Genomic DNA, 144,179 nt, shown 5'->3' on the forward strand with positions numbered 1-144,179 from the left:
GGACTTGAAGGAGTTTATGGCCAAGGCACATGCTTGGGCCGTAAACTCATAAATATGGGGTTTTTGTGACCTTAAACCCTTCCAAAACACTAATAAGGCTTAGATATGAATTTTAGAATAATTGGTTTTAGCCTTGGGACACTTGAAACATATTATTTGAGGGATAATTGAGAGTTTACGGCCAAGGCTTGTGCTTGGGCCGTAAACCCTTCATTTTGGGGTATAAACTCCTTTGAAGGTGTTAGAAAGCCACTTTAACACCCCTAAAGCCTTAGAATAATTTTTAGAAGTGCATACAAACAAGTTTTTGGCCTTAAAACATAATGAATCACCCTTTAGGAGAGTTTACGGCCATGAGGGGGGTCTCATAGGCCGTAAACTCCAAAAACACCTCAAAAGTCCCATAAAAATTCATGTAAGGCCTTGGAACAATTTTAGCAATCACATGTGATTTGTTCGGAATCAATAACACAATTATTTATGAGTATATAGGAGTTTACAGCCATGAGACCTATGCTAGCCCGTAAACTCCATTAAGTAAGTCATTTGGTGTTTAAAATCCATTCCAAGCCCTTAAACCAAACCTTAAAATTTTCCCTTAAGTGTTTCAAGACAATTTGCACCATAAATCACCCCACCATGAGTTTACGGCCGTAAACTCATGGGGAGGGGGTCATTAGGGCCATAAACTCCCTAAAGAGTTTACTCTTGAAGTCCCAATTCAATATCCTAGCTATATGTGTTCCCAAACGCCACCCGGGTCCCTCCAAACACTTGTAATGGGGTGTTTCCGCGACTAAAAGTGTTGGTCCCTAACAATTAAATAATCTAAGTCCTAATTAGATACAAATGTGTATCTTTGTATTATACTTAGGAACCTCGTGCGTTTGCAAGTCCCGTACCATCGTTTATCGTCCGAAATTGTCATGTTTCTCGTCCGGTGAGTTCATACCCCTACGCTTTTCCGTGTTTTTCAATGTTTTCAGGGGGGGGGAATACAAGCAAACTATAACTGCTTTCAAAACATAACATTGATGTGTTTCAAATAATATCTGGCAAATTTATAAACACTTTTACTCCTTATGTATTATGCTGAGCATAAGGGATGATCTATCAACTACAACTAAATGGATTTTAGTTAAGAAAATAACCAAACTAATCAAATTATTATGGGAATAATTTGGGGATTTCTTTAGTTCTTGTTTTATCATGTACTGATATGTGTATAAAGTTATTAGATAAACTATGTCTGATTCAGTTTATCTCCGAATCATTTGAATGTATTGCCAGATAGTTTCATTGTATGTATCTATATTCACTGTATTATGTTTCATAGTCTTTTGTATCTTTGATATCGTATGAGAACCCTGTGAATAATTTAGTACTAGTTTGTGAGTTAGTCACTACCCTTTATGGATGATCAGTAAATCCTCCCCGGAAGTGTAACCAGAGTCTCCTGGAGGGAGAGCGAGGAATTTGTGAATATATCTATTCGGGACTAACAATCCCACACCTTAACTGATAGCTACAGTTAAGCGGGCACGAATGGGGTGACAAATTCTAGATATTTTCCGACGTCTGACAAGCGTCAAGGAGGTCTCGTTATCGTATCAGCATGGTTACCCGACTCACAATATGTATTAATATAAGTTTATTCACGGTTTTGGTTTTAGAGATATATATCTAGTATGGGATGCTAATCCCATGGTTTTTAGTCTACAAGTTTTATACCTATTGCAAGATGTTATTCCTATGGTTAGAATCTATATCTAGTTCGGGATAGTGATCCCATGGTTTTATCAAAATATCTTATATCTAGTTCGGGATAGTGATCCCATGGTTTTATCAAAACATCTTTTATCTAGTTCGGGATAGTAATCCTATGGTTTTATCAAATTATCTTGTATCTAGTTCGGGATGGTAGTCCCATGGTTTTCAATCTATATTTTCAAGTATATCAAACTATCTTGTATCTAGTCCGGGACGATAGTCCCATGGTATTAAATCTATATGTAGTACGGGATGTTAATCCCAAGGCTTTCAAACTATTTTTCCATCTACAGTTCACGTATATTAAAGTATTTTATATCTAATTCGGGATAGTAATCCCAAGACTCTCAATATATAGTTTTGTGTATTAAACTATACTATGTGATATTAAATCGGTCTTGTAATTAGGAAAATATGGGATTTTCCTGGGGTAACGTATAACGCGTAATTGAACTGTAATGAAGGATAACTAAACTGTTTTACATAAGAAAATATGGGATTTTCTTGGATAACAAACCTTTTCGGAAAAAAACAAAGGAAACTGGTACATTTTTCAGCAAATAAACATCTTATGAACTCACCAGCTTTATGCTGATTTTCAAACTGCTTGTATTCTCAGGTCCACGTTAGACAGGTACCCGGCGATATCTTTTGGACAAGACGGAGTGCTCAGAAGACTCGTCTCAAATTTTGTTCATACGATATATGTATAACACTTGTACAATTTACTTTTGAAACAAATGTAAACTTTCAAATATATGTAATGTAATGGTTGTTTACTATGATTCCTATGTACATTGGATTTGATAGTCAACGTGGAGTCAACCCCGGAAATGTTTCCGCCTCTGGTTTTCGGGGTGTGACAGATTGGTATTAGAGCCCTTGTTTATAGTGAACGGAGTATACCAAACCTTACATGGTATAAAAATATAAACATTAAGGGTCCTAAGTGCTCTGAACTAAAAGTATCCTTCAAAATATAAGTATTTTCAAAAGTATTTAAGTATCCCGAGCCGTCAAGATCCGTAACTACAAGTAGAACAAAACATAAGTAAATGGGTGTTGTACGCTGCAGTTAAACCTGGGCAGTTATGTAGTCGTGTCTAGGGTCTATATAGCCTGGCCAACTATATTCACTCGAGACACGGCCAACATGTGCTTGGGAGTGACTGTGGTATGCGGCATACCTAAAACTTGCCCAATACCCCAAACAACGAGTCGTCGTTGCAGTGAATCATGAAATACTATGGGAGTATTTCTCGAGTCAATCGTTTGTAGAAAATCCTCGTATACGCATTGTTCCTTGATCATTCCTCTAGCGATAAAATGTTCTCTCCTGATAACTCTTTCCTGCTTTATCGCTTAATATGGTGTTATATCTGTCTTGATGAGATATCCCCTGTTCCATATCTCTTAATTCAATTCAGAGGACTTATGATCCTCTCTTTCCTGATCTTTTTAGATCACGATGCCTTCAAGAAAGAGACCCAGCTCGAAGAACACCAACAACCCTCCACCACCACCTCCTCCTGAATTTGACCCAGTGATATTCCAGGCCGCCGTCAATGCCGCAGTGACAGCTACTCTAGCCCAAAGGAACTCAGATGGTTCCGGTGGCACGCAAACCGAGAATAGTCAGGAACACCGAAAGGAGGGGTCCTATAAAGAATTCATGAACGCTAAGCCCACATCCTTTGATGGCACCGGAGGTGTCAATTCCCTCACCCAATGGTTCGAGAAAATCGAATCAATCTTTGAAATATGCGCCTGCGCAGAGTCTGACAAAGTTAAGTTCGCCGCCTGCACCTTCCTTGATAAGGCCCTGACTTGGTGGAACGGCCGAGTCAAATGCCTAACTCTACCTGTAGCAAATGCAATGGGTTGGGAAGCTATGAAGGAGCTTCTACTCGCAGAGTATTGCCCTCGGGTCGAAATTCAAAAGCTAGAACTCGAACTCTGGAAACTTAAGATGAAGGGTTCCGACATAGCCTCTTATACTTCAAGATTCAACAATCTGGTGTTACTCTGTCCGGGAATGGATACCCCGGAGAGTAAAAACATTGAGAGGTTCATCTGGGGGTTAACCCAGCCAACCAAAGGGAATGTCTTGGCTGCGAAGCCAGACACCTATGATAGTGCCAAATGTCTTGCGCAAATCCTGATCGATCACGAAGACAACTCTGATGAGGAGGCTACCACTCCCGAGCCAGTCACAAGTAGAGGTGGAAGTAAAAAGAAATTTTGGAACAAGCGGAAGGCTCAGAGTACGCAAGGGTCTTCTAAGAAACAACAAATAGTAGCAGTCCATGCTGCTACTGCCCCTGTTACTGTTTCAGCTGTCGGGTCCATGACACAAACTCCTACCAGTGGATACACTGCTACCCTTCCTTGGCGTGATAAGTGCAGCTACCATCACCGCATTCCTGGTCCATGTCGCGAAAGGATCTGTGACAACTGTGGCAAGAAGGGCTATCTTGCTCGAACCTGCAGAAAACCAGCCAAATCAACAAACCAATCATCCGGAACGGGAATCAGTCTAGCCTGCTACAATTGTGGCGAAGTAGGGCACTTCAAAAGAAATTTCCCCAAAGCAGCTACAACCGCTGATCCCACTGTCACCGCAGGTATACTTCTCTTTGTTAATTCTTATACCTGCTACTCTTTATGATTCTAGTACCAGAAGGGAAACTTTTTACGAAATACTTTGATGCTATGTTGGACATGTAATGACCAAGTCTCATTCATGTTGTTATTTTTTAGTTTCAACAGGGTCGCTAATCTAGATATTTTCCCCGACCCATCTCTCGTGATCTTCGGCATCAAACCTTCATATCATTTCGTGCCTTAAAGCTCAAAAGTTTTTCCCGATATGAATTATCACGCATTCCTCGTTTCTGTGATCATTAAGAAATGGGAAGTCAGCAGCTCTTTTCCTTAAAAGTCTTTCCTGAAGAATTCCTGAGAATTCCTTTCGAACATTTTAGCTTAGTTCTGCATCAGCTTAATTTCTGGATCTACCTCGTGACTGAACCTCAGTGAGACTGACGTGTTCAAAACGATGACCAAGAACTGATATGATCACTACGGATTAGTAGTGGTATCCTTTCGGTCAAATCTCTTTTCCTCGATCATGTAGCCAAGCAAACTAGTCGTAACCGTGTACCTTTCCAGCATCTAAGGCGATAGAGAATTAGTCGGTACCGAAAATACCTATAGAAACCTGTCAATTCTTGGGTCCCATCGACTAATATCGCGGTCTTACCCATAAATTTCTTCTAAAGCCATCAAACCCTTAGCTACCCGGCTCCTTGAAGATGTACTTTCCTGTTGGAGCGTATGTTCTGTTGATGGCTTTATCCCAGAAAAGCATGATATGCTTTGAGAAGTGTGAAATACTTCCCCCGTGATACAGTAGACTCTTCGTAATCCTCATAGAATCGATTTCGTAACTTTCCAATTTCGGCTACCCCCAGAACTTAGTAACATCCATCTGGTACTTCACGTCTCGAATCCTTAGAAGTATTTACCCAACGAAACCCTAGTGATTCCTTTGAGGAAACCGAAGTCTTCCAGGGTTGAAACCTTCATGAGAGAACCGATTGAGATCGTAGATTGAGAGAGAGTCAATGTGCGAAACAAAGTCACGTCCCGATAGTGAGAGATTGATAGAACGCCTAGTGTAAACCCGACTCCGCTTGAGAGCATGATCGTTCGAGAATAAAAATCCATTCGTGTCTTATTCTAATTCATGATCTATATCTTAATCTTTGAATTTCGGGACGAAATTCCCTCTAACGGGGGGATAATGTAATAACCCGAAGTTGTTCATCGCCGAAAACCTATTCTACCCGTATAACTCGCCGTATATTGAAACGTTCCGATGTCGTTTTTGGGTTTAGTTAATTTAACTTTTATGTTTAATTGATGCTAATGAGTGTCCAAATCTCTTAGGAAATCATGAATTTAGCTCAAAATGTTTGATTCATAAATTTAGAAATGTCCTTGCCGAGTTACGGTAACTCAATCGGGTGCGACCAAAAGCCCCGCTTAATGCCGGTATCGGGTAGAATTCCACCGTGTCCAAGTTTTGCGACCTATATAAACGTGTTTAACCTTTCAGTTGAAGCTTTTTCTCTCTCTCACTACTCTCTCTCTAACCTCTCTCCTAAATCTAAGTTTAAGGGTCCAAAACTCAATTTTAAGGCCTCAAATCCCTAAGGTACCTTCCTAACCTTAATGTATAGCATATTTGGCTTCTAAATTCGGGATTTAATCATGAAATAAGGCCTTGAATGTGAGTTTACGGCCTTGGTAGAGGCTTAGGCCGTAAACACATAGTTAAGGGGTTTTTAAGCCCTAAAACCATTCCAAACCAGAACTAGACTTTAGATATGGCTTAATGACTTCATGGAATGGACTTAGAATATTTTAAACATGGATTTTGAAGGACTTGAAGGAGTTTATGGCCAAGGCACATGCTTGGGCCGTAAACTCATAAATATGGGGTTTTTGTGACCTTAAACCCTTCCAAAACACTAATAAGGCTTAGATATGAATTTTAGAATAATTGGTTTTAGCCTTGGGACACTTGAAACATATTATTTGAGGGATAATTGAGAGTTTACGGCCAAGGCTTGTGCTTGGGCCGTAAACCCTTCATTTTGGGGTATAAACTCCTTTGAAGGTGTTAGAAAGCCACTTTAACACCCCTAAAGCCTTAGAATAATTTTTAGAAGTGCATACAAACAAGTTTTTGGCCTTAAAACATAATGAATCACCCTTTAGGAGAGTTTACGGCCATGAGGGGGGTCTCATAGGCCGTAAACTCCAAAAACACCTCAAAAGTCCCATAAAAATTCATGTAAGGCCTTGGAACAATTTTAGCAATCACATGTGATTTGTTCGGAATCAATAACACAATTATTTATGAGTATATAGGAGTTTACAGCCATGAGACCTATGCTAGGCCGTAAACTCCATTAAGTAAGTCATTTGGTGTTTAAAATCCATTCCAAGCCCTTAAACCAAACCTTAAAATTTTCCCATAAGTGTTTCAAGACAATTTGCACCATAAATCACCCCACCATGAGTTTACGGCCGTAAACTCATGGGGAGGGGGTCATTAGGGCCATAAACTCCCTAAAGAGTTTACTCTTGAAGTCCCAATTCAATATCCTAGCTATATGTGTTCCCAAACGCCACCCGGGTCCCTCCAAACACTTGTAATGGGGTGTTTCCGCGACTAAAAGTGTTGGTCCCTAACAATTAAATAATCTAAGTCCTAATTAGATACAAATGTGTATCTTTGTATTATACTTAGGAACCTCGTGCGTTTGCAAGTCCCGTACCATCGTTTAGCGTCCGAAATTGTCATGTTTCTCGTCCGGTGAGTTCATACCCCTACGCTTTTCCGTGTTTTTCAATGTTTTCAGGGGGGAATACAAGCAAACTATAACTGTTTTCAAAACATAACATTGATGTGTTTCAAATAATATCTGGCAAATTTATAAACACTTTTACTCCTTATGTATTATGCTGAGCATAAGGGATGATCTATCAACTACAACTAAATGGATTTTAGTTAAGAAAATAACCAAACTAATCAAATTATTATGGGAATAATTTGGGGATTTCTTTAGTTCTCGTTTTATCATGTACTGATATGTGTATAAAGTTATTAGATAAACTATGTCTGATTCAGTTTATCTCTGAATCATTTGAATGTATTGCCAGATAGTTTCATTGTATGTATCTATATTCACTGTATTATGTTTCATAGTCTTTTGTATCTTTGATATCGTATGAGAACCCTGTGAATAATTTAGTACTAGTTTGTGAGTTAGTCACTACCCTTTATGGATGATCAGTAAATCCTCCCCGGAAGTGTAACCAGAGTCTCCTAGAGGGAGAGCGAGGAATTTGTGAATAGATCTATTCGGGGCTAACAATCCCACACCTTAACTGATAGCTACAGTTAGGCGGGCACGACTGGGGTGACAAATTCTAGATTTTGTCCGACGTCTGACAAGCATCAAGGAGGTCTCGTTATCGTATCAGCATGGTTACCCGACTCACAATATGTATTAATATAAGTTTATTCACGGTTTTGGTTTTAGAGATATATATCTAGTATGGGATGCTAATCCCATGGTTTTTAGTCTACAAGTTTTATACCTATTGCAAGATGTTATTTCTATGGTTAGAATCTATATCTAGTTCGGGATAGTGATCCCATGGTTTTATCAAAATATCTTATATCTAGTTCGGGATAGTGATCCCATGGTTTTATCAAAACATCTTTTATCTAGTTCGGGATAGTAATCCTATGGTTTTATCAAATTATCTTGTATCTAGTTCGGGATGGTAGTCCCATGGTTTTCAATCTATATTTTCAAGTATATCAAACTATCTTGTATCTAGTCCGGGACGATAGTCCCATGGTATTAAATCTATATGTAGTACGGGATGTTAATCCCAAGGCTTTCAAACTATTTTTCCATCTACAGTTCACGTATATTAAAGTATTTTATATCTAATTCGGGATAGTAATCCCAAGACTCTCAATATATAGTTTTGTGTATTAAACTATACTATGTGATATTAAATCGGTCTTGTAATTAGGAAAATATGGGATTTTCCTGGGGTAACGTATAACGCGTAATTGAACTGTAATGAAGGATAACTAAACTGTTTTACATAAGAAAATATGGGATTTTCTTGGATAACAAACCTTTTTGGAAAAAACAAAGGAAACTGGTACATTTTTCAGCAAATAAACATCTTATGAACTCACCAGCTTTATGCTGATTTTCAAACCGCTTGTATTCTCAGGTCCACGTTAGACAGGTACCCGGCGATATCTTTTGGACAAGACGGAGTGCTCAGAAGACTCGTCTCAAATTTTATTCATACGATATATGTATAACACTTGTACAATTTACTTTTGAAACAAATGTAAACTTTCAAATATATGTAATGTAATGGTTGTTTACTATGATTCCTATGTACATTGGATTTGATAGTCAACGTGGAGTCAACCCCGAAAATGTTTCCGCCTCTAGTTTTCGGGGTGTGACAGATTGGTATTAGAGCCCTTGTTTATAGTGAACGGAGTATACCAAACCTTACATGGTATAAAAATATAAACATTAAGGGTCCTAAGTGCTCTGAACTAAAAGTATCCTTCAAAATATAAGTATTTTCAAAAGTATTTAAGTATCCCGAGCCGTCGAGATCCGTAACTACAAGTAGAACAAAACATAAGTAAATGGGTGTTGTACGCTATAGTTAAACCTGGGCAGTTATGTAGTCGTGTCTAGGGTCTATATAGCCTGGCCAACTATATTCACTCGAGACACGGCCAACATGTGCTTGGGAGTGACTGTGGTATGCGGCATACCTAAAACTTGCCCAATACCCCAAACAACGAGTCGTCGTTGCAGTGAATCATGAAATACTATGGGAGTATTTCTCGAGTCAATCGTTTGTAGAAAATCCTCGTATACGCATTGTTCCTTGATCATTCCTCTAGCGATAAAATGTTCTCTCTTGATAACTCTTTCCTGCTTTATCGCTTAATACGGTGTTATATCTGTCTTGATGAGATATCCCCTGTTCCATATCTCTTGATTCAATTCAGAGGACTTATGATCCTCTCTTTCCTGATCTTTTTAGATCACGATGCCTCCAAGAAAGAGACCCAGCTCGAAGAACACCAACAACCCTCCGCCACCACCTCCTCCTGAATTTGACCCAGTGATATTCCAGGCCGCTGTCAATGCCGCAGTGAAAGCTACTCTAGCCTAAAGGAACTCAGATGCTTCCGGTGGCACGCAAACCCAGAATAGTCAGGAACACCGAAAGGAGGGGTCCTATAAAGAATTCATGAACGCTAAGCCCACATCCTTTGATGGCACCGGAGGTGTCAATTCCCTCACCCAATGGTTCGAGAAAATCGAATCAATCTTTGAAATATGCGCCTGCGCAGAGTCTGACAAAGTTAAGTTCGCCGCCTGCACCTTCCTTGATAAGGCCCTGACTTGGTGGAACGGCCGAGTCAAATGCCTAACTCTACCTGTAGCAAATGCTATGGGTTGGGAAGCTATGAAGGAGCTTCTACTCACAGAGTATTGCCCTCGGGTCGAAATTCAAAAGCTAGAACACGAACTCTGGAAACTTAAGATGAAGGGTTCCAACATAGCCTCTTATACTTCAAGATTCAACAATCTGGTGTTACTCTGTCCGGGAATGGATACCCCGGAGAGTAAAAAGATTGAGAGGTTCATCTGGGGGTTGACCCAGCCAACCAAAGGGAATGTCTTGGCTGTGAAGCCAGACACCTATGATAGTGCCAAATGTCTTGCGCAAATCCTGATCGATCACGAAGACAACTCTGATGAGGAGGCTACCACTCCCGAGCCAGTCACAAGTAGAGGTGGAAGTAAAAAGAAACTTTGGAACAAGCGGAAGGCTCAGAGTACGCAAGGGTCTTCTAAGAAACAACAAATAGTAGCAGTCCATGCTGCTACTGCCCCTGTTACTGTTTCAGCTGTCGGGTCCACGACACAAACTCCTACCAGTGGATACACTGGTACCCTTCCTTGGTGTGATAAGTGCAGCTACCATCACCGCATTCCTGGTCCATGTCACGAAAGGATCTGTGACAACTGTGGCAAGAAGGGCTATCTTGCTCGAACCTGCAGAAAACCAGCCAAATCAACAAACCAATCATCCGGAACGAGAATCAGTCTAGCCTGCTACAATTGTGGCGAAGTAGGGCACTTCAAAAGAAATTTCCCCAAAGCAGCTACAACCGCTGATCCCACTGTCACCGCAGGTATACTTCTCTTTGTTAATTCTTATACCTGCTACTCTTTATGATTCTAGTACCAGAAGGGAAACTTTTTACGAAATACTTTGATGCTATGTTGGACATGTAATGACAAAGTCTCATTCATGTTGTTATTTTTTAGTTTGAAAAGGGTCGCTAATCTAGATCTTTTCCCCGACCCATCTCTCGTGATCTTCGGCATCAAACCTTCGTATCATTTCGTGCCTTAAAGCTCAAAAGTTTTTCCCGATATGAATTATCACGCATTCCTCGTTTCTGTGATCATTAAGAAATGGGAAGTCAGCAGCTCTTTTCCTTAAAAGTCTTTCCTGAAGATTTCCTGAGAATTCCTTTCGAACATTTTAGCTTAGTTCTGCATCAGCTTAATTTCTGGACCTACCTTGTGACTGAACCTCAGTGAGACTGACGTGTTCAAAACGATGACCAAGAACTGATATGATCACTACGGATTAGTAGTGGTATCCTTTCGGTCAATTCTCTTTTCGTCGATCATGTAGCCAAGCAAACTATTCGTAACCGTGTACCTTTCCAGCATCTAAGGCGATAGAGAATTAGTCGGTACCGAAAATACCTATAGAAACCTGTCAATTCTTGGGTCCCATCGACTAGTATCGCGGTCTTACCCATAAATTTCTTCTAAAGCCATCAAACCCTTAGCTACCCGGCTCCTTGAAGATGTACTTTCCTGTTGGAGCGTATGTTCTGTTGATGGCTTTATCCCAGAAAAGCATGATATGCTTTGAGAAGTGTGAAATACTTCCCCCGTGATACAGTAGACTCTTCGTAATCCTCATAGAATCGATTTCGTAACTTTCCAATTTCGGCTACCCCCAGAACTTAGTAACATCCATCTGGTACTTCACGTCTCGAATCCTTAGAAGTATTTACCCAACGAAACCCTAGTGATTCCTTTGAGGAAACCGAAGTCTTCCAGGGTTGAAACCTTCATGAGAGAACCGATTGAGATCGTAGATTGAGAGAGAGTCAATGTGCGAAACAAAGTCACGTCCCGATAGTGAGAGATTGATAGAACGCCTAGTGTAAACCCGACTCCGCTTGAGAGCATGATCGTTCGAGAATAAAAATCCATTCGTGTCTTATTCTAATTCATGATCTATATCTTAATCTTTGAATTTCGGGACGAAATTCCCTCTAACGGGGGGATAATGTAACAACCCGAAGTTGTTCATCGCCGAAAACCTATTCTACCCGTATAACTCGCCGTATATCGAAACGTTCCGATGTCGTTTTTGGGTTTAGTTAATTTAACTTTTATGTTTAATTGATGCTAATGAGTGTCCAAATCTCTTAGGAAATCATGAATTTAGCTCAAAATGTTTGATTCATAAATTTAGAAATGTCCTTGCCGAGTTACGGTAACTCAATCGGGTGCGACCAAAAGCCCCGCTTAATGCCGGTATCGGGTAGAATTCCACCGTGTCCAAGTTTTGCGACCTATATAAACGTGTTTAACCTTTCAGTTGAAGCTTTTTCTCTCTCTCACTACTCTCTCTCTAACCTCTCTCCTAAATCCAAGTTTAAGGGTCCAAAACTCAATTTTAAGGCCTCAAATCCCTAAGGTACCTTCCTAACCTTAATGTATAGCATATTTGGCTTCTAAATTCGGGATTTAATCATGAAATAAGGCCTTGAATGTGAGTTTACGGCCTTGGTAGAGGCTTAGGCCGTAAACACATAGTTAAGGGGTTTTTAAGCCCTAAAACCATTCCAAACCAGAACTAGACTTTAGATATGGCTTAATGACTTCATGGAATGGACTTAGAATATTTTAAACATGGATTTTGAAGGACTTGAAGGAGTTTATGGCCAAGGCACATGCTTGGGCCGTAAACTCATAAATATGGGGGTTTTGTGACCTTAAACCCTTCCAAAACACTAATAAGGCTTAGATATGAATTTTAGAATAATTGGTTTTAGCCTTGGGACACTTGATACATATTATTTGAGGGATAATTGAGAGTTTACGGCCAAGGCTTGTGCTTGGGCCGTAAACCCTTCATTTTGGGGTATAAACTCCTTTTAAGGTGTTAGAAAGCCACTTTAACACTCCTAAAGCCTTAGAATAATTTTTAGAAGTGCATACAAACAAGTTTTTGGCCTTAAAACATAATAAATCACCCTTTAGGAGAGTTTACAGCCATGAGGGGGGTCTCATAGGCCGCAAACTCCAAAAACACCTCAAAAGTCCCATAAAAATTCATGTAAGGCCTTGGAACAATTTTAACAATCACATGTGATTTGTTTGGAATCAATAACACAATTATTTATGAGTATATAGGAGTTTACGGCCATGAGACCTATGCTAGGCCGTAAACTCCCTTAAGTAAGTCATTTGGTGTTTAAAATTTATTCCAAGCCCTTAAACCAAACCTTGAAATTTTCCCTTAAGTGTTTCAAGCCAATTTGCACCATAAATCACCCCACCATGAGTTTACGGCCGTAAACTCATGGGGAGGGGGTCATTAGGGCCGTAAACTCCCTAAAGAGTTTACTCTTGAAGTCCGAATTCAATATCCTAGCTATATGTGTCCCCAAACGCCACCCGGGTCCCTCCAAACACTTGTAATGGGGTGTTTCCGCGACTAAAAGTGTTGGTCCCTAACAATTAAATAATCTAAGTCCTAATTAGATACAACTGTGTATCTTTGTATTATACTTAGGAACCTCGTGCGTTTGCAAGTCCCGCACCATCGTTTAGCGTCCGAAATTGTCACGTTTCTCGTCGGGTGAGTTCATACCCCTACGCTTTTCCGCGTTGTTCAATGTTTTCAGGGGGGGGGAATACAAGCAAACTATAACTGTTTTCAAAACATAACATTGATGTGTTTCAAATAATATCTGGCAAATTTATAAACACTTTTACTCCTTATGTATTATGCTGAGCATAAGGGATGATCTATCAACTACAACTAAATGGATTTTAGTTAAGAAAATAACCAAACTAATCAAATTATTATGGGAATAATTTGGGGGTTTCTTTAGTTCTTGTTTTATCATGTACTGATATGTGTATAAAGTTATTAGATAAACTATGTCTGATTCAGTTTATCTCTGAATCATTTGAATGTATTGCCAGATAGTTTCATTGTATGTATCTATATTCACTGTATTATGTTTCATAGTCTTTTGTATGTTTGATATCGTATGAGAACCCTGTGAATAATTTAGTACTAGTTTGTGAGTTAGTCACTACCCTTTATGGATGATCAGTAAATCCTCCCCGGAAGTGTAACCAGAGTCTCCTGGAGGGAGAGCGAGGAATTTGTGAATAGATCTATTCGGGACTGACAATCCCACACCTTAACTGCTAGCTACAGTTAGGCGGGCACGCCTGGGGTGACAAATTCTAGATATCGTCCGACGTCTGACAAGCGTCAAGGAGGTCTCGTTGTCGTATCAACATGGTTACCCGACTCACAATATGTCTTAATATAAGTTTATTCACGGTTTTGGTTTTAGAGATATATATCTAGTACGGGATGGTAATCCCATGGTTTTTAGTCTATAAGTTTTATACCTATTGCAGGATGTTATTCCTATGGTTAGAATCTATATCTAATTCAGGATAGTGATCCCATGGTTTTATCAAATATCTTATATCTAGTTCGGGATAGTGATCCCATGGTTTTCTCAAAACATCTTATATCTAGTTCGGGATAGTAATCCTATGGGTTTATCAAATTATCTTGTATCTAGTTCGGGATGGTAGTGTTGGATTAATGTCTAAGTCCATAACTATAATTGGTAAGACTTGACCCGACCCGGCATGGTCCATTTGGGTTGCATACCATCATGCACTTGGATAGACTATAATGAGAGAAATAAGACACTTATGGTTATTAATATATTATAAGTTCTAGTATATTAATAATAAGAATAATAAGATTATTTAATTAGTATTGATCAAGAATTAATCTAGGATTAATTAAGTGATCAAAAGAAGACTAATTAAATATATGGGTTGATTGTGTAAATCATCCATACTTGTATAGTGGGCTAATGCTCCATGGATAATCAAGTTGGGCTAAAACTCATAGGATGGTCCATGGATGCTCCATGGTGTATTTGTACCCATGGATCATGGAAATGAAAGGCGATGTCAATTAGGGTTTACATGGTGTAACCCTAACTATATAAGCATCTTATTCTTGACCAAAATCGGCCACTAGTGTGTGAAGTGAAAGGGCTAGCCGATTTCATGAGTTGTAGAATTCTCTCAAGTTATTCTAAGTGTTTTGGTGATTGTGATTCCATTTGTGGCTTCCACACTATTGGGGCTAGGCACTCAAGCTTCATGAAGATTTTCTACATCAAAGAGATATGTATTCTATCTTGTTACACTCATTGTTTTGTATGCTAGATTAGGATAATACCCTGGAAGTTCTTATTTGCATGTATAATAGAGAAAACATAGATCCAAGGTATTTAGGGTTGCATGTACACTTAGGAGTGTTAGAATGCTCAAAACCCAACAGTGGTATCAGAGCTTAGGCTTGTTTTCTTGTTATACCTGCAATAGAAGCTGGAAAAAACGAATTTGTTGCTGTCTGATCATCAGACTCGGCGAGTCCATCAGGAGACTCGGCGAGTCCATGCCTAAAATGTGGTCTATTCGATCCAACTCGCCGAGTTGGTTCATGCACTCGACGAGTTGGACCCCCAGACAACATATTTTCGAGTTTTTTTGGCTAGAAATGGACTAGGAACATTACCCTAAGTTGTTTTTGAACTTATAAACTTGTTTTTGATGTGGTAATGTTCATGCTAATCCATTTTCAAAGATAATTGTCAATAGATTCATGTTTTGTATTAGTTTAACGTTTAGGCTAATTACATGAAAAAGTTTGATTTGAATTATCTTGTTCTTATGAGTTGCTTAGATTAATAGAAAAGTTAATTGAAATAGTTGTTTTCAATCCATTTTAATCTAAGAGTTGAGTATAAAATGTGTTTGTTTAACATGTCCTCAAGTTACATGAAGAGTCACATTAAAGACTCATAAAATTCATAAAAGTTGGCAATGGTTACAAAATGAAGAGTCTTGTGTCATTGAATAATTTTTTATGACTCCATAACTTGTCCTCAAGTTATGGAAGTTCAAGAGTCACTTCATTAAAGAAAAATATGTAACCATAATTAAATCCATAAGTTATAAAATAAAGAAAAGTTAGTTCTTTTATTAGTTTAAAGTCTTCCATAACTTGTCCTCAAGTTATGGAACTTGAAGAGTTTTTGGATTAAAGCTACTTTAAACACATAAGTTATGGAATTAATTAGTTTTGAATAGTTTCAAAACTTGCCCTCAAGTTTTGGAATTTGAAAAGTTTTCTCTTATGAATACTTTAATTCCAAGTTAGCCCTTAGAATTTTAAAAGTTAAAATTTAACCCTTATACTTTATAATATTATAAGTTAATAATATATATATATATATATATATATATATATATATATATATATATATATATATATATATATATATATGTATAAGAGTAAAGTCAGTCTTACCGCTAGTACGCCTCATTCACGAAGCCGGTCTATAAGGTGGGTATAAGGTTGTTGCCTATAAAATGGCAACTTATTGGGTGTCCACTCTCACCCACCGCTTGATTGACCGGTGGAGGGTCGTTAGCCGAACGGGTTTGACAGGACTATAATTCTCCCTTCATTAAAAGTATTAATGATAAATACTAAGTAACTAAACTCTTAATAATACCCAATCTTAGTTACTTAGGAAAAATGTGAAAAAGGTGCTAATCCATGAAATTACACTTTGCACTTTGTTTAAGTCGGTTAGTGGAGCGCGTGTGGTTAACCGGCACACTAACGCGTATTTAACAAGGTAGGCAAAGGGTAACTTAATGTTTATCATAGTATCGATGGAGCGTGTGTGGTTAACCGGCACATCGATTAAGGGGTAAACACTTAAGGGTACCAAGTAATTTGCATGGTTACTTCACACCTTGTTTTGTGATCCTCGGCATCCCAGTCACAAAACCTGAAGGGCACACTCGAGATTGAAACATGCCTTTGAACAGTTCAATGAATCTCAAAGATCTAGGAGTTTCAAAACCAATTAAAACCTAATAATACATTTCGTTTATCTTGGTGGAAATTGGTGAATCGTCATTCACCTACCTTCAAATATTTTATAGCTTGGATTACGGCATACCTCTTCTAAGTTATAAAATAGTTTGTTGGGTCCTAGCCTTAATATTTCATATTGGGTGTCATATTAAGGACTTTAAAATTCAACTATCTTGAATGTCTCCCAAAAGATGTCTGGTTTAGACATTTATGATCTTCCCAAATCTCTTGAAACAAGCTTTCCTAAATGAAGATGATGTCCCTTGGAAATCATACTTCATTCACCTCCTCCAATTATTCTCCCCAACCCACAAGTTCTTGAAAAGTTTAAGGTCACTCAAGCCCTATTGGCAAGGCAAGGTCTAGGTGTGATCACATCTTGGAGATGTAGTCACATATTGACAAGCCGGGAGAGTTGGGTGTCAAAGTCTTGAGAAAGTTGGTGGTTCAATCACTTTCTAAGTCACATAGTGAGTTCCTTTGGGACACCTATGAAACAGACTATGACAAGACCCTTAATGATCTTATCTATTTGTTAAGATCAACTTCCTAAAACTTTATGGACATTGACAATAGTGACACAGGAAATCCAGAAAAGCATTCTCTTCCCAATGGAAAGGGATCGGCCATAGTCAACTCGGTTAACCAAATGGTAAAGAGAAAGTCTAAGTCTGTGATAGTCCCGTGTACCATTATCAAATGGTCCATATGTTTATATTGCCAAAGGAAGGGGCAATGGTTGCGAAGCTGCGAAATTTACCTAAGGATGTTAAAGTCAATAAGTTTGACTCTACTTCAGGTAAAGTCCACTATCTATCTCTGTTAAGTTTCTATTCTAAGATTCTTGATACATGATGTGACTGGGTCACATGGTGATGTTTTAAGAATCAAAGAAAAGTGAAGAAACTTAAAGAAAGAATATGCTGAATCTGATCGCGTAGATGGATTTCTATCGCATAGTTGAAGATCGGATTCTTGAGCTACTTCTTAGGAGTTATGAGATATTGCTTAGAAATAGATAACAACAAGTTTTCATATGGATTGTAAGGATAAGTTTTTTCGCAAAGTTTTAAAATAAAAAGAAAATTTTAGATTTTATTTATTTTAAAAATATCCTTACAATGGCATTTGAGAAAAAAAATTGTTGCTTATATGATTCCATTAATAGCAAGAGTGGAAATATGAAATTGATTCTTTCATTTGTGGTAATGTCTAAATTTACCAAATAAGGAAAGATTCTCATCACCCAAGTTTCAATTGGACCGGAACTTGGAATCATGCAAGTTGTATAGCATGATGAATGAGAACTTTCAAGTATTGGAAAATTAAGACTAATTACTTGTTCACATGGATGTGTGAGTCAAGTAAAGGACTAAGGGATCGAGTACATAGTCTTGTGCACTGGTTAAGTCCACCACAAAAGATTGATAAGACTATTCGTCATAGTTTACTAAAGCTCAGTAAATATGGTTATACTTACAAGATTAAGTGTAATTCTGAGACATTGGAAAAAGGTTTCAATGTAAGGCAGAGCGAATAAGAAGAATCAACTTAGGCAGAAGGATAAAAGTCTCTCAAATCTAAAAAGATGGGAGAGTACTTTAGTATCAGTTTTGTGATCATCTTAATGATTAAGAAACCATATCAGAATTAGTTCTCTAAGGAAATCTTAGTGCATTCTTATGACTAAGAAGAGGGAACTTGAGTTGTTGAAATGGTTAACTCAAGAAGATGGGTCATACTTCGTTCCAATACAAGTCTTAGAGTCATACTCCAAGATTGTAATTTGAGTGACATGTCTTAACAGAAGGTTTAAAACACTTGTCAAATGTAAGATTAAAAGCTTTGTACTCTTGTACATTTGAAATTGGTAAGTTGTGATGTTTTGGATAAAATAAAGACCAACTAAGGCTAATTTTGTGAAGTGTTTGTCTTGATTAGAATCCACACTATCTCTTGGATGTTTGACAAGGGAGTCTTATAGGTCAAGAGGATAGTGGGAGTCTTAAAGGTCTTGAAAGTCTCAAGAACTAATCAAGAATAGAACCTGAAGTTCCTCACTAGCACACGACTTGAGGTTCATAACCTATTGTGTTGACATATTCTGTGCCCATTCCAATTAAAGTTGTCTTTGCATATGATTTCTTAGAGTTCTCAATTGGTTACACAAAAACTTGGAAGCAATGGCAGGCCCTTGAGCTGCCAGGTGGCAAGAAATTAAGATTGAGTTCAGTCCATATGAGTTTGGATTTGTCATTATCATTGTCTTGTGACTATGGTTTTTGACAATTCACATGGATAAGAACACATACACCATTAAATCTAAGTGTCATAAGGTTTCTCTCCGATTCATGAAAATGATGGTGAGGAAACACTTTCACTATGTAGATTTTATCTAGATAGCAATTGTGATATTTGCATTCTCAAAGTCGTTAGTGGAGCGTGTGTGGTTTACCGGCACACTAACCTGGACTTGTGAGAAATGGAAAAAAGGTCTAAACCATTATGATTACGGCATCCCTCTTCATAATTGTTTAGACACACAATTGTGCTATCTAAGGGAAGGTGTATGATTTTGATAAAGTCTTATCAAAACAATCTAGTATTAGAAATCTGAACTTTGGTAAGAAAGTCAATGAAGTATTGATTTCTAGAAGTCCAGCTGATTTCTGAGAACATGTCAAAGCTAGTGGGAGCATAAGTGTTATGCTAATAATCATCATGTTAGTGGGAGCATGATAATTATGATAAGTATTTCAAGCTAGCAATGTTAATTATAGAAAACAAAAAGGTTTCAATTGGGAAAAGGTTGTTTTGCTATAATTAAGGGAGAGGAAATTATACTTCATCTCAAATCTATAAGCTTAGATCGTGAGGTTTTAATCATTTAGTCAAGGATATATATGAATTTCATGTTGGAATGGCTCAACATAAGGAAATTCTGTATATGGGTCCATTACTTGCGTTCTAAAATTCGATTATGATTACGGCATCCCTTTTCATAATCTGAATTATGAGAACTTGGCAAATAGAAATGGAAATGTTATAGCAAAAGACTGGTTTAGTCTTTATGTGAGACATCATGAATCGTGTCCCATATGCTTCGGATATAGGATCGATTACATGTGCTATATTCATCATTTCTAAAATTTTCCAAATGCCTGGGGCATTAAGAAGGGAAAAGGTTTAGAACTGGATATTACTAAAAGGATTAAACAATTGTCGAGAACAATCTAAGGTTTACCAAAGATTGGTTGCTCAAGGATAGTTGGAAGTGTAGTGATAATTCTGGAAGGACCATATTGACATAGTCTGTAAGGAGGAAACTCTTGTTTAGAAGTGATAGTCAAAATGGAATCTGGAAATGTTTCAAAGTTAGATTTTTCAATCTGTGTAAGATTAAGGAAACTTAATGCAAGAAGGATGTTTCCAAGGAGTTGATCTCCTTTGGAATGCTCTGTAATGATTGTTGTCAAGTCTTTCTGATTTTGTACATAATCATTACAAGGAGATCAATGCATATAAGTTTAGAATCTAACAGATTTCAGTAAATGGCATGAATTTGGAATTCTTGCATTTGCAGTAAGGATTTGGGACTGTGAAAAGAGAATCATTGAAGTTATGTTCAATTGATCTAGTTCACAAAGTAATGATCATAGACAAACATAGTATGCATACTTGGTGTATGGCATGACTAGTGTTTAGAAAACATAGTGTACATGCTTGGAGCATGGGACAACTATTGTTTTAAATTCAAGAATAAAGTTGATAGCTGAAACAGTATACAATGAATAATGTGTAATCATATGGTGATAAATAAAAGGTGTTTTATTTATGTTCAAAAAGTTGATACCATATTGGATTCAATTATTATTGTGTTTCACTTTGCATGTTTTGACTTCCCGAATAAAGTAGGTTATTCTTCCGGAATGACTAAGTTATTCAAACCATCCACAGTCGGTCATATGTTGGAAGTAGATATGAATTAAGACTGTCATGGGTTGGCTTGTAGAGGTCTAAGGTGTTGGACAAAGGGCTACAACACTCATGAGTGCTAATAAGTTCTGAGTATTGGATTCAACCCGCGCTCATTGGAATCACTTCATGGATTTTATCACGAGTGATCATGAGACGATAATATCTTATATTCTTCAAACCTAGAGATATGAGTTGTTACTATGAGTTGATAGTACATTGATTGCACGAAAACGCATTTGGTAACTCGGTGCTATAAAACGTGCCTTTGTGTATGATTCAACAAGTAGTAGAACAAGCCATATGAGTCGAAGTTTATCCGTTCCTTTTACCTTCGGGATAAAAGCGATATCTGTGGGCCCCTCGATGATTTGATGATGACAAATGGAAGTGCTCGGCCGTGCCAGGACTGATTTGATTTGTTCAATTAGTCAGTCGTCATAAATCGAAAATCGGGAAACAACAAATGGATAGAGAGAATGATTATAATCCATGTCTCAGTCCATATGATATCTAGAATGGAGGAATATATGATCCCTTATCTAATGGACAAGTCATTGACAAAGGTCAGAGTTCATCTACAAGGTCAGAGTTCGACAAAAGCTTTTGAGAGCTACGATTGCCAGTTTGTTCCTGAAGTCATACGCAATAATAGTTTTAGACTTATCCAAGTGGGAGACTATTGGATTAATGTCTAAGTCCATAACTATAATTGGTAAGACTTGACCCGACCCGGCATGGTCCATTTGGGTTGCATACCATCATGCACTTGGATAGACTATAATGAGAGAAATAAGACACTTATGGTTATTAATATATTATAAGTTCTAGTATATTAATAATAAGAATAATAAGATTATTTAATTAGTATTGATCAAGAATTAATCTAGGATTAATTAAGTGATCAAAAGAAGACTAATTAAATATATGGGTTGATTGTGTAAATCATCCATACTTGTATAGTGGGCTAATGCTCCATAGATAATCAAGTTGGGCTAAAACTCATAGGATGGTCCATGGATGCTCCATGGTGTACTTGTACCCATGGATCATGGGAATGAAAGGCCATGTCAATTAGGGTTTACATGGTGTAACCCTAACTATGTAAGCATCTTATTCTTGACCAAAATCGGCCACTAGTGTGTGAAGTGAAAGGGCTAGCCGATTTCATGAGTTGTAGAATTCTCTCAAGTTATTCTAAGTGTTTTGGTGATTGTGATTCCATTTGAGGCGTCCACACTATTGGGGCTAGGCACTCAAGCATCATGAAGATTTTCTACATCAAAGAGGTATGTATTCTATCTTGTTACACTCATTGTTTTGTATGCTAGATTAGGATAATACCTTGGAAGTTCTTATTTGCATGTATAATAGAGAAAACATAAATCCAAGGTATTTAGGGTTGCATGTACACTTAGGAGTGTTAGAATGCTCAAAACCCAACAGGTAGTCCCATGGTTTTCAATCTATATTTTCAAGTATATCAAACTATCTTGTATCTAGTCCGGGATGATAGTCCCATGGTATTAAATCTGTATGTAGTACGGGATGTTAATCCCAAGGCTTTCAAACTATTTTTCCATCTACAGTTCACGTATATTAAAGTATTTTATATCTAATTCGGGATAGTAATCCCAAGACTCTCAATATATAGTTTTGTGTATTAAACTATACTATGTGATATTAAATCGGTCTTGTAATTAGGAAAATATGGGATTTTCCTGGGGTAATGTATAACGCGTAATTGAACTGTAATGAAGGATAACTAAACTGTTTTACATAAGAAAATATGGGATTTTCTTGGATAACAAACCTTTTCGGAAAAACTAAAGGAAACTGGTACATTTTTCAGCAAATAAACATCTTATGAACTCACCAGCTTTATGCTGATTTTCAAACCGCTTGTATTCTCAGGTCCACGTTAGACAGGTACCCAACGATATCTTTTGGAGAAGACGGAGTGCTCAGAAGAATCGTCTCAAATTTTGTTCATATGATATATGTATAACACTTGTACAATTTACTTTTGAAACAAATGTAAACTTTCAAATATATGTAATGTAATGGTTGTTTACTGTGATTACTATGTACATTGGATTTGATACTCAACGTGGAGTCAACCCCAGAAATGTTTCCGCCTTTGGTTTTCGGGGTGTGACACGATGACATACTGCTCCTAGGAAACGACATCCCGACTCTGTAGGAGGTTAAGTCATGGCTCGGGAAGTGCTTCGCTATGAAGGACCTCAGAGAGGCTTCCTATATTTTGGGTATAAGGATATTGAGAGAAAGAAGTAAGAGACTAATAGGACTTAGTCAGAATACTGTTGGATATAGTGTCTAAGTCCATAACTTTATTTGGTATGTACTTGATCCGACCCGACATGGTCCATTTGGGTTGCATGGCATTGCAATACTTGGATAGACTAAATGAGAAAATATGGAACTTATGATTATTAATATATCATAAGTACTAATATATTAATAATAGTGTTATTTAATTAGTATTGATCAAGTATTAATCTAGTATTAATTTGGTGATCAAAGTGAGACTAATTAAATAGATACGGTTGATTATGACAATCATCAATTCTTTTATGGTGGATTAATGATCCATGGTTTATGGGTTATGGATGTAACCATTTGGAGCTCCATGGATAGTCCATGGGAGTTACAAACCCATGGGTCATGAGAAATGAAGAGTCATGACAATTATGGGTCTTCTTAATGAAACCCTAATTGTGACACCACTATAAAAGGAACCCTTTGGCTAGCAAAATCGTGACCTAGTGTTACTAGAGAGGGCATAACCGATTTTGAGTGTTAGAAGTATTCTCTCAAGTTATTCCATGTTTTGTGGTGTTGTGTGAAGCATTTGAGGCACAACATTTGGGGTGCTAGGCTCACAAAGTCTTGAAGGAATCCAAGCAACAACAAGGTATGTATTTCTACTAGTTTTTTATGTTTCATATATTCCCCATGCCATGCTAGTTAGGAAATAACCTTGAAAAAGAAATTTGCTTGTATATAGAGAAAACATAGATTCAAGGTTATTAGGGTTGCATGTACACTTAGGAAGTTTTAGAATGCTCAAAACCCATCAGTGGTATCAGAGCCTAGGATTGTTTTCTGTATACTTGATGCAAAACTGATTGAAAATCGAAAAAACTGCTCACTGTCGACTGGACTCGTCGAGTTCATGGGGAGGACTCGCCGAGTACATGAAAAAATTCATCCTACTCGTCGAGTAGGATCATGCACTCGACGAGTAGGTGCGTGCTGGGCAGTCTTTTCGTGTTTTGTTGCTGGAAATGGATTAAAATCATTATCCCAATCTGTTTTGGACTTATAAAATATGTTTTTCAAAATGATAATGATTATGTTAATCCATTTTGCATGACTTTTATCAATTTTCAAGTATTGTATATGTTAATATGATTCTTGAAATTGCTTGACATGAATTTGTGTTCTTATGAGATTTTAGAAGATCATAGGAATTATGTGTAACCTTTATGTGTGTTTAATTCATGATCTTAATGACATGATGGTGTTCATAACTTGTCCTCAAGTTGTGGATAACCAAAAGTCACTTCTTTAAATTATGATTAAAGAACTAAAGAGGTTTCATAAAATGAAGAGTCTTCACTTTTATGAACCATTAAAACTCATAAGTTACAAATTGAAGAGACTTGGAATAGTTTCAATTCTTGCCCTCAAGTTTTGGAATTTGAAAAGTCTTACACTCTAATACTTTAATTCCAAATTAAACCTTAGATTTTTAAAAGGTTTAAAAATCAACACTTATACTATTATTTTAATTTTATTATATAGATATGTATAAGAATATGTCGTTCTTACCGTTAGTAGGCCTCATTCACGAAGCCGGTCTATAAGGGGGGTATAAGGTTGTTGCCTATAAAATGGTGACTTAATGGGTGTCCACTCTCACCCACCGCTTCCTTGATCGGTGGAGGGTCGTTAGCCGAACGGGTAGGATATGACTTTAAATTGTCATTAAAAGTATAATGAATTATAAAGTAACTATACATTATAAATTCCCAATCTTAGTTATTTTAGGAAAATGTGAATTTGGTGCTAGCCCATAAAATTACACTTTGTACCTTACCAACTCGTTAGTGGAGCGTGTGTGGTTAACCGGCACACTAACATGGACTAGTAAGAGTGGCAAAGGGTAACTTGACTTTATTATAGATCAGTGGAGCGTTTGTGGTTAACCGGCACATCAATTAGGTAATATTGTTAAGGGTACCAAGTCAATTTGTATGGTTATTCACACCTTGTTTGTGATCCTCGGCATCCCAGTCACAAACTTGAGAGGGCACATTCGAGAGTCAAACATGCCAATGAAAAGTTCAATGTATCTCAAAAGATCTAGGAGTTTCAAAACCAATAAAACCTAATAATAAAATATTTCGTCTTATGGTGGAAATTGGTAAATCGTCATTTACCTACCTTCAAATATTTTATAGTGTGGATTACGGCATCCCCCTTCCACCTATAAATAGTTTGTTGGATCCTAGCCTTAATATTTCATTTGGCTGACTTATTAAGGACTCTTAATCTAATGAAACTTATCTTCCTTTTATTCCAGACGTCTTCCAATAACGCTACTGGCTCAAACCCGACAGGCTCCTTTTCCCTAATGAACTTGTGTGGTAAGGTCATCTTTGATGGATCCAACTTTAATGAGTGGATCAGAAACATCAGGATGATTACCCGCTATGAGGACAAAGAATATGTCCTTGAAAGGGAGGTTAAGGTTGTTAATGAAGCCACTGCTACTCCAGAAGAGCTTGCGGAGTTCCCTGCACATGAAAAGGATGCCACCAAGGTGTCTTGCATCATGATGGCCACAATGACTCTGGAACTCCAAAAATCTTATGAAGATTTCTACCCCTATGAGATGCACCTAGATTCGATGGAAAGGTACCATCAGAGCGCGCGTCAAGAGAGGTGTGAAATCATTTCCTCCATGATAATCGCAAGGATGAAGGATGGTGAACCCATCACCGGTCACTTGCAGAAGATGCAGAGGTTCGTTGACCGGTTCCTAAAGTTGAATGTTGACTTCACTGAGGAATTGGCGATTGACATCATTCTCCATTCCTAACCTCAAAGTTATGATCAGTTTCGTATGACTTATCATATGAACAAGGAGGAAGTCACACGTAGCAAACTTCAAGGACTCTTAAGGACAGCTGAAAGTGGCCTTAACGGTAAAGCAGTTGCTACTTCTACTCCTTTAACAACCCCTGTTCTTGCAATTGGGCAAGGGAAGGGTAAGAAGAGGAAAAACCCTTCAAAGGGTACCAAGGGTAAGACTCTTGATGGTTCCTCTTCAAGTGGGACAAAGAAAGGTCCCATTACTCCTTCTTCGAACCCAAAGGAAGCACAGTGCTTCTATTGCCAAGATAAGGGACACTTCAAGCGAAGCTGCGCCAACTATCTGCATGATGTAAAGGATGGGAAGGTTAAACCCACCCATGTAGGTATTTACACAATATTGTCTAACAACTCATCTAATGCTAATTCTTGGGTGCTTGATATAGGGTGTGGTATTCACATTTGTACTGATTTGTAGGCACTAATAAGAAGTGAGCAAGTGGAGCACGGGAAGATAAACTTAGTCATGGGCAACAGGAAAGCATCACCTGTTACCAAGATAGGAGTTTATTCTTTATTGTTTAATAATGGGTTAATGTTAGATTTGAATAAGTGTTGTTACTCGCCCAAAATGGCAAGAAATATTATTTCTTATCATGGCTTGTACAAACATGGTTTTACATTTTCATTTGATAATAAAAATGGTGCTATTAATGTTTATTACAATGATGTATTTTACTTTAAAGCAGTACCTTGTGATGGTGTATATGAAGCTGTGAATATTGTAGATAATTTTGGAAATAATGTGTTGTATATTGATTCTTCTGATAGCTTGGACAAAGCATCCTTGTGGCATTGTCGTCTTGGACATGTTAACAAGAAGCGCATAGGCCAACTCCAAAAGGCTGGAGTCTTGGAATCATTTGACCTCAAATCAGATGATAGTTGTGAATCTTGTTTACTTGGAAAAATGACAAAGTCACCCTTCACAGGTACTTGTGATAGGGGTGAAGGTTTGTTGGACCTTGTACACATGGATGTGTGTGGGCCCTTCAGAGTTGCTACAAGGGATGCTAATCGTTATTATGTGACTTTTACTGATGATTACAGTAGATATGGATATATTTACTTAGTCAAGCATAAGTCAGAAACCTTTGAAAAGTTCAAAGAGTTTAAGCAGGAAGTTGAGAATCAATTGGGCAGGAACATCAAGATGCTCCGATCCGATCGGGGAGGAGAGTATCTTAGCATTGAGTTCCTTGACTATCTTAAGGAATGTGGGATTGTCTCACAATTGACACCTCCCAGGACACCACAGTTGAATGGTGTAGCTGAGAGGCGCAATCGAACCCTGTTGGATATGGTTCGTTCCATGATGAGTCGAGCTTCGTTACCAATCTCTTTCTGGGGGTATGCCTTAGAGACTGCCGCCCATATCCTTAATCTAGTCCCTACTAAAAAGGTTGCCAAAACACCTCACGAGATGTGGAGTGGGAAAGTGCCCAACTTGGACCACATCAAGATTTGGGGTTGTGAAGCTTTTGTGAGGCGTGAGACTCATGACAAGCTTGAGCCCGAAGCGAGAGGTGTATTTTCATCGGCTACCCACAAAGATCCTTTGGTTACCTCTTCTACAGACCCAGTGACAATGTGGTCTTTGTAGCAAGAAGAGTAGTCTTTCGTGAGAGAGAATTCATAAGCCAAGGGGACAGTGGGAGGAAAATTGACCTTGAAGAGCTTCAAGAGTCAAGTGGTGAAGCAACCTCAAATGCTGTCAGCCAACCTGAGGAGGAAACTCCTGTTGAGCCGATAGATGAGTCTGTACCTCCAAGACGTTCCACTAGGGTGAGGAACACACCTGAATTTTATTATGGTTATCAAATCACCGCTGAAGGTGATACATTTATCAGTGATAGTACACTGATAGATTTGGATGAACCTAATAATTATAAGGAAGCCATGGCAGGCCCTGAGTCTGCGAAATGGAAGGAGGCTATGGACAACGAGATTCAGTCCATGTATGACAATCAAGTTTGGAACTTGGTTGACAATGTACCAGGTCGTAAGACAGTTGGGTGCAAATGGATCTTCAAGAAGAAGACCGACATGGATGCGAAAGTACATACTTATAAAGCGCGACTGGTTGCGAAGGGCTTTACTCAAACTCCAGGAGTTGACTATGATGAGACCTTCTCACCAGTAGCTAAGATTAAGTCTATTAGAGTGTTGTTAGCCATAGTTGCATTTCATGACTATGAAATATGGAAAATGGATGTCAAAACCGCTTTCCTTAATGGGAAGTTGGCTGAGGATGTTTACATGGCTCAGCCAGAGGGTTTTGTCGATCCAAAATACCCTAATAGAGTGTGTAAGCTTGAAAAATCCATTTATGGATTGAAACAAGCATCTCGTAGGTGGAATCTTTGGTTTGATGAGAAAGTCAAAGAGTTTGGCTTTTCTAGGAGTGAGGATGATTCTTGTGTCTATGTCAGGGCTAGTGGGAGCATAGTTAGCTTCTTGGTGTTGTATATGGATGACATACTTCTCATAGGAAACGATATCCCAACTTTGCAGGAGGTTAAGGCCTGGCTTGGGAAGTATTTTGCTATGAAGGACCTTGGGGAAGCTACATATATCCTAGGGATAAGAATATTGAGAGATATGAGTAAGAGACTAATTAGACTTAGTCAAAGTAATTATGTGGATAAGATACTGAAGAGGTTCAGTATGCAAGATTCCAAGAAAGGAGAGTTACCAATCCAGAGTAATGCCAAGCTAAGTAAGACTCAGAGTCCGAGTACAGAGGCTGAGATGAGTTAGATACCATATGCTTCCGCTGTGGGCTCGATCATGTATGCTATGACCTGTACTCGCCCTGATGTGGCCTTTGCTTTGAGCATGGTCAGTAGATATCAAGGGAACCCTGGCAAGGCACACTGGACAGCGGTAAAGAACAATCTCAAGTATTTGCGGAGGACTAAGGACTGGGTACTTACCCTCAGAGGTAGTGATGACTTGAGAGTGGAAGGATATAGTGATGCTAGCTTTCAAACTGATAGGGATAATTTCCGCTCTCAGTCAAGCTGGGTATTTATCCTAAATGGAGGAGCAATTACTTGGAAAAGTTCCAAGCACGAGACAGTGGCTGATTCAACTTGTGAATAAGAGTATATTGCAGCTAGCGAGGCAGCAAAAGGAGGCGATATGGCTGAAGAACTTCATTGGAGACCTTGGAATCGTACCAGCTATCAAAGAGCCAATGGAAATTTTCTGTGATAGTGAAAGTGTTGTTGCCTTAGCCAAGGAACCAAGGGATCACGGGAGATCCAGACACATCGACAGAAAATACCATTTCATCAGACATAGAATAGAAGAAGGACTCCTCGTGGCAAAGAGGGTATCATCAAATGAGAACCCGGCAGATCCCCTCACGAAGGGACTGAGCAGGGTTAAGTATTACAGCATGCAAGGCGCATTGGGCTGAAGGATGATATTAGTTTCAATAATTAGATTCCTGAAACTTGTAAAATGTAATTGACATTTGATGATAAATAAAAGTTGTTATTTATTTATGAGTAAGGTGTTACTATCTTGTGTTGATTGTTTACTATGTTTCAATTTTGCACGTTTTTACTTCCAGAATAATCATGTTATTCTTCAAACCATCCACAATCGGTCAAACTTTGGAAGTAAGTATTGATTCCAGACTGTCATGAATTTGGCTTGTATGATTTGTCTAAAGTGCTTTAGACAATGCAATGGTTGCTACAACATTCATGAGTACTCATAAGGGCTGAGTATTGGATTCAACCCACGCTCAGTTGCATCACTTCATGGAATTTATCTCGAGTGATCGTGAGACGGTAATATCATATAAATCTTCAAACTTAGAGATATGACTTGTTGACTATGAGTTGTTTATTCATTGATTGTAGGAGAACACATTGGTAACTCGATGTTATAAAACGTGCCATTGTGAGTAATTCAACGAGTAGTTAGTACAAGCATATCAGTCGAAGTTTATCTGTTCCCTCTAGAAATAGAAGCGATATCGGGGCCCCTCGATGATTTGGTTTTGACCTATGTACCGGGCCCGGTCAGAACCTAATTGATGTGTTCAATTTAGTTCTATGTCGAAACAAATCGGAGATCGAGAAACAAATGTTGGACAATAAGTAAGACCATGTTCCATGTGTTTGTCCGGCTGATATCATGAGAGTAGAGGATTATATGATCACTTATCTTAAATGACGTATCATCATCATCTCAGTTCCAAGAGACTTTGAAAGAGCTACGATTGGTAGTCAGATTTTGAAGTCATATTTGCAAATATAGTTATTAGACTTATCGAAGTGGGAGACTGTTGGATATAGTGTCTAAGTCCATAACTTTATTTGGTATGTACTTGATCTGACCCGGCATGGTCCATTTGGGTTGCATGGCATTGCAATACTTGGGTAGACTAAATGAGAGAATATGGCACTTATGATTATTAATATATTATAAGTTCTAATATATTAATAATAGTGTTATTTAATTAGTATTGATCAAGTATTAATCTAGTATTAATTTGGTGATCAAAGTGAGACTAATTAAATAGATAGGGTTGAATATGACAATCATCAATTCTTTTATGATGGATTAATGATCCATGGTTTATGGGTTATGGATATAACCATTTGGAGCTCCTTGGATAGTCCATGGGAGTTACAAACCCATGGGTCATGAGAAATGAAGAGTCATGAAATTTATGGGTCTTCTTAGTGAAACCCTAATTGTGACACCACTATAAAAGGAACCCTTTGGCTAGCAAAATCGTGACCTAGTGTTACTAGAGAGGGCAGAACCGATTTTGAGTGTTAGAAGTATTCTCTCAAGTTATTCCAAGTTTTGTGGTGTTGTGTGAAGCATTTGAGGCACAACATTTGGAGTGCTAGGCTCACAAAGTCTTGAAGGTGCAAGACTGGTTCTTAGTCCTCAGAGGGAGTGATGACTTAAAGGTGCAAGGGTATAGTGACGCAAGCTTCCAGACCAACAGGGACAACTACCGTTCGCAGTCAGGCTGGGTCTTTACCCTTAACGGAGGAGCAGTGACTTGGAAAAGTTCCAAATAAGAAACCGTAGCTGATTTACCATGTGAATCAGAGTACATTGCAGCGAGCGAAGCGTCAAAGGAGGCGACGTGGTTGAAGAACTTCATTGGTGATCTTGGAGTTGTTCCTGCCATAAAGGAGCCTATGGAAATTTTCTATGATAATGAAGGAGCGGTTGCCTTGACCAAGGAACCGAGGGATCATGGTAGATTTCGACATATCGACAGAAAATATCACTTTATTAGACATCGAGTAGAAGAAGGACACCTCGTAGTAAAGAGGGTATCGTCAGAGGATAACCCAACAGATCTGCTTACGGAGGGACTGAGCAGGGTTAAGCATTTGCAGCACGGTAGGAGCACTGGGCTGAAAGACGATATTAGTTTAGATTAGATAGGTTTTGAAACAAATAAAAGATAAATGTAATTGACATTTGATGATTAAATAAAGGAGTATTATTTATGAGTAAAGCTACTGTCTTATGCTAATTGTTTAACTATTGTTTCACTTTGCATGTTTTGACTTCCTAAATAATTGAGTTATTAAGAATAATCGATTTGTTCGAATGGTCCACAATCGTTCATATGTTGGAAGTACGTATGAATGAAGATTGTCATGAATTGGTGTGTAGATTGTCTGAAAAAGTGTTAGACACAGCAAAGGTTTGCTGCAACGTTCATGAGTGCTTATGAATAAGTTTTAAGCATTGGAATAAACCCGTGCTTGTTGGAATCACTTTATGGAATATGACACAAGTGATCGCAAGACGATAATATAATATGGTCTTTAAACCAAGATATATGGTTTATTGTTTATTAATTGGTTGTGCATTGATAATGCGAAACCGCATCAGTAAATTGATGTTATAAAACGCATTGTTGTGCATAGTTGATTAGTAAATAATAAATGCATATAAGTTGAAGTTTATCTGTTACTTTTATCCTAAGAGGGTAAAAGCGATATCAGGGCCCCTCGATGATTTGATTTGACTTATGTGCCGGGCCCGGTCAGGACTGAATTGATGTGTTCAATTAAGTTCTATGTCAAATGAATCTGAGATCGAGAAACCAACTGTCGGACAATAAGTTCCATAAGATTGTCTACATAATATCTAAACAGAGGACTGTACGATCCCTTATCTGAAGGACAGGATACTGATAAGATCAGAGTTTGAGAACGTCTTTGAGAGCTACGATTTCTAATCAAATTGTGTTTTCATATATAGTTACTAGACTTATCCAAGTGGGAGACTGTTCGATTAGTGCCTAAGGCTATAACTATATTTGGTAAGTACTTGACCCGGTTGTGCATGGTCCTTTTGGGTTGCCTTCACCATAGCAACTTGACAGGATGATTTGTTAAGAGAGAAGAGATATTATTGTTAATATATTATGAGAATAATATATTAAAGGAATAATATTGTTATTTGATTAATGTAAGTCATATATTAATTAAGAATTAATTTGGTGACTTAAAGAGGTTAATTAAATAAAGGGGCATAAACTGTCAAATGTGTGATAGTTGTGTTTTGGGCTATGTATCCTTATGGATATAAGGGTGGACGGATTTTAGGGTTAGAGTACCATAAAATCGTCCAAGCCTAGTATCTAGGAGGATCTTGGATTGCTTAGGGCCTATGTTATTCAATTAGGGTTAAAGGTGAAACCCTAGTAGCTCATAGTATAAATAGATCCCTATGATGAGGGAAATCGGCACTCATGCAAGGCAAGGAACCCTATAGCCGATTTCTCACCCTCCTCTCTCTCTCTCAAGATCATTTTCTTGCTAGTTGGTGTTTGTAAGCCATTAGAGGAGTGACAATTGTGACTCTAAGCTCCAAGAAGAAGAAGTATCAACCAAGTAATCCAAGGTATTGTTTTAGATCCATATTCATATGATTAGATTCAATTTTTTACATTAGATCTAGTATTGAAAGTCTTGGATACATTGCATGTTCAATTAGAGAAACCTAGATCCAAGAAATTAGGGTTTGCATGTGCACATAGGAAAGTTCGTATGGCTCAAACCCATCAATATTGAAGTCCACTTTGTAAAAACTACTGATCAGTTAGCTTATATTTTTACAAAACATTTTGACGAAAAATCTTTCGTGAGGATCATGCATGGCTTAGGGATGTTGGATGGAAATTCTGTTCCTGGACAAATTTCAAAAGAATGAGAAAGTCAAAATGATCGAAAAATGTCGACGTGGTAGTAACTGTTCATGGTCAACACTTCGACATGCTTCATTTTCGACAACATGCTCATCAGTTTGTCAATATTTTCGTTACTTTTGCTTTGTTACAACTTTTCATTAGTCAGGTACACTTCTTTTATTTTCGTCATCAAAAATCAAAAACAACAAAAATATTTTTTGTTATTTTTGTTATTTTCATTCAATAACATTAAAATCCAATTTTTTTTTTGTTTTTTGATAGTCTTTTCAAGTGAAAGTCCTAGCGAAGATTTTTACAGGTTTAAGCTGCCTGCATAAGGGACATGTATATTTTTGAAACTATGTCCTAGTTAGGATGTTCCTAGAAGCATGATGCAACATGTCGACCCAAGCCTCCAAGAATGAATGGGTTTTGAAGCCTTAATGAATTTCTCATTATGAGGATTCTTCCAAATTATGCTATATTCCCGTTCGTCATTAAGCTACCTTATTCTTCTCATATGAGTTAAGAGTTTACTGCTTGGTACAAACATAGCAGAGGTACTTTCGTTTCTTAAACCAATTATTTTTCATTGCAAAGTTATTTCACGATCACCGACTATGACATATGTCTAAGATATTTTCGGTATAAACCAATCAGGTTCTAAACATATCCAAAATCCGTGTTCATGATATAACATCATGAGACCGTGATGGAAGCGAAACCCAAACTTTCGAAACAATAAGGAATTGACGGGGAACTTAGTTCCAGATTTTAATGAGACAATTGTTTCAGTACCTATTTTCGATACTCAAAATATTATTCTTTCTTTTGTAGTAATCTTGATCAAATGTTCGAAACCCACAACATTTGTTACCCAACAAGATTTAGGAAATTTTGGTTTCAAGAATATAATTTCTGTCTGAGTATCAGTCTCAACCTTTGTTATTAAATAAAAATTTTCATAGCTTACTTGTCACTAACTACACTGGTCATATAGTAAATTTCGTTTACAACTTGTCACTCTTATGTTAGTCATTTCTCTTGATGAATAACAAAGTGATCTTTACCTAGGATCTTACTGCATTTGTGTCGAAATACTTTTGAGATCACAGAACCAAAATTTTCTTATTTTGCTTCTAATCTTTTTCTTTGTCACACATTGCACTCATGAAAACCTTGAGGTTCTGAGTAATACCAACTCAGGCTGATGATTTCACAAGTCTGGCATATGAATTCGCTTCCTAAACCTAAAAGCGAAAGAGCCTAACCTCCATGCCGAAGGTTGGTGACAATTCTCATTCTCTTGGGGAAAGTTAAAGGTCTATGATGTGACGTTTTGTGTTCCAATCTGGGTTTCAAGGAAAACATGATGATTTATTGGTCATTCATGCCTACTTTTCTGGTGACTGGTGTAGTTTAAAGGATACACGTCAGCCACATTAAAGGCAGAAACCGCTTCAAATTCAAAATTCCACTTAACTATAAAAAGTGTTTGGAGGACCAGTTTCACTTTTACACCTTCTTAAAGTTCAGAAGATATTTTGTTCTCCTTCTCTCTCATTTCTTCAAAGAATTTCAAAACCCTAACCATGGTGGCTCAAAATGTTAGCATTGATCCCTCCCAAACAACAGATGATGTATTGTCTCACCGTCTAATGAAGATTCAGAGCACCAATTTAAAAGTTCAAAGTGATGAAAGCATTTATCCGAAGGAATTGCGAACGTTTATTGTCGCTCTCAAAAGTTCGGTATTATTACGTGCTATGTTGAATTCTTTTGATGTTCCTATGTCTTGGTTGTCTTTAGCTTGGTCTACTGCAACATACAACAAGGCAATGTTGATTGTTACGTTCCAATTAACAAATGATAAGAAGTTCTGATTTTCCAAGAAGTTGTTTGCCAAAATCTGAACATTCTTAATACGGAGCCGTTTTTGAAAGTTATGAATAAACAAGTGATTCACATGTTTAATGAAATGGGTTGTCAACCAACTCTTTCCAAGATCATTGAATTCAAGAAATCAAGGTTGCCATGTATTTGGAACTTTCTCTTTGGAATCTATCTTTGATGCTTGACTGGTCGAAGTGTGGGATTGGATAAAGCACATTTGGAAGTTTATGCTATGGTGGCTGGAATTTATTATGATCTTCATGTTGATTACGCAACTCAACTATAGGAAGAATTTGTTAAAAGTATTGGGAATACATATGCGAAGGTGGGGATTTCGTGCACTATGTATTGGAGTCTTATTCTTCAATATGTTTATAATAAAGAGGGTATTCGAGTCCCTGCAAATGAAGAAACAGTTGTGTTTGCATTGTATCAGTTTCTAAAAACTGTGGAAGATGATGCAGAAATCTTTCCTAGTGTGGGAAGAATTCCATATGCAATACTGAAAAAGGTTGATCCATTGAATCTAGTGTTGGTTCAATACGTATCAATAATCAATTCAGATATTGAAATTGGGGTATTGCTCACTGCCACCAATGAAGGTCCATCAAAGAAGAAGAGAGGATCTAAGAAGGAAACTCAATCCAGTCCTTCGAAAGTTGATTCGGTTGTTAAAGTCACGAACAAAATTACAAAACCAGTAGTTACAGAAACCGTTGATCCTTCGACGGATGTGATACCATCGAAGACTGGTATTCTTAAGGTCCTCAAGAAGAAAGCACATAAACCTCGCCATTCTCAAGAAAGGTCTGATACTTTATCACCTTCTTTTGTTCGAAAGCCACAAATTAATCGCAAGGGTGTGACAACCCGATACTTTTCTAGTCAACCTTCTTAAATTAAATTTTGAATTTAATTTATTCCATTAAGCTCGTGAGGGTTAGTAAATTATTTAAATTATATAAATAAAGTTAATATAAGTTTTCAGAGTAAAACACGCTAAAAAATCACCATTTTTCCCCTTCGGAACCAAGAAGCCTCGGATCGAAAACTCCCCTTTTTGGCCGAGAACCCTCGGACAGGAAACCCTCGGACCGAAAACATGATTCGGCCGAGAACCCTCTTTCCGACCGAAAACACCCCTCAATATATATATATATATATATCCACCCGAAGATTTAGTCATTTCCTCCCTTTTTCACTCAAAAACACTATCATTTCTCTCTCAAACACCATCGAAGAACATTCATGTCTTCAAGATCAATCCTTCGCATCTTCATGTTTTTCCTCAAGAACACCAAGAACTAGCCTTCATATCTTCAAGTTGCCGAAAACAAGAGTACATCCGAAAACCTGATTTAGGCTGAGAACATGTGTTCGGCCGAAAACCAGTTCCGACCAAAAACTCCTTTGGACCGAGAACTTGGTTCTCGGATTAAGCCTTTACCGACCCCCCCCCCCCCCAATTCACTTCAAACAATTCTCTGTAACTATTCCTAACTCTACAAAAAGTGTTTTATAACACTTTAATTAATGGTTTCGCTAATTTAAATACAATTATGTGTTTAATTATCATTAGGATACCGTTAATTCTGCATACATCAACTCAAGGGTCATCTTTCCAGTCTCGCTGTCCAGCATGTACAGTAAAACAACAGTGTGTTCATACCCCTACATTTTTCAATGTTTTTAATGTTTTCACAGGGGAATATAAGTAAAACACAAGGATTTTTGTGTTTCGATACAAAACGATTTCAAATAGATTAAAAACTTTTGTAGTTGACACAACCCGAGAAATCACTACATTTTATAAAAATATCAGATATTATTATCGCTTTTGTAAAATGCTAAGCATAAGGGTAGTTTTCAACATACAACCATAATTGCAAAGTTTGCAGTACAATATATAACATACAATAGAACAATGGTCGATATAGTTTGGATACATTACACTACTTATACAGATTTCAATACATGAAACGAGAACATGCAAACAAACTATAATAGTATAGTCTTGGATTCATTATGTCGTTTTCTAAATCAAGAGCCTTATACAGTAACAAACATATAAACTATGGTAGATATAGCTTAAGGTATTCATACTATTTTTCCGAATACAAGAGTACAAGACTAAATAATTATTTAAGTATAATTATTTTTACTCTACAAGTTGTACATACAGTTTCAAGTACAAGAGAACATTACAACACTACACGTAAACTATTTAATACATGGTTGTGATGCACTACTTCAATTGTACCCTTCGGGGTGCGGAACTAAATCTTACCAAAATATAAGCAGAGTCTCCTGGAGGTAGAGCGTGAGATTTGTGTATAGATCTATACGAGACTGACAATCCCACACCTGAACTGCTAGCTACAGTTAGGCAGGCATGCCTGGGGTCACAAATATCATACCGTTCTGATTCTTGAAGAATGTCATAGAGGTCACTAGGTCACATCAAGCATGGTTATAAAAAACTCACAACACTATAAACTAACCATTTTTTCCCGGGATTTCAATTCTCCAAATAGTTTTATTTTAATTAATAGAACTACTAAAAAATACAACTGGAGGATTCCTGGGAATACAAACACATGGTTTTATTTTAAGTAATAAAACTAGTATACAGTACTGGTGGCAGCCAAGATTTTCATACAAAACATACTATACATTACTGGTGGTAGACATGGTTTTCATATCGAACGTACTATACATTACTGGTGGTTTTCATATAGAGCATACTATACATTACTGGTGGTAGTTGGGGTTTTCTTACATAACATACTATATATTACTGGTGGTAGCCAGGGTTTTTTTATACAGAACATACTATACATTACTAGTGGTAGCCATGGTTTTCCTACAGAACAATATTATACATTACTGGTGGTAGCCAGAGTTATCATACAAAGGTTTCCAGACAAAACCATACTAAACAATAAAAGTGGTGGTATCCAGACATACATACAAATGCTATTCATATACAATTACAGAACACAGTAACGAACATACATTTTGGTCTTAAGGTCTAAGACTACCTTTCACTACTAAAGAAAATATAGGATTTTCTTGAGAAACATACAAACATTTTCACAGATTCAAAGACAAGATTTCATTACAAAAACACTCTTATGAACTCACCAACTTAAATGTTGATACCCTTTCAAAACCACTTGTATTCTCAGGAACCGGTAGACAAGTACACCCGCAGGTTTTGAAAAGACGGAGCTTTTAGAGTCGCATATTTTATACTTTTGTTATACGTTGTATTGTCATACAAACTATGTATCAAACAGATGTAAATACCTTATTTATTGAATGTAATGGTTGTGTTTACTTTGATTACTATGATGCAATTGTTGTGATATTGTACAAGAAATCCTGTGCCGCCGAACGTTTTCGCCGTTCCAGTTTGGGTGTGTGTCAGATTGGTATAAGATCATTGTTTATAGTGAACTAAGTATATCAAACCCTACATGATATACGACTATAAACACTAAGGGGACAAAGTGCTCTGAAATAAAAGTATACTTTTAGTATCTACGCATTTTATAAGAAGTATACTAACACTACATACATACCATAAGAAGTATCACAGGAAGAAGAAAACAAAAGTATTTGATGTTGGCCACTACGGTTAAACTTGGACAGTTATGTAATCATTTATGGGATAAATATAGCCCGATCAACTATATTTATTTGAGATACGACCAACATGTGTTTGGGAGTGATAGTGGTGTTGCAACAAGTCTAAAACTTACTAAACTCTATACAAAGGGGAACAATAGAACAAAGCATACAAACTAAAATACTATAGGAGTATTTAGTAGCACTATGATACTAGAGCCTAAACCATTGTACAAATTTCATTCTAAGTGTTGCTATAAATTTCATGGCGATTTTTTTACTTGTATTAAGTAGACTTCCACTGTAAATCGCTTGATAGAACACTATAACTGTCAGGATGAGAAATACCATATTCTATATCACTTGACTCAGAACCATCATAGAGGACTTATTATCCTTTTCTCTGAAATTATTTTAAAGAAAGATGGCTCAGAAGAAGTCCAACAGAATGAACAACAACCCTCAAACAAATCCACCGCCGCCACCACCTCAGTACGATCCTGTTGTATTCCAAGCTGCAGTAACAGTCGCTCTGGCTGTCGCTATGTTGCAGATGAATGCCAGTAGCACAAGCGGGGTAGGTAATGGTGCCAACCCATCTAACCTTGGTGACAGTCATTGATACACGAAGGAGTCTTCATACAAGGACTTCACCAATGCGAAAGCTCGATCCTTTGATGGCACTGGAGGAGTCATTGCACTAACCCATTGGTTTGAGAAAACCGAATCAATATTCGAGATATGTGCATGCCCTGAAATGAGCAAAGTGAAGTTTGCAGCATGCACCTTCACTGATAGAGCAATAACTTGGTGGAACAGCCAAGTCAAATCACCGACTCTATCAATAGCTAATGCTGTGAGTTGGGAAGATTTGAAGGAACTGATGCTCGCTGAATACTGCCCACGGGGCGAGATGCAAAAGCTAGAGCAAGAGATCTGGAGTCTAAAGATGAAGGGCTCCGATATTGCTGCTTACATTGTGAGGTTCAATGATCTGGTCTTTTATATCCTGGGATTGTCAGCCTGGAGAGCAAGAAAGTGGAGAGATTCATATGGGGATTAACTCCCCCGACTTAAGGGAATGTCCTAGCTGCCAACTCACACATGTTTGATAGTGCCAAATGACTGGCACAAACATTGATAGACCACAAGGATTGTCAAGATCCCGTGCCAACCGCTCACGAACCACCTAAAGAGGGTAGTGGGAAAACTAAGTTCTTGAACAAATGAAAGGGCCAATCTTCGCAAGAGCCCTCCAAGAAACAACAAATAGTGGCAGTCCATGCTGCAACCATTCGTGCTAATGTTCCCACTACTTAAGTACTAGCCATTAGATATGTTGGAACCCTTGCAAGGTGCGACAAATGTAACTTCCATCATCACGGACCCTGCCGTGACATCCAATGCACCAACTGTTGCAGAAAGGGGCACACAGCCTGTTTTTGTAAAGCATAAGTCCAACCAACGAATTAGGCTGCTGGAGATGGAATAGGCTAAGCCTGCTATGGGTATGGTGAAACCGGTCACTACAAGAGGAATTTCTCTAAAGCAACAACCACTGGCACCACGGGGAAAGTGCTAGCAATGGGCCAAGAGGAGGCAATTGTTGATGTGGCAACCCGATATTTCAACTCCTTGTAAGGACCAGAATGGGTCAAGTATTGTAACCGCTTCTAAGTAATAAAATTTACTTTCATAATAAAACGTACAAATAGTTCTATTTAATTTCCTTCTATGATTAAATGTCTTTGAACCATGATCGTATGTGAAAAGAACGCCCAAATCCGACTTCATATAGCGAAGATGTGATTTTTCCAAGTTCGGCTTAGCAACAGACCGCTAAAAACTCGAATCGGAGATCGAGCGACTTTTGGCCGGAATGACCTAAACGAGAATCGAAGGTCTCGACAATGGTATTCCAGCGGTAAAAAGTCTGGCAAAAACCGACATCAGATAAAGAAGTTATGAATTTTCTAAGAAATTCCTTAAACACGATGGATTTTTAATAAATAATAAAAATATAATTTTGGAATTTGCCGACGGTGTCTAAACGAAAGTTGTAGAGCGTAGTCTCACCTACGCAAGGATATAAAGACCATCGAAAACGGAGTTCGTATGAAGAAGATATGGATTTTTGAAGTTTATTAAATATATTATTTATTTATTTAATTCAAAATTCGGATATTATCCGAAGGGGAGTCAGCATCCTCCTCCGAAGTACGCGCTGCGTACTCCTGTACGCCCCGCGTAACCGAGAGGATTGGCCTCGGATCGTCCACGTCGCCATATCCGAGGAATCCGATCCATCCGACCCGTCCGACCCGTCCGACCCGACGTCCCATCCGACCCGGCGTCCCATCCGACCCACCTCCCCAGCAACCCGTCCCATCCGACCCGAGAACCCAACAACCCGTCCCATCCGAACCGAGGCAGTCGAGGCTTCGGTCATGCATGAGGTACGCGTACGCAGCGCGTACGAGCGTACGCCCCGCGTACCGAGGCAGACCAGCCTTCCTATAAATAGAATGCGAGGGTTTCCAAAGAAAGGGTTCATTTCTCTTCTCTCTCTCCCAACTTTGCCTCGTTTTCCGTGTCCGTTCAAACCCGAAACTCTGGTCTTTTTGGCTCAAGTCCCGAAGGTCGATTTTACTTCCGAGATTCCCGAGAATCCCGAGGAAAATCCGTTTCCCGAGACGAAACTCTGCCCGGTTTTCCATCTCGCTATCTTCAAACTTTCAAGTGAGTTTCATACCCCTAAATCAACCTTTTTAATTAGTCTAAATACTTTTATATGCTTTCAAAGGGGGGGATTACAAGTAAAACACACGAGTATTATCGTGCGTTACATAAAGAAATTCTTTTATATACTGTTATATATTCAAATCACATGCGATTTATAAACATTTAAAGGAACTTATATATATATGTATATATGTATATATATAACATATGTCACAATAGCATTTTCCCTTTTAAAAATATAATGTTGTTGTAATGCATGTATAAACTAATCTGTTCTGAGATTTTTCTTGTCTATCCTAGACTCTACACCCAAAAATCTATACTTTCATAAACAAGCGATTCCTTTTCTCAATGTTTCTAAACAAACAAGACACGATTTTTGGAAACTATAATAGGTATGGTTTTACGAAACAAATTTCTAACTCTTATGTAGTAGAATCACATATTTCAAGAAGTTCACTTTCGTGTACAAGAACAAACGTAACATTTTAACAAGTAGATCTGTTTTTATACCACGGATTTGTGAGACACTAACTTCATGTACGTTCGAGTACATATTTCAAGTCCTGTATTATATACCAGAATCCCTTGGAGGGGGAGCATGGTGTTTGTGTATAGATCTATACGGGCTTGACAAACCCGCGCCCTGACTGTTAGCTGCAGTCCACCGTTTGGGGTGACAAACGTCATAACATTTCAACGCCTGAAGAACGTTGTGTATAGGCATTCAGAGTCAATAGTATGGTTATAAAACTCACAAGGGGTATTAAAATGCATTGATTTACAAGGTTTTCAAATTCATTGGTTCTTTTACATTTACATACATTTTAGAAACAAACATTGGTCTTGAGTGAAGGCTACTTTTATACTAGTAGAAAATATTGGATTTTCTAACCACAAACAAACGAAGATAAAACATTTCAGTTCATTCAAACATTGTCACTTCAATACTTATGAAATTCACCAGCTTAAATGCTGATCTACTCTTTCAAAATTACTTGTATGTCCCAGGAAATCAGTAATTTCAGGTATTCATTTCGCTTTTGATGAAGGGATGCTGCGGCGCCAGTTTAATCTCGTATTTTGACATCATATTGTAATTGAGTTTTGAACATGTAACTTTTGGACAAATGTAAACTTTCAATTATATATATGATGGTTGTATTGCTTTCTTTACTATGTATTCATTTGTTACGTTACCACATGAAGTCATCCGCCCCCGAACGTTTCCGCCGTTCAGGTTTGGGGGTGTGACAGATTGGTATCAGAGCAATGTTTATAGTGAACTAAGTATATCGAACCACATAAGATATACAAACTATAAATGCTTAGGGGACTAATACTCTCTGACAAAACAAATTTTCTTTTTACACTTAAGCAGCATTTCGTTCAACTTAAATTGGTAGTTCATTTAAGTACAAATACATGCCTACCACGAACTATTTTCATGTTATACAACTATACAAGTATTTAGACAAGTTGACACTACGATTGGGACTCGATATATATAATCAGATTTTGGACAAATATAGCGTGATCAACTATATTTGCCCAAGATTGGACCAACGTATATCGAGGAATGATCGTAGTAAGCAACAAGTCAAAACTTACCAAACCATTACAAGAATCAAACACAAGCACTTAAATACTATAGGAGTATTTGCTATCTAAACTAGTTTAACTTACATGTTTTACATGTTCCGGCTTTACTTGATTCTTATAACCCTTTTTCTCGTACAGTCAAATGGCTGGATTTCACCACCCTGGCAACCCCTACTTTCCCAACCAAGGCAACGGAGGATGGATCGAAGATGATCCCGAAGAGGACGAGGAACCCATAGAAGTGGGTGATGACTCCGGTACCGACTCAGAGCCGGAAGTTATCGATCCACCACCCATTCAACCTCCCGTCTTCGTAAGGAACTTTCAAGGACCGACTCCCGTCTGGGGAAGTCACCTCCACCATTGGAGCCAACAGCAAAACCTACGCCCTCCCTACGGCATGTGCCGGGAATTCTATGATGTCCGCGGCGGAGGTTCGGCTGATCGAGCACTCCCGGTAATGGTGGGTAAGTTAGCCAATCAGTCCTATCAGTCTGGAGTACAAGCTAGTCGACTCCGGGATATCAACGTGGAAGTGCAGGTTCACACTTCTGACATCCGTAGGCTGGACAAGATGCAAGACAACGCCCAATTTCAAGCTGAATCGTTTCAAGCGCAAATGATTGCAGCCCTCGCCGAACTAAGGGAACAACAAGCCGTTTTCGATAGGCGTCTAATGGAGTCAAAGCAATCAGATACGGAGTCAAGCTCCAAGCACAACCTTCGACGCAAGTAGTGCTTGTCTAGGACTCAAATTTTGTTATAGCTTAGGACCTCGGCTAAAAGTCTTTAAACTTCTCGAACTTTGTAATCGGAGACCCTTATGGGGGTCAAATTTTCATGATCGTTGTAACAACTTTTATATTAATATAAGTGGCACTATTACTACTATGTTGAGTATTTCGTTCGAACATTGAATGGTCTTTGTGAACCCAAACACTCGTTTCATACCTTCAGTCTTACAAATAACTTTCATTTTTCTATTTTAAGACTTATACTTTCATCTGTTGTTGAACTATAGCGATTTAGTTCATGAGACACATACATTTTTTCCATTCTATGAAATTCTTATCCTTGTCTTTTCAATCTATAGTTGAAGGATGCCTCCGCGTAGGAATCCAAGGCGAAACAACGGTGAGGAAGCACCTATACCACCACCACCTCCACCACCTCAATTTGATGCTGTTATGTTTCAAGCAGCAGTCACCGCGGCAGTGGCAGCTGCCATGTCACAGATCAATAACTCGAGTACTAATGGCTCGGGATCTGGCACACACCCATCCAACCATGGCGAGAGTCATGGACCACCTCGAGAATGCACCTATAAGGACTTCACTAATGCCAAGCCCCGGATGTTTTATGGTACTGGTGGTGTGATGGCCCTGAGGCAGTGGATCGAAAGGACGGAGGCAGTCTTTGAAATATGCTCCTGCCCCGAGCACAGCAAGGTCAAATTTGCAACTTTCACCCTTCTCGATAAAGCTTTAACTTGGTGGAATGGCCACGTTAAAGTACTCACCCTAATCGTGGCAAACTCCATAAGCTGGGAGAACTTGAAGGCCATGATGATGAGAGAATACTGCCCACGGGGAGAGATTCAAAAGCTTGAACACGAGCTATGGACTCTCGGAATGGTTGGTACCGACATCGCTACTTATACCAACAGATTTTGCGAGCTGGCAATCCTTTGTCCAGATATGATTGCTCCCGAGAGCAAGAAGATAGAAAGGTACATCTGGGGACTGACGCCCCAAATGCGATCAAGCGTGTTAGCTTCTAAACCTGACACCTTTGAAAGTGCTAAGGAACTGGCACAATCTCTGATCGACTACGGAGGTCATCAGAACTCAACCACTTCTGCACCAGCCCCACAGAAAGCAAACAACAACTACAACAACTACAACAACAACAATGGCAGGAAGAGGGCATGGATTAAAGGGAAGGGTGGATCTTCCCAAGAATCCGCAAAGAAACAGCTGGTGTCAGTAAATGCGGCCACTGTACCTGCTACAGCCCCTACAAATACCTACCCAACAAAGCCTTATATAGGCAACCTCCCAAAATGCACCAAATGCAATTACCACCACCATGGACTTTGTCGAGCTATGCAGTGCGCCAACTGCAGCCAGAAAGGGCACACAGCCCGTTTCTGCAAGGAACCCGCAAAGCCGATCACTCAAATTCCCGGTGCGGGTGTAGGGCAGGCTTGCTACGGTTGTGGCGAGGTGGGCCACTACCAGAGAAACTGTCCTAAGGCAGCAGGCACCGGAGGTGTGAGACGAGTTTTCGCAATAGGCCACAACGAAGCTGTAGCTGACCCAACTATTGTTGCTGGTACGTTCCTTCTCGATAATTCATACGCATGCATATTATTCGATAGTGGGGCGGAGAGAAGTTTCGTGAGTCAAAACTTTATTCATTTACTTAAACCTAAACCTAGCAAGTTAGAAAAATCATTCACTATAGAGATGGCCAATGGAAAAACCGAAAACACAAATTGCATATACATGGGCTGTACGTTAACATTAGACGGCCATTCTTTCCCAATCAATCTCATGCTGGTTCAAATTAAAAGTTTCGACGTCATAGTCGGCATGGATTGGTTGAGCCTTCTTCGCGCCGACATCATGTGCTTTGAGAAAGCAGTCCGTCTTAACCTCCCAAACAACGAAACATTAGTTATCTACGGCGACAAATCTAGTGCAAACCTTCGCATCATTTCGTGCATCCAAGCTCGAAAGTGCTTGCGGAAGGATTGTCGAGCATTCCTAGCGCACATCGTCGATACAAGTCAAGAACTGAAGGACATCAAGAGCATCTCGGTAGTACGCGACTTTCCCGATATCTTTCCAGAAGAACTGCCAGGATTACCACCGCAACGCCAAGTCGAGTTTAGAATCGACTTAATTCCAGGAGCTACCCCAGTAGCGAAGTCGCCTTATCGTCTTGCACCAGCAGAGATGCAGGAACTTTCCAGTCAACTTAATGAACTCCTTCACAAAGGATTCATAAGACCAAGTTTCTCACCTTGGGGAGCACCGGTCTTGTTTGTAAAGAAGAAAGACGGATCGTTCCGTATGTGCATCGACTACAGAGAGCTGAACAAACTTACTGTCAAGAACCGCTATCCTCTACCCCGTATCGACGACCTATTCGATCAACTTCAAGGGGCGAACTACTTCTCCAAAATAGACCTGCGATCCGGATATCACCAATTACGAGTTCTAGAGAGGGACATTCCAAAGACAGCCTTCCGAACTCGTTATGGACACTACGAATTCGTGGTGATGCCGTTCGGATTAACCAATGCACCAGCAGTATTTATGGACCTAATGAATAGGGTATGCCGCCCTTACTTGGATCAGTTCGTCATCATCTTTATCGATGATATACTTATCTACTCTCGAAGTGAGGAAGAGCATAGTCAACACCTACGAAAAGTCCTAGAAACACTGCGAACGGAGAAACTCTATGCGAAGTTCTCTAAATGCGAATTTTGGATTCGAAGAGTCGAATTTTTAGGTCACGTTGTTAGCGAGAAAGGTATACACGTGGACCCTTCCAAAATTAAGGCTATTGAGAACTGGTCGGCACCAAAGACACCTACAGAAATTCGTCAATTTCTAGGTCTAGCTGGCTACTATCGCAGATTCATAAAGAACTTTTCGAGCATTGCGAAACCTCTTACTTCATTAACCCAGAAAGGAGTGGCCTTTGACTGGGAAGCGAAACAAGAGAAGGCATTCCAGACACTAAAACAGGCCTTGTGCACCGCACCGATACTATTCCTCCCCGAAGGGATAGAAGACTTCGTAGTGTATTGCGATGCTTCAAATCAAGGACTTGGTTGTGTTCTTATGCAAAGAGGGAAGGTTATCGCTTATGCCTCCCGACAGCTTAAGACACACGAAGTGAACTATACGACACACGACCTCGAGTTAGGAGCAGTGGTATTTGCTCTGAAGATCTGGAGGCACTACTTATACGGAACAAAGAGTACTATATTCACCGATCACAAGAGCCTTCAACACATTTTCGATCAGAAGGAACTCAACATGCGACAACGACGATGGGTTGAGTTACTGAATGACTACGAATGCGAAATTCGTTATCATCCTGGCAAGGCCAACGTAGTAGCCGACGCCCTCAGTCGAAAGGAATACACTGGTCGGAGGGTCAAATCTCTGACCATGACTATCCATTCCCACCTATCCACACAAATTAAAGAAGCACAAATGGAAGCTTTGCAACCTGAAAATGTGGCGGGTGAATCCCTGCGAGGAATGGAGAAGAATTTAGAAGTCAAGGGTGGCGGAGCCTACTATCTCATGGACCGAATCTGGACCCCAAATCATGGTGGTTTCAGAAACGTAGTCATGACCGAGGCTCACAATTCAAGATATTCCGTTCACCCGGGTTCAGATAAAATGTATCTGGATCTTAAGAAACTGTACTGGTGGCCTAACATGAAAGCAGAAATTGCTACCTTCGTGAGTAAATGTCTTACTTGCGCTAAGGTTAAGGTCGAGTATCAGAAACCGTCAGGACTACTACAACAACCAGAGATACCGGAATGGAAATGGGAGCGGATTACTATGGACTTCATAACCAAGTTACCCAAGACGACAATTGGACTCGATACCATATGGGTCATTGTCGACAGATTGACCAAATCCGCACATTTCCTACCCATCAAGGAGACTGACAAAATGGAGAAGCTGACAAGAACTTACTTAAGGGAAGTAGTGCGACTGCATGGTGTTCCGATATCCATTATCTCCGATCGAGATAGTAGATTCACTTCAAGGTTCTGGCAATCACTACAAAGTTCCCTGGGAACTAGGCTAGACATGAGTACAGCCTACCACCCACAGACAGACGGACAAAGTGAGAGAACAATACAAACTTTAGAAGACATGCTGAGAGCCTGCGTGATTGACTTTGGAAAGGCATGGGATATTCATTTACCCCTTGTCGAATTTTCATACAACAATAGTTATCATACAAGCATAAAGGCTGCTCCGTTTGAAGCCCTCTATGGTCGAAAGTGCAGATCCCCTCTGTGCTGGACTGAAGTTGGCGATACCCAGTTAGCTAGAGGAAGAGTTCCTGAAAGCACTCTCACAGGTCCGGAGATCATACGTGAAACAACAGAGAAGATCGTTCAGATTCGTGAACGATTGAAGGCCTCAAGAGACCGACAGAAAAGCTACGCTGACCAAAGGAGGAAACCTTTAGAATTCCAGGTAGGAGACCACGTCTTATTAAAGGTCTCACTGTGGAAGGGTTTAATACGATTTGGAAAGCGTGGGAAACTAAATCCAAGATACATAGGGCCTTTCGAGATTCTTGCCAGAATCGGCCCTGTGGCTTACAAGCTTAACCTACCGCGCGAACTTAGTAACATCCATCCAACCTTCCACGTCTCAAACTTGAAAAAGTGTCTGTCCGACGAGACTCTTGTTATTCCACTCGACGAGATCGAGATCAACGAGAGCCTCAACTTTGTGGAAGAGCCAGTAGAAATCATGGATCGAGAGGTCAAACAAACAAAACAAAGTCGCATACCCATCGTGAAGGTTCGCTGGAACGCCAAGCGGGGACCCGAATTCACATGGGAACGCGAAGATCAGATGAAACAAAAGTACCCTCATCTCTTTCATGTTCACTAGTATCTTTGCTACTTTAAATTTCGGGACGAAATTCTCTCTAACGGGGGGATGATGTGGCAACCCGATATTTCAACTCCTTGTAAGGACCAGAATGGGTCAAGTATTGTAACCGCTTCTAAGTAATAAAATTTACTTTCATAATAAAACGTACAAATAGTTCTATTTAATTTCCTTCTATGATTAAATGTCTTTGAACCATGATCGTATGTGAAAAGAACGCCCAAATCCGACTTCATATAGCGAAGATGTGATTTTTCCAAGTTCGGCTTAGCAACAGACCGCTAAAAACTCGAATCGGAGATCGAGCGACTTTTGGCCGGAATGACCTAAACGAGAATCGAAGGTCTCGACAATGGTATTCCAGCGGTAAAAAGTCTGGCAAAAACCGACATCAGATAAAGAAGTTATGAATTTTCTAAGAAATTCCTTAAACACGATGGATTTTTAATAAATAATAAAAATATAATTTTGGAATTTGCCGACGGTGTCTAAACGAAAGTTGTAGAGCGTAGTCTCACCTACGCAAGGATATAAAGACCATCGAAAACGGAGTTCGTATGAAGAAGATATGGATTTTTGAAGTTTATTAAATATATTATTTATTTATTTAATTCAAAATTCGGATATTATCCGAAGGGGAGTCAGCATCCTCCTCCGAAGTACGCGCTGCGTACTCCTGTACGCCCCGCGTAACCGAGAGGATTGGCCTCGGATCGTCCACGTCGCCATATCCGAGGAATCCGATCCATCCGACCCGTCCGACCCGTCCGACCCGACGTCCCATCCGACCCGGCGTCCCATCCGACCCACCTCCCCAGCAACCCGTCCCATCCGACCCGAGAACCCAACAACCCGTCCCATCCGAACCGAGGCAGTCGAGGCTTCGGTCATGCATGACGTACGCGTACGCAGCGCGTACGAGCGTACGCCCCGCGTACCGAGGCAGACCAGCCTTCCTATAAATAGAATGCGAGGGTTTCCAAAGAAAGGGTTCATTTCTCTTCTCTCTCTCCCAACTTTGCCTCGTTTTCCGTGTCCGTTCAAACCCGAAACTCTGGTCTTTTTGGCTCAAGTCCCGAAGGTCGATTTTACTTCCGAGATTCCCGAGAATCCCGAGGAAAATCCGTTTCTCGAGACGAAACTCTGCCCGGTTTTCCATCTCGCTATCTTCAAACTTTCAAGTGAGTTTCATACCCCTAAATCAACCTTTTTAATTAGTCTAAATACTTTTATATGCTTTCAAAGGGGGGGATTACAAGTAAAACACACGAGTATTATCGTGCGTTACATAAAGAAATTCTTTTATATACTGTTATATATTCAAATCACATGCGATTTATAAACATTTAAAGGAACTTATATATATATGTATATATGTATATATATAACATATGTCACAATAGCATTTTCCCTTTTAAAAATATAATGTTGTTGTAATGCATGTATAAACTAATCTGTTCTGAGATTTTTCTTGTCTATCCTAGACTCTACACCCAAAAATCTATACTTTCATAAACAAGCGATTCCTTTTCTCAATGTTTCTAAACAAACAAGACACGATTTTTGGAAACTATAATAGGTATGGTTTTACGAAACAAATTTCTAACTCTTATGTAGTAGAATCACATATTTCAAGAAGTTCACTTTCGTGTACAAGAACAAACGTAACATTTTAACAAGTAGATCTGTTTTTATACCACGGATTTGTGAGACACTAACTTCATGTACGTTCGAGTACATATTTCAAGTCCTGTATTATATACCAGAATCCCTTGGAGGGGGAGCATGGTGTTTGTGTATAGATCTATACGGGCTTGACAAACCCGCGCCCTGACTGTTAGCTGCAGTCCACCGTTTGGGGTGACAAACGTCATAACATTTCAACGCCTGAAGAACGTTGTGTATAGGCATTCAGAGTCAATAGTATGGTTATAAAACTCACAAGGGGTATTAAAATGCATTGATTTACAAGGTTTTCAAATTCATTGGTTCTTTTACATTTACATACATTTTAGAAACAAACATTGGTCTTGAGTGAAGGCTACTTTTATACTAGTAGAAAATATTGGATTTTCTAACCACAAACAAACGAAGATAAAACATTTCAGTTCATTCAAACATTGTCACTTCAATACTTATGAAATTCACCAGCTTAAATGCTGATCTACTCTTTCAAAATTACTTGTATGTCCCAGGAAATCAGTAATTTCAGGTATTCATTTCGCTTTTGATGAAGGGATGCTGCGGCGCCAGTTTAATCTCGTATTTTGACATCATATTGTAATTGAGTTTTGAACATGTAACTTTTGGACAAATGTAAACTTTCAATTATATATATGATGGTTGTATTGCTTTCTTTACTATGTATTCATTTGTTACGTTACCACATGAAGTCATCCGCCCCCGAACGTTTCCGCCGTTCAGGTTTGGGGGTGTGACAGTTGATCCCATCAAAGTCACGGGTATGTTCCTACTCGACAACTCTTATGCATGCATTGTCTTTGATAGTGGTGCGAAGAGGAGTTTTGTAAGTCATACATTTAAACACCTACTAAAAAAAATTCCAACCTCTAACCGAAACATTCACCATCGAGCTGGCTAACAGAAAGACAGAGAGAACTAACGACATATTCATAGGATGCACCCTCACTCTAAACGATTATTCCTTTCCAATCGACCTTATGCTGATCTCCATAAAGAGCTTCGATGTCATCATTGGCATGGATTGGTTGGGTTCCAATCGTGCTGATATTCTTTGTTACGAAAAAGCCATTTTCCTCAATCTGCCAAATGGCGAAGCCCTCGTTATCTATGGTGATAAACTCAGCACGAACCCTCACATCATTTCGTGCATCAAAGCTCAAAAATACTTGTGAAAGGAGTGTCAAGCATTCTTGGCGCCTGTATTCAATGAAAAATAGGAAGTTAAAGACCTCGAGAGCATCCCCAAAGTCTGCAACTTTCCTGATATCTTCCTTGAAGATCTTCTAGTAGTTCCTCCTGAACGCCAAGTTGAGTTCTGAATTGACTTGATTCCCGGAGCTACCCCTGTAGCTAAATTCCATTACCGTCTAGCACTGGAACAAATGCAGGAATTAGCCAGCCAGCTGAATGAACTGCTCAACAAGGGATTCATTTGACCAATCTTCTCACCTTGGGGAGCACCGATCTTGTTCGTGAAGAAGAAAGATGAATCTTTCCGGATGTGCATAGACTACCACGAACTAAACAAAATCACAATTAAGAATCGCTACCTTTTACCCAGAATTGAAAACCTCTTCGATCAACTTCATGGAGCCAACTACTTTTCAAAGATAGACCTGAGATCAGGGTACCAACAATTATGAGTCTAGGAGAGTGATGTTCCCAAGACAACATTTTCGACTCGGTACGATCACTATGAGTTTGTAGTGATGCCCTTTGTTCTAACCAATACACCCATCGTATTCAAGGACTTAATGAATCAGGTGTACCGTCCTTTCCTAGACAAATTCATGATAGTGTTCATAGATGATATACTCATCTATTTAAGAAGTGAGGAAGAACATAGACAGTATTTGAGAAAAGTTCTAGGAACATTGAGGACGGAGAAAGTATACACGAAATTGTTTCAGTGCGAGTTTTGGATTAGGAAGGTAACTTTCCTAGGTCACGTGGTTAGTGAAGAAGGCATACACATGGACCCTTTCAAGATAATGGTAACTGAGAATTCGTCAGCACCAAGAATGCCCATAGAAATCCGTCAATTCTTGGGTCTTGCTGGCTACTATCGTAGATTTATACATAATTTCTCCAGAATTGCTAAGCCGCTTACTACCCTGACTCATAAGGGTGTGACATTTAGTTGGGGAGAAAGACAAGTCAATGCATTCCATACATTGAAGTAGGCCCTATGCAGCGCACCTATCTTGTCTCTACCAGAAGGGACATAGGATTTTATCGTATACTGTGATGCATCCAATCAGGGGCTAGGCTGTATGCTTATGCAGCAGGGAAAAGTTATTGGTTACGCCTGGAGACAGCTTAAGGCGCACGAAGTTAACTACACAACTCACGATCTAGAGTTGGAGCAGTGGTTTTTGCCCTAAAAATCTGGAGACATTACCTCCATGGAACCAAGTGCACTGTCTCCACCGACCATAAAAGCCTTCAACACATCTTTGATCAGAAGGAACTTAACATGAGATAGTGATGATGGGTAGAGCTACTCAATGATTACGAGTGTGAAATACACTATCATCAAGAAACTCTATTGGTGGTCAAACATGAAAGCAGAAATTGCTACTTACGTGGGCAAGTGCCTAACTTGTGCCTAGGTGAAGGTAGAAGATCAAAAGCCTTCAGGTCTACTTTAATAGCCAGAAATGCCTGATTGGAAGTGGGAAAGAATTAAAATAGACTTCATCACAAAATTGCCCAAGACCCTGAGTGGTCATGACACTATTTGGGTAATCATTGATAGACTGACCAAGTCCTCCCACTTCCGGCCAATCAAAGAAACATACAAAATGGAGAAACTGACTAGAACCTACATCTAAGAGATAGTAAAAGTGCACGGTGTGCCCATATCCATTATCTCAGATAGAGATAGTAGATTCACCTCGCGATTCTGGCAGTCACTTCAGAAGGCTCTTGGAACTAAGTTGGACATGAGTACATCTTACCATCCACAAACCGACGGGCAGAATGAGAGAACCATTCAAACGCTTGAAGACATGCTGAGAGCATGTCTTATGAACTTTGGAAAACCATGGGATACCCATTTGCCACTGGTCGAGTTTTCATATAACAACAACTATCACACTAGCATCAAGGCTACTTCATTCAAAGCGCTCTATGGTCGTAAGTGAAGATCCCCTCTGTGTTGGGTTGAGGTGGGTGACACACAGCTAGCTGGAGGACGAGTCCCCGATAGCGCTCTCACTCACCCGAAAGTAATTCAAGAAACCACATAAAAGATCATACAAATTCGGGAATGACTAAAAGCATCGAGGGATAGACAAAAGATCTACCTAGATAGAAGACGAAAACTCTTGGAATTCCAGCTTGGTGACTGTGTTCTGTTGAAGTTCTCACACTGGAAGGGCATGATACACTTTAGAAAGCGAGGATGCTATTCAAGATCCTTGCAAGGATAGGCCCCTTAGCTTACAAACTCCGTTTACTTCAAGAGCTTAACAATATACATCCTGTCTTCCACGTGTCAAATCTTAAGAAGTGTCTATCCAACGAGACTCTTGTGATTCCGCTCGATGAAATCAAGATAAGCGAGAGTCTTAAATTCATGGAAGTACTAGTAGAAATCATGGATAGGGAAGTCAAATCAACGAAACAAAGCTGCATACCGATAGTGAAATTTGCCGCCTGTTCGCTCATCGATAAGGCTTTGACTTGGTGGAACGGCCGAGTCAAATCCCTGACTTTACCTGTAGCCAATGTTATGGGATGGGAAGTTATGAAGGAACTACTACGTGCGGAGCATTGCCCTCGGGGTGAAATCCATAAGCTGGAACATGAGCTATGGAACCTGAAGATGAAAGGTTCCGATATCGCCTCTTACACTTCAAGGTTTGATGACTTGGCACTTCTTTGTCCGAGAATGGTTACCCCGGAAAGCAAAAAGGTAGAAAGGTTCATATGGGGATTAACTCAGCCAACCAAAGGGAACGTTATAGCAGCAAAGCCAGATACCTATGACAGCACTAAATGTCTCGCGCAAACCCTGATCGATCACAATGATAACCAAGAAGAAGCAGACACCACTCCCGAGCCAATAGAAAAGAGTGGCGAGAAAAGAAAGTCTTGGAGAAAGAAGAAGAAGAGTCAGTCTTCCCCAGAACCCTCTAAGAAACAGCAAATAGTGGCAGTCCACGTTGCCACTATTCCTGCTGTTGTTTTTGTTGTCAATTCCACATCCCAAGTACCTGTCACCGGATATGTCGGTATCCTCCCGTGGTGTGACCGATGTAACTACCACCATCGCATCCCTAGTCCTTGTCGTGCAAAGTTCTGTAGAAGCTGTGGCCAGGAAGGTCACCTCGCACGAACCTGCAAAGCCCCAACCCCGTCAACTAGTCAAGCATCCGGAGCAGGTATTGGTCAAACCTGCTACAGCTGTAGAGAGGTCGGGCACTATAAGCGAAACTGTCCAAAAATAGTAACGTCTGGCAACACCGGAAGAGTCCTAACTATGGGGCAAGAAAGGACAGCCGCCGATCCCACCGTTGCCACATGTATACTTCTTTTCGATAAATCTTGTGCCCGTAATCCTTTTCAATTCCAATGATGAAAGGATTTGCTAACCATTTATTCAAATATCTTTCTAAATTAAATCCTTCGTTAGTAATCGAAACGTGCACCGTTGAGACGACCAACCAGTGAGAAAGAAAGCGTTAACGTCATACCCTTAGATCGTATCCTCAATTCGGATGGTTATCCCTTTCCATTTGATATAAAGGTAAACCTTTCATGGAAAGCTTTGATGCAAACTAGGCATGGAATGACTTAGTCTCATTCATGCGGTTAGTCTTGCCTTCGAAAGGGTCGTCTGTTCGTATCTTTCCTTAGACCCAACTCCCATATTCTTCGTGCATCAAAGCTTAGAAAGTTTTTCCATCCATTCCCCGTCCGTATGATATTCGGGAAAACGGGAAGTCTGTAACTTTTTCCCTGATGACTTTCCAATAATTCTCGAGAATTCTTTTCTGAATGTCTAGTCAAGTCTCGTATCAATCTAGTTCCTGGAGCTACCTCGTAGCCGAACCTCCGGAAGATGATGTATCCAATACAGCGACCAGGACCTGATATGATTACCATGAGTTCTTAGTGGTACCCTTCAGTCAAATCATTTTCCTTGATCTTGTAGTAAACAAAGCAGTCATACCCGTGGGCCCATAACTACTCTGCCACAGGAAGATGTACCTTCTTGTTTGAGTTTGTATTCGGTTGAAAACCTTATCCCTGGGGGAAATCATGAAATGTTTTGGAAGAGCGAACTACTTCCCTCGTGATACATTAGACCCTTCGCGACCCTTGTGAAAACGATTCCATAACCTTCAAACTTCGATTTCCCTCGGAACATAGTAGCACCCATCTAATACTTCACGTCTCGGTCTTTGAGAAGTATCTACCCAACGAAATCAAGATGCGTCCCGATAGTGAGGGTTTGCTGAGACGTCAAGCGGAGACCCGATGTCACTTGGGACCGCGAAAAACTGAAGCAGCAAATCCACCCGTATCTCATTCAAATCCATGACTTGTATCGTAATCATTGAATTTCGGGATGAAATTCCCTCTAACGGGGGGATAATGTAACAACCCGAAGTTGTTCATTGCCGAAAACCATTCTACCCGTGTAACTCGCCGTATATCAATTCGTTCCGATGTCGTTTTTGGGTTAAATTAATTAAACATATATGTTTAATTGATGCTAATGAGTGTCCAACCTGTTAGAAACTCACAAAATTAGCCCAAATTGTATAATTTAGAAATTTTAGAAACGTCCCCGCCGAGTTACGGAAACTTAATCGGGTGCGACCAAAAGCCCCGTTTAATACCGGTATCGGGTAGAATTCCACCATGTCCAAGTTTTAGGACCTATTTAAACGTGTTTAAACATTCATTTGAAGCTTTTGCTTCCCCTCTCTACTCTCTCTCTAACCTCTCTCCTAAATCCAAGTTTAAGGGTCCAAATCTCAAGTTTAAGGCTTCTAATCACCAAGGTACCTTCCCTAGCTTGTTATGTAACCTCTTTAGCCTTCAAATTCGAGTTTAATCCATGGATTAGGACCATTATCATGTGTTTACGGCCCTATAACTATCCTAGGCCGTAAACTCATTTAAAAGGGGTTTTTGAGCAACAAAACCCTTCCAAATCACAACTAGATTTTTGATATGGCTAAATGACTTCATGGATTGGACTTAGAAAACTTTAGACATGGATTTGAAGGATTATTATGTTTTTACGGCCCAGGAAGGTGTCTAGGCCGTAAACACTAAATTAAAAGGGTTTTAAGCCCTTAAACCCTTCCTAGACTCAAACAAGGCTTAGATATGAATTTTAGAATATTGGTAATGGCCTTAAAACATCATAAACATAATTTTTGAGGTGTAAATAGGAGTTTACGGCCAAGGCACATGCTTGGGCCATAAACCCCTCAAAAATGGAGAGTAAACTCATTTTACATGTCCAAATGCCTTCAAACTTAACCAATAGCCTTGTGGTAAATCCTAGAACCATCTAAAAATAGTTTGGGGGTCTTAAACATATCAAAATGCAACATATAAGAGTTTACGGCCATAGATCATGCCCTTAGGCCGTAAACTCCCAATTATGTGTTAAATGATGCCATTAAATCGTAGGAAGGCTTGGAAAATTAACTAGAATTACATGTGATTGTTCCTTGTGCCTCAAAATAATTATTCATGACCCTAGGAGAGTTTACGACCGTAAACTCCAAGTTTACAGCCGTGAACTCCCTTAAACATGGTATAAGTCCCATAAATTTATTCGAAGCCATTTTAGAAGTCCATTCCAACATTCTCCAAGTCCAAACAAGCCATTAAGCACTCAAAATCACACCAACATGAGTTCATGGCCGTGAACTCATGTATGTAGGTGTTTTATGGTTGTAAACTCCCTAAAATGTTTACTCTTGGGGAGTAAACTCAAATCCCAAGTCCCTCGTGCCATTACACATCCATAGATGTCACCCGGGTCACTCTAAACACTCGTTTTGAGGTGTTTAATCTCATTGGAGTATAATGTTCCATATAATTAGTGATTGTAAATCTAATTAGATATATATGGACATTATTTCATTTTATATAGGGACATCGCGAGTTATCAGGCCCCGAACCGACGTTTAGTGTCCGAAACCGTCGCATTTTCGAGTCCGGTGAGTTCATACCCCTACCCTTTTCCGTGTTTTCAATGGTTTTTCAATGTTTTCAGAGGGGGGGGGGGAATACAAGCAAAAAGTACAAGTGTATTTTGTACTTAAACTGATTTTCAACTCAATGGTTTTACTTACTAAATGTCTTGATTTCCAAAGATTTGTGATAACTGACGTTTCGAATTGCAGTTTAAACATAGATTTCTTTTAAGAGTGTTATAACTATATTCTCTTTGAATAAGAAATCATACTAATTATATTTAAGATCAATACGAATGTAATCTAGTACAAATACGAATACGAATACGAATACGAATATGAATACGAATACGAATACGAATACGAATTACAAATATGAATACGAATACGACTATGAATACGAATACGAATACGAATACGACTACGAATACGAATATGAATATGAATACGACTACGAATACGAATACGAATACGAATACGAATACAACTACGAATACGAATACGAATACAAATACGATTACGAATACGAATACGACTACAAATACGAATACGAATACGAATACGAATACAAATAAGACTACGAATACGAATATGACTACGAATGAGAATACGACTACGAATGCGAAAGGACGCCTTTGGTTGACACGAAGACTTCGAATATACAGTTAGTGTACTCCTTAAGTGTCACCAGAGTTTCGAATCTAATACGAAAATACGCCTCTGGACCTTTACTGAGTTTCAAATATATCCGCCTCAGCAGAACTTCGAAAATACTGTAATGTACGCTTCTGTGTGATTCCAAATATTCGAAAATACAACTAAGTTAGTAGCTAATAATCATTCGAATGTAGAATAACCAAGGGTTTAGAACACGTAACCAATACTACTCACATGGTAAATACTAGTACTTCGAAGTCAGACCTAAGAACTGACCACCACACATAGGAAAATATGAAATTTTCCTGGGATAACATAACAACCAGTAACGAACTTAGATACAATTAGGCAACTCAACACATAGGAAAATATGGGATTTTCCTGGGTAGCACAACAGCACATAAACGGATAAAGTAACAAACGAATAATTAAAACTATAAGGAAAATATGGGATTTTCCTGGAACGATATAACCAACCATTTTCGAAATTGAAACAAAGAATAACCAAACCGTTTTCATAAGAAAATATGGGATTTTCTTGATCAACAACTTTTCTAGAAAGTAAAGGAACTCGTTCTTTTGAAAACTAAACCGCTTATGAACTCACAAGCTTTATGCTGATTTTCAAACTGCTTGTATTCTCAGGTCAGCGTTAGACAGGTACACCGCCACCTTTTGGAGAAGACGGAGCATTCCGAAGACTCGTCTCTACTTTTGTTCATATTAAATATGTAAAACACTTGTACAACTTTACTTTCAAACAGATGTAAACAATATTATGTAATGTAATGTTTTGTGATTACTGCTTTACTATGTGCATTGGATTTGATACTCAACGTGGAGTCAACCCCGTAAATGTTTCTGCCTTTGGTTTTCGGGGTGTGACATATCCGCAGAAAACTAGTGCTAAATAGGAAGGATATTGTAGTTCCCAGAGTAGAAGCTCAAAATGCACATAAGAAACACGTTAAGACTAGAGTAAATTCCCGATTCATTGAAAACTCAAAACCAAGTGTATATCGGAATCCTCATGCATCACCTCATAGTCAAAACTCCTTTGCTCCCACTAAGATCCTTAAGAGACCTTCTACCAGTCATAATGACCCGAAGGATGTAGTCAACTCCACCAGATCCAAAAATCATTTGGACATCACTTTAGTTCAAAAGGTCTCTCCTCAGACCAATGCATCACTCTTTATTGCAAAATCTGATGGCACAAGTTTTAAACCAAAAACCAATGTGCCAGCAAACATATCCTCAAAAACAGGGAAAGCATCTTTTTCAAATTCTTCAAAGAAAAATCATGTGTGGAAAGTCAAAACTCCTATTGATGAAAAACAAATTTTGGAGGTTGCAAACATTACAAACACTCCGAAATTCAAAAATCCGAAGAAGGCAGTTCACAATTCTCAAGTCATTGAATATAACTATTGGATAGATGAAAAGACATTGACCTTCTGTCTGTTTCCAAAACATTCAAAGAATCTCATCCAAAAACACAAAGTTTTTCCAAAGTCACCATCAAAGTCCAAAGCCCATGCCTACGTCCCAAAATCTAATTCGAAGCCTAAAAACTTCGTTAATCACTAATTTTGGAGGCACTTTGTGCTCCAGTACAAGATACAATATCGTATATTGATAGTGCTTCCTCCATGCACATGACGGGGCGGATAGATTTTCTACGAGACTTAAAACTCTCTCCAAATGCTAGTTACGTGACATATGGAAACAACTCTAACTCTCAAATTCTTGGTTATGGAATTCTCACCAATGGAAACTTCTCTATCTCAAATGTGGCATATGTAGCTGATCTGAAACATAATTTGATAAGTGTTGCTCAACTCACAGATTCAAATCGACGTATGGAATTTTTCAAAAAATACAACTATATAATGACCAAAGATCGGAAAGAGTGCTTAGTCAAGTCCAACCGCAACAAAAACATGTACCCACTTGACATCAACATGATTATTTTCAAATCGCAACTCTGCCTTATCACCAACACTATTCCTGACGTCAGTTGGTTATGGCACCGAAGGCTCGCTCATCTAAACTTTTGGTACATGAATGATCTCGTATCTGGAAAAATGGTGAGCGGTTTACCTCTCCTCAAATTCGAAGATGATCATTTATGTGCTGCTTGTGAGTGTGGTAAGTATTCGAAGAAGGTTCGTCTTGTCATCATTGAAAAATCCAATTCGGATCCATTGGAGCTTTTGCACATCGATCTTTGTGGACCATCCACGGTAGAAAGTCTTAATCATAAGAAATACGTTCTTGTGATTGTTGATGATTTTACACGGTTCACTTGGGTCTTCCTCCTAAGGCAAAAATCCGAAACAGCCTCTGAACTCATCAATTTTATCAAAGGAATAGAAGTTCTTATCAAACTCCCGGTTAGGAGAATCCGAAGTGATAATGGTTCGGAATTCACAAACTCCACCATCAAGAACTTTCTAACTGAGAAAGGAATTAACCATAATTTTTCTTCTCCTTACACTCCTCCACAAAATGGTGTAGTTGAACGGAGGAGCAGAACTTTAGTTGAAGTTGCTCGATCAATGTTCAATTTTGCAAATCTTCCTCTCTATTTTTGGGCTGAAGCCATTTCTACTGCATGCTTCACTCAGAATATGAGTAGCATCAATCAATGCCTCAACAAAACTCCATACAAAGCCATGAATGGATGAAAGACAACACTCACTTTTCCTCATGTGTTTGGATGCAAATGCTTCATCAGAAATAATCGTGATCAGCTTATCAAATTCCAACCCAAAGCTGATGAAGCTATTTTCCTTGGTTATTCCTCAAAATCAAAGGCTTATTGAGTCCTCAATCGATGTACTCGAGTTATTGAAGAAAGTTTTGATATTACCTTTGATCAAAACTTTGTTCAGAGTTCCGGTCCAACTCATACCACTACTCACATTATGAAGTCTGATGCTCCTGCTCCGGGTTGACCAAATGTTCAAGTAATTCATGAAGTCGACTTTAAAACTCTCTTTGGTACTTCCAAAACCTCCCTTGATTCAGAATCTCGAATGAGACCTGCTCCGAATTCAACTTCTCCTTCGGAAGTGACTGCATCGCACAACATCTCTGTTCTGATTCTGAGTCTCCGTCCATTTGATTGCAAACCATTTCAGCCTCCTCAGGTTGAGGGGGAGAATCATCCCTCTCTTTAATCAAATGTGGTTGGCTTCCAAGATGTAGTCACTATTTTTGACAACTCAAATCCGATCAACATTGATGACAATGAAAATTTCTTTGAGTTCCCTTCTGATGATGATGTCAACCTCTCCGGTTCAAAAGTTCAGGGGGGGCATCATCCTCAAATTCAGACCATTCAAGGGGAGCAACTCAATCCTTTTATTGATATCAGATTGTCTGTTGCTCAAGAAGTTCCAAGATTGCATGTCTGGACCAAAGATCATCCTCCGGACCAAGTGAATGGAAACCTTAATGCTGGTGTACAGACTCGTTCCACCACAAGTATCCAAAATGAATGTCATTTCTTAGCATTCATATCCATGGTTGAACCCAAATCCATCAAGGAAGCATTAGAGCATGCTGATTGGATTACAACCATGCAATAAGAACTGGCAGAATTTGATCGAAACGAAGTATGGACTGTTGTGCCTCCTCCTCCGGTTCATCCCATTGTCGGTACGAGATGGGTATTTCGCAACAAGCTAGATGATGCAGGAAACATTATCTAAAATAAAGCAAGACAGGTGGACAAAGGATTTACTCAAATTAAAGGGCTCAACTACGAAGAGACCTTTGCTCCTGTTGCAAGACTTGAAGCTATCATAATCTTCCTTGCTTATGCAACTCATAAAGGATTCAAAGTTTACCAAATGGACATCAAAAGTGCCTTTCTAAATGGTAAAATTGAAACTGAAGTATACCTTCAATAGCCTCCTGGTTTTTTGAATCCCTCCTTTCCCAATTATTGTTACAAACTTCGAAAGGATGTCAACGGACTCAAACAGGCTCCTCGTGCATGGCACGAGACCCTCACAGATTTTCTCAATTGCTCCGATTTTCAAACAGGAATTCTAGATCGCACTTTGTTCCGAAGATCAAATGGAAAGCATCTCATGTTGGTACGAATTTATGTGGACGACATCATTTTTGGATCTGCAGATTCATCTATGGTTGATGACTTTACTAAACTGATGATCAATTGATTCCAAATGAGCATGAATCGAGATTGAAGCTTCTTTCTTGGTCTTCAAGTCAAACAGACAAACAGAGGAATCTTCATTCACCAAGAGAAGTACATTTCAGAACTCCTCAAGAAATAGTCAATGGACACCTGCGCCTCAGCCAAGGTACCAATGGGCTTCAAACAGAAGATCTTTACCGATCTTTCAGGTGATTTAGTTGATGAGAAGAAATATCGCATAATGATTGGCTCCCTACTCTATCTCACAGCAAGTCGCCCAGATTTCATGTTCTCAACATGCTTATGTGCCAGATTTCAAGTTAATCCAAAAAAGTCTCATCTCTTGGCTGTAAAACAAATCTTCGGATATCTTAAAGGCACAAAGAGTCTTGGAATCTGGTATCCAACAAATGAAAGCATCCTTCTTCAAGCATATTCTAATTCGAACTAAGGAGCTCTTCATCTTGATAGAAAAAGCACTTCAGGTGGCTGTCAATTCTTAGGCGGTCATTTGGTCAGTTGGTCATCCAAGAAACATAACTGCATTGCAATTTCTACAGCCGAAGCTGAATACATTGCTGCTACCAGCTGTATATCTCATGTTCTGTGGATGAAATCTCAACTCATGGATTATCGTTATCACTTACAACGAATTCCTATCTACTGTGATTCACAAAGTCCCATTGCGATTTCCCATAATCCAATTCAGCACTCAATGACTAAGCACATTGATATAAGGTACCATTTCATAAAATATCATGTACTCAATGGTAACATTGAACTCATTTTTGGTCCATCTAACGATGAGATTGCTGTTGTCTTTACCAAGGCATTAGACGAAACCAAATTCAATGGTTTTCTGAACAAGATGGGTATGATGATACCAGATCCTCAGTTCTTTCAAGAGATTTGTTCTCTTTGATAGAAGTATTTGAAAGAAACCTAGTTACGATCTCAAAATATTTTCATCTCGGAACTACTTTCTCTCGGAATACATAGGATCACTTTACTTGTTTTTATTTTTGATCACCCCTTGTGTTTTAAGCTATCAGTTCATCCTGATTTTTATTCTAAGACCACATTGTCATTATATTTGATTGTCATCTCAGAATATACTTCATAATGGCATCCCGAAATTCCATTCTGGAAAGGTATTTCAATCTGCACTCCGGATTTTCAAAATCGACTCCGGAATTTAAAAATTTACTCCAGAAGCTTTCCCAAAATCTCACTCCGCAATGTTTTCCTAATCATGCTTCGGAAACTTGTTCAAACTCTCTTTCCGGAATTTCTGCTCGAGAATCACCAACCTTTTTTAATCGAACATCACTTTTGTTTCGGAACCACAAAATTTTTTGGCACTAATATTTTTGACTCCGGAATTGAAACTCTCTCCGGATTAATTCTCATTCCAGACATTTTATCAAAAGAAGTATGTTCCGGAATACAACCTTTTACCTTCTGCATCACACTCTGTTGGAACAATTAATCCAGAAGTCCAAAGGATAATAAGATGAAACGCTTTTCTCTCAACGGTTACTTTTGAAAAAGATACTTATCCTATCTTCCTTGATTTTCATGTACACGTTTGCACGCCATCACAAATGAACCGTCGAATCGCTGTTTGGAGATCACTATTTTGAGTTATATTCACCCCAACCTTTCCCTCCCTGGTCAACTCACCCCCCCCCCCCCCCCCCCCCGCAAAAAAAAGCGTCGTTCATTAAATGCGTCCCATTTCACTTTGGGATCCTCATCATTACTTTGACCAACCCGACCCATTTCACTTACCTATAAATACCCAATAACGTTCCCTTTTTCTCTTTACATGCTCAAAACCTCAAAACCCTTAAATCTTTCTTTGTTCATCGTGTTCTTCAAGGTTTCACTACCTGCAACAATGGCGTCTCCACAGAATCCCACTCAAACTGCATCAAGAACCAAGAAATCCATCACTCGCAAGAAGTCTACCAAAGGCTTCAAAGGTTCATCATCATTGGCCACTGCAGAACCTTTTCTAAGAGACACCACACACCGTTTCTCCCTGAATCCAATGGATTACGATGAATCTATAAGGGTTATGATCGTTTATTGCAAATCACCCCATCTCCATCCCTCTCACAAAAACCCCTGAACCTCCACTACCATTTAATCAACTTCATCGTGCATTCACCAATACAAGATTCGAAGACAGCGTACTTGAAACAACAATTATCGGTGACAGAATGATCGCAATCTACAAATCGACCTTCCTTAAGGCGATTGGTGTGAAAGCTAACCCAAGATGCTTCAAGTTTCAAGAACCAACTTCTGAAGAGTTCCAGGTGTTTTTGACCTAGATCGGCTACAATCAAGATTACAGGGCAAAAGCTTTCATGAAATCTGTTGTATCAGGTCTATGGACAGTGCTGATGCATCTGATCATCAGAGGACTCTCAGGAAAGCATGGAGGAACCAACACACTTAGCAAGGACTGGCTCAACGTTGTCTTTAGCATTTACTCCAGACGTAACAAAGCTGTGGATCTTCCGGAAATTCTATGGCAATAATTTTGAAAATTCGCCATCAAGAGAAAGGAGAACTAGATTTCAAGCCCTAGGTTTTGGGCACTGATGCTCCAACAAGTCTTCAGAGATCTTCATGAACCACTTTCGGTTAACACCATTCCTTCGGAGGTATGTGTCTCATTCAAAATTGTTAAGGCTTATAGGATTCTAGACCAATCATCTTTTGGTCCAGTTCTACGTCTTCCGGACCACATGTTGGCCCTTATTCGTTTCGATTCCATTAATATAAAAAATCACTTAGAGACTTCGGTTTTGTTCGACTCGAGGCAACCTACCCTAGTCTTATTTGAAACCATCTCGAAAGAGGCCAAGCCTACCACGTCCGGACCCAAGGTTAAGAAACCATCCAAGCGAAAGGCTTCACCCACCAAGTTAAAGCCTATAAAGAAAACCAAAGTCAGTTCCTCCTCTCAACAGGAAGGAACCCAAAACATTCTGGCCGATTCTGGCCGTCCGAACACCCCTCCTACCCACTCATCTGAGGTACCACTCAATGTTTCAAAATCACCTGCACACACACTAACAGGGAGTCTCCACAAAATCCACCCTCTCCTACTCAAAAAGGGAATGCTGGTTTTGAAGAAAGTTCCTTGAAGCCCCCTGGAACAAACCCACATGTCACCTTTGATGATCCCGTTATTTCTTCAACACACACACACTCTAGAACCCATGTTCTGGACCCCAAGCTTTTCGGAGATGGATCAGTCTCTCCAACTCCGGAAGCCTTATCTGTTCTGATACCCAGAAGGCCTATAGGACGGCCATGTGCTAATGATCCCCAATGGGAAGATTTTGTTAACATGGTTGCATCAAAGCGTCTGGATCTTACCATAGCCTAAGTGGATTCAAAACTTATCTCCATGAGGAACCGAGCCTTTCAAAGCAACAAGTCTTCCGTTACTCACACTATTGTCGATGCCGATAATGAACTTGCTTCGGAATTGCCGCCGGTTACCACTCATCAGAATGTCTTTCAGACCCCTCTAGATGAAGAAGTTTCCGGAGAAGTCATGCTAGGGGATGAAGCCAAAACTATTCCACACACCAGTCTAATGACTTTAGTCCAGTTTCAATTAAATGCATCAACATCCAAGTTTGTATATGACTTCGGATCCTCTTCCTCATCCGTTCCGATTGGCGGCACACACTCCAATATTCAAGCTCACGAAAACGATGTTGCAACTAATCCTGGTCCATCCCATAATCCATCTTCTTATCAAGCTCACTCTCCTCACTCCAATGCGGACACCAAATCTCCTGCTGGTAATTACATCGATCCCTTTGCTCTCCTGGAAATGAAATCAAATGTGTCAAATACTATGAAGAAGGTTTCCTCCATTGAAAGCTCCGTAACAGAGCTCAACAGTCAAATTGATAAGAAAATTTTTGGATTTGACTCCAAGCATGATGTTATCCTTCAGTCTATATCCCAGCAGTCTGGAACATCTATTGCGGAAAGAGAAGCCCAACTGGATCAATTAGTTTCTCTCCAACTCAAACATTCACTGGAAGACGTTCAAGCCAAGTATGATGCCTCTGTCGAACACTACCTTGATACCATCACATTAATACTAAATGTCCATGAGGATTTTGTATCTGCTACAAACGAACTCATCAAGTAGACACATGTTCGACACGAAAAAACAAATCCAGAGGCTGGAGAAGGAGATAAGGAAGAAGGATGAGATGAATATGATTATCCAACAAGTCCTCATCAAACTTATCCGATCCACATGGAACATTGTTGATGTTCCAAATCGGAAGTTTGATGAGATTGATGGGTTTTGGTCATAAGAACATCCTATGTGCTCATACAAACCCTAATGCTTAGATCTAGGTTTCTCTATTGTACATGCAAGTTATCCAAGATTATAAACCCTAGACCTAGAATATGACAATCAATATAACATATAATTAGGTTAGCAATAACAAACCCAAATCCTTCTTGTATTGACTTTAGAAAGCTTACAGTCACAAATGTCACTCCTCTAATGGTTCACAAACAACAAGAGCAAGAGGATGAAGAGGAGAGAGGATGCAGGCTGCCCTAAAACGTGTGAAACCCTAGAAGGATGCTTAGCCACGTTTTTGGGTCATAAGGGATCTATATATATAGGAGGCTATTAGGGTTATCTAACAAGGAAACCCTAAATTGGATGCTTAAGCCCTAAGCAACCCATAGATTCCTTTCCTTAAGGCCTTGGACGATTTCTCATGGGTTTCCCTATAGAATTCGTCCACTCCTTAATATAAGGCAATCTATAGCCCAAACGCAATTATCTTATAATTATAATTCTAGTCCCTTAAGTTCAATTCATCTCTTTTAGTCACAAAACTGATTACCAATTAATTCTTGACTAATATTAATTAACCAATATGATTTCCCCTTTAATATATTATTCTCATAATATATTAATAAATCGTATTTAATCCTTTCTCTCTATAATTCATCCTATCAAGTTGCTTTGGTGAAGGCAACCCAAAAGGACCATGCACCATCGGGTCAAGTACATACCAAAATAGTTATGGAATTAGACACTAATCAAACAGTCTCCCACTTGGATAAGTCTAATAACTATTATGCGTATGACTTCAGATCCTGATCTGCAATCGTAGCTTTCCAAAGCCGCTGTCAACTCTGATCCTATCAGATACACGTGTCCTTAGATAAGGGATCATATATTCCTCCATTCTAGATATCGTATGAGACATGATTTCTAATCATTCTCTTTGTACTATTTCTCGACTTCTGATTCATGACAACTGACTAATTGAACAAATCAAATTAGCCCTATCCTGGCCGAGCATTTACATTTTTCATCACTAAATCATCGAAGGGCCCAAAGATATCGCTTTTTATCCTACTTTGGATAAAAGAAACGGGTAAACTTTGATTCAATGCTCGCTTGCACTCACTCACCGAATCGCACACAGCAATATGTTTTATAACACCAAGTTACTAGTGCGTTTACATATTATCAATGTGCAACCGATTTGCAAGATACAACTCACACATCTCGGTTTCAAGAATATAAGATGTTATCGTCTCACCAATCACTCGTGATACAATTCATGGAGTGATCCAAATGAGCGTGGGTTTAATCCAATGCTCAAATCATATTCATAAGCACTCATGAACATTGGAGCAAACATTTGCTTATGTCAAATACTCTTTTAGACATTCCACACACCAATTCATGACAGTCTTCATTCATACTTACTTCCAACATATGAACGACTGTGGCCCGTTCGAATAATTTGACTGTTCTTAACCAATTAAATTATTCAGGAAGTCAAAACATGCAAAGTGAAACACAAGAATAATACTAATCCCATATGGCCTCAACCCTTTGAGCATAAATAAAACACCTTTTACTTATCACCATATCTATTACTCATTATTTGTCATTTAGGGTAATCAACTTCTTACTTGAATTATTACACTTGTCCCATGCTCTTAGGATGCACACAATGTTTACCTATGGTTCTTACTTTGTGAAATAGATCAAATTGAACACATTTCCAATCATTCTCATTTCACAACTCCTAATACCTTTCCATAAATAAAAGAATATCAAATTCTTGCCACTTATAGAATATATTAGATTCTAACATTTTATGCAATGATCCTTTCGTAATGTCACTGAACCAAAGTCACAAAGACTATTTCCAATGATATTACAAAAAACCTCTATCAAAGATTGTTACAATACAATTCCTTAGATATGATGTCTCTCACTCAAAGTACATTCCTTTGAACATCCTATTGCATAAAAGTTTCTAATCTAGTCATAGATTTTCAATATTCAATTCCCAATATGGACATGTTTCCATATTTTCCATATGACAACTCATTCTTAATAGAATCTTATCTATTCATAATAATGTTGATATGGTCCATCCAATATGGAAACATTTCCATATTTTCCAATACTATACTTCTAACTACTCACAAGCGACCAATCCTAAATGAACTTTGGATTGTCCTTTGATAGTTGTTTCATTATCTTAGTCAAAACCGATTCTTGTCCTTTTTCCCTCTAAATGCGCTAGACATTTGGAAAATTTTAGAATGGTCAAATATGATAGCCTATGCAATCGATCCTGTACCCGAAGCGTATGGGAAACAATGCATAATGTCTTACATAAAGATTTGATACTTTATCAATCTTCTGCCATAATATTTTACTTGCTATGTTCTCAAAATTCAAATTGTGAAGAGGAATTCCGTAATCATAATCGAAATTTTAAGAACACACTATGTACCTTTGACTAAATTTATTAACATTTCTCAACCTAAGCCTTTAGATTTGAAATGAAGCATAATATTCTCTCCCTTATTATAGCAAAACAACTATTCCATCCTTATGACTTTGCAAAGAATGACTCTTGTTTTCTATAATTAATATTGCCAACTTGCAATACTTTCCATAATAATCATACAAGCAAAACTTTTATGCTCCTACTATCATGATGATTATTATAAACATAACACTTATGCTCCCACTAGCTTTGACATTTATTCAGAAACAGCTTAACTTTCAGAAAAAAAAAATACCTATTGAATTTCTTAAGTTCATGTTTCTAATACCTAATGCTTTGATAATCTTTTATCAAGGCATCTTAAACTTATACACCTTTGCCTTAGATAGTTCATATGTGTGTCTAAACAATTCAGACCAATTGCCAAATCTCACAATTCGAATCATGGAAAGGGATACCGTAACCATAATCGAATTCGAGAATACAATTTGACAATCATTATCTTCTTAAAATCTCTATTAGTGAAAGCATTTCCTCACAGTCATTTTCATGAAGGAGGGAATCTTATGACACTTAGATTTTAATGGCGTATGTGTTCCTATCTATGTGAATTTGTTAAAACCAAAGTTTACGACAATTTCATAGCTGCCCACCATGTCTTCCAAGTAGTTAAGCAGCTCACCTTTTCCTATCAATGTACTTTTCATTGATCAAGGTGCTTGCCTTTTATGCATTCAAATGATAACTCATAGAACTCACATGCATAATTAACTTAATTGGAACGACATAGGAACAAAATAGTGTCAACACGATAGGTTGTAAACCTCAACTCGTGTGCTAGTGATGATCGATAAGGTCTATTTTTGATTTGTTCTCGAAGCCTTCCAAGACCATTAAGACTCCCACTGACTCCTTGACATATAAGATTCTTTTGACAATAAACATTTCTTGACAAACAAATATTCCAGAGTTAATGTAGTTTTTATCAAAACACTTCATAAATTGGTCCTAGTTGGTCTTTGTCTTATCCAAGACATCACAACTTTCCACATTTGATGAATGTGATAAACCGTCTTAATACTTCTTACTCAACTTCACAGTCTTAACTCTAAGACTTGTTTTGGAACGAAGTATGATTGACTTCTTGATTTAACCATTTCTTCAATTCTTGAATCCTCTTCTTAGACATGCAATTGTACTAAGACTCTCTTAGAGGATCAATTGAGATATGGTTCTTAATCATTAAGACCTATCATAAAGCATAAACGGTACTCTCCCTTCTTCTTAGAATGGAGAAACTTTTATCTTTCTGCCTACTTGATTCTTTTTATTCGTTCTGCTATTGATTTAAACCCTTTTTTAATCAATTCAGAATTACACTTAATCTTATAAGTATAATCATATTTACTAAAGCTTTAGTAAATCATGACGAATATCTTTGTTACTCTTATGGTGGACTTGATCAACACGCAACTTTGTGTATTCGATCTCCTAGTCCTTCACTTGACACTTTGTCAATGAATTAGTCTAATTTCCAAATATGAAATTTCTCATTCATCGTGCAACCAAGTTGCATGATTCCAAGTTTCTGTCCAATTGAAACTTGGGTTATGAGAAACTTTCCTTATTCGGTAAGTTCTTCGACATTTCCACAAATAACATAATAAGAGCCAAATCCATTATTGCTAATAATAGAAACATTCAAACTTCAATTCTTCATATGCGCCTTTGCAAGGATAAATAAATAAAATAAAATCAAAATTTATTTTATTGCGGAAAAAATTTGTCCTTACAATGCAATTCATTGAAAAACTATGCTAACACATCATTCTTAGCAATCTAATTCTAACTCTAAGTAGTAGCTCAAGAATCTAATCTTCGAGAAATGCGATCGAAATCCATTCCTTCACGGTTACATTCTGCTCACTTCTTCCCTTAAGCTTCCTTTCTTTTCTTCGATCCTACAAAACCTCAATTGTAATCTGATCACATTATGTATTAAGAATCTAGAATAGAAGCTTAAAAGAGTTAGTTAATGGATTTTACCTATATTAGAGCCATACGTTTCGACTCTCCCATTTCTTTGATCTCTTAGGTAAATGGGGCAGCTTCGTCTCCAATGCCCTTTCTCTTGGCAATAAAAGCAAATTGACTCTTTTGGAACATGACATGGAACTCCTTCAGACATTTCCTTTCTCTTATGATCAAACTTTTCGATCATAGCATGTCTTTCGTTGCCATTGTCTATATCCATAGAGGTCTTGAAGGCAGATTCACCAATCAACTTTGGTTTTCTATTGCGCCAAACCATTGCTGATTCAGCTGCAATAAGCATATAGGTGAGATCTATAAGGGTCACGTCGCGGTTCATCATATAGTACTCTCTTACGAACTCACTATATGAGTTAGGAAGTGATTGAAGAATCCAATCAACAGCCATTTCCTCACATACAACGGATCCCAACATTCTTAACCTATCAATGTGTGACTTCATCCCTAGGATGTGTGCACACACTGGCTTTCCTTCTTTTGTTTACTTGCCAAAAGGTCTTGAGTGATCTTGAACTTTTCAAGCCTTTGAACTTGTGGGTTAGGCAGAATAATTGGAGGAGGTGGAGGAAGGGAAGCATGATTTCTTGTTCCTTGATCGAATCGTGGAATATCATCTTCATCTGGAAAGCTTATTCCACGGGATTTGGGAAGACCATAGTTGTCGAACTTTGACATCTACAAAATGGGAGAAAACAAATTCAAGTTAGTTGATTGATTGAGTCCTTAGTAAATCACCCAAATGAGATACTAAGGCTAGGACCCAACACAATATGCTACAACCTAGAAAAGGGATGCTGTAATCTAGTTGCAGAATATTTGAAGGTAAGTGAATGACGATTCACTAATTTCCACCATGAAAAACGAAAAAAAATTTAAGTTTTAAATATATGAAAACTCCTAGATCCTTTGAGATTCATTGAACATTTTAATGGCATGTTTAAATCTCGATATGCCCCTCTTGTTTGTGACTGGGATGCCGAGGATCACAAAGCGGGTGTGAATAACCATGCAAACACACATGGTGCCCTCACATGTTACATTCACCTATTCGATGTGCCGGTAAACCAGACACGCTGCACTGAACTATGACAAACATTGAGTCACCCTTTGCTACCTTTGCTTAGAACCATTTACTGTGCCGGTAAACCACACACGCTCCACTAACGTCTTCGCAAGGGCACAAAGTGTAATTTCATGGAATTGCATCAATTCACTTTAGCCTAAGTAACTTAGATTGAGAATTTGTAAAGCATTTAGTTACTTTTGTATTTCATTATACTTATAATGGAAGGTTCTGTCCTATCCTACCCGTTCGGCTAACGACCCTCCACTAGTTAAGAGTGCGGTGGGTAAGAGTGGATACCCATTCAATCGCCATTTTATAGGCAATTTCCTTAAACACCCCTCATAGACGAGCTTCTTGAATGAGGCCTACTAACGGTAAGACTGACTTTTACTCATACATATATATAATGTTAGACATTTAATGTTATATGTAGTATAGGGTGTATTTTACACTTTTAAAATATTCGGTGGTCAAATTTAACAATTATACTTTTAATTCAATTAAATTTTAAACCAAAAACTATATGGATTTATTAAACCTCTTTTAATTATACACCTTAATTAATTAATAAAACCATAAGGGTGTGATTTGAACTTATCAAAAACAATACTAGGGTTTTAGAATTTAACATTCCTAAATTAAACCTTTAATCAACTTTTAAATTCCAAAACTTGAGGGCAAGTTTTGAAACATTTCAAAACATTAGGGTTTAGAATTTAAATATACATCAAAATTAAACAATTAAACAAAATTTAAATTCCAAAACTTGAGGGCAAGTTTTGAAACCTTTTTCAAAACATTAGGGTTTCAACTATTTAAATTTCAAAACAACAAAACTTTTGAGGTCAAATTTAAATTATAAAACATAAAGGGGAAAATATGAAACATTTCATAACACAAGGATCAAATAACAAATAATCTAAATTAACATTTAATCACATAATTATCCATATTTGATTTATTTAATGATTTCTTGCAAACAATTTACCAATTTAATCAAAATAATTAATCAATTATCACATAAGGAAACAAATATTTTATTAATTGATAAATATCTTCAATTAGATCAAGAATATACTGATATATATCAAAAAATCGGATTTATATTGATCTAATATGATAAGGCAAGTATCCTCAAGCATAAACATCAAGAAATCCCGCTTTTCCCTCATGCTGACTAGCCGACTCGTCGAGTCAGGCATGGACTCGTCGAGTCAGCATGGACTCGGCGAGTTCATCTATGGACTCAGCGAGTTCATCTATGGACTCGGCGAGTTCAGCAAGCAGAACCACAAAAAACGAATTTTTTCAACATACAAGGCATCAATACAATAGAAACCTATCTAGGCTCTGATACCACTGATGGGTTTTGGTCATAAGAACATCCTATGTGCTCATACAAACCCTAATTCTTGGATCTAGGTTTTTCTATTGTACATGCAAGTTATCCAATACTATAAACCCTAGATCTAGAATATGACAATCAATATAACATATAATTAAGGTTTAGATCATACCTTGATTGTTATGTAGTAATAACAATCCCAAATCCTTCTTGTATTGACTTTATAAAGCTTAGAGTCACAAATGTCACTCCTCTAATGGTTCACAAACACCAAGAGCAAGAGGATGAAGAGGAAAGAGGATGGAGGCTGCCCTAAAACGTGTGAAACCCTAGAAGGATGCTTAGCCACGTTTTTGGGTCATAAGGGATCTATATATATAAGAGGCAATTAGGGTTATCTAACAAGGAAACCCTAAATTGGATGCTTAAGCCCTAAGCAACCCATAGATTCTTTTCCTTAAGGCCTTGGACAATTTCTCATGGGTTTCCCCATAGAATTCGTCCACTCCTTAATATAAGGCAATCTATAGCCCAAATTGCAATTATCTTGTAATTACAATTCCAATCCCTTAAGTTTAATTAATCTCTTTTAGTCACAAAACTAATTACCAATTAATTCTTGACTAATATTAATTAACCAATATGATTTCTCCTTTAATATATTATTCTCATAATATATTAATAAATCATATTTAATCCTTTCTCTCCATAATTCATCCTATCAAGTTGCTTTGGTGAAGGCAGCCCAAAAGGACCATGCACCATCGGGTCAAGTACATACCAAAATAGTTATGGACTTCGACACTAATCCAACAGAGATGTTAGCCTTTCTGGGGCATCTCTTTGATCATGTTTTAGCTCAAGCCCCCACTGCGGAAGGTTATGATACACTTACCAAGCAGCTGAACACCGGCCTTCAAAAGGTGTTCAAAAAAATTGAAGGATTGCGAGAATCTTTAGTGCTTGCACCGGTGCGATGGGTAACCGATGCAAGAGGGGGAGAAGGTCCCAGCCAAGTCTGGAAGCCTGCCTAGGAGTTTGTTCTCTGGGATGAAATTGATTGCGATGATGAGGAAGTAAAGCTCATTTCCTTTCCCTCTAAACGTACTGAGGAAGGCAATGATGAATAGTTTGTTACAAAGGCTGTCCTTGGCCTTGAGGCTTCGAAGAAGCTATTTCCTAAGAACTTATCTGAGGAAGAAAAACGAATTTGGTCGGCTGCTTCATGGCCATCTTCTCTTCCTGATGCTCTTCGGATGGTCATTTAAATGGCTAAAGCTAAATCATTACTCGCTGCCCAAGACTTCTGAGCCACGCCCTTAATGCTTCCACCAATTCTCGCTCCCAAAGTTGCTCCTATTGACTAGGGCTTTCGTCTCCGGATCATTGATGAAATTCCGGAAGTACCTCTTTCAAATCCTACTCCGGAATTTATCATTGATGATAATATGAAGCTGAAAATTGATACTTTGAGGAAAGACAAAGAAGGCAAAGGGCCTTTATCAGACATCCAAGCTGCTCACTCCGGACCTCTTCCAAAGCAAAAGTATGGATGGTCTCAGGAGGAAATCAACAGAGCATTAGAGGAGAGCATCTGGATCCAAGATCTAAGGGACAACCCTGATCTGATGTGTGGTATTTCCCTCTTTGTCATGAAGGAATCTTACATAATCAGGAGATTGTTCCACTCATGTATTATGATATCCCCACAAATGATTCCGAATAGTTGTATCTTACTCTTTCTCCATACAGCAAATTCTACACTAAATTTTCTCCCCTTCACCCATCAGATGATCCGAAGGTGATTCTCCAGACTGAGCGAGGAAGACTTACAACATTCTAATCCAACATTGCACAGGCTCTCCAGGAAGTGTGGACTAGGAAGAGAATTACTAAAGTTGATGGGTTCGGAAGAAAAGTTTTGGTTAAATTCGATCTCAGCTGCCCATTGTTCAAATTCCATGTCCTCCGGAACCAGCCCACTCCCCAGACCATTTCTGATGCGGATTTTCCTTCGATTAATCTGAACGACATTCTCACTCTGGCTGCCTACTTCAGAGCAAATTAAAAAAATGACATCAGTATGGGTGCGTATCACACGACTATGAACTTTTTCAAGGACTATGTTGCAGAATTCTGCCAACATAACTATGAGCTTGCACACTTATACGGAAGTGAAAATTTTGTGGCTAAAATCAGCTATGTTCTTCCGGAAGCTGAACTTCTTGCAGATGACCCAATTGAAGAACCAGTTCTAGGGTTTGTCTACACTACCGGGAAAACAAATTAGAAGGACTGTTTCCGAGTCCTTGACAAACACCTGGTTCCCACCAAAACACTGAGGAAGTTCATTTCATGCACTGCAAAATATGAAGCTCTGGAACAAATCAAAGCCATGTTTGTCAGTCATTTATACTGATACATTGAAGTTAGAGAATGGTTGTTCAGAGCCCACAGTTTCATCAAGGAGGAAGTTGCTTAAACTGCATGGATTGCTAAGTTCACTTAGGAGGGATTGTTGGAAGCTGAAAGTGAACCATAGCAATCCTAAGACCAAAATTCCGAAGTGCATATCTTCCGAAGGTACTGGTGGTCCTGAGGAAGATATGAAAAGTGGTCTGAAATCTGTCCGAACCATAAAAGGAGACGAAGAAGAAGAAGCTCAAGTGAAGATGAAGCCATTCGGAATATCTTTCATGTCCGGAAGCAATGCTCATCCAGAACAACTTATTTTTTTCTTATTGCATTTATTATATTTGTCTTTGTATTGATGTAACATTTCATAGGACTTAGTCTTTTGTTGTATTTGGACAATCAGAATGTCAGGATTATATCTATTGTCCAGTCCTATGTACACACTCCGGTTTATTCACTGGAACATTCTCTCCTATTTACAGGAACTTTCAATGCAAACTCAATGACGGATCATTCACTCAAAATTTGGCTTTTACTAAGTTATTTCAAACTTCTTTTAAACATTCTTCTTGTTCTTTAATTATTAGCTTTACTTTGATCATTTATTCTCATTCTTCGTTTAATGACCTGATCATTTGCTGAAAACATTATCTAAGACTTGACTGGTCTTTCCAGGCTTGACTTGAACATTTATTAGCAAGCAGACATTGATCTTAAGCATTCAATCACGGTTTGAGTTCTCAAACCTTGTCCCTGCCAAATAGATCGTTCTTGTTCTCTCAAACAATTCAGAAAGACTTTGATCCACTTGTGAAATCCATAAAATTTTATGCTAACGAATGTCTCGCCTGTGAGCACAGGGGTGCAAGGGGGAGATAGACGAACTGATAGCAGTGGTTGGCAGAGTCTTGACTACTCAGATTCCCACTTCTCTACCACAAACATCGATTGTTTCTGCATCAACAATAACAACAACAAGGCCGATCACAAAGGGCATTGTTATTGGACCTACTGGAGAAGAGTCTAGTTTATCAAATCCAAATCGAAATGAACATGAGAAAGATATAGGTAAAAGCGTTAGTCGTGAATTATCGAATGAGGAAAGGAAAGTTGCTTTGGAAGTTGAAATGGAGAAACGGAGACAAGTTCAGAGTATACTTCGATAACGTGAAAATGATCCTCCAGGTCTAGATAAAGGTGATCCAACGGAACTTTATCAATATGAATATCTTGAAGCCATAACTGTTTCTGAGGACATGCATGATTTTGAGAAAATGCCCAGAAGAAGCTTTGATACAATCAACTCACCAATGAATCAAATGGATTTCCCTTTCAATCAAATGATGTTCTTAGAAGAACAATTCAAAATTGCTGAAAAATATAAGAATAAGACTAAGTACAGACACATGAAATTTCATTTTTATGCTGTGCTGGGGAAGAATGAGGAGGAGGTATTTTCGTTAATCAAGATCACAAGAGTTATGGGAATTACAAAGGATGTCTTGTTTGAAGGCATGTTACAAAACTATAGGTTTCATGTTGTTCGATCACATAATGTCACATATGACTTCTCTGTTGCTAATTTTTCTTTAATGAAGCTGCATGATCTTTTGTTGGCGGTGTTAACCATGAAGAGTGTAGATGTTTCGTAGCTTTAAGTGATAAGCAAGATTTTTTGAACGGCTTTGGTCACTTAAATGTTTTCATTGAAGGATATTATGGGTCATTAGCTTTAACTGATGTGGAGTTGGCTAAAGTTTTAGGAAAAGAAGTTGAGATTCCTCAAATAGTGATAATGACGAAGGCAAACATAAACAAGCTTGGGGATGGAGAGATTACATTGAAACCGTCAGAAATTGCTTTTGTGGGGAAAAGAAAAATGGGAAACAATTCTAAATTCATGTATCAAGTGTGTGATGTGGAAAGATACACAACATCACATTACACTAATCTTTTGGTGAGAATGAATAGCTGCAACAAAAATAACGACATTAAAAAGGCAAAAATTCGCAAGATTGTAAACTAGTATGCTGAGATAGGAAGGATAATTCATCAAGCTACGAAAATGCTACTGAATTGATTCGTCACTGCTCACAAAGGGGGAGAATGTAGATTTCAATCTTAGTTGTGAGGTGTCGAATTTCATTGTATAGTTTTGATAGTTTGTATTGTTATTACAAGGGCACTTATGTTTCGAAGTATAGTGTTCCAGCCCCTTGTATTTTTTGTATGTTTTTGTTTTCCTATAAATAGGGATTGATATTAGAGTTAGATACAACTTTTGCAACCTTTCTGTCTAAGAACACTTTGTATCTCAAAAGCATAATATGAGCTAAAAACAAATTTTATTTACTCTCTGTGTTCTAGAATTCTTTCTACACTAATTTTATTTCATTTATCAATTAAAAAACTTCTACAATTCCATCCCAAGGATGATTGTACCTGTTGTAGGCATGCCTGGTATTCTAGCCCGAGGCTGATTGGGCCAGGTATGAGTGTCCGTGATTGTGAGATGATTTTTATATGTATGTTGCTTCGGGAGTTAAAGGAAGCATTGTCTAGTCGGCACTTATGGGTTCATCTCTCAATTATTCTCCCATTGTTTATCATATCCTTGGAAATTTTGTCATCGGTATTAGCTTTCTCTAGAAGGATTATCGAATCTCTTTGTCCAGTAAAGAGTTGTCAGCAGCAGAATATGATCTGCGAATCTATTTTCTGGTAGGAATCTCAGGTTTCTAGGGTTGTGTAGTCCATTTAGGGGACAAAAGGAATGTAATTAGAGATGGCTAGTATGTGTGGTCTGTCAGGGAGTCAGACCAAATTCAAGCTTCCAGGTTGCAGATTTTCAAGAAGTAGGGTTGTTTTGCTACTTGGGTTTATGGATTTGACTCTAGCGGATTAAAAATATCTATTTTAGGTTTAGTTTCCTTCTAAGGATGACGAGTTTCATGGTTGTGGATGTGACCTCAAGATGTTGGATTTCTGGGATGGTAAGAAATTATTTCCAGGACAAAATCGAATTTAAGTGGGGGAGAGTTGTAACACTCCATCTTTCAACACGTTCTTCCCTTGGACATTGAATTATGTCATGCTTGGCCCTTGTTTTGGAACGAAGTGGAAAATTTGTGATTTTGGAAACTTGAGTTGTACGTTGGGCGTACATGTGAGTACGCTAAGTGTACTAGGGTGTGCCCTAGTACATTGAGCGTACACATATGTACGCTAATTGTATAAGTGTCAGGATAAAACCCTAATATTTAGTGTTTGGGTGGTATATAATTGTCCTTATGAGTTCATTACCCTTTATCCTTGTAGACCCCATAGTTTTGAGCCGTTTTCCCCAAACCCTAGTCTCTATTTTGTATGTATGAGCTAAAAGTTTGCCTCTTGGCTAGTTGAAGAAGAAGTTAGTGCATCAAAGGAGTCAAGGAAGGGATCAAGCTTGTAGATCTGGAGTTTTCATCTACTGCGGAAGCTTCAAAAGGTATAAATTTCCTACCTTTTTGCTTAGATTGGTTGGATCTCATTTGTGTTGATTTTGGTATCCTTCTTGTCCCAAAGAGTGTCATTCTGTGCATGCTTTGTTATGGTTGAGTTAAGCTGTCCTTTTAGACCCTAGGATGGTTCTTAAGGCATACAAATGAGGTCCCTTGAACTAGTTTGGTCCCTAGTTCTTTGTAAGAGGTCTTAATAGATTAAGACCATGAATTAAGCCCTTTTTGTTCAACCAAAGTCTTAAAGTTTGAGACTTTGTGGTTCTAGAGCACATTTGAGTAGTGGATCTGAATTTTGGGGTTAAGTGCTTAAGCCACTTAGCACTTATCATGATTTTGGCCTCTACGAGTGTACACCCCGCGTAACTTTTGTACGCCTCACGTTCGGAGTCAACCACCCTGATGTTGGTCAATGTGAGGCGAAGTATGCCTAACGTACTTAAGGAGTACGCCTCGTGTACGTCCTCTATTTGGATTTCAGACTTGGGCTTTGAGTATTGGGCCATCTGTTGGGCCTTGATGCTTAAGGCCCTAATGGACTAAGTAGCTAAGTGTGTTTCAGACTAAGTAGAGGGTTGGACCTTTGGATAAGGCCCACTAAGGAGTTGGGCCCAATTTTGTAAATTTGGGCCACATGTAGGCTTTAAGTAGTTTGGGCGTTTGGATCAAGATCTGGGTTTGGCTTGCATTGGGTTGTAATGGACCGTCCGGGATTTCATGTTTTGGGCTTTCAGCTTGCTGGATCTTCTTGAATGAAGTCCATTAGGCCTAGTTTGGAAAACTGGGCAATAATTGGACTTAAGGAGTTTATTTTGATATTGGACCTTTTTTCACTTGGTTGGGTCTTGGCTTTGGGCCAAGTTTGAGGAAGGTTAAAAAGATATTTTACCGTATTTATTGGACTCATTATATGGGTGGTGACTAGATGCTGATGATTGTCATTTTGGTATCCGCTAGCGGATCTGCAATCAGAGAATACTTAGGGAGTCGTCTTTGATGCGTTGTACTCTTGATGATGGTTGTTTGGGATCTTGTAGTTAGTGGTCAGGGATTGTCTACGTGTTCGGCAGCGTGCAGTGAGTTTTCCTCACTATACTAACAGGGTCGAAGGCACCAAGGCTGGCCCTTTGGATTGTTATCCTTCTTTATTGCTATTATGATATGTTAGATCAGTATCCTGGTAGATAGGATGTTTCTATGTGCTTATGATCTATTATATCGGTATCCTAGTAAATAGGATGTTGTTATGCTTAGTGATATGTAGATCGGTTTGACTTATGAAGACTAGTATGTAATTATATCATATATATGAATATGTTTGACTGGTGGTTGAGCTTTTCTGATTTATGCATCAGCCAACAGACCGGGGAAATCTAACCCGATGGTTGTGGGCCAAGAGTATACCATCATGAGGATGACTGGAATTATAGCATGTGGGCATTCCAACCTGATGGTTGTGCGCCAAGAGTATTCGATCCTGAGGATGATTGGACTCATAGTATGTGGGCATTCGAATCCGATGGTTGTGGGCCGAGAGTATTCCATCCTAAGGATGATTCCACTCATAGTATGTTGGCATTCCAACCCGAGGGTTGAGGGCCTAGGGTATTCCATCCCAATAGTTGATTGGACCCATAGTATGTTGGGATTTCAACCCGATGGTTGACGGGCGTGGGGTATTCCAACCTGATGGTTGATTGGACCCATAATATGCTGTTATTTTTATGTGTGCTACTATTTGTGTGTTGGTACTTTGGGGGAAACTCACTAAGCTTTGTGCTTACGGTTTCAGTTTATTGTATTAAGTGCTCCAGATGTTTTGGCAAGGCGAAGGCATGACCGTGCACATCCTTACATTTTGAACTTATAATGTCTGGGAAACTCTGATACGAAACTATGTTGAAAATATTTTTTACTAACTAATGGCTTTTAATTGTTTGAAAAAGTTTTAACTTTTCATGAATTTTATGGATGTTATAGCTTATGTTAGGTACTTTTCTTGTCAGGTTTGTACCTGCCCTAGTGTTGTTTGACTCAGGTGTGAGTCGGTCTTTAGTTTCATCATCCTTTTTTCATGGTTTTAGTATCGCATGGGAGGCTTTGAGTAGACCATTGAGGATTTATATAGCTGACAAACTTGTGGTCTTCGCTACAGATATCTATTGGGGATATGTACTAGAGATATTTGGTTTTTGGTATCTGATAGATACTATCCCTATTGCGATGGGACTTGTACATGTTATCGTGGGTATGGATCAGTTGATCCGGTTTAGGACTCTGATTAATTATGAGCGGTAGTTGGTGACGGTTCAAAATATTGCTTGGGGAGTATTGACCATTTACGACAAGGGTACTAGGTCGGGATCAACTTTTTGTTCTGCCGCCAGGGCGAGGTACTATTTACATTGTGGGAGCATCGGATATCTGGCCTATGTGGTGGATACTCAAGTTGATGAGTAGATATCCATTTTCATTTCTGATGTTCCTATTTTGCGTGATTTCCATGATGTTTTCTCTAGAGTTGTTACCGGGTGTGCCTCAAAAAATTAAAGTGGAGTTTCGGATCCATCTGATCCTCGATGTGGCACTAATTTCCAAGGAACCGTATTGTCTTGCACCTCGGAGATGCAGGAGCTATCATCTCAGCTTTAGGAGCTGTTAGGAAAGGAGTTTATTAGGCCGAGTAGTTCACTTTGGGGAGCACCAATCCTTTTTGTCAAGAAGAAGGATGGTTCACACCAGATGTGCATTGATTACTTAGAGTTAAACAAGATGATGGTGAAGGTCCGTTATATGTTGCCTAGGATTGAATGGGGGAATCTTGGTTTTCCAATATTGATCTAAGGTCTGCCTACCATCAGATGAGGGTGTGAGAGGAGGATATTCAAAAGGCGGCCTTCCAAAATGTTTATGGGTATTACAAGTTCATGGTGATGCCTTTTGGACTCAACAATGCACCAATGACGTTCATGGATCTCATGAACCGAGTGTGTAGACCTATGTTGGATCGGTCATTGATTTCCTTCCCCAATGAAATCTTGGTCTATTCTATGATCCGAAGCAGCATGAGGAGCATTTGCGTAAGATTCTTGGGGTTTTGAGGATGTAGAGGCTATACACTATGTTCTACAAGTGTGACTTCTAGTTGCACAAGGTTCAGTTTATGGGACACCTCGTCAATCAAAATGGTATCTTGATTACCTAGCCATGATAGGGGCGGTGATACGTGCCAAAGTCTCCATTTGAGATTCAGAGCTTCCTCGGTTTGGCTGGATATTATCAGAGCTTCATTCAAGATTTCTCTAAGATTGTAGTCCCTCTCACTAAGTTGACAAGGAAGGATGTTGTGTTCATGTTGGGGCTTGAGCAGCATGCATCATTTGAGACTCTTCGCCAAAGACTTTGTGACGCATAAGTACTTGCCCTCCTCGAGGGATTTGAGGATTTTATGGTCTACTTTGATGCATCCATATCAGGGTTGGGTGTTGTGTTGATGCAGAGAGGGAGTGTGATTGCATACGCTTCCAGGCAGTTGAAGCCTCATGAGCGAAGTATCCTAGCCATTATTTGGAATTGGGGCGGTGGTTTTCGCTCTCCAAATTTAGTGCCACTATATTTATGGACTTTGGTGTACTTTCTATACAGACCATAAGAGCCTGTGATATCTTATGGATCAGCCTAACCTGAACATGAGGCAGAGGAGGTGGCTGGATGTAGTGAAAGATTATGACTGTGAGATACTATATCACCAAGGCAAGGCCAATGTGGTGGCCGATGCCTTGAGCTAGAGGATGTCAATACCCAATTTAGGATGTGTGTTTGCGGATGACTGTGATCACCCTAGTCTTGGAAACGATCAAAGAAGCATAGTCGGAGGCCATAAAAGAAGAGAATAAGAAGAATGAGTGGGTGATCGGTTAGGTTTTAGCCTTTGATATCAACAATAGGGGCTATTGACTCTTCATGATCCGCTTTGGGTATCGTATATAGGTGGGGCATGACAGGTATTGATGAAAAAGGCCCACAAGTCGATATTATGTATTCATTCGGGGGCTACTAAGAAGTAACTTGACATGAAGCATAAATATTGGTGACCATGTATAAAGAGGGATGTGGCCTTGCTTTTAGGGAGATGCTTGACCTGTCGGAACGTTAAGGCTTAACACCAGCTCCCTCATGACAATTTCCAACCTTTTCGAGGCTCCACTATGGAAGTGGGAGCAAATCACAACGGATTTCATTACAATATTACCAAAGACTGCATGGGGATTTGATGCTATCTGGGTGTCACACCCCCGAACCAGACGGCGGAAACATCTGAGGGCTATTCTGACTCAATTGAATACCATCACAATGAATATACATGAAACATAACATCATACATCACCAAGTATTGAAGTATTACAACTGGTAGCGTTTACATTCAGTACATTGATCCATAACATTACATGCCCAAAAGTAAATTGTTCGATACTAATTAAACAAACAACAAGACATTACTGAGTACATTTTTCGCTTTCGATTTACCTGTTACCTGAGAATACAAGTATTTTGAAAAACGTCAACATATGAAATGTTGGTGAGTTCATAAGTAATGTTTGAAATATAATGTTTTGTATTGTTTTGAAAACCACCAGAAAATCTGATATTTTCTGAAAAGAGCATAGTATAAAAAGTGTGAAGATCCGTAAGTATGCTTGTTTGTTTCTATAAATGTAAAAAAAAGGAATTTTTTAAACATGGTATGCATCTCATAGGTGTATGAATTGAAAAACCCTAGGAAAACCCGATGTTTTCCTAATACATTGAATTAAGCGTCTTATATTTTGTTATTTTGTTGCGACGTGTGTATTCGATGAGTCCTGGTGACATTGGATTAATTATGGATTGTGAATTGTTATAAACACACATTAAAGAAAATGACTAGTTTACAACTATACAATCGATCCCTTAGGCGTCGTTCATACTATTCACTTAATCCAGCCACCCGACTTCTCATAGCCCCACAACCGAGGAGGAAAAGAGGGTACGAAGCCCCCGATATTTCCATAAGTCGTTCAAGGCTATCGTGAATGCGAAGGGCCCTTAGCCCGACTCGTATTGGTGAATTCTCGACTTCGCTAGCAGTACCAAAGGACCCTTGGGGCCCAACAACACAAAAGCCGTTGAAAGTCCTTTTACACGGAATTAGGTCATATGAGACCCAACTACATGTAAGCGAGTTTCCTTCGGGCCTAAAGATCATGTCATTGGGCTAGCTATGCCCAACAAGCACAATTTGAAACTTTCGGGCCCAAAGATGGTGTATCGACGTCTGGTGTATTCCCACGTGTGTATTGACTTCCCGAAATTTCCGCATGTGTATTGAAGTAGCGTCGTGTTACTAAGTTCGGATTCGTTATTGATTCGAGACCGAATCAGTTCGTTTGATAACCATTTTGGGTGTTGAAGGTGTATTATATTTCGTCGATAGTCGTGGTAACAGTATTCCATCCTAACAGATTTATTGTTTAAAATCACTAGAAATTTTCTTTTGCAGCCCCTTTCTTTTGGATAAATTTTCAATTTTGGCCCTTTGTATAAAAGAACTTCCGTTTTAGTCCTGAAACCATTTTTCTTGACACTTTAGTATCAAAACTTATTGAAAGGGTAATTTTCAGCTCAAGTTTATTTGACAAACAGTTTTAGTCCCTCAAGATGAAGTTTTCTCGGATGAAACCTCAATTTTCGCAATTTTTACATTTTTGGCCCAAAATAGAATTTTTTTTGCATCTTTAGTCCCTTTTGAATATGAAAAGTATTTTTAACCCTTGAAATGGACTTGGAGCACTAGTAGTCCTCTGTTTTACAGAAAAATACAAATTCAGCCCCTCTAGTTTGAAAATCTCGCAATTTGGGCCTTGTTGGGCAGAAAAGTGCATTTTTGGCCCATCAGGTTTAAAAATTTCCATTTTAGTCCTTCAAAAGAGTAATTTTCCAGAAAATACATTTTTGAAACAGTTTTAACTCATCTCAACCATCAGAATTTGTATTTTGACATTTTGGGCCCTTTAACTTTATATTTTTAACATTTAAAGTCCAAAAATGGGATTTTAGCCCAAAGGAGTTCATATTAACCAACTTGATTATTTTTCTAGAGTTGATTTATATGAAATAATATGATTTATACTTATTTCATGCAACATAATGTAGATCTCGGTTTTGAGTTCCTTTTTGACTAGATCCAACACCATAATCACCTAAGAACATGTAAATAAACATAGAAATCACACAAAGCATACATACACTCATAGATCTACACATTTGCTTGTATTCTCCCCCAAAAAACTTATAAAAACTGAAAAATAGGGGGTATGAAGCTCACCTTTGGGTGTGGTTTCGGTTTTGCAAAAGAGATGGAAAGAAATGAGGTGACTTTCGGACCTAGCAACCTTTCCTTGAAGATCTCGAGTTTAGGAGCTTCTAAAGTGCAAGATCACAAGATTGAATGAATTTAGAAGAGATTTTTATGAAGTGAAGGGAGTTAGATCATAAGTTAGCCATTCACTTACCTTAGATGATGAATCACTTTATGAAGATCCTTAAGCTTCTAGCCAAATTTTCAAGATCTTGGATGGAGAGAGTGGGTAACTCTTAAGTAATTTAGAGAGTGTTTTTGTGAGGTGTGTGTGTGTGTGCTCTCGGCCGAAACAAGAAGGGAGGGAAGGAGTGAGAAGCTTGACAAGATTGTTGCATGGAGATATGTGTGTTGCATGGAAAACCTAAGGACAAAAATGAGGTGTCATGAAATAAGTCAACTCTTCCTTTTCTCTTGGGCTTGTCTTGGGCCGAGAATAGAGAGAGGAGAGAAAGGATTTTTGGGCTTTTTGCCCCTAAGCCCATATTAGAGTTAGGTTGAATGATTGTTGGCCTTATAAAATATAAGTGTGATTTTTATGCTTTATTAGGCTAGATTAGGTTAATTATGGTCCATAGTAGTTCATATAATTGATTTATTTCATTCTAGGCCCAATATGGCCCAAAATGTTGGAAATAAATGAAAGTGGGTCCAATTAGAGCCCATTTAACGTTCTAAGCCCAAGATAGCCAAGTTGGAAGCTTATTGGCCCCTTGGGCCCAATAAGGAAGTCCTAGTCCAAAATGGACCTACACAAGAACTTCTAGGGTTTCCAATTACTTGTTGACTATTTGAAATGCTTGTATGGTGTACTTGATTGAAATTTTGTTGCCATGAAGTAAGTATCTTACATGCTCTTAAGTTTTTGATTCAACATTTTACTTGAGTTTTGTGATTACAAGACGTAAAATTTCTAGTTGTGACATCATCCCCCCGTTAGAGGGAATTTCGTCCCGAAATTCTGTTTGAAAGCTAGATTTGAGAATGCTAGAATAGGTGAGGGTACTTTTGGTTCATTTGGTCTTCGGGTTCCCACGTGAATTCTGGTCCACGCTTTGCGTTCCACCGTGCTTTCACGATCGGGATGCGACTTTGCTTAGTACGCTTCACCTCCCTGTCCATGATTTCAATCGGCTCTTCCACGAACAGGAGATTCTCGTTGATTTCGATCTCGTCAAGGGGAATGACGAGTGTTTCATCTGATAGGCACTTCTTTAGATTAGAGACATGGAACACGGGGTGTACACTATTTAGCTCTGCGGGTAGTTGCACTTTGTATGCCACTGGGCCTATTCAGGCGACGATTTCGAAAGGTCCAATGTATCGTGGGTTCAATTTTCCCCACTTCCCAAAACGAATAACTCCTTTCCAGGGTGAGACTTTTAACAGTACTCGATCCCCGACCTGAAATTCTAAGGGCTTTCGCCGTTTATCGGCGTAGCTCTTTTGTCGATCACGCGATGCTTGTAATCGAGCTCTGATTTGAATGATCTTTTCCGTGGTTTCACGAATGATCTCCGGTCCCGTTAGTGCCTTGTCCGACGTGAGTGCTCTTGCTAGCTGGGTGTCGCCTACTTCAGCCCAACATAACGGTGATCTACACTTACGCCCGTATAGTGCTTCGAAAGGAGCGACCTTAATGCTCGAATGGTAACTGTTGTTATACGAGAATTCTGTTGGATAAGGTGTCTAAGTCCATAACTTATTTGGTATATACTTGACCCGACCCGGCATGGTCCATTTTGGTTGCACTTCACCCGAACTATTTATGGATAATTTTATGAGAGTTATACACATATGTTTATTAATATATTGTAAGTTATAATATATTAATATGAAGTTATTTAATTAGTCTTAGTCTTAAATTAATTATGAATTAATTTAGAGATTAAAAGGAAGACTAATTAAATTGTGGGCTATTGTTTTATATGGTGTGGGCTAACACTCATTTGTTAATGGGCTAGGCTTATATGGAAGTCCATGGATGATCCATGGAGCTTTTAACCCATGGATCCTTGAAAAGGAAAACACATGGGTTATTAGGGTTTCACCCTAATCATGTACACTATATAAGCATGCTTATGTTGCATGAAATGGCCACTAGTGTGACTAGTGTCACTAGAGTATGTGTGTTTGTGTGTGGCCGAAATTATAGTGTGTATACACTCTCTCAAAGTTTTCCAAGAGTTTGTGGTGATTTGTGATTCCATTTGAGGCATTCACACTATTGGTGCTTGGCCCTCAAACTCCTTAGGAATCAAACTCATCATCAAAAGGTATGTAATCTCATCTAATTCTTTTATGTTTAAAAGTACCCCATGCCATGTTAGATAGGTTATGAACCTTGGAAAAATTATTATTTTACATGTATTTAGACAAACATAGATCCGAGGTTTATTAGGGTTGCATGCACACTTAGGAAGTGTTAGATTGCTCAAAACCCAACAGTGGTATCAGAGACTAGGCTTGCTTGTTTGATACTTGATGAAAAATAGTGAAAAAAGTTGAAATTGTTGCTGCCTGGCTGATGGACTCGCCGAGTCCATGGGGGGACTTGCCGAGTTCAAGGCAAAATTCATCCTACTCGACGAGTAGGTTCGTGCACTCGGCGAGTAGAATGATCAGAACGCAGAATTTCGACTTTTGCTGCTGGAAATGGACTAGAAACATTACCCTAAACTGTTTTGGTGTTTTAAAACTTGTTTTAGTCGGTGTAATGGTTGTTCTAATCCATTTACAATAGCATATATCAAAATTCCATGTTTTTTTATTTGTTCATATAATTCTTGAAATTTTGATGATCATGTTCATGTTCTTATGAATTTAGAAGATGATAGGAATTATTTGCTAAATTGCTTAGAATTAATTCTTGATCATTTATGTGTTTTAATGGAGTCCATAATTTGTCCTCAAGTTATGGATATCCAAAGGTCACTTTTCTTTAACACACACATTTAAACACATAAGTTACATGAAAATGAAGAGTCTTCATTTTTATGAACCTTTAATTCATAAGTTATGAAATGAAAAGCTTTGGATAGTTACAAAACTTGCCCTCAAGTTTTGGAATTTGTAAAGTTTCACACACTTTAATAAACTTTAATTCCAACCCTTAGAGTTTTAATAGTTAAAATTCAACCCTTGTACTATTTATAACATTAATGGTTAATTTTATATATATATATATATATATATATATATATATATATATATGTATAAGAATAAGTCGTTCTACCGTTAGTAGGCCTCATTCACGAAGCCAGTCTATAAGGTGGGTATAAGGTTGTTGCCTATAAAATGGCAACTTAATGGGTGTCCACTCTCACCCACCGCTTGCTTGATCGGTGGAGGGTCGTTAGCCGAACGGGTAGGACAATGACTTTAAATTCTCATTAAAAGTATAATGATTATTATAAAGTAACTAAATATTTTTTTTATTTAATTCCCAATCTTAGTTACTTTAGGAAAAATGTGAATTTGGTGCTAGCCCATGGAATTCACACTTTGTACCTTACCAAGTCGATGGTGGAGCGTGTGTGGTTAACCGGCACACTAACTTGGACTAGTAAGGATCACGAAGGGTGACTTAATGTTTGTCATAGATCAATGGAGCGTGTGTGGTTAACCGACACATTGATTAGGTGATAATATTAAGGGTACCAAGTGAATTGGTATGGTTATTCACACCTTGTTTTGTGATCCTCGACATCCCAGTCACAAAATTTGAGAGGGCACACTCGAGATTGAAACATGCCATTGAAAAGTTCAATGAATCTCAAAAGATCTAGGAATTTCAAATCCAATTAAAACCTAATAAATTATTTCGTTTTTCATGGTGGAAATTGGTGAATCGTCATTCGCCTACCTTCAAATATTTTATAGCTTGGATTACGGCATCCCTCTTCCAAATTATAAAATATTGTGTTGGGTCCTAGCCTTAATATTTCATATTGGGTGTTATATTAAGGACTTCGAATCAACTAACTTGATTTTCTCCCATTATAGATGTCTGGTTCAAACAACTATGATCTTCCAAAATCTCTTGAAGATGGTGTCCCTCAACATCATGCTTCACTTCCTCCACCTCGTCCAATTATTCTCCCTCACCCACAAGTTCTTGAAAAGTTTAAAGTCACTCAATCCCTATTGGCAAGCATAGTCTATGTGTGCTCACATCTTGGAGATAAAGTCACATATTGACAAGCGGGGAGAGTTGGGTGTCAAAGTCTCGTGAAAGTTGGATGTTCAATTACTTTCTTAGTAACATAGTGAGTCTCTTTGGGACTACTATGAGATGGACTATGACATGACCCTTAATGATCTTATCTATTTGCTTGGTGTTGTGGAATCAGCAATGATTTGGAACACCAGTAAAACAAATTTGATTAAAAGAACAACTTCCCAAGTCTTGAATGGACATTGACAATGATAGCATTGGATATTTAGAAAAAGATTTCTCTTCCCAATGGAAAGGGATCGGCCATAGTCAACTCGGTTGACCAAATGGTAAAGAGAAAGGCTAAGTCTGAGATAGTCTCATGTGCCATTACCAAAGGGTCCATGTGTTTTGTTGCCAAAGGAAGGGGCATTGGTTGCGAAGCTGTCCTATTCACCTGAAAGGTCATAAGGTTGATCAAGTCAAGAGGTTTGACTCTACTTCGAGTAAAGTCCACTGTCTAACTCTATTAAGTTCCTATTTGGAGATTCTTATTACATAATGTGAATGGGTCACATGCTGATGTTTTTAAGAATCAAAGAAAAGATAGGAAGCTTAAAGTAAGTATATGTTGATTCTGATTGCGAAGGTGGGTTTCGATCGCATGGTTCAGTAATCAGAATTTTGAGCTGTTGCTTAAGAGTTATAAAATATTGCTTATGAATAGATAACAACAAGGTTTTCATGTGGATTGTAAGGATAAGTTTTTCCGCAAAGTTTAAAAAAAAAAAGAAAAAAAATGGGTTTTAATTTTATTTATTTTAAAAATATCCTTACAATGGCATCTGTGGAAAATTGTTGCTTATATGTTTCTAGTAATAGCAATATTGGAAAGTGGATTTGATTCTTTCATTTGTGGTAGTGTCTGAATTTACCAAATGAAGTAAGTTTTTCATCACCCAAGTTTCAATTGGACAGAAACTTGGAATCATACAAATTGTATTGTATGATGAATGAGAATTTTCATCTTTGAAAATTATGACTAATTCTTTGATCACACGTATATGTGAGTCAGTTGAAGGACTAAGGAATTAGGTACACTGGGTGTGCGCTGGTCAAGGTCCACCACAAAGATTGATTTGTCATGATTTACTAAAGATTAGTAAATATGATTATACTTATGAGGTTAAGTATAATTTTGTAACATTGGAAAGGTTACAATGTATGACAAAACAAATGAGAAGAATCAAATTAGGCAGAAAGATAAAAGTTTCTCAAATCTGAAAGGATGGGAGAGTACTTTAGTATTGTATTTCATGATCATCTTAATGATTATGAAACCATATGACAAATTCATGCTCTAAGGACGTCTTAGTGCATTGTTATGGCTAAGAAGAGAGGTCATGAATTGTTGGATTGGTTAAAATCAAGAAGATGAGTCATACTTCGTTCCAAAACAATTGTTAGAGTCATACTCCAAGATTGTAACCTGGAGTGACATAAAGGAATATTTATTAACACTAGTCAAATGTAAGAGTGAAATGTTTTCTACTCTTGTACATTTGAGATTGGTAAGTTGTGATGTCTTGGATGAGACAAAGACCAACTAAGACCAATTGTGTGAAGTGTTAGTCTTGATAAGAATCCGCACTGTCCCTTGAGTATTTGTTTTGTCAAGGAATGGTTCTTGACTGGGGAAACTTATATGTCAAGGGGACAGTGGGAGCCTTAAAGATCCTGAAAGAGTTTCAAGATTTAATGAAGAGTAAAACCTGTAATTTATCACTAGCACACGACTTAAGGTTGCAACCTATCGTGTTGACATAATTCTTATTTTTGTACCTACTTCAAATAAGTTGAATTTGCATGTGAGTTATCAGAGTTCAACTTGGAAGCATTGGTGGGCCTTGTGCTACCAAGGTGACAAGAAACTAAGACTGAACAAGTTTAATCCATGTAAGGCTGAATTTGTCACTAACCTTATCTTGTGATTATGGTTTTGACAAATTCACATGGATAGGAACTCATACACTATAAAATCTAAGTGTCATAAGCTTTCTCTCCGATTCATGAAAATGATGGTGAGGAAACGCTTTCACTAAGTAGATGTTACGTAGATATAAATTGTGTTATTTGCATTTTCAAAAGTCGTTAGTGGAGCGTGTGTGGTTAACCGGCACAAGTGGAGCGTGTGTGGTTAACCGGCACACTAACCTGGACTTGTGAGAAATGGAAAATGCCTAAGAAATTGAGACTATGATTACGACATCCCTTTTCATAGTTCTTGAAATTGCTTAGACACACATGTGAGCTATCTAAGAAAGGGTGTATGAATCTAAATTTCAGAAGTCCATGAGATTTTTGGAAATATGTCTGAGCTAGTGGGAGCATAAGTGTTATGCTGATAATCATCATGTTAGTGGGAGCATGCTTATTACGTTTAGTGTTGCAAGTTAGCAATGTTAATTATAGAAAACAAAGTTTCAATTCATGAAGTTGCAGGGGTTGAAAAGTTGTTTTGCTATAATTAAGGGAGAGGAAATTATACTTCGTTTCAATTCTAAAGCTTAGATTGAGATTTTAATCATCTTTAGTCAAGGATATATATATATATATATATATATATATATATATATATATATGAATTTTATGTCTGAATGGTTCGACTTAAGGAAATTCTATATATATTGCGTTCTCAAAATTCAATTATGACTACGACATCCCTCTTCATAGTTAAATTTTGAAAACATGGCAAATAAAAAAAATATTGTAGCAAAAGACTGGTCTAGTATCATGTCTTTATGTGAGACATCATGAATCGTGTCCCGTATGCTTCAGATATAGGATCGATTGCATGTGCTATAATATTCATCTTTTCTAAATTTTCCAAATGCTTAAGGCGTTGAGAAGGGAAAAGTCTAGAATTGGATATGACTAAAGTGATTAAGCAATTGTCGAGGACAAATCTGAGGTTCGCAAAGATTGGTTGCTCAAGGACAGTTGGAACTATGATGTAAGTTTTCGGAAAGGACCATATGGACATATTCTGAAAAGAAGTAACTCTTGTTCGGAAGTGATAGTCAAAATGGGACTATGGAAATGTCTCCATAGGTGGAAGTTATTCAATCTATGTAAGATTAGAAAACCTTAATGCAAGAAGGATGTTCAAAGCAATGTACTTTGAATATGAGACTTCCGTTCCATAGAAGTTGACCTTCTTTGGAATACTCTGTAATGACTGGTGACAAGGATTTGGTGACTTTGTGCATAATCATTACAAGAGGAATATTGCATCAAAGTTTAAAATCTAACATATTTTTGGTAAATGATAGGAATCGGGGATTCTCACATTTAGAATAAGGATTTGGGATTGTGAACTGAGTATCATTGGAATCATGTTCAATTGATCTACATCACAATGTAAGGATCATAGACAAACATAGTGTGCATACTTGGAGTATGGCATAACTATTGTTTAGAAAAACAAAGTGTACATGCTAGGAGCATGGGACGACTGTTGTTTTTTATTCAAGTCTTAAGTTGATTGTTTGAAACATTATACAATGAATAATGTGTAATCAATATGGTGATAAATAAAAGGTGGTTCTATTTATATTCAAAAGGGTTCTGAGACCATATTGAATTCGATTATTATTGTGTTTCACTTTGCATGTTTTGACTTCCAAAATAGCTAGGTTATTCTTTCCAATGACTAAGTTATTTAAACACTCCACAGTCGTTCATATCTTGGAAGTAGGTATGAATCAAGACTGTCATGAATCGAGTTTGTAGATGGCTAAAGGGGTTTAGTCATAGCAATGGTTGCTACAACATTCATGAGTGCTCATAAGTTATGAGTATTGGAATAAACCCACGCTCACTTGTATCACTTCATGGAATTTATCTCGAGTGATCGTGAGACGGTAATATCATATAAATCTTCAAACCTAGAGATATGAGTTGTTACCTATGAGTTGGTTGTGCATTGATTGCACGTAAACGCATCAGTAACTTGATGTTATAAAACATGCCTTTGTGTACAATTCAACAAGTAGTAGAACAAGCATATGAGTCGAAGTTTATCTGTTCCTTCTAGAAATAGAAGCGATATCTGGGCCCCTCGATAATTTTGTTGTGACCTATGTACCGGCCGGTCAGAACTAAATTGATGTGTTCGATTAGGTTCTTTGTCAAACAAATCGAAAATCGGGAAACAAACTGCTGGACAATAAGTACGACGGTGTTCCATGTATTTGTCCGACTGATATCATGAGAACAGAGGATTATATGATCACTTATCTAAAATGGCGCTTCATAGTTTGTCAGAGTTTTCGAGAGCTACGATTGCTGGTTGGTTCCTGAAGTAACATACGCAAATATAGTTATTAGACTTATCCAAGTGGGAGTCTGTTGGATAAGGTGTCTATGTCCATAACTTATTTGGTATATACTTGACCCGACCCGGCATGGTCCATTTGGGTTGCACTTCACCCGAACTATTTATGGATAATTTTATGAGAGTTATACACATATGTTTATTAATATATTGTAAGTTATAATATATTAATATGAAGTTATTTAATTAGTCTTAGTCTTAAATTAATTATGAATTAATTTAGAGATTAAAAGGAAGACTAATTAAATTGTGGGCTATTGTTTTATATGGTGTGGGCTAACACTCATTTGTTAATGGGCTAGGCTTATATGGAAGTCCATGGATGATCCATGGAGCTTTTAACCCATGGATCCTTGGAAAGGAAAAGACATGGGTTATTAGGGTTTCACCCTAATCATGTACACTATATAAGCATGTTTATGTTGCATGAAATGGCCACTAGTGTGACTAGTATCACTAGAGTATGTGTGTTTGTGTGTGGCCGAAATTATAGTGTGTATACACTCTCTCAAAGTTTTCCAAGAGTTTGTGGTGATTTGTGATTCCATTTGAGGCATTCACACTATTGGTGCTTGGCCCTCAAACTCCTTAGGAATCAAACTCATCATCAAAAGGTATGTAATCTCATCTAATTCTTTTATGTTTAAAAGTACTCCATGCCATGTTAGATAGGTTATGAACCTTGGAAAAATTATTATTTTGCATGTATTTAGACGAACATAGATCCAAGGTTTATTAGGGTTGCATGCACACTTAGGAAGTGTTAGATTGCTCGAAACCCAACAAATTCGACTAAAGGTAAATGGGTATCCCAAGACTTCCCGAAGTCTATCACACATGCGCGAAGCATGTCCTCGAGCATTTGAATGGTTCGTTCACTTTGACCATCCGTTTGTGGATGATAAGCGGTGCTTATGTCGAGATGAGTTCCCAGTGCTTTCTGGAGTGATTGCTAAAAACGTGAAGTGAACCTACTGTCTCTGTCCGAGATAATAGACACTGGCACTCCATGGAGTCTCATGATTTCGCGAATGTATAAACGTGTCAATCTCTCCATCTTGTAGGATTCTTTTATTGGTATGAAATGGGCAGATTTCGTCAGTCGGTCGACTATTACCGATATGGTGTCTAGTCCATCCGACGTCTTAGGTAGCTCATATTATCAATGTGCAACCAATTTGCAAGATACAACTCACACATCTCGGTTTCAAGAATATAAGATGTTATCGTCTCACCAATCACTCGTGATACAATTCATGGAGTGATCCAAGTGAGCGTGGGTTTAATCCAATGCCGAAATCACATTCATAAGCACTCATGAACGTTGCAGCAAACCTTTGCTATTTCTAATACGTTCTAGACAATCTACAAACCAATTCATGACAGTCTTCATTCATACCTACTTCCAACATATGAACGACTGTGGCCTGTTCGAATAATTCGATTATTCCTAATAAATTAAATTATTCTTGAAGTCAAAACATGCAAATGTGAAAGACAAGAATAATACTAATCCCATATGGCCTCAATCCTTTGAGCATAAATAAAACACCTTTTATTTATCACCATATTGATTACTCATTATTTGTTGTTTCGGGTAATCAACTTCTTACATGAATCATTACACTTGTCCCATGCTCCTAGCATGCACACAATGTTTACCAATGGTTCTTACTTTGTGAAATAGACCAAATTGAGCACATTGCCAATCATTCTCATTTCACAACTCCAAATCCTTTTTCATAAGTGAAAGAATATCAAATTCTTGCTACTTATAAAATATGCTAGATTCTAACATTCTATGCAATGGTCCTTTTGTAATGTCACCGCACCAAAGTCACAAAGACTATTGCCAATGATATTACAAAGTCCTCTATCGGAGATTGTTACAAGACAATTCCTTAGATATGATATCTCTCACTCAAAGTACTTTCCTTTGAACATCCTTTTGCATAAAAGTTTCTAATCTTAGACATAGATTTTTCAATATTCATTCCCAATATGGACACGCTTCCATATTTTCCATATGACAACTCATTCTTAATAGAATCTTATCTATCCATAATAATGTCGATATGGTCCATCCAATATGGAAACATTTCCATATTTTCCAATACTATACTTCCAACTACTCACAAGCGACCAATCGTTGTCGAACTTTGGATTGTCCTTTGATAGTTGTTTAATTATTTTCGTCAAAACCGATTCTAGTCCTTTTCCCTCTAAATGCGCTAGACATTTAGAAAATTTTAGAATGGTTAAACATTAAAACATTTGCAATCGATCCTATACCCGAAGCGTATGGGACACGACGCAAAATGTTTTATTTGCTATGTTCTCAAAATTCGAATTGTGAAGAGGAATGCCGTAATCATAATCAAAATTTTATGAACACACTATGTACCTTTGACTAAATTTATTAACATTTCTCAACCTAATCCTTTAGATTTGGAATGAAGCATAATATTCTCTCCCTTAATTATAGCAAAACAACTTTATAACCCTTACTATTTTGCAAGGTATAACTCTTGTTTTCTATAATTAATATTGCCAACTTGCAATACGTGCCTTAATAATCATACAATCATAACATTAATGCTCCCACTATCATGATGATTATTATAAAACATAACACTTATGCTCCCACTAGCTTCGACATGTATTCATAAACATCTTAACTTTCAGAAAAACAATACCTATTGATAATCTTTATCAAGGTTTCTTGAACTTATACACCTTTGCCTTAGATAGTTCATATGTGTGTGTAAACAATTGCCAAACCTCACAATTCAAATTATAGAAAGGGATACCGTAACCATAATCGAATTCGAGAATGCAATTTAACAATCACTATCTTCTTAAAATCTTTCTTAGTGAAAGAATTTCCTCACAATCATTTTCATGAAGAAAAAAATCTTATGACAGTTAGATTTAAACGGTGTATTCGTTCCTATCGATTTCTTGCCTTTATGGTAGCACAGCTGCCCACCATGTCTTCCAAGTAGTTATGCAGCTCACCTTTTCTTATCAATGTACTTTCCATTGATCAAGGTTCTTGCCTTTTATGCATTCAAATGAGAACTCATAGGACTCACATGCATAATTAACTCTATTGGAACGGCACAAAAACAAAATAATGTCAACACGATAGGTTGTAAACCTCAACTCGTGCACTAGTGATGATTGATAAGGTTTATTTGATTTGTTCTTGAAACCTTTCAAGACCATTAAGACTCCCACTGACTCCTTGACATATAAGATTTTCTTGTCAAAACATTTCTTGACAAACAAATATTCAAGAGTTAGTGTAGCTTTTATCAAAACTCTTCATAAATTGGTCCTAGTTGGTCTTTGTCTTATCCAAGACATCACAACTTTCCACATTTGATGAATGTTACAAACCTTTTTAATACTTTTCACTCAATATCACAATCTTAACTTTAAGACTTGTTATTGGAATGAAGTATGATTGACTTCTTGATTTAACCATTTCTTCAATCCTTGATTCCTCTTCTTAAACATACAATTGTACTAAGACTCACTTAGAGGATCAATTGAGATATGGTTCTTAATCATTAAGACCTATCATAAAGCATAAAAGGTACTCTCCCTTCTTCTTAGAATGGAGAAACTTTTATCTTTTTGCCTACTTGATTCTTCTTATTCGTTTTGCTATTGATTTAAACTTTTTCAATCAATTCATAATTACACTTAATCTTGTAAGTGTCATCATATTTACTAAACCTTTAGTAAATCATGACGAATATCTTTGTTACTCTTATGGTGGACTTGATCAACACGCAACTTTGTGTACTCGATCTCCTAGTTCTTCACTTGACACTTTGTCAATGAATTAGTCTAATTTCCAAATATGAAATTTCTCATTCATCGTGAAACCAAGTTGCATGATTCCATGTTTCCATCCAATTGAAACTTGGGCGATGAGAAACTCTCCCGATTTGGTAAATTCTCGACTTTCCATAATTAACATAAATAAGAACCAAATACATTATTGTTAATAATAGAAACATTTTAACATCAATTTTTCATACACGCCATTGCAAGGATAAATAAATAAAATTTAAAATCAAAATTTATTTTATTGCGGAAAAATTTGTCCTTACAATGCAATTCATTGAAAAACTATGCTAATACATCTTTCTTAGCAATCTTATTCTAACTCTAAGTAGTAGCTCAATAATCTAATCTTCGAGAAATGCGATCGAAATCCATTCCTTCATGGTTAGATTCTGCTCACTTCTTCCCTTAAGCTTCCTTTCTTTTCTTCGATCCTACAAAACATCAATTGTAATCTTATCACATTATGTATTAGGAATCTAGAATAGAAGCTTAAAAGAGTTAGTTAATGGATTTTACCTATATTAGAGCCATACGTTTCGACTCTCTCATCTTTTAGATCTCTTAGGTAAATAGGGAAGCTTCGTTTCCAATTCCCTTTCTCTTGGCAAGAAAAGCAAATTTACTCTTTTGGAACATGACATGCAACTACTTCAGACATTGCCTTTCTCTTATGATCAACCTTTTCGATCATAGCATGTCTTTCGTTGCCATTGTCTATATCCATAGAGGTCTTGAAGACAGATTCACCAATCAACTTTGATTTTCTATTGCGCTAAACCATTTCTGATTTAGCAGCAATAAGCATATAGGTGAGATCTATAAGGGTCACATGGCGGTTCATCATATAGTACTCTCTTACGAACTCACTATATGAGTTAGGAAGTGACTGAAGAACCCAATCAACAGCCATTTCCTCACAGACAACGGATCCCAACATTCTTAACCTATTAATGTGTGGCTTCATCCCTAGGACGTGTGCACACACCGACTTTCTTTCTTTATATTTACTTGCTAAAAGGGCTTGAGTGATATTGAACCTTTCAATCCTTTGAACTTGTGGGTTAGGGAGAATAATTTGAGGAGGAGGAGAAAGTGAAGTATGATCTCTTGTTCCTCGATCGAATCGTGGAATATCATCTTCATGTGGAATGCTTGTTCTAAGGGATTTGGGAAGACCATTGTTGTCGAACTTTGACATCTACAATACGGGAGAAAATGAATTCAAGTTAGTTGATTGATTGAGTCCTTAGCAAATCACCCAAATGAGATACTCAGGCTAGGACCCAACACAATATTCTGCAACTCGGGAGAGGGATGCCGTAACCCTAATTGCAGAATATTTGAAGGTAAGTGAATGACGATTCACTAATTTCCACCACGAAAAACGAAAAGAAATTTAAGCTTTAAATCTATGAAAACTCCTAGATCCTTTTAGATTCATTCAACTTTCAATGGCATGTTTAAATCTCGATATGCCCCTCTTGTTTGTGACTGGGATGCCGAGGATCACAAAGCGGGTGTGAATAACCATGCAAACTTACATGGTGCCCTCACATGTTACAGTCACCTATTCGATGTGCCGGTAAACCACACACGCTCCACCGAACTATGAAAAACATTGAGTCACCCTTTGCTACCTTTGCTTAGAACCATTTAGTGTGCCGGTAAACCACACACGCTCCACTAACGTCTTCACAAGGGCACAAAGTGTAATTTCATGTAATTGCATCAATTCACTTTTCCTAAGTAACTAAGATTGGGAATTTTATGAAAACATTTAGTTACTTTAATAATTCATTATACTTATAATGGAAGGTTTTGTCCTATCCTACCCGTTCGGCTAACGACCCTCCACTAGTCAAGAGTGCGGTGGGTAAGAGTGGATACCCATTCAATCGCCATTTTATAGGCAATTTCCTTAAACACCCCTCATAGACCAGCTTCGTGAATGAGGCCTACTAACGGTAAGACTGACTTTTACTCATACATATATATAATGTTAGACTTTTAATGTTATATATAGTATAGGGTGTATTTTATACTTTTAAAATATTAGGTGGTTAAATTTAACAATTATACTTTTAATTCAATTAAATTTTAAACCAAAAACTTTATGGATTTATTAAACCTCCTTTAATTATACACCTTAATTAATTAATAAAACCATAAGGGTGTGATTTGAACTTTTTCAAAACTATACTAGAGTTTTAGAATTTAACATTCCTAATTAAACTTTTAATCAACTTTTAAATTCCAAAACTTGAGGGCAAGTTTTGAAACATTTCAACACATTACGGTTTAGAATTTAAATATACATCAAAATTAAACAATTTAATCAAAATTTAAATTCCAAAACTTGAGGGCAAGTTTTGAAACCTTTTTCAAAACATAAGGGTTTCAACTATTTAAATTTCAAAACAACAAAACTTTTGGGTTTAAATTTAAACTATAAAACCTAAAGGGCAAAATATGAAACTTTTCATAACAACAAGGATCAAATAATTTAAATTAACATTTAATCACATAATTATCCATATTTGATTTGTTTAATGATTTCTTGCAAAACAATTTATCAATTTAGTCAAAATAATTAATCAATTATCTTATATGGAAACAATTATCTTATTAATTGATAAATATCTTCAATTAGATCAAAATTATAGTCAAATATATCATATAATCGGATTAATATTGATCTAACATGATAAGGTAACTATCCCAATGCAAAAACAGCAAGAAATCCCGAGATAACCTTCATCTGACGAGTTGACTCGTCGAGACACCTTGGACTCGGCGAGTTCAGCTATGGACTCGGCGAGTCCAACCTCCAGAAACCCAAAAAACGAATTTTCCAGATATGTAATGTAGCAATACAATTGAAACCAAGCTAGGCTCTGATACCACTAATGGGTTTTGGTCATAAGACATCCTGTGTGCTTATACAAACCCTAATGCTAGGATCTAGGTTTCTCTATTGTACATGCTTTGAATCCAAGACTATAAACCCTAATTCTAGCATATGGGAATCAATATTAACATATATTTAGGTTTATGATATTACCTTGATTGTTATGTAGCAATAACAATCCCAATTCCTCCTTGAATTGACTTTGGAAGGCTTAGAGTCACAAGTGTCACTCCTCTAATGGTTCACAAACACCATAAGCAAGAGGATGAAGAGGAGAGAGGATGGAGGCTGCCCAAAACGTGTTCTAACCCTAGAAAAGATGTTCCCCACGTTTTTGAGCCTTAAGGGTTCTATATATAGTGAGGCTATTAGGGTTATCTAACAAGGAAACCCTAATTTGGTTGCTTAAGCCCTAAGCAACCCATAGACTCCTTTAATCAAGCCCATGGACGATTTCCTTATGGGTTTCCCCATAGAATTCGTCCACCCCTTGATTCAAGGCAATCCATGGCCCAAATTGCAATTATCTTATAATTACAATTCCAGTCCCTTAAGTTTAATTAATCTCTTTTAGTCACAAAACTAATTACCAATTAATTATTGACTAATATTAATTAAACAATATGATTTCTCATAATATATTAATAAATCATATTTAATCCTTTCTCTCCATAATTCATCCTATCAAGTTGCTTTGGTGAAGGCAACCCAAAAGGACCATGCACCATCGGGTCAAGTACATACCAAAACAGTTATGGACTTAGACACTAATCCAACAATAATATTCATCCATTCTAAATTTTCCTAATGCTTAGGGCGTTAAGAAGGGAAAAGGGATTAGAACTGGATATGACTAAGATGATTAAGCAATTGTCGAGAACAATTTGGGGTTTTCCAAAATTTGGTTACTCATGTACAATTGGAAGTATAGAGTAAGGATCGTCTTGACATATTTTGGAAAGAGACAACTCTTGTTCAAAAGTGATGGTCAAGATGGGAATATGGAATTGTTTCCATGGGTGGAAGTTATTCTTTGAATCTGTGTAAGATTAAAGAATTTAATGCAAAGAAGGATGTTCAAAGGAATGTACTTTGAATTTGAGGCTTCATCTCCATGGAATTGCTTTCCATTGGAATACTTTGTAATGTTTGTTGCATAGATTACGGTAAATGACAAGAACTTGGTATTCTTACATTTACAATAAGGATTGGGATTGTGAAATGAGAATCATTGAAGTCATGTTCAATTGATATACATTTCACAAAGAGATGACCATATGTAAACATAGTGTGCATACTTGGAGTATGGCATAGCTACTGTTTAGAGAAACATAGTATGCATGCTTAGAGCATGGCATCACTACTGTTTCAATTCAAGTATTAAGTTGATTAATCGAAACATGAATAATGAGTGATCAATATGGTGCTTAGATAAAAGGTGTTTTATTTACGCTCAAAGTGTTGAGGCCATATAGGACTAGTATTATTTTGTGTTTCACTTTGCATGTTTTGACTTCCAGAATAACTAGGTCATTCTCCCGAATGACCAAGTTATTCAAACCATCCACAGTCAGTCATATGTTGGAAGTAGATATGAATCAAGACTTTCGTGAATTTGGCTTGTATGATTTGTCTAAAGTGCTTTAGACAATGCAATAGTTGCTACAACATTCATGAGTACTCATAAGGGCTGAGTATTGGATTCAACCCATGCTCATTTGGATTCACTTCATGGATTTTATCACGAGTGAATCATGAGACGATAATATCTTATATTCTTCAAACCTAGAGATATGAGTTGTTGACTATGAGTTGATTATACATTGATTGCACGTAAATGCATTGGTAACTTGATGTTATAAAACGTGCCTTTGTGTATGATTCAACAAATAGTTAGTACAAGCATATGAGTCGAAGTTTATCCATTCCTTTTACCTTCGGGATAAAAGCGATATCTGTGGGCCCCTCGATGATTTAGTGATGACAAAAGTAAGTGCTCGGCCGGGCCTGGACTGATTTGATTTGTTCAATTAGCCAGTCATCATAAATCAGAAATCGGGAAACAACAAATGGCCAGAGAGAATGAATATAATCCATGTCTCAGTCCATATGATATCTAGAATGGAGGAATATATGATCACTTATCTAATGGACAAGTCATTGACAGAGGTCAGAGTTCACCGACAAGGTCAGAGATCGACAGAAGCTTTTGAGAGCTACGATTGCTAGTCGGGTTCTGAAGTCATACTTGCAATAATAGTTTTAGACTTATCCAAGTGGGAGACTGTTGGATTAATGTCTAAGTCCATAACTATAATTGGTAAGACTTGACCTGACCCGGGATGGTCCATTTGGGTTGCATGGCATCATGCACTTGGATATACTAAAATGAGAGAAATAACACTTAAGGCTTATTAATATATTATAAGTTCTAATATATTAATAAGATTATTTAATTAGTATTCATCAATAATTGATTTAGAATTAATTATGTGATCAAAAGAAGACTAATTAAATATATGGGTTGATTGTGTAAATCATCCATACTTATATAGTGGGCTAATGCTCCATCGATTATCAAGTTAGGCTCAAATCCATTGGACGCTCCATAGATGCTCCATGGTGTATTTGAACCCATGGATCCAAGGAAATGGAAAGCCATGACAATTAGGGTTTACCCTAATTGTAACAACTATATAAGCATCTTATTGATGTGAGAAATCGGCGACTAGACATGCATGGAGGGCAAGCCGATTCCTGAAGTATTCTAATTTCTCTCTAAGCTATTCCAAGTGCTTATAGTGTTGTGTGAACCATTTGAGGTGTCACACTTGGGGCACTAGGCACTCAAGCTTCATGAAGACAAGCACCAACAAAAGGTATGTTATTCTAACTTGTGCTAATCAAAAGTTTTGTATGCTAGAATAGAACAATACCTTGGAAAGTTGATATTTGCATGTATATTAGAGAAAACATAGATCCAAGGTATTTAGGGTTGCATGTACACTTAGGAGTGTTAGATTGCTCAAAACCCAACACGGAATCCATATGGTGTGTGCAATGCAGCCATCCTAAGTTCTTCATCTTGGAACCAAATGTATCTGAAACATAAACTTAAAATCGTAAGCACAAAGCTTAGTGAGTTTCCCCAAGATACCGCATACCAACATACATAGTATATAATGGGCCCTGCCCAATGAGTGTAATGATCCCTGCCATAACTCGCATAACGGGCCCCGCCTAATGAGTATAAAGCCTCCAAAACCTAACTCGCATAACGGGCCTCGCCCTAACCTGTATAACTGGCCCCAACCATATACAAATCATATAGAAACTGATAACATATATGATAATCATCGGGTCCCGTTCAGTAAACATACAAGCACATACACATACTAGTGTCACACAGACAATGACTATTCAAACGGATCTCATCGTGGGTCGGCATTGGTGCTTTCGACCCGCTATACATGGTGAGGGAACTCACCTTGAAATGCTGAATGAACTGAATAATCCCCGCCTGCTGATCCTACAACTCCCCGAGCTAACAGATGACAAATAAAAACCAATTAACATATTGATCTAAATCATAACAAAAAAATCCCCATTATAAGTAAAAAACCATTTTACCTCTAACCTAGCTTGGTCCAAGACTGAACCCCAATTTCACAATCTAATGGGCCCAAAAGTTAGATAATATATCAAGGCCCAAATATGGCCCAATTTTCAGTTCTGCCCAATCCCTTATCATGGGCCTTAGCCCAAGGCCCAATAATTTTCGTGACCCAAACTCCCAAAAACAGATGGCCCAAACTGAACCCTAACCTTCAAAGCCCAAAACGAGGCCCAAACCTAAAGCCCAACATGAAATGGCACCTGACTGAGTACGAGGGTCGTACTCAGCTTGTATAGTAAGCATACAAACTTGAGGGCTTGTACGCTACATGTATAGGGTTGTGCGCCTAACATACTCTTCTAGATCAACCATCTTTTAACCCACTAAGACTTCACTCTGTAATGCAGATCTGACCTCCTTAAGCTAGATTATCATGTAAAGTTGCTAACTTTATGTCCATGCATGGCTATATGAAGCTCTACAGCTCAATAAGGACTTAATAACAGACTTAATGAATGCATGAGCCCCCTATACTCCTTAAATTTGGCACCTTTATGCCAAAAGAACCCATGTACAAGTGGTATGCTTGTCATACTATTTCAGGTACCAATATGCATAATTTCAAAATAGAAGGGTCATACGGTACATACCATGCACAAGTGAAAAGATTCTCCCTCGTTTGACTCAGACTTCGCTCTCGAAGTCTGTTGCTCCAAATTACTATGGGTAATGCTTCCTCATCTCATGCTCGGGCTCCCAAGTCTACTCCGAACCCTTGCGGTACCACCACTGCACCTTCACGAACTCAACTACCTTGTTCCTCAAGGTTTTCGTTTTTTGATACAGAATCACCACTGGTCTATCAATATAACTCAGGCAGTCATCCACCTGAATGTCCTCTAAAGGCACTTTTGTAGAATCATCTACCAGGAACTTGCAACACTAATAGACATTAAATGTGCTATGAATCTGACAGAGCTCGACAAGAAGATCTAAACGATATGCAACTCGGCCCACCCGGGCGAAAACCCTGAAGGGAACAATATACCTAGGGCCCTTCTTGCCCCGCTTCCTAAACCAGATGACACCTTTCCATGGTGACACCTTCAGGACAACCATATCCCCCACCTGGAACTCCAAGTTTGACCGGCATCTGTCAGTATAACTCTTCTACCGAATCTGAGTTGTCTGGAGCTTGCTCCAAACCTGCTGAATCGACTCACTAGTCTTGAACACTAACTCGGTACTCCTCACAACTCACTGACCGACCTCACCCAAACGAATTGGGGTCCTGTATTTCTTCCCGTAGAGCATCTCAAAAGGAGGTCGATTAATGTTGGCGTGATAACTGTTGTTATACAAAAATACCACCAACGGAAGATATGTATCCCAACTCCCACAAAAAAACCAACATGCACGCACACAACATATCCTCAATAGTTTGGGTAGGTCGCTCACTCTGCCCATCGGTCTACGGATGAAAAGTTGTACTGAATTGAAATGAGTGGCCAACTCGTCATGAAACCACTTCCAAAATTTGGAAGTAAAACGAACAACCTTGTCTGAAACCACTGATACCGGCACCCCATGACGTGCCACAACCTCACTGATATAGATCTTGGCCAACTTCTCTGCTGAAATACCCTCCTGAATCGGGCTGAAATGCACGCTCTCAGTCAATCGATCCACAATGACCCAAATTGAATCCACTACGCACGCGGTCTTGGGAAGCTTCGTGATAAAATCCATAGTGATATCTTCTTATTTCCACATGAGAATCTCCAATGGATGCATCTTGTCGTGAGGTCGCTGATGCTCGACCTTCACTTTCCTACAAGTCAAGCACCACTCCACATACCATGCCACATCCTACTTCATGCAGGGACACCAATAATTAGGTAGAAGATCCCTATACATCTTCGTCGTATGGAGAAGAATGGAGAACCTCGACTTGTGAGCCTCCTCCATCAGAACTTGGTGTATCCCGCCCAAATAAGGAACCTAAACCGCCGATGCAAGATCAAAAATTGATGGCTATCATAATCAAAGGAAGCCACAAGACCCACAATGCGCTCACTATTTCGGTGTTATTCCTTCATAGCCTCGTTCTGAGCCTCACGAATCTGCTCCAATAATGGGGTAATCATGGTCATCCTCAAACAGATGTCTCTAATTGGAGTCGCGAATGCCTCGCAGCTGAGAGCATTGGCCACCACATTGGCCTTCCCCAAGTGATCAAGCATCTCACAATCATAATCCTTCACCACATCCAAGCATCGACATCGCCTATTCAGATTTGGCTGGTCCATCAAGTACCTCAGGCTCTTATGATCTGTGTAGATGGTAAACCGGGCCCCATAGAGGTAATGCCACCAAATCTTGAGGGCGAACACCACAAACCCAACTCTAAATTGTGCATCGGATAGTTTGCCTCATGAGGCTTCAGCTGCCTCTAAGCATAAGCAATCACATGATCCCGGTCAATCAAAACCCTATGGCAGGGTAAAAAGCCATGCCTTACACAACCACTCTCTAAGAGTCTCAACAGCTGCCTGCTGCTCAGGCGCTCAACGAAAAGTCACTCGCTTCTTGGTCAGTCGCGTCAAGGGAAAAACAATTTTGTAGAAATCCTGAACGAATCTCCGATAATAACCAGCCAAACCAAGAAGCTCTGAATCTCAGATAGAGACTTCGGAACCTCCCACTACAGAACAACATCGACCTTGGTAGGATCGACTATAATACCCTTCTAGTTGACAAGGTGCCCCAGAAACTACACCTCGCACAACTAGAACTCGCATTTTGAGAACTTTGCAAAAAGTCTCTCCCTCAATGTCTCCAGCACTTCCCTCAAGTGCTCCCCATGTCGCTCCTAAGTCTTGGATTAAACCAAGATATCATCGCTAAATACTATCATAGACTGATCCAACATTAGTCTACACATACGGTTCATGCGATACATGAATGCGGACGGAGCATTGGTGAGCCCAAAAGGCATCTACACAAACTCATAATGATCATATCGAGTCTGAAAAGTTGTTTACTTCACTTCCTCATCCCAAACCTGCATCTGATGATAACCCGATTGCAGATCAATCTTGGTGAACCAAGATGCACCCTGAAGCTGGTTGAAAAGATCATCAATCCTGGGTAGGGGATAATGGTTCTTCACTGTTACCTTATTCAACTTCCGGTAGTCGATACACATATGATAAGACCCTTCCTACTTCTTCACAAACATAATCAGTGTTCCCCAAGGAAAACTGATCGACCTAATAAGTACTTTTTTCTAACAGCTCCTGTAGCTATGTAAACAATTCTTACATATTGGGAGGAGCCAACCGATATGGTGGTTTGGCAATCGGAGCCGCAGCAGGAACCAGATCAATCCTGAACTCAACCCGCCTCTCTGGAGACACCCCAGGCAAATCCTCCTGGAATTCATCTAGGTAATCCCAGACAATTGGCACATCATCCATAATTGGCTTACCATTATCCTGGGTATCCATGACATAGGCGACGAAACCCGAGAAACCATGTTGAAGATATTGTCTCGCCCTCGCCACTAAACACATGAGTAGCCCAAGCTACGGGCTCTCACCCTGAATCACCAACTTTCCCCCACTTGGGGTCCAAACCCGAACCAAAAGCTACTCACAATCAATCACTGCCCTAGTAGGGCTCAAGCAATCCATGCCCACGATAACTTTGTTCCCACACAGAGGGATGGGAACCAGATCAACCAGATATAGCTTGCTGAATAACTGGAGAGTACAACTTCAATGGGCCCTCTCAAACCGGACAATCCTATCATTAGCTATCTCAACATCAAGAGGACAAACTAGCTCCCCCAGAGCTCCAACAAATATCTTGGTAAGAACAAACGATATAAAGGATTGGTATGTGACATCCCCAATATTCTCGGCAAAAAAAAGACCAATTTAATTTATGTTTTTAAAATAAAATCAAAGTAATCTTTTAAAAGATGTTGTGGAATTTGTCCCTAAAACAAAACATGATAAAAATTTATCAAAATATTTCTTAAAGAAATATGTATTTTCACTATATATCAAAACCTCGGGAGGTGATGTTCCGATATAGACCATAAGCAAAAGCAGTAAATCATAGGCCTTACAACAGTTATTTGCAACTACATACCTATATTACAAAAATCCCTCTTCATCATCCAAACTATGCTCTGGGTCCACGACCTATAATATAAAAAGCTGAGTCGGTCAGGCTTAGGAGCCTGGTAAACATATAGGGTTTTCAATCCACAAATAATAATAAATTTATTAATTTCATCGACCAGCAATAAATTTATTAATTTCATCAACCAACAATAACCCTAATTACCCATTCCCATTATCCTCACTTTACGTCCCTAAACACCTATAAGGGACCTAGCCTAAGGATCATCATCGGGATGGACTTTACTGCTAAGGGGATTCCTCAGCCATATATGTCTGTAACGCAACCATTATGGGGATGGAGTACACCAGTGAACATATAGTTCACCAACACCTACAGGTTGCGAGCCTGTTAGCGTTCCACTAGACTGCCTAGAAAGGTCTGTGGTCGTCATCTATACTCCTCTAGATTACTAGAACAACAACAACACAACAACAACATTAAGGGCTCTCATCATTTTAACACACAACAACTTTTCATCTACCCATGTTATACCCAACATATTAATAAATAAAAATACATATATAATTTAAATCATGTTAAAACATGTATAAACATTTATTCAACATCAATCTCAAATAAACAAACAATAAATATACACATAGCACGTATTTTATAGAAAATACTTCGTATCTATGTGTAAGATGAAAGTAAGTACACACTCACTTGTTTTAATGAAAATTGGGCAGCACTTCGTTACTTAAAACAATATTCTTCGATGAAACTGGGATGTTTTCTCAAAAACTAGGATACACGTGGAGAGAGTTTCGGCTCGAAACTTATTTTTCTCGGGATCTTCGGGCTCTCCGAGGATTGCTTACGATTCTAGGACGATATAATAGGCATAGGGTAATTTTGCAACAAATGGGAAAGTAGAGGGTGAAAGGATTGAAAAATGTAACAAAAATTCGGCTGGCTTTGGTTCCTATTTATAGGAGACCGAAGCACCTTAGTACGCAGGGTGCACAGCCCAGGTACACGGGGTGTACGGCCTCACACACTTCTTCGTCGGGCGTAACCTCGTACGCTAGGCGTACGAAGTGGATCAACATGGACACGTCAAGGCTAAGACACATGGCTCACATGCGAAGGAGTAGGGAGGGGGACGGACTTTGGAACGCTTACACGAATACGTTGGGTGTACTCCAGATTTTCAAACTTAAAAAATTCATAACTTTTGCATACGAGCTTCGTATTTGACGTTCTTTATATCCACGCGTAGGTATGGTCGTACTCTACAAGTTTCGTTTAAACTCCGTCGGCTAATTTTGAATTTATTTTTAAAGTTATATTTTTAATAGAATAGTACAGGAAAAGTCCGTTAATAATTATAACTTCTTCATCCAACGTCCGTTTTTGTCTGTCTTTTTACCGTTAAACTATAATAAACAAGATCTTTGATTCTTGTTTAGGTTGTTTCGGCTAAAAATCACTCGATCTAAAATTCGAGTTTCGGGCTATATACTAACATTTATAGATATCAGGTTTATCTAACATTTATTTTCGACGCTTATCTTTATTCTTAACTTACTAAATCATAATAATTAAGAAATAAACACATAATAATCAAATAATACATCTTTATTATTTCAAAATAAGTTACAAAGGTTGGCCTAGACTATTACATCATCATTAGTGCCTAGCCTACAAACACGGGTGTTCCAATTGTCTCACCCTTAGCATGATTCCATCCTCGAAATCAAACATTAGTAAATAAATGCGGGTAGCGACACATCATGTCACTCTCCGTTTCCCAGGTTAGATTTGGCCCATTCGCATGTTTACATTGCCAAAGCACTAATTCGACCATCTTGCGTCGCAACTTCTTAGTCTTACGGTCAATGATTACCTCTGGTTCTGTGATTAACCTCTTGCTTTCATCCAACCTTAATTTAGAAATTGGAATTATGTCGGGAACTTCTCACATGAACTTCCTCAAATAACACACATGGAAGATGTTACAAATACCATCTAGTTCTTCTAGTAGTTCTAGCTTGTAAGCTTGGTTCCCAATCCTCTTAAGAACTTTAAACGGTCCACTACCTATAATATAGAAAGCTGAGTGGGTCAAGCTTGGGAGCTTGGTGAGCATATAGGGTTTTGAACCCACAAATAATAACAATTTTATTAATTTCATCGACCAATAATAAATTTATTAATTTCATCAACCAACAATAACCCTGATTACGCATTCTCGTGATCCTCACTTTACGTCCCTAAACACCTATCATAAGGGAACTAGCCTAAGGATCATCATCGGGATGGACTTTACTACTAAGGAGATTCTTCAGCCATATATGTCCGTAAGTCAATCATAAGGGGGATGGAGTACACCATCGAACATATAGTTCACCAACACCTACGGGTTGCGAGCCTACTAGCGTTCCACTGGACTGTCTAGAAAGGTCTGTGGTCATCATCTATACTCGGCTAGATGACTAGAACACCGACAACAACAACAGCATCGAGGTCTCTCATCATTTTAACACACAACTATTTCATCTACCCATGTTATACCCAAAATATTTGTAGATAAAAATACATATATAGTTTAAATCATTTTAAAACCTGTATAAAACATTTATTCAACATCCATCTCAAATAAACAAACAATAAATATACACATAGAACATATTTTATAGAAAATACTTCATATCTATGTGTAAGATGAAAGTAACTACACACTTACTTGTTTTAATGAAAATTGGGCAGCACTTCGTTTTTTAAAACAATATTCTTCTATGAAATTGGCATGTTTTCTCAAAAACCGGGCTTCATGTGGATAGAGTTTCGGCTCGAAAACTGTTTTTCTCTGAATATTCAGGCTCTCTGGGGCTTGCTTACGATGCAAGGACGTTATAATAGGCTTAGGGGTAGTTTTTGCAACAAAATGTAAAGTAGAGGGTGAAAGGATTGAAAAATGTAACCAAAATTCGGCTGGCTTCGGTTCCTATTTATAGGTGACCGAAGCACCTTAGTATGCGAGGCGTACTGCCTCGCACACTTTTTTTCGCTAGGAATAACTTCGTACGCTGGGCGTACGAAGTGGATCAACTCGGACGCATTAAGGCTACGACACGTGGCTCACATGCGAAGGAGTAGTGTAACGCTCGTAGATCCGAGCTAGTCAATTTAGAGACAATAAGTGTCGAAAATGACTTTTCGGAAAAATATTATTTAGAATAAATAATCTTAACCAAGCCGTAGTATATGTTACAAGGTTTCCGTACATATAAAGACCGCCGAAATCCGTGTTATAACGAAGGAGTTATGACCCGTCGAAGTTTCGCGATGGAACCGACACGATACCGGGAAACGTAAATAGTGAATTTACAGTAGATCAAGATTTAGCCTTAGCGATCTAAACCAAAGTCATAGAATACGTTAAACCGAAAGCGTCCATAAAAAGAACGCCCAAATCTGACTTCGTATGACGAAGTTATGATTTTTCGAAGTTTCGGATTAGCAGTGTACAACCCGAAATTCGAATATTAGATCAAGCGGTTTTTAGCCAACATAACCTAAACGAGAATCGAAGATCTCGTTATTAGTAGCGTAACGGTAAAAAGACAGACAAAAATGGAGATCGGATGAAGAAGTTATGAGATTTTAACGGACCAATCATGTCCCTGCCTATTAAAAATATAACATTAAAAATAACGCGTGGATATAAATAATGTCAAAAACAGAGTTCGTATGACCGAGTTAAAAATTATAATAGCATATTTATGTATTAAAACAAAGTATAAATCATATATGCGGTCATTATAAGACTAATGTTGAGTTCTTTTGACATTAGTTTAGTACAGATATCATTAAATCCATTTAAAATAGTATTATAGAGGGGTGTTTAGTTGTCTATATAACTAAAAGGTCATTAAGTAATTATGAAGGGTAGTTTTTCAAAATTCAATAAGTATAAATAAGAGCCTTGGGCTCTCATATTTCTTTCACTATTCCCTTGATTCAAGAGTCTTTCTCTCCTTATCCCCCGAGCATTTCGGTCCCTCGTGATTCAACTTTTGTTTCTGTAGTTTTTTAGAATAGTAAGGTGAGCGCTGAAGCGCTGCACGAATCTTTCTTAGAAAGATTCAGCGACGAAGTTCTGCCCTTGCAGAGCCTGACTCCTAGCTAAAATCTCCATGTAAGTAAGTTATGCTTACCCTACTTTAAATATAGTTTAGATATAAATTAGTATTGTTATTACAAATTTATAATAAATATTTGAGCTATTATTATGACTTATATAAGTGTCGTTATAATATATGTTTAACTACTCTCGGTACGGGGAATCTGGTTTAAAGGGCAGCATAGGGTAGTTAGATTTCAGAAGTGTTAAACGCTAAAATGGTCCTGCCCTCCGGTGTTTTATGTCTGGTCCCTGTCTGTATATAGTGGTTGGAAAATATTGTTTAAACGCTTATATAATAATAATAATAATAATAATAATAATAATAATAATAATAATAATTTGTCACGGTAAATATTAGACTAAAATCGAGTGGTATTAACACTAGGTTTCGTCGAAGGAAATTATTTTAAAGTAAACCAAGCGTTGTCCGAGTACCGAGTCACCACCTTCTTAGGTGAGTGCATAGTTACTTTCATCTTACACATAGATATGAAATATTTTATATAAACTACGTGCTATGTGTGCATATTATCTAAATACTTGCTATTTATGTTGGATGAATGTTTTATACATGTTTTAAATGATTTAAATTGTATACGTATTTTATATATACGAATATGTTGGGTATGAGATGGGTAGATGAATGATGACAGATAAAAGATGATGTGAGAAAACATTGGCAACTATAGACTTAGTGCCTAACAAATAACATCGGCAGCTATGGACTTAGTGCCTATTGGACAAACACTGGTAGCTATGGACTTAGTACCTGTTAGGAATTGGTAGCTATGGACTTAGTATGTATTAGATAAACACTGGTAGCTATGGATTTAGTACCCAGCAACTATGGAATTAGTGTTTTACGAACGAGCATTGGTAGCTATGGATTTAGTGTCAGTCCAATAGGTCTGGAAGCAAAAGACTTTAGAATGAACGAATGCGGGATAGATGACTCTTAGGATAGATCCTTAAGAGTAAAGAAGATAATAGGGATGGGTAATAGGGTGGGTTGAAAACCCTATCTACGTACCAGGTTTCCCAACCTGACCCACTCAGTTTATTTATATTACATGTGTTGAAATGAAGTCACATTACATTGAGAGATTAAAGAGATGTAGATCACTAGTGTAAATAAATGTAAGTTCTTTTTATGCTTCTGTTTCTGTATTGACGATGACATCCCAAATGTTTTAAAACGAATTAAAAATACTTTTCTTCGGAAATGCTTTCATAACGTATTTATCATGTTTTACTGGGAACAAATTCCGTAACATTTTTATTAAAAGAGGTACTCTGATTTTTATAAAGCATAAACAAAATCGGTCTTTTCTGGCCGTGAAAATGGGGATGTCACAGTTGGTACCAGAGCATTAGTTTAAGTGAACTAGGAATTTGTAGGAAATTTCTAGACTTAAACTTAGAATGCTAAGTGATGATTGTGAGGAGTGTGTCTAATAGATTTAGGTAATACACCTGAATAGACACAAGCACTACCTTATTTTAGGAATGATGCCTAAATTACGTTTACGTGCTAAATGATTTGTTATGATTTATGCTATAGTTTGATCGGATCTATTGTCTGTTGCCGACCGGATCTGGAAACCTTATGTGTTTAGGATTCTAAACGTACGAATACGATATTAGAGCTAGCATATAAACATTTCGGAGTGATAAGGATGATTTAAACATAAATCCTAAATTAAGATCTAGATTCACCTTATTCGGTGTATAGCTAAAAATGGCAAGAACCCGCAGTGAAGCTGGGAATGCAAATGGGAATAGGAATCAACCCTTGATGATTCAATAAATACATGTCGTAGTAGAAGATGTACCTGAGCCAATCACCATGGCTGGAGTACAAGCCATGGTTTGGGCTATGTTAGTTGAACAAAGGGAAGAAATGAGGCAGATGTTGAATAGGGACAAACCTACTATGACCATTGAGCAACCCGAACTGATTCCCGAGCAATCGGAGGAAGGGAACTACAGCCGCCAAGTGAGTCAAGTGGGGACTCAAGGTGAACGAAGGGATGGCCCGGAAAGGAGAAACGACAAGGATGGGTGAATGTACAAGAATTTCTTGGATGCAAAACCACCAAGTCTCCCGGGAAGCCCAAAGCCAGTTGAGATTATGGATTGGATCTCCGAGATGGAAATGGTTTTTAAGAGCTGCAGCTATAGCGAGAAACAGAAGACTGCCTTCGCAGTAAGACAGCTGAAAACAGGAGTCTTGGGCTGGTGGAAGCTACTGGCAGATACGATGCCACGAGGAGAAGCCTTAAGGATGTCATGGTAAGAGTTTTTGGAACAGATGAAAATGCAGTACAACTCAGAGATAGATCTGATAGACCTGAACAACGAGTTTCAGAACCTGAAGAAAGGGAAGATGAGTGTTGATGAGTATGTCACCGCATTCACCGAGAGGATGAAGATATTTCCCTACTTGGTTCCTACTGAACTCTCCAAGATTGATAGATTTGCTAACAGATTGCCCACTGACTTTGGCCCAATGGTCAAAATGGAAACTACCTTGAAAATAGCTGTTAGGGCAGCTAAGAACGTAGAGACCCAGATAAGAGAAAAGGGTCTAGAAAAAGATAAGGCAGGAGAGAAGAGAAATTTTGAAGGATCTTCAAGGTCCAACAAGGAGAGAAATTTCTCAAAGCTTGGAGGAGGAGAAGGAGGTGAAGCGAGATGGTGTGAGAAATGCAAGAAGAAGCATTGTGGGAAGTGCAACGAAGAAGTAACTTGTTACAAGTGTGGAAAGATTGGTCACCATTCCAAGGACTACACACATAATGATAAGGTATGCTACGGATGTGGAGGCAAGGGGCACCTGTTAGGAAATTGCCCAAAGAAAAATGAAGCAGCAAAGCCAAACACACCACTAAGGCCAAGGGCATTCCACATGATCCTTGACGAGGCAAAAAACCATGCAAGGAACCAAGGATGAGGAATCCATACCCGAAGACCGAGTTATGAGGTAGCCTAAGAGATAGAACAATATGATGTAGCCTATTAGAGGCATAGTCTAGGGTGTACTTGAACACCTATGTAATAGTTTCAAGAAATAATGAAGCCTTCGTTTTGCTATCTGATGTGTTAAACTGTTTTGTGATTTTCTTGTATGGTGACTTGGAAAACTGTGAGACAATACTTGGGACGAGTATAAGTAGGTGTGAAAGGTAGTAGATGCATATACTAACGGAAGCACAAGACTCACGCTTGGATCAGGGAAAGTCACAAAGTTACCAAGAAGCTAGTAATTGATACCGTTTTATTCAAGTATGTCGTTACCATAGTTTCGGTAATGACTAAAAAGATTATTGATATTCCGACCCTAGTGGTCATATAGAATTGAGTCTGACTACGCTGAGTATGCTATGTGGTTTATAAAATCAAGTTCGATGTAGCATCTGACTTAAGACGGAATATTGGAATAAAAAGCGATCAGTAGAGGTATCACGAAAAGTTTCTTGTAGCTAGAAATGCTACCTTTTAAAATGTGATTATATCACATTAGAACATGAAGGAAGGTATAGTCTGTTTTTGAATATAACTATAAGATACCTGAGTCTAAACGTGCATGACATGACGGTAGGTCATAATTGGGAGTCTAACCTGAGATAGAAAGCAGATGCACGATCGAGTACTGCTTACAGTCAATAAGTCTAAGAGATAGACTTGAAGGAATATAGAAGTTATAATTATTACCAAGGATGAAGAGATGATGTATGGAGTCACTATACGAGCCCTGTTTCGTTGATGATTCTGAGACGTAATCATCCTAAGGGGGAGATAATTGTAACGCCCGTAGATCCGGGCTAGTCAATTTAGAGACAATAAGTGTCGAAAATGACTTTTCGGCAAAATATTATTTAGAATAAATAACCTTAACCAAGTTGTAGTATATTGTACAAGGTTTCTGTACATATAAAGACCACCAAAATCTGAGTTATAACGAAGGAATTATGACCCGTCGAAGTTTCGCGATGGAACCGGCACGATACCGGGAAACGTAAATAGTGAATTTACAGTAGATCAAGATTTAGCCTTAGCGATCTAACCAAAAGTCATAGAATACGTTAAACTGAAAGCTTCCTTAAAAAGAACGCCCAAATCTGACTTCGTATGACGAAGTTATGATTTTTCGAAGTTTCGGATTAGCAGTGTACAACCCGAAATTCGAATATTAGATCAAGCGGTGGTTAGCCGACACAACCTAAACGAGAATCGAAGATCTCGTTATTAGTAGCGTAACGATAAAAGACAGACGAAAATGGAGATCGGATGAAGAAGTTATGAGATTTTAATGGACCAATCCTGTCCCGGTCATTTAATAATATAACTTTAAAAATAAAGTCAAAATTAGCCGACAGTGTCTAAATGAAAGTTGTAGAGTACGTCTCCACCTACGTGTGGATATAAATAACGTCAAAAATGGAGTTCATATAAATGAGTTACAAATTATAATAGCATATTTACGTATTAAAATAAAGTATAAATCATATATACGTACACACACACACACACACACATATATATATATATATATATATATATATATATATATATGTATATGTATATATCATTAGAAAGGTATCGACGATGTGGTCATTATAAGACTAATGTTGAGTTCTTTCGACATTAGTTTAGTACAAATATCACTAAATCCATTTAAAATAGTATTATAGAGGGGTGTTTTTGAAAATACAATTAGTATAAATAAGAGCCTTGGGCTCTCATATTTATTGCACCATTCTCTTGATTGAAGAGTCTTTCTCTGCTTATCCCTCGAGCATTTCGGTCCCTCGTGATTCGACTTCTCTTTCTATAGTTTTTTGTATAGTAAGGTGAGCGCTGAGGCGCTGCACGAATGTTTCTTAGAAAGATTCAGCGACGAAGTTCTGCCCCTGCAGAGCCCAACTCCTAGCTAAAATCTTCCTGTAACTAAGTTATGCTTACCCTACTTTAAATATAGTTTATATTTAAAATTAGTATTGTTATTAAAAATTTATAATAAATATTTGAGCTATTATTATGACTTATATAAGTGTCGTTATAATATATTTTTAACTACTCGCGGTATGGGGAATCTTGTTTAAAGGGCCGCATAGGGTTGTTAGATTTCAGAAGTGCTATACGCCAAAATGGTCCTGCCCTCCGGTGTTTTATGTCTGACTCGTATCTGTACATAGTGGTTGGAAAGTATTGTTTAAACGCTTATATAATAATAATAATAATAATAATAATAATAATAATAATAATAATAATAATAATAATAATAATGATCATAATAATAATAATAATAATAATAATAATAATAATAATAATAATAATAATAAGACTAATAATTAGTCACGGTAAATATTAGACTAAAATCTAGTGGTATTAATATTAGGTTTCGTCGAAGGAAATTATTTTAAAGTAAACGAAGCGCTGTCCGAGTACCGAGTCACCACCTTCTCAGGTGAGTGCATAGTTACTTTCATCTTACACATAAATATGAAGTATTTTATATAAACTACGTGCTATGTGTGCATATTATCTGAATACTTGCTATCTATGTTGGATGAACGTTTTATACATGTTTTAAATGATTTAAACTGTATACGTATTCTATATATACGAATATGTTGGGTATGAGATGGGTAGATAAATGATGAGAGATAAAAGATGATGTGAGAAAACATTGGCAACTATAGACTTAGTGCCTAACAAATAACTTCGGCAGCTATGGACTTAGTTCCTATTGGACAAACACTTATAGCTATGGATTTAGTACCTGTTAGGAATCGGTAGCTATGGACTTAGTACCTATTAGATAAACACTGGTAGCTATGGATTTAGTACCCAGCAGCTATGGAATTAGTGCTTTACGAACGAGCATTGGCAGCTATGGATTTAGTGCCAGTCCTATAACTCTGGAAGCAAAGGACTTCAGAATGAACGGATGCGGGATAGATAACTCTTAGGATAGATCCTCAAGAGTTAAGAAGATAATGGAGATCGGTAATTGGGTCGATTGTTTGATTGTTTAAACATAATAATTATATTATTGTGGGTTGAAAACCCTATGTACTCACCGGGTTTCACAACCTGACCCACTCAGTTTATTTATATTACAAGTGTTGAGATTAAGTCACATTACACTGAGAGATTAAAAAAATGCAGATCACTAGTGTAAACAAATGTAAGTTCTGTTTATGCTTATGTTTTTGTATCGACGATGACATCCCAAATTTTTTAAAACGAATTAAAAATACTTTTCTTCGGAAATGCAGAATGCTTACATGAATACGTCGGGCATACTCCAAATTTTCAAACTTAAAAATTTCATAACTTTTGCATACGGGGTCCGTTTTTTACGTTCTTTATATCCACGCGTAAGGATGATCGTGCCTTACAACTTTCGTTTAGACTCCATTGGCTAATTTTTACTTCATTTTTAAAGTTATATTTTTAATAGGCCAGGATAGGAAAGGTCCGTTAAAATTTCATAACTTCTTCATCCAACATCTACTTTCGTATTTCTTTTTACCGTTAAACTATAATCAATAGGATCTTTTATTCTCGTTTAGGTTGTTTCGGCCAAAAATCACTCGATCTAAAATTCGAGTTTCGAGTTGCATACTACTATGTCAAATCTTAGAAAATTCATAACTTCCTCATACGAGGTCAGAGTTGGTCATTCTTTTTTATGCACGCTATCAGTTTAACAAATACTATGAATTTCATTTAGATTGCTAAGGCTGAATAGCACTTTATTTTAAATTCACTTTTTACGTCATAACTTATTTGTTATAACTTGAATTTCAGTATTCTTTATGTCTCTAGAATCCTTGTTTCAACCACTACAACTTTGTTCATAGATATCAGATTTATCTAACATTTATTTCGACTCTTATTTTTATTCTTAACTTATTAAATCAAAATAATTAAGCAATACACAAATAATATTCAAATAATACATCTTTATTATTTCAAAATAAGCTACAAAGGTTGACCTAGACTATTTCATCATATTTAGTGCCTAGACTAGAAACACAGGTGTTACAGGGTAGCCCCTAAATCAAATAATACCAAAGCAGAGATATCATTCACAAGGAACGGTCCTAAAATGAAACACATAAATGTAAGCAAGCAATTCGATATAAATAAAGAGAAAAGGATAATAATATTGGATAAGATGTCTAAGTCCATAACTATATTTGGTATGTACTTGACCCAGTAGTGGCATGGTCCATTTGGGTTGCATTTCAGTGGAACAATTTGTAAGGATGGACTTTTGAGAAGATGTTATATATGATTTACTAATATATTATAATTTCTAATCTATTAATATAAAATCATATTATTTAATTATTATTGATCAAGAATTAATTTGGAATTAATTTAGTGATCAAAAGAGACTAAATAAATGTAAAGGAATTGATTTAGTAAATAAATGATTCTTATAGTGTGCGCCTATGGTTATTTAGGATGGGCTAGACCGATATGATTGTCCATGGATAGTCCATGGAGGTTTAATCCATGGATCGTAAGTAAGATGAAAGTTCATGCACATTAGGTTTTACATGGATGTAACCCTAATCCTTGCCACACTATAAAAGGAGTCCGTTAGTTCATGAAATTGGCCACTAGTGAACTTTGGAAGAGCATAGCCGGTTTTTGTGTGCAAGTTGTTATCTCATAAGTCCTCCATTGTTGGTGGTGTTTTGTGAATCATTTGAGGCATCACATTTGGGGTGCTAGGCACTTAAAGGTCCAAGGTATCAAGCTACAAGAAAGCATATGTCATCTAACTAGTTTTTGTTATACAAGTACCCATGTTTTGTATGCTAGTTAGCACAATGCTTTGGAAAATCAAATTGCATGTGTAATTAGAGAAAACATAGATCCAAAGTGTTTAGGGTGGTATGTGCACCTTAAGGTTGTTAGAGTGCTCAAAACACATCAATGGTATCAAAGTCTATGATTGTTTTCTATTATACTTGATGTTTATTAGTTTTCAAAATTGAAAATTTGAATTTCTACAATCTGACTGGTGAACTCGTCGAGTCCACTGGGGGACTCAATGAGTCCACACAAAACAGACCAACTCGACGAGTCCAGTTCATGTACTCGCCGAGTTAGTGCTCTAGTGTGCAGAATTTCGAGTTTTGGCCAAAAATTGGATTAGGATCATTACCCCAAACTGTTTTTTGAACCATGAAATATGTTTTTTTATAAGGTAATGATCATGATTGTCCAATTAAAAGATAAAAGTCATACTTTCAAGATTTGTATTAGTTTATATGATTAGGCTAATTTCTTGAAGATTGATGACATGAATTATCTTGTTCTTATATGTTTTACTAGATCATGTGTGTAATACTTGATTATTGTGTTAATAAAAATACTAATCTGAATGTTTTTAATGGACTCCATAACTTGTCATCAAGTTATGGAAAATGAAAAGTATTTTCTTTAAAAAGTCATTAAAGTCATAATTTATGGAAATGAAAAGTTTTGAATAGTTTCAAAACTTGTCCTCAAGTTTTGATTAGTTTCAAAACTTGTCCTCAATTAAAACTTAATAATCTATTTTGTTTTTCATGGTTTAAATTGGTAAATCGTCATTTACATACATTCAAATATTTTTCAAGTTGGATTACGGCACCCCTCTTCCAAATTGTAAAATATTGTGTTGGGTCCTAGCCTTAATATCTCATTTGGGTGTTATATTAAGGACTTTTATCTAATCTAAACTTTGTCTTTTTTTCTTTTCAGATGTCTTCCAACACTGCTTCTAGTTCAAACCCTACTAGCTCCTTCTCTCTCATGAACTTGTGTGGGAGAGTCATCTTTGATGGCACTAACTTCAATGACTAGATTACGTACATCAGGATGGTCACTCGCTATAAGGACAAGGAATATGTCTTAGACAAGGATCTTAAGTAAATCGATCAGTCTTCTGCTGCTCCTGAGGAGATCGCTGAGTTTAGGACTTATAAGAAGGATGCAACCAAGGTGTCTTGTATCATGTTGGCTATTATGACAGCTAAACTCCAAAAGTGATATGCGAACTTCAACACATTTGAGATTCACCAAGACCCGCTGGAAAGATACCATCAGATTGCTCGTCAAGAGAGGTATGAAATCATCTCTAACATGATAACAACAAAGATGAAGGACGGAGAGTCCATCATGGCCCACTTGCATAAAATGCAAAGCTTTGTGAACCGTTTGCTTAAGTTGAATGTGAACTTTGATAAGGAGTTGTCTATAGACATCATTCTACACTCCTTACATCCATGTTATGATCAGTTCCACATGACCTATCATATGAACAAGGTGGAGGTCACACTTAGCAAACTTCAACGGCTTTTGAGGACTTCTGAAAGTAGTCTCAAAGGTAAATCAGTTGTTACTAATCTTACTACTATCCATGTTTTGGAAATTAGGCATGGAAAAGGGAATAAATGGAGGACCCCTTCCAAGGGACACAAGGGAAAGTCTCTTGATGGATCCTCTTCAATTGGAACCAAAGGTGGTTCTGCTACTCCCTCAACCAACCCAAAGGAAGCAGAGTACTTCTATTGTCATGATAAAGGGCATTAGAAGCGAAGCTGCCCCAAGTACTTGCAGGATGTTAAGGATGGGAAGGTTAAGCCCGCCCATGCAAGTATTTACAATATTCTATCTAAAAACTCATCACATGCTAACTCTTAGGTCCTTGATACAGGTGGTGGATTTCACATTTTTTCTGATATGTTGGGCCTAAAAAGAAGTAAGGATGTGTAGCACGGGAAGATAAACTTGATCATGGTGAATACGAAAGTCTCACTTGTCACCAAGATTGGAGTTTACTCTTTATTGCTTAGCAGTGGGTTAGAAATGGATTTGAATAATTGTTGTTACTCGTCTGATATGGCAAGGAATATTATTTCATTTCTTGGTTTGTATAAACAATGTTTTAGTTTTTGATTTGATAATGAAATTGGTGATATTAATGCTTTTTATATTGCTGTATTTTATTTTAAAGCACTGCCTTATAATGGTGTATTTGAAACTGTGATGGTTGTAGACAACTTAGGAAATAATGTGTTACATAATGATTCTTCCAATAGTTTGGATAAGGCATCCTTGTGGCATTGTCATCTTGGACATGTCAACAAGAAGCGCATAAGCCAACTCCAAAAGGTTGGAGTTTTGGAGTCATTTGACTTAAAGTCGGATGACACATGAAAATCTTGTTTGCATGGAAAAATGACTAAGTCACCCTTCATTGGTACTTGTGAGAGGGGTGAGGGTTTATTGGATTTCATACACACCTATGTGTGTGGCCCTTCAGAACCACCACAAGGGATGTTAACCGATTCTATGTGACTTTTGTTGATGATTACAGTAGATATGGATATGTCTACTTAATCAAGCATAAATTCTAAACTTTTGAAAAGTTCAAAGAGTTTAAAAAGGAAGTGCAGAATCAACTGGACAGGAAGATAAGTATGCTCCGATCCGATCGGGGTGGTGAGTATCTTAGTATCGAGTTCCTTGACTATCTTAAGGAATATGGAATTGTTTCACAGTTGACGCCACCTAGGACACCACAACTTAATGCTGTGGCTGAGAGGCGCAATCGAACTTTTTTGGACATGGTTCGTTCCATGATGAGTCATGCTTCGTTACCTATCTCATTATGAGGGTATGCCTTAGAGACTGCCACCAATATCCTTAATCTAGTCCCAACTAAGAAGGTTGCCAAAACACCTCACGAGATGTTGACAGGGAAAGTTCCCTCGTAAGCACACATCAAGTTTTGGGGTTGTGAGGATTTAGATTTCGTGAGACGTGAGACTCACGAGCTTGGCCCTTTTCTGAAACCTGATAATTCCATTTTAGGGACACATTTAGCAACACAACATCCCCCACCTAGAATTCAAGATGCGATCGCCATTGGTCGGCATAACTTTTCTGATTTCTCTGCGCAACCCGTAGCCGATCGCGCATTTGTTGAATCAGTCTGGTCGTCTAGAGCACCACCTCAGTGCTCCCTATAACTCGGTGCCCAATTTCATTCCAACACATCGGGGTCCTACACCTCCGACCATATACCATCTCAAATGGAGCTCGGTTGATACTGGAATGATAATTGCTATTGTACAAGAGCTTTTCCAGTAGGAGGTATGTATCCAAACTTCCTCCAAAATCCAGCATGCAAGCACAAAGCATGTCCTCCATCTTCTGGATTGTCCTCTTACTCTGACCGTCAGTTTGAGGGTGGTACATTGTGCTAAAATATAGCTGGGTGCCCAGTTCCTTGTGGAACTTCTTCCAAAATCTAGAAGTAAACCGGACATCCCTATCGGAGACTACAGACACGGGCACCCCATGTCTAGCTACTACCTCCCGTACATAAATGTCTGTCAACACCTGCATGGATATACTCTCTAAAATAGGAATAAAGTTTGCAATCTTTGCCAATTTGTCTACGATCACCCATATAGCGTCCACACCCCTCGCCGTCCTAGGGAACTTCGTGAAGAAGTCCATAGTGATCTCTTCCCACTTCCACATGGGAATGGGTAGTGGCTGAACCTTGCCACGAGGTCGCTGATGCTCGGCCTTGACCTTCCTACAGGTCAAGTATCGTTCCATGAACCAAGCGATCTCCCGCTTCATGCAGGACCACCAATAACTCAGCCTCATCTCCCTATACATTTTCGTAGCCCCTGGGTGTATAGAGAACCATGACTTGTGCATCTCCTCTAGCGGCCTCTGTCTCACCCCCCTGTCACTGGTACCCATACTCGTCTACACTGAGTTAAAAGACCGTGGATATCCTTAACAAACAAAGGGTATTGTCCTGTATTTTCTGTATCTTCCAATTCTCTTTCTTCACCCCTCGACCTAGGCCTCCGTAATCATATCTAACAAAGGAGAAGTCACATTCATCCTCATACAAATGTCCCTAATCGGGGACTCTACCGTCTTGCGGCTCAATGTATCGGCCACCACGTTGGCCTTCTATGCCGCATGCTGAGGTTCTGCTGATCCATCAATCACTTCAAACTCTTGTGATCAGTATAGATTGTGAATCGTACCCCATACAAGTAGTGCCTCCAAATCTTGAGGGCAAATACCATAGCCCCTAGTTCTAGGTCATGAGTGGGGTAATTTTCCTCATGAGGCTTCAACTACCTTGAGGTGTAAGCTATTATGTGCCCTCTCTGCATCAGTATTACACCGAACCCTGAAACCGATTCGACATAATACACTACTAAATCATCCAACCCCTCCAGGATTGATGTACCATTGACCCACTTGACCAAGAAGAATATGACCTTTCGGTGGAATGTCCCTAATTGGGGACCCTACCTTCTTGTGGCTCAATGCATCGGCCACCACATTGGCCTTCTATGCCGCATGTTGAGGTTCTGCTGATCCATCAAGTACTTCAAACTCTTGTGACCAGTATAGATGGTGAATCACACCCCATAGAAGTAGTGCCTCCAAATCATAAGGGCAAACACCACTGCCCCTAATTCCAGGTCTTGAGTGGGGTAATTTTCCTCATGAGGTTTCAACTACCTTGAGGCGTAAGCTATTAAGTGCCCCCTCTGCATCAGTACCGCACCCAACCCTGAAATCGATGCCTCATAGTACACTACTAAATCATCCAACCCCTCAGGTAGTACTAGAATTGGAGCCTCGCATAACTTCCATCTCAGGGTCTCAAAAGCCATCAGATGAGCAGTACCCCACCAAAAGGTCACCTTCTTCTTGGTCAAGCAGGTCAATGGCACAACAATCCAAGAAAAATCCTGAATAAATCTCTGGTAATAGCCCACTAAACCTAAGAAGACACGAATCTATGATGCATTCTTCGATACTTCCCACTGCATCACAGCCTCAACCTTGGCTGGATGAACCAAAATACCCTCCTGATTGATGACATGCCCCAAAAACTGTACTTCCCGCAGCCAGAAATCACATTTGGAGAACTTTGCATAAAGTTTCTCCGCCCTCAGGGTCTCCAGTACCTCCTACAAATGCTACTCGTGCTTTTTCATGGTCTTAGAATAGACCAGAATATCATCGATAAAAACAATCATCGACCGATCCAGCATCGGTCTACACACTCTGTTCATGAGGTACATGAACATTGATAGGACATTGGTGAGCCCAAACGACATCAGCACAAACTCATAGTGCCCATACCGAGTCCTGAAAGTCGTCTTTGGTATAGCCTCATCCCGAATCCTCATCTGATGATACCCTAACCGAAGATCAATCTTGGAAAATGATCAAACAAATCGTTGATCCTCGGTAACGGATAACGATTCTTTACCGTTAGTTTGTTGAGATCCTTATAATCGATGCTCATCCTATGGGATCCATCCTTCTTTTTCAAGAAAAGGATCGGTGCACCCCCCGAGGAACTGCTCGGACGCACGAACCCTCGGTCTAGTAGCTCTTGAAGCTGCGTAGATAACTCCTGCATTTCTAGTGGTGCCAACCGGTATGGCGCCTTTACTATCAGAGCGACACCTGTCACTAATTCAATGTGGAAGTCCACCTGTCTCTCTTAGAGGCAATCCTGGTAATTCTTCAGGTAATACACCTCGAAAATCCGGTACCACCGACATACAGTCCACATCCGTCATGGCCTCTACCCTTCTGTCTGAGATATAAGCCAGAAACCCCGAGCAACCCTGCTATAAAAACCTACTAGCCCTCGCAGCCGAATAGAGGGTCGGTCCCTGCGAGGCCCTTTCACCTTGAGTAACCAGCTTTCCCCACTTGGGGTTCTAACCCTCACCAACTGATGCTCACAATCGATCGTGGCTCTGTTGGGCCCCAGCCAATCTTTCCCGATAATCACTTTCATCCCTCACAGTGGTATCAGGACTAGATCGACCCGAAACCTCCCACCAAGCACGATCAGGACACAGTCCTGATACACCTTTGCAACACTAACGGTAAGGTCATCTGTAATTTCTACCTCGAGTGGGGAATCAAGAGTTCCAGGCGTGTCTCGAAACTTCTTGCTAAGAACAAGAGATATGAATGATAGGGTAGCACTGAATCAAATAAAATATGAGCCGACATACCATTGACCAAAAAGGTCCCTATACAAGCATAGCATATACATAAAGCATACAATCATAATGAGTAGAGAGTAGTAGATACATACCAACCACAACTTTGGGTGCTACTCGAGCCTCCTCGGGGGTCAACTGAAATGCACGACTCTTCACCACCGGAACATCTGCCTTGATAGGGTGGCCATCGGTAAGCCTCAAAGTGACGGGAACAAGTGTCGCCACCACTCCTCCCCCTCCATGCAACCTCGAACAGTCGACCTGCTTGTGGCCAGTCTGGTTGCAGTGGAAGGAAATCAAGCCCATCTTGGGGCAGTCCCTGATCACGTGACTCAATTGACCACAAGCATAGCATCCTGAGCCTGCCCCCGACAAGCCCCACTGTGCAGTTTACCACAATTGTCACACCGGCCCTGGCCCTGCTAGAGGCGTCATAGGTCTTAGGCTTCTTACCCTGACCTACCACTGTCTGTGCCTGCTCCGGTTTCTGCTTGGTGTGAAAATCTAGCTCCATTACCCATTCTCAGCCCTTCTCCACCATCTCATTCAGGGTTTTGCACACTATAAAGCTCACAAACTCCCGGATATCATCCCTCAACATGGAATGATATCGCGCCTCCTCAAATCCTCATATGTAGCGTACTGTGGGATCAACAAAGCTCATTCCCGAAACTTAGCGGTGATCTCTACCACAGTCTTGGTGGTCTACCAAAGCTCTTGAAACTCCTTCACAAGCCATTACACCTTAATAGGTGGTGCAAAATCCTCATCGAATTAACGAAAAAACTTGGCCTACGTCATCTCATCCACGTCGGCCGCTCCCACCTGGCTAGTCACGTCTCCCCACCAATCTTGGGCTCTGTCTCTCAGCATACACGAAGCAAAACCCACCTTGGCCACATCTGGGCAAGAACTCATGCACTGGGCATTCTCAAAATCCGCCACCCAGCATCGGCTAACGATAGGGTCCCTGACCCCGAGGAACTCTGGCGCTCCGCACGCCTTGAACTCCCTACACGAGGGAGTTCGGGCCCAACCTGACTCGCAATGATCTCAACCCTGAATTCCCTGAGTCTCTCTTCCATAATCTATATCATACCCTCCTTATCCATCCCAAAAATGAGTGGGGTAGCATCCAGGATGCCCCTGGTAACCTCGGCTGCAATAAGCTCGCGCAGCTTCTCATCAATGACATCGGCAGTGTCTCCTGATCCTGCCCCGGACCCAGATCCTGATCCTGATCCCCTTGCTCCCAATCGTGACACCACCATGCTGAATTGAAATATAAAAAAATATAGCAATCTGGATTTCCATATAAGAGATTTCCCCACACCAGTCCTCCTTGAAGTCGCGAGATCTAACATCGGTTCGGGTACAGGTCCTGTGCTTCCAGTAGTAAGGGCCCAATAGTACCATCCACACCTACCTGTACATTTCCTGACGCTCTACCTGATAACCCCAATTTGTCCCAAAACTAAACCATATTTCACAACTACCGCATCCATCCATCTCAGGCTGTCCTAAGATTTACTCTACCCATATCAATCAAATCTCAAAACAATTGTTTACAAATCCACACTCATTACAAATTTATTTAAAAAAACATCAGAGTGTCCCATGACATATCAATGGGATAAAGAGAGAGATAGTGCACGCTGCGCCATCACGCTTTGTCGTTGCCCTTGGGCTCAGATATACCTTAAACAAATCCATAAACGTTAAGCTGAAAGCTTAGTGAGTTTCCCAGAGCATACCTACACACAAACCACATACAACATATCATACTAGCTAAAAATTCTATACAAATCACATAAGCCATGCAAACAACGGATAGGGATGCAGTGGGCTCATCCCCAAGGTCTTACTCAAGGATGCCATAGGCTCCCCACATGGTCATACACCTAAGTGTCATGGGTTCTCCCATGGTCTTTGGTAGGAATGCCATGGGCTCTCCACACGGTCTTACATCCAGGTTTCATGGGCTCTCCCATGGTCTTTGGTAGGAAAGCCATGGGCTCTCCACATGGTCTTATATCCAGGTGTCATGGGCACTCCCATTGTCTTCCATATGAACATACCACATATACCGCTAACATAATTCCTAGTTCATGTCAACTAACATGTCACGTAACATAATTTCAAATAGGGAATTACACAACATAAAATTGGGTCGACCTTTGTGCCTTAGGCTCATTGGTATGGTGAGAAGATTCACCTCTGAAATGCTGAAAAGGTAAACTGGATTCAGATATGTCCCACACTGCCTCTTCTCGACTGCCTATAATCATCAAGTGATTAACTGAACACCATCCCATAAATTCCCTCTGCGTAAACCCTAGAGAATGACAAGGTCAAGGTCAACTATCAAGGTCAACAGTCTATGTTGACCTCAGCTCGTCGAGTATAACCAGCCACTCATCGAGTTCTCTGCATAACTCGTAAACTCGCCGACAAACTCCTGACCGCAAACCCATCCAGCCAAAACCCCTTGGTCATAGACTCCTTGGCTGACTCGTCGAGTTGATTAAAGAATTCAGAGAGTTCCTTTAATCCTTCTTGTCCACGGCCTTTTCCAGTAGGATCGAGCGTCCCAAACTTCAGACCTTGCCTGCCCTAGTGTAGATGCCACGTAAAGTTTCAAACTTTACATGCATGCAAGGCGTCACATGGCCATAACAGTAAAACTAGCATTTACACTAGATTTTACTGCACGGGAAGGGATTCAACTGCCTAAAGGAGACAACTTTATGCCATTGGTGACCTAAAGAGGTCCAGATTTGGAACCATAACTCCAGATTGAGTATGACTCCACTTTGCACCAAAAATGGCCATCTACTTCCAAGAAGAGGGATCTAAGTAACTAAAGCTCAAGGTAATGAATTTATACCTCAAGATGGTCGCCAATACAGTGTAGATGCTGGATCTACTACTTCTCTCCTTGCTCCTTCTTTGTCAAGCTCTAAAAATCCTTCACAAACTACCCAAAATCACACACAAACTCTCTTTACTCTCACTTAAGGGGTTTCATGGCCGCAAACTGCTTTCTGAAGGGAGGTAGGATGCTAGGGGAGGCCACAAGGGCAGTTAATGACATTTATGTAGGGGGCAAACCCCAAAATTGGGGTTTCTTTTCTACAACTCCAACTCACCGAGTCAGACCTTCCGGCTTGCCGAGTTGGTCCTGATATGCATCCATGAATAAATGTTGCTACTCGACGAGTTGTACTCTTAACTCGCCGAGTTTATGCACCAAAAACCCTGAAATGAACAAAATCAAATAATACCTGGAACAGGTGTTATAATAGTATTGATTGCAATTTAACTAGTAGTTAGTACAAGCATATGAGTCAAAGTTTACCTGTTCCTTTTTGTTCTTGGAGGATTAAAAGCGATATCTTAAGCCCCTTAATTATTTTATTTTGACTTATGTGTCGGGACCGATCAGAACTCAATTGATTTGTTCGATTACGTTGTATGTCAAATAAATCAGAAATCGGGAAACAAATGCATGAAAATAAGAATAACTATGTTCCATGTATTTTTCCGGATGATATCTTGAGAACGGAGGATTATATGATCCCTTATTTACAATGGCGTGTCACAGTTCGAAAAAGGCTTTTAAGAGCTACGATTTCTAGTCGGTTCCCGAAGTCGTACTTGCAACTATAGTTATTAGACTTATCCAAGTGGGAGACAGTTGGATAAGGTGTCTATGTCCATAACTATATTTGGTATGTACGTGACCTAAAAGTTGCATGGTCCATTTGGGTTGCATTTCACCGGAACAATTTGTAAGGATGGACTTTTGAGAAGAGGTTAAACATGATTTATTAATATATTATAATTTCTAATATATTAATATGAAATCATATTATTTAATTAGTATTGCTCAAGAATTAATTCGGAATTAATTTAGTGATCAAAAGAGAATAATTAAATGTAAGGGGATTGATTTGGTAATTCAATGATTCTTTTAGTGTGGGCCTATGGTTATTTAGGATGGGCTAAACCAATATGGTAGTCCATGGATAGGCTATGGAGGTTTAACCCATGGATCCTAAGTAAGATGAAAGGTCATGCACATTAGGGTTTACATGGGTGTAACCCTAATCCTTGCCACACTATAAAAGGAGTCCCTTAGCTCATGAAATCGACCACTGGTGATCTTTGGAAGAGCATAGCCGATTTTTGTATGCAAGTTATTCTCTCTCAAGTCCTCCACTATTGGTGGTGTTTTGTTAAGCATTTGAGGCATCACATTTACGGTGCTAGGCTCTTAAAGGTCCAAGGTATCAAGCTACAAGAAAAGTTATGTCATCTAACTACTTTTTGTTACACAAGTACCCATGTTTTGTATGCTAGTTAGGACAATGCTTTGGAAAATCAAATTGCATGTATAATCAGAGGAAACATAGATCCAAAGCATTTAGGGTTGTATGTACACCTTAAGGTTGTTAGAGTGCTTAAAACCCATCAAATAGATACCTGTCACAACATCGAGAGCAGCATGTGCCTCCTCAGTCGTCTTCTGGAAAGCTTTGCTCTTTGTCGTAGGCGCATCTGTCCGGCCCTGGCGGTCATCTTTAATCCGGAGAGTCGCAGTAATGGGCGCTGACACTGGTCCTGTTGCAGCCAATCTTGGAAAACGATCCTTCTTGTGGCCCCTCTGATGCACTAAAAGCAAATCAAATCAGACACCGAGGTGATGGTGGTGGTAGTGGTACAATCCCTACTGATATGACCATTCTAGCCGCACTTCAAACATCTAGAACCACCCACCCTGCACGTTCCCTCATGCAACCTATTACAGCGGCCTCGGCACTGATTGTCCTTCCCCTCATATCCACAACCTTATGCCTCTTGCCCGAACCTCTTGATACCTGTACCTCATCTGGTCTCCTCTTCCTCTCCATCTCCAGATCAATCTCTCTCTTTAGTCCTCGTTATCATGTCCTCCAACGTCTTGCAGCTAGATGGGCTCATTAACTATTGAATGTTACTCCTCAACATCTCATGGTCTCATGCCTTCTTCATCTTCTCATCCGACACATACAGCAGAACCAGAAGTTCCCTCTCCCTAAAAATAGCGGTGATCTTAGCCACCGTCTAAGTAGTATGACAGAGATCCTAAAACTCTTGCGCCAACAGTTGCATCTCAAATCACTAGTGCAAACTCTTCTTGGAACCTGGTAAAGAAATCTTCCCAGGTCATCACATCCACAACATCATCACCCACCGCACGATCTACCTCCTCCCACCAGTCTGGTGCCCTATCCTTCAGAAGGCAGGAAACTAGTATGACCTTGTCCCCTTCTAGACAATGGCTGGTACAGAATGCATTAACAACATCTGCTAACTACCTCATTCTCCCAGTTAGGTCCCTTTCCCCATGATAATTTGGTGCTCTACATGCACAAAACTCCCTGAAAGTAAGAGAATGCGTTCCGAACAAATCCACTATCTCAGCACGAAAGGCGCTTAACCACTCATCACGAATCTCCAGAATACCCTCCTTGACCTAGCTGAAGATCATAGGGTATGCTCAAGGATACTACGTGTAATCTCAAACGAGATGAACTCCCTTGTCTGGTTATCAAGCTGCCCGACTCCAGAACCTAAGCCCGAGCCCTCCCCAATACCTGAACTGCCAACTGGTTTCCCTCGTAACACCATTATACTGAGAATAGACCAATATATACCATCATAATACGCATGCAAACTTAAACATTGGGGAATCAGAACTCCACAAGCTCCCTAGCTTCATCGCAGCCCTCCTTGAGTCCAATACAGACCCTCTGCTTCCATTAGTATGACCCCTTACTATCTTCCATACCTATCCGTACTTTCCTCAAGAAGTGTTTTAACTTAACTAAGTTACTTTATATCCAATCAATTCTCCTCACAGATAAGGCTCCCAACACTAGATCGAATCCTAGGTTTTCCTAGGGAAAACTCCACCCCACTATCTGCCATCAGCTGTAGAAGGAATTCCCACTAACTTCCTCTAACTAGCTTATGAATACAATTACATATTACAAAAACTGGATAATTCTTTGAATGATTGGTCTCATCCAATAACGGTTGACTCAAACACGAGTTACGAAAAAGTGTTAAAACCTAACCCTCTAAAATTATCTACTTCCCATTCAGGCATCGACTAATCAGAACAAAGCATAACTTAATCAGGCCATCCTATCACTAACTGATCAGCACTAGCATTAAATTCTACAAGCTCACACAATAGTCATACAAAGGAATATCTCCTAACACTCTATCATGCAAAACTAAGTAGATCCATAGCCCTAACTAGCATGCGATTCACACATTCACAGATCAAGCATATCAAATAACATGTATGGGTATTTTGGGAAACTTACTTGACCTTTACCGATTTCATGCACCACACCCTTTCTTATTTTAGAAAACCTTTTCTTGAAATGTGTTTCTTTTGAAAAACATTAGAAAATCCTTAGTTTGAGTTCAGACACACCTGAGAGTGTGCCCAAATCCCTCAAACCAAGGCTCTAATACCAACTTGAAACGACCCAAAAATATGATCCAAAAATTTAATTTTTAATTTAAATAAAACAGTACTCCAACATCATCCATGTGGTGTATGCAATATAGTCATCCCAAGCTCTTCCCCTTGGATCCAGAAGTACCTGAAACATAAACTGAAAACCATAAGCATAAAGTTTAGTGAGTTTCCCCAAGATACCGCATACCATAATTTATAGCATATAATGGGCCCCGCCCTATCTCGCATAACGGGCCCTTCCCAATACGTATAACGGGCCCCACCCTAACTCGCATAACAGGCCCCACCATATACAAATCATATAGCAACTAATAACATACAGGATAATCATCGGGACCTACTCAGTAAACATACAAGCACAAACACATACTAGTGTCACACAGATAGTGAGTATTCTAATCAATCTTCTCATGGGTCGCATTGGTGCCTTCGACGCGCTATACATGGTGAGGGAACTCACCTTGCAATGCTGAATGAACTGAATAATCCCTGGCTGCTGATATTACAACTCCCCAAGCTATCAGATGACAAATAAAAACCAATTAACATTTGGGATATAAATCACACAAAGTCCCCATTCGGGGTAAAAGTACCATTTTAACCTTAACCTAGCTTGATCCAAGACTGAAACCCAATTTCACAATATAATGGGCCCAAAAGTCAAATAATTCATCAAGGCCCAAATATGGCCCAACTTAAAATTAGGTCCAATCCCTTCTCATGGGCCTTAGCCCAAGGCCCAAAACTCCAAAAAAAATATGGCACAAACTAAACCCTAACCTTCTAAGCCCAAAATGAGGCCCAAACCTAAAGCCCAAAATAAGGCCCAAACCTAAAGCCCAATATGAAATACCACCCGACTGAGTATTCGAGGCGTACTAGCTTGTACGCTAAGAGTACTGGCTTGAGGGCTTGTACACCCAATGTACTCTTCTAGATCAACCATCTTCTAAATTTAGCTATTAACCCATTAAGACTTCGCTCTAGAATGCAGATCTGACCTCCTTAAGCTAGATTATCACGTAAAGTTGCTAACTTTACGTCCATGCATGGCTATATGAAGCTCTGAAGCTCAACAAGGACTTAATAAGAGACTTAATGAATGCATGAGGCCCATTACTCCTTAATGTTGGCACCTTTATGACAAAAGAGCCCATGATAACCTTAGATTTGAAATCATAAGTCCTTTGGATGTCTTAGCTCAATAATCCCCCCAACAATGGCCAAAAACATGAAAACTCATCCCAAAAAGAGATCTAAGTAACTAGAAGTCAAGATGAGAACTTGATACCTCAAAAGCTTTGCAAAAAGGGTGGTGATTCTAGATCCAAGGCCTTCTCTCGAAGATTAGCAACTTCAAGATCTTCTAACTCCTTCAAAATGCACAAGAACACCAAACTTTCTTCAAATGCTCAAATGTTTAACAATGGAGGCTAGAACTTGATTTAGGGTTTTGGAGGCTTTAAAGGTTGAATATGAGGCCAACCCTAGAGAATAAGGAGGAATATATAGGGTGCAAGACCCTCAATTAGGGTTTCATTAATGTCCATGTACGCCCAACGTACGCATACATACGCCCAATGTACATGACCTGGGTCCCGACTCGCCATTAACTTAGTATGCTAAGCATACCAAGTAGTACGCCCACGAACTGGCTACTCAACCAGTACGCCAAGCATACCAAGCGGTACACCCCATGTACTACTTCATGTAACAAAATGCATAATTTCAAAATACAAGGGTCATAAGGTACAAACCAGGTACAAGTGTTACATAAAATGATCGAGCTTATTCGCAAGTCAGATAGAGATTGCTGACGGCCTAGAACCGTCAAAAGAGTTATGGAGATCATCGACACCCTGAGTTGGACTTTTAGGTTGGAGATTTGGTGCTCCTGAAGGTATCACCCTGGAAGGGTGTCAGCCAATTCAGGAAGCAAAGCAAGTTGGGCCCTAGGTTTATTGGCCCTTTTAGACTGTTAGCCTGTGTAGGTAAGGTGGCATACTGTGACATCCCCATTTTCACGGCCAGAAAAGACCGATTTTGTTTATGCTTTATAAAAATCAGAGTACTTCATTTTATAAAAATGTTGCGGAATTTGTTCCCAGAAATACATGGTAAATACGTTATTAAAACATTTTCGATGAAACGTATTTATTTCATTTTAAAACGTTTGGGATGTCATCGTTAATACAGAAACATAAGCATAAACAGAACTTACAATTATTTACACTAGTGATCTACATCTCTTTAAATCTCTCAGTGTATTGTGACTTCATATCAACACCTGTGATAAAAATAAACTGAGTGGGTCAGGTTAGGAAACCTGGTGAGCAATAGGGTTTTCAACCCACAATAATATAATTATTATTTTTAAACATCAAACAATCAACCCAATTACTCATTCCCGTTATCCTCACATTACGTCCCTAAAACATCTAACACAAGGGACCTAGTCAAACGACTATCATTGGGATGGAGTATATCTGGTGAGCACACAGTTCACACAGTTCGAATAAACACACAGTTCGAATAAACACACAGTTCGGTTAAACACAAAGTTCGAATAAACACCTACAGGTTGCGAGCCTGTTAGTGTTCCACTGGACTGTCTAGAATAGTCCGTGGTCGTCATCTATACTCCGCTAGATGACTAGATCATCAAGAACATCTATAACGAGGCATCTCATTATTTCATTTTATCACACAGCAACTAATACATCTACCCATGTTTTACCCAACACATTTTGTATATATAAAATACATATACAGTTTAAATCATTGAAAACATGTATAAAACGTTCATCCAGCATAGATAGCAAGTATACAGATAATATACACACACAGCACGTAATTTATATAAAATACTTCATATCTATGTGTAAGCTGAAAGTAACTATGCACTCACCTGAGAAGGTGGTGACTCGGTACTCGGACAGCGCTTCGTTTACTTTAAAATAATTTCCTTTGACGAAACCTAGTATTATCACCACTAGATTTTAGTCTAATATTACCGTGACTAATTATTAGTCTTATTATTATTATTATTATTATTATTATTATTATTATTATTATTATTATTATATAAGCGTTTAAACAATACTTTCCAACTACTATGTACAGACAGGGGTCAGACATAAAACACCGGAGGGCAGGACCATTTTGGCGTATAGCACTTCTGAAATCCAACAACCCTATGCGGCCCTTTAAACCAGATTCCCCGTACCGCAAGTAGTTAAAAGATATTATAACGACACTTATATAAGTCATAATAATAGCCCAAATATTTATTATAAATTTATAATAACAATACTAATTTTAAATATAAACTATATTTAAAATAGGGTAAACATAACTTACTTTCAAGGGGATTTTAGCTAGGAGTCGGGCTCTGCAGGGGCAGAACTTCGTCGCTGAACCTTTCTAAGAAAGATTCGTGCAGCGCTTCAGCGCTCACCTTACTATACTAAAACTACAGAAAGAGAAGTCGAATCACGAGGGACCGAAATGCTCGGGGGATAAGGAGAGAAAGACTCTTGAATCAAGAGAATGGTGCAAGAAATATGAGAGCCCAAGGCTCTTATTTATACTAATTGAATTTTCAAAAACTACCCTCCATAATTACTTAATGACCTTTTAGTTATATAAACAACTAAACACCCCTCTATAATACTATTTTAAATGGATTTAATGATCTTTGTACTAAACTAATGTCGAAAGAACTCAACATTAGTTTTATAATAACCGCATCGTCGATACCTTTCTAATGATATATACATATGTATATATATGTGTACGTATACATGATTTATACTTTATTTTAATACGTAAATATACTACTATAATTTGTAACTCGCTCATACGAACTCCGTTTTTGACGTTATTTATATCCACGCGTAGGTGGAGACATACTCTACAACTTTCGTTTAGACTCCGTTGGTTAATTTTGACTTTATTTTTAAAGTTATATTTTTAACAGGCCAGGACAGGATTGGTCCGTTAAAATCTCATAACTTCTTTATTCGATGTCCATTTTCGTCTGTATTTTTATCGTTACGCTACTAATAACGAGATCTTCGATTCTTGTTTAGGTTGTGTCGGCTAAAAATCAATCGATCTAAAATTCGAATTTCGGGCTGTACACCGCTAATCCGAAACTTCGAAAAATCATAACTTCTTCATACGAAGTCAGATTTGGGCGTTCTTTTTATCGATGTTCTTAGTTTAACATATTCTACGACTTTTGTTTAGAGCGCTAATGCTAAATCTCTATATATCATAAATTTACTATTTACGCTTCCTGGCGCCGTGCCGGTTCCGACGCGAAACTTCGACGGGTCATAACTTCTTCGTTATAACTCGGATTTCAGCGTTCTTTATATGTACGGAAACCTTGTGACATATTCTACAAATTGGTTAAGATTATTTATTCTAAATAATCTTTTTTTCAAAAAGTCGTTTTCGACCCCTATTGCCTCTAAATTGACTAGCCCGGATCTGCGGGCGTTACACATACCATTTGGTTCTACTTGAAGATTTGAGTCTGATTCATGACACCTTCCATGTTTCATAATTGAGGAAATGTATAGCCGATGAGACAGTTGTGGTACCCTTGGAAGACATTCAGGTCGATGATCATTTAAATTACATCGAGAGGTCAATGACGATACTATGGTGAAGACCATGCAGAATAAGGTAGTGAACCTTGTCAAGGTTCCATGGTAGCACCGAAAGGGCTTAGAGTGGACATGGGAGCCCAAGGTTGAGATGCTTAAGCATTACCCCGATTTGTTCCCTGAAGCTTACTTCGAAGACAAAGTTAGATTCTACTGGGGGAGATTTGTAACACCATTGCTAGGTACTTCCATTTTCAACCTTCATGTTGTTTAATTTACAGTTTGGCCACTTACGGTGGGCATACTAGCCTTGCATACTAGGAATAAGTCAGCGAGTGAGTCAAGGCGGAGTAGGGAGTATGTTGGGCATACATGTGGGTACGCTGGGCATACTGGTATAGTTCCTAAACCCTAAATTTTAGGGTTTTGATTTCTATTTTATTACCTTATATCCCCTTAGACATCCTATCATCCAACCTCCATTCCCTTTAAACCCTAGAACGAAACCCTAGGTTGTGTATGAGATATTTAAAGTTTTGAAAGCGATTTTTGAGTGTTTGGTGCTAGAAGGAAGATCATTTAAGTGGTGGTGGTGCATTCTAGCTTGTAGATCTAGAAACTTCATCTTCTTGTGCACCATTTCAATGTATAAACTTCAAACCTTCGTACTTATGTTATTAGATATTGTTTTGTATGGTATTATGTTTCTTTTGTCCTAAGATTTGGATCCTTGTGAGTATGGAGTACTTTAGGGCTTTTGAGCTATCCTTTTAGATGTCTTAGAGTTTTGTGATTCATAAAAATGCTAGCTTGGCTTTATCGTTTCCCCCATACAAGTGATTAATTTGGAGCTTTTGGTGATGTTGAAGTTAGGGTTTTTAAGGTTAAGCTCTCTTTAGCCATGCAAAGGCTTAAAGTCAGAGACATTAGAGATTAAGACGTTCTTTATGGGACAGATCTATGTTTGGAACGTATGTCCTAATGATTAAGATGAAAATAAGGGAGTATAGAGATTTGCGTACATACGCTGAGTGTAAGCCGGGGTACGCCCATCGTAGCCAGATTCGACCCTATCCGTCCTATCTTGCGTTGACTCTGACCACTCATGTCTTAGATGGATTGTGAGGGGTTTTGTAGGGTGCAAATCAGTCCTTTACTCTATGCGTTGACTAGACTTGTCTTGGTTTAGTAGCATGTGTGGGAAACATCTTAATTATTAATTAAGGTTAACCGGTATATTTAATTAGGCGGAGACTAGTGTCGGTAGTCCTTATGTGAGATCTATCAGTCGTCAGTACCCGATGAGCCTCCTCGTTTATTCTTACCTATTTGGTAGAATAGCTATATATATATATATATATATATATATATATATATATATATATATGTGTGTGTGTGTGTGTGTGTGTGTATGTGTAAGTGTATGTGTGATGACCAACTGGGTCTGAGTGCAATTAATGTGTTTGTGTTTGCTTCATATGTGTTGAGTCTTCGGGTAGTCTCCCGGGTTGCTGATAACCTACAAGGCATGCTGGTTGTCCACTGAGACTTCGGGTAGTCGCTAGGGTTGTTGATAACCTATAGTTGATTATTTTGTGATGTATTGTATATGGTACTTTGGGGGGAACTCACTAAGCTTTATGCTTCCAGTTGTTGATTAAATGAGTTTTAGGTACTTCTGAGGATCGTGGGAAAGCTAAGGCTTGATTGTACACATTCTTCCAAAGATTATGTTATTGGATATTTTTGGGAAACTCTAATAGTTTTGTGTGAAATTGTATTTTGCATTATGACTTTTCTTGAGATCGTTTTTACGAAAACTTTTTTTATATTGAATTAAAAATGAAAAATTTAGTTTGAAAATTTGGATGTTACAAATTGTGAACTCGGATAATTATTGAAAAGTTTTTATAAAAACACATTTTTATTAATATAAAAAGGTGTTCAAAAGTTACAGTGTTACAACTTGGTATCAGGGCCGTGGTTTAAGAAAATTAGGCAAGGATTAACCTTCATAGGATTAAACTGTAGAATGTTATTTTTGTTGTTTTTGAGAAGGATTGGTTAACTATTAAACTCACATGTCTAGAATTCTACAATGTGTGGATTAGAAAGGGAGTTAATCTAGTAGGATGTATAGGGACACAGATATGATATATACAATGACCAAAACATCATCATTATCATGTTAAGTATTACGATTAAAATTGTTACCATAGACAATCAAGTGACGTACAAAGGAAAGGACGATTAAAGTTGGATAGGGATTGAAGCCTAAATGATTATTAAAAGTTTGATTATTTTGTAGCAATAATAAGGGTGAATGGTAACGAGCACCAAAAGGAAGGAAAGTGTGAAATCTTTCAAAACACCCCTAGCTAGGAGAATTTCTAACGTCAAATAAAAGAGGTGTCATAGCTAGAATGGCATGTCTAGAGTATTATGATGAGTAGTAAGCCTTATGATGACTTGTCGGAGGAGAATACATTTTTATATAAGTATGTGTGACATACATTTTGTTACGGTCATGTGTCATGACCAAGGTATTATCATCATCACGGGAAGTACTAAGATCATTTCATGGGGTACGATTAGAATCTAAGTAAAGGGATAGAATCCTAAGATTATTAGGAATTTTCTTTATTCAATAGCAACTTAGGAAAGGATGGATTGTAGGTATAAGAAACACCAAAGGAGTATATAGACTTCCGAAAGGGTTACTCGAGGAATAATAGTGGTATAAAATGAATAGTATAATATATGCTTAGATGTGAACTTTCCATGCACGTAATAAGACTATGATTAACGTCCGAGGATAGCAAAAGTGTTTGATATTGAAACATTCGTTGGGGAGAAAGTGTGTTACACACCATATTAAGGACAAACGCCGGTAATCAATCCAGAGGAATGTAGAAAATTTCTTTTTAGAAAGTTGTGATTAAAATAAAAAATAAATGAAGGATATATTGAAGGGAAAGTGGATAGGAGTACAAGCATTGCTTTTAAGTCTAAATGTTGCAAACAACCTTTATGTTATGAGAAATTGGTTAGAGCTATATATATATATATATATATATATATATATATATATATATATATATATATATATATATATATATATATATATATATATATATATATATATATATATATATATATATATATAGGGTTAGGTTCATGTGAGACGGCCGAATTTTGTGAGACCGTGAGACGCATTTTTTTAATTTTTTTAATTTTTTAATTTTTTTAGTTAATTCAAGTTCCGAAAATAATATTTTAAAAAAAAGAAGTTTTGGATTTTTCCATTTATTTTGCATTTTAAAATTATTTTTTAGAATATATACAATATAATATTCTATTACAATATTTCACGTATTTTTTCAAAAAAAAACGGGATTTTTTTTATTTGTTTTATTTTTTTAGTGAATTGAACTTCCGAAAATAATATTTAAAAAAAGAATTTTTACATTTTTCCATTTATTTTGCATTTTAAAATTATTTTTCAGAATATGGCAGTGTAATATTTTATTAGAATATTTCACATATTTTTCAAAAAAAACGGGATTTTTTTTTTATTTTTTTCTTTTTTTTAGTTACTTCATGTTCCGAAAATAATATTTAAAAAAAGAATTTTTAGATTTTTTCCATTTATTTTGCATTTTAAAATTATTTTTCAGAATATGTCAGTGTAATATTTTATTAGAATATTTCACGTATTTTTAAAAATAAACGGGATTTTTGTTTTTATTTTTTTATATTTTTGTAGTTAATTCAAGTTCCGAGAACAATATTAAATTTTTTTTTTTTTGGATTTTTCCATTTATTTCACAAAATTAGAATGGTCTCAAATGAATCTGAACATATATATATATATATATATATATATATATATATATATATATATATATATGTATAGAGAGAGAGAGAGAGAGAGATAGGTTCAAATGTTTTTAGCAACTATTGTATGTATGAATGCACCAATAGGAATTTAGGAATAATTAAATAATTAAAAATTGTAATAAGGGTAATTATGTGACTTTACCATGCTAATTAAAATAAAATCACTTAATTCATGGAAATTACCATAAAAATCTATTTGACCAACTATTTAACCCTATCCTTCTATATCACACGTAATATGTCTGCTCCAATTTTCTTATGGACGAATGAACATCGTCTGATTAAAAGAGGTTGTCAAACCTCTTGCTGTAAATATGTTTCCCCATTCAATTGATTAAGAAGATGTTATTCTCGGTGGCTCCATCTCCAATCGAAGCTAGCTTCAACATCGAGGCAATTTTGGAGTCACAAGAAGCCGATGTATGTTTCTACATCATTGCTACGGTTCCTTCGATGATCGGTTTTCTATAGCTTTTTCCAGATCAAACTTTGTATGCCCTTATTTATCCGGTAACAACTCTTTAATTCTCATGAATTATGGTTTGTTAACTTGTGATTCAAATTATCTATTTCTATTGTTAGCTGAATTGGATGCTTAAGTAAGGGAAAACCTAACGTGTTCAAGAAGAACGAGCTATGCACATAAGGTGCTCAACTAAATTCCTGAAAGAAGGACCAACTTGCTGTCTCAGTGAATTGTTGGTGGAATTGAAAATATTCCGATTTGCACACCAACTGTTTGTTAAAATTTCTCAGTGAACTTCAGTTACTTATTCCAAAATTTGTTCTTTCTTGCTTAATGACTCACTTTCAGTTAGACGGAAGCATAGAAAAAGATGTTAGTTCGTATGGTTACAGCTCTTGTATCAGGGCCTTATAATGTAAGTAACATTTTTTATTCATGTGTTCAAGTTGATGAGTTTCAATTTCTTTTATGTGGATGCTCTTCTTTCTTACAAAATAATGTTTTCAAATCTTATATAAAAACCACGTTTCTATGATTTAATGGGTCTGCCATATATTTTTCTTTCTTTCGGTTATGGAATACAATTCTAGGTTGTTTGTGCCTTTTTATTTTTCATCAACAAATATTAATTTACTCTTTGAACCTTGGGGTATGCATTCTAAATCATGTTGCTAGAAATTATGTTTATAGGTAAACTATTACAAGTAAATCAAATATGGTTTTTGGCTTGTTTGATGATAATGTCTAACAAGTGTTTGTTGAAATGCCTGAAAGAGAATTTAAAGAATTTAACATTGTAGTATGCATTCTGTCAGAATTACTAGTTGTAAATACAATACCTTTGATTGTATTTTATATATTCTATCAGAATGTATTCTACCAGAATAAAATCGATGTATTCTGTCATAATGTATTATATGCATTATGTCATATTCTATGTATTCTACAAGAATATATTAAGTGATAGTTAATAGTAAGTAACATGTTTTTAACAATTATTAGTTTTTGTTGTATTTGTGATAGGAATGACTTGAAGAAGGTGATGAAGACCTTGATATTCTTTTAGAATATGTATAATTATATTAAAATGTATAAAGATTTTAGTCTGTAAAAATATGTATGAATTTGTATTTAAGTTCGGATGTATAAGAATATATTAGAATGTTTGTTATTTTTCAACATCTGATTTAAAAATTTTGTTTTTCTTCAATAATATTCTATTAGAATAAAATTCTGAAAGAGCATCATTCTAACAAAATAATATTCTATTAGAATAAAATTCTTAAATAGCATCATTCAAACAAAAAATATTCTGACAGAATAAAATCGGTAAAAAATTGAAATTGAATTAATTAAAAAATTCATATTTTTTTAAATTAAGAGAATTAATC

The sequence above is a fragment of the Lactuca serriola genome, chromosome 3 (assembly GCF_051521515.1).
Source record: "Lactuca serriola cultivar US96UC23 chromosome 3, Lser_US96UC23_V15, whole genome shotgun sequence".
NCBI lineage: Eukaryota > Viridiplantae > Streptophyta > Magnoliopsida > Asterales > Asteraceae > Lactuca > Lactuca serriola.